The 144,179-nt window shown below is 35.0% G+C and overlaps 1 protein-coding gene and 1 non-coding gene across 2 annotated transcripts; both read left to right on the top strand.

The window, feature by feature from the left end:
• The first annotated feature begins 48,220 nt into the window (after positions 1-48,220).
• LOC149798903 (5-hydroxytryptamine receptor 2C-like) lies at positions 48,221-137,092 on the top strand. Its single transcript, XM_089956996.1, has 2 exons — positions 48,221-48,772; positions 135,098-137,092. The coding sequence occupies exons 1-2, from the start codon at positions 48,340-48,342 to the stop codon at positions 136,372-136,374; spliced, it is 1,710 nt and encodes a 569-aa protein (XP_089813122.1). The 5' UTR covers positions 48,221-48,339; the 3' UTR covers positions 136,375-137,092.
• Positions 85,544-85,620, top strand: Trnaq-cug (transfer RNA glutamine (anticodon CUG)). The gene has a single exon. It is a non-coding gene; the product is annotated as a tRNA-Gln (tRNA).
• Positions 137,093-144,179: the final 7,087 nt, after the last annotated feature.

The following is a 144,179-nucleotide window of genomic DNA, read 5'->3' as shown; positions in this document are numbered from 1 at the left end:
GGGTTTATTGTGCAAAAAGTTTCGGTCTGTACAGCCCCTCTGCTGCTACCGGTAATGTGTGACAAAAATGCGTGCTTCTGTTCATATCGTCGCCCCCTGAAGCAAGATTTTCCGCTTTTATCCTACGCTAAATTAAGGGGTTTGTTGCCATGGTTTCTTATGATAAATGGGCCTGGATATCACTCCGTAGTTTCGTATTTTTCATGATGTTAAATTTAACGAGTTGGCCTGGGTTTCCTCAGTGGTAATACTAGCTATTCAAAAAGACCTTGAATATCTTAGGTGTGGTAAAAGTACACAAAGAACACAACTTTAATTCCCTTTTTTCTAGTGTATTGTGGATGGCTGTAATATGGCTTATAGAGTACACAGTGTGACCTTACTGTGCAGCAATAACCACTCCATCTAAAAGAAAACATTATGCAGCTCACTTCATGAACTTGATAGGTAAATTGCAAACAAAGAGCCCGTAACATTTGTTCGATCTTATATATCTGATAATTAATGCATTGCACCTTCAGAAGCAGGTATCGTCGAGACTGGAAAAATTTGTTTTCCATATTATATAACTGCTATAGATGGTGCATCTTCGACTAACTCAGGCTGAATTTTTTGAGCATATGGGAGCAGTCATTTTGTTTAGCTGTGTGCTTAGATCATGTACAATTTCCACAAGTACAATATCCAAAGGCATTTAAATCACAGTTCATGAAAGTAACATATAGGTATCTCAACATTCTTCTCACTGTGCATGTTGCCAATGCGAAGAACGTATACTTATCTCTCTCTCTCTCTCTCTCTCTCTCTCGCTCTCTCTCAGAAGTTCAGAATATATGTAGAGCGCCCTTAATTGCAGTTTATATGTACCCCTTTTGGGGGCGATAGGTCTAAGCCAAAGAATAATGCTTTGGACATAATTCACCTTATAATTCAGCTAATACCCTTGTCCATGATTTGCTGTCCCGCTCTCTCGGCTTTGGACCAATCAATCTAATCAATTTAATTTTGAATATTTGTATTGGTTTGGTATATTGTATTATGGCCAAGTAATCCAAGTAGATTATTTAGTGCCGAGAAGTCAAACCTTTATAAAGATTTTAAACAGATCCATGAATAAAAATAACCTCGAGTCAGATGTCTAAAATTGTCATACCAGTACTACTACAAGCAAGGGTAGTAACTACTTAAAGCATAATAAAAAAACGCTGAGATTTGTCTCTCTTTATCGTTATTTATGATGTGTACCAGATTTCAATGAACAATCAAGAGATTAGGATGTGATACAGGACTGGTGGATATTTGGAACAGCAAGAGGATTTCTGAAGTATGTATGGTCAAGCCCTGAAATATTAGTGTGGTCTTGGAACTCTGGGACACTTTAAGTAGTTTTCACAATGAGAGTGTTAATTTAAATTTCTTGAACTTTTCGAATATATTTAACATTTGCGCGTTGGCAATAATAATTACTGAAGATTCAGTATTTATCGCGGTAGCTGTTCGATAATTGATCCAAGGCTGCTTGAATGGAGCAGTCTTCCCTAAACCACAAAAAAAATATTTTTCTTAGACTTGTGTATTCTATGATAAACCATCCATAATTTTGCAGTTAAGTAACAGTTACTGTTTTGCTCAGGTACGTTACTTCTAGTCATATAAACATTTTTATTACAGTAATTACTTTCATATCTGAATCATATTTTACAGCGTAAAGAGTAATAAAATTATACACTTCCTGTGTCAACTATTGACAAATGAGTCCAGTATTGGTCTTTTAAAATGTTACTCCATTCCCATACTAAACGTTAAACTGATGATGTGCTCTTGGCAGAAACCAATGCAAATTTAAGCAATTTTCTGCCGAAGTAAATGTATCTATAGTAAAATACACATATTGTTAACATAAAAGTTGCTATAAATCTGCTTTTGTTGAAATAAATAGTGTTGCTCAATAAAACAAACATCAAATCTGAAATGTAAAACAGAATTTAGATTCATTTAGAATTAATACTGGATGCTTATCCCATCTATGTTCAGGCGATTCACCAACATTTACCATTATAACATTTCCTACAATACTCCTCGTGTATTCTGCTAGAATATTAGCACATTCAATAGATATGTGAATTTCTTCTCTGTGGAAATTTCAAATGACACTACCCATTGAATGTTTCTTACATGTGGGTGTTATCTTCGATATTTGGACTGCTCCGGTGGCCTAGTGGCCTAGTGGATGAGGAAGGTCGCGGGTTTGAATCCCGGCCGAATCATACCAAGACTTAAAAAAATGGTACTATCAGCTGCCTCTCTAGGCATTAAGAGGTTAGTGTTATGACTGATCGGTCTGGTGTCAAGATAATGTGAAGGGGTGGGACATCATGCTGATGTCTGCGGCATGATGCCTCAGTGATTGACATCACTATAAACTGCCACAATGCAGACATCGTAGTGATATGACTGAAAAATTATTAAAGCTACGTTAAAAATCCAGATCACACACGCACACACACACACACACACACACACACACACACACGATATATGGGTCAATTGCATGATTTGGAATTTAATTACGAAATGGAATTGAAAATATTTTGGTGGCATGGACAAACTTAAAGACCTAAAAATGTTTCCTACCTTCAAACTTTTCATCATGTTTTTATATTTTCTAATTTCATGGTGTTTGTTTTTTGTAATCATATCATTATATATGTTTGTTATGTTGTAGGTATTGTCTAATGTTGTAAAGCGCTTACAGCTTCTAAAGATTAGGCGCTATACAAAGTCCTCATTATTATTATTATTATTATTATTATTATTATTCATTTCGGACCTTTCTTGGATAATTAATTTCTATTTACGTGATTCCACAGGATATTCCAAAATAGTATAGCTGCAATTTAAAGAAAAACAAAGGGAAATATCGAAAGTGAAGCAGTTTACTTCGATCCAGTATGACATAAGCCATAACGAGAAAAGTGAAAGTGTAGTCGTCAAGGGTACCATTGCTGACTTCAATTTGACTTTGTTCGTTATCAATACAATCTATATATAGAGTTGTTCTTTAATGCTTTCAAATGCTTGTCTCTTATACAACCCGCCTTCCCCGTAAAAATATTGTGGCATCATGGACGTAGGCTAAGTCAGATAACACAAATGCATGTCGTAAGAGGCACTGTGGTTTAGTGGTTTAGCATACCAGAAGAACATAAAGTCACGTGACAAAACTTGTCATCGGATCAGCTCGGCTGACGGCTACCATGATGTTTCTTTGGGCAAGGTACTTTTAACCTAATTATCTCAGGTTTGAATATCCCACTTGTGCTGCTTTGCAATAAAATCAAAGCAAACAAAAACAAACCAAAACAATCTTTCTGTTGTAGCTTTATCAAACACAAGTACGAAAGGTAATTAAATATATTTAGATAACTTGGACACTGTTTGTTTATCTAAGACACATTAATTCACTTTGCTTGTTTTTGCATTGCACTGGCGAAATTCATTAATGTTTTATGTGCTTATAGGTGGAAATGTGAAAATACGTGTAGACGCAGAGGCGCCAATAAATCCAAATCAAGATCCTCCATCAATACCAATTCCATTCACAAAACAGAAGCGGATTTAATATAGTTTTCTGGAGTGGAAGGATTTAGCCTTACGCAGATTGGTGATTCAATCATAGTCGCTAACAAAATATGGAGAAGCATCGGATTAAGCAAAACCTTCAAATAATTAAATATATTAGGCCTACGTTCAATTTTATGATTTAACATTCACATGTATATTTGTGTATATGTTCGCAACAAAATGTGCAACGTTAGTTATCTAAGTAAGAGCAAAGTTACACGTTTTATCAAGAGAACTGAATCTGGTAGTAATATTTGGCTTTCTCACGTTTGGCTTTTTCAGTACTTCTCAGAAATGAAACACGTTGATACTTTGAGTAAATTCACCAAGTCAAAAATACAATTAAATATTGACAACCAGTACACACGCAACTTTGACATTGAAAAAGTCGAAGAAAGATCACAGAATAGCTCGTGATCTAAATGTAGAAATCAATATTCGAAATCGAACTTAAGTTGTCTTTAGATGACTTACAAAAACTATTGTAAAGGTAGTTCTTATGTTAAGTTAACTAGCAAAAATAGCTTGAAAATTTAACTTTTCAATATCCATTTCAACCAAGAGCCATTTTAAACCTGACAATTATTTCAATCTTGATGTTCGCGGAACCACTGCAGCTTTTGATGCACATTTTGGGCAACAGTTCTATACCAAAATGAAGACACTTCACAGCAGAAAGTTATTGTACTATCTTAGGGTTGTACAAGTTTTAAGGGGTAAACATAGATACCTTAATACCATGAAGCGATTAATTCGGAATAGCTTTTCTTTATATCTTTGGCAGTCCCGAATGAAGGGGAAATAACATATTATATAGTTGCGTCAGGTTTCTGGTGGCATTATATGAATTTATTATAATTCAAATTGAGTTTTAAATCGGACATTTGGGGAATTAGCAAGAAACATTTAATTATACCTCACATATTGTCCATGCCAATCATGAAATCTATATGAATTGTACAAGCGCTGTTTATAGAAAAAAGAAATGTAGAATAACGTACATTATTATTTGCACACAGTTTGGGTGTCTTAATAACCACGGGGTTAATGATTCTATGAACAATGGTCATTCTATACAAACAATAGGACCCCTTCTCCCGATCCTGTATGGAAAGCATTAACAAGAAGGTCTGCAAAACAAAGAAGATTGATAACCTATAAAATATTAATTCGCCATATTTTCTTAAACACGAAAAATATAACACGTGCAGACAGTTGTTTGCAGCACCTGCAAGGCAGTTTACAGTATCAAACATGTTCTTTACAAACCTGTTACGACGCTGACGATATTACATTATGTTTCTTGCAAACCTGTAGCAGCGTTGACAATATCAATTTATACTCATTATAAGCTCATATCTACAATGAAAGTATGAATTTCTATTCCTAACAAGGTGTAAGAGCACTTAGTTCAGACGTATAAAGGATACGTGTCTAACCTTTTTCGGCTTGGGGCCCAAAGCAGATAAAATGGTTGAGTTTGCTGACTGCATCAACAAGGATAGTTCCTTATTACTAGTAATGCATATTAATTAAAAGGTACATTTTCAACAGGACTGCATACATGGACACAGGCTAAACCGTGTGGAGGACCAGGCCACAAGCGACCAGAGTGCCGCGATTTGGACACACCTGGTGGTCATAGAACACAATTAATTTTGCTATATAAACAAGATGGCCGCTATCGCTTAACCGAATTGAAGCAGCTGTTCCGTTTTTTAGTGCCGTTTTCATGATATTTGTGCTTGTTGCCTGTTTTCATCTACGTTATTGTGTTCATTATGTATTGGCTTTTCAATTCGTATGTGTTTCATCATCTCCTTGTTTTGGAAATGAGAACAATTAGACTTTTTCTCAGCTGTCTTGCCCCACTGTTTTTGAAAAACCGCCATCACGTGATACTCGCCAGTCAACCAGTTTATGCCATGATGGACCCTCATTAATTGCTTTAAATGATCACTCCTTGGCTCTCCACACTTCATTGTGCTCTAGACTAAACGAACTGGGACTACATTCATCATTACCTAAATGTAAACAGAAGCGAAAAAAGAAACGTTGTTTCAAAGCTGGCTGGCGTAGAACAGGAAGAAGAATTCCAGTTATCTCACTTATTTCGGCTCAACAATTTAAAAAAATTCGACCGTTAATTTAGATAACCTAATTCAAATCCCTATTAATTCGTCAACCTATGTGTCAGCTATCCAAGAGATACCTCTTAGTATTGCATTATTCAATGCCCAGTCATTAGGACCACCGGAAAAGCGCACAGAAATAGTTAATTTTATCAACGACCAGAATATTGACGTCTTTTTCCCGACAGAAACATGGCTAAAAACATCAGGCGATGAGCCCAAGTGTGCGGATCTAACACCCACTGGTTACTCCATCAAGTCGTTCCCCCGTAACTCTCCCGGAGGTGGAATTGCTGTCAAAGAACTCCATGATCTTAACCACACCACAACATTCAATTTCGACCACACATCGTTTGGAGCAAAGGTCAGTCCATTTTTTCTGCCTATACCGCCCTCCTCCTAGTATAAAAAACAAGCTGGCTGAATCTCTCTTTTTGGAGCAGTTTCCGAATCTCCTGGAGTATGGAAATTTGATAGGTGGCAACCTGATTATTCTTGGAGATTTCAAATTTCACTTTGACTGTCCCGGAAACCCAAACACATCAAAACTCATAGATTCCATTAATGTTTTCAACCTCAAACAGTCAGTTAACCATCCCATCCATAAACATGGTCACATTTTAGGCTGGATTCTTCATAGACCTGATGATAACATTCTACGGTCCTGCCTGGTATCCCATGACCTTGCATCAGATCACCTCTGCATTATATGCCATCTTGACGTATCAGTTCCTAACCCTCCACCTTTATCCTTTATCTGCTACTAAGAGAAACCTCCGTATGATAAATAGAACCAAACTAATGCACGACATCCAAGCAAACCTAACAACTTGTTTACCTCCTACGGCAGAACAACTCGATAACTGCCGGCGTTCATTGCTCGACAAACATGCTCCAGCTACCAAGTGCAGAGTATCAATTCAAAAGTGGTCTCCATGGTATAGCAGTGTTATGGACCAGCTTCGCACTGCTAAAAGAGACCGCCGTAAAGCTGAGAGGCGTTGGCTTTCCACCAGACTCACTATTCATAAGCAAATCTATGAAGCCGCTAAGAAGAATGTCACAAATATAGTCCATGCAGCGAAATCAGCCCACTACAGTACTAAGATCATGGAAAGTTTCAGCTGCAAAGAGCTCTTCGAGATTACTAACAAGCTAATGTCAAGGAACAAATCTACACCACTTCCAACTACCTTCTCTCCAGTCGACCTTCCGGACATGTTTGCAAATTTTTTCCGTGACAAAGTACAAACCATTAGAGATAAGCTTGACACCACAATTTCAATTGACTCGTCGTCACCATACAGTTGGGATACAGAATTTGAGCGTCAACCATTATCAGCATTTGAACCTGTCTCTATGGATTTCGTACGTACAATCCTGATGAAGAGTGCACCAAAGTTATGTGAACTTGATCCAATTCCAACATCACTGCTGCTTGAGTGCTTAGATCCAGTATTGCCTTCACTAACTGATATTATTAATACCTCTCTCTCATCCGGTGAATTCCCATCATTTTTCAAAACTGCCATTGTAAAGCCTTTGCTGAAGAATCCAACACTAGACCATAACGATTTAAAGAACTACCGCCCAGTTTCTAATCTCCCACTCATATCAAAATTCTTAGAAAAGGTTGTTCTATCCAAGCTTGTATCTCATCTGAATTCAAACAGTCGTTTTTAGCAGTGTACAATCTGCATATCGCCCTTGACACAGTACTGAAACTACTCTTCTAAAAGTAGTTAATCCCATTCTCTCTGCGTTGGATAGCCGAAAGATTACAGTCCTCACCCTCCTTGATTTGTCTGCAGCATTTGACACAATAGAACATGATATATTACTTCACCGTCTCCAGCATGTATTTGGCATTCATGATACAGCCTTACTGTGGTTCAAGTCCTACTTGGTCAACAGGACACAAATTGTATCTGCAAATGGAATACACTCCAGCCCAGTTGATCTATGTTGTGGTGTTGTACAGGGGTCTGTTCTTGGATCTGTTCTCTTCATTCTATACACTCAGTCGCTCTCAAGTGTCATAGATCATCATCCAGTGTCTCAACAATTGTACACTGATGACACCCAAATATACAAATCTAGCCACCCAACTGAAGTTGATGCTGCCATCCAAGGTGTAGTGAGGTGCATTTCTGATGTGAAATCATGGATGACATGTAACAAGCTGCAGATGAATGATGATAAAACTGAGGCCATTCTGATCACAGCACAAAGACTTTCTCATTCAAATCTTTTACCTCAAGCAATGACTATCAGCAACACCAACATTAAATTCACACAATCAGTACGAAACCTAGGTGTCACTCTGGACAGTACTCTCACATTGCACCAACATGTCATGAGCACATGCAAGGCTGCATATCTTGAGCTGAGACGCATCAGCTCCATTCGCAAATATCTTTCAACTGATGCCACTAAAACACTTGTGTGTTCATTAGTACTTTCAAGACTGGACTATTGTAACTCAGTTATGTCTGGTTCATCTCAATATCTGCTCCAGAAACTTCAAAAAGTTCAAAACACAGCTGCTTTGTTCATACTTAGAGTACCACGATCAGAGCACACATACCCGCTGCTCTGTACCCTACACTGACTATCCATTCGATCCAGAATCAAACACAAAATTTGTCCTCTGTGCTACGTTTCACTGTCGAACTCTAGTCCAACATACCTATCCGACCTCACCCATGGGTACACACCAGCAAGATACTTACGCTCCTCTTCTGACAATCGTATACTCATTATTCCCACTATAAAAACAAAGTCATATGGACAGCGTTCTTTTGCATACCAGGGCCCAGCAACGTGGAATGACTTGCCCACTGAACTTAGACACAAAGACACAGTGATCTCATTCACGAGTGCTCTCAAAACTCACTTTTTTCGACTGCAAGAACAAACTTAAAGACCTAATAATGGTTTCCTACCTGAAAGATTCTCAGCATATTTTTTTTTATGTTTTTCTAATTTCATGGTGTTTGTTTTTTTAATCATATCATTATATGTTTTTTGTCTTATAGGTGTTGTCTAATGTTGTAAAGAGCTTAGAGCTTCTAAAGATTAGGCGCTATACAAAGTCTTCATTATTATTATTATTATTATTATATGTTCTCTACATTTTTTTCTCAGTTCTGACCTTTTCTCTGTGTGATAATCAATACAAATCATATGTTAATATAAAATACCTTCAAAGATGACTTAACGGTGATGTTCTTGTCAAAGGTTGACCTGCATTTGTTTGAGAGCCTGGACTGTAAACAGAGCAGCATGTAAAAAGAACACAGATTTCACTTCCGGATCATCACAAGGCCTTACTACTCACCGTGCACTGTCGCCGAAATACACACAGACAACCACACCCTGAGCTCATATTCTCAAGAATAAACAATTACCTTTAAATCCCTACCAAAAATGCATAAATATAACTCTTCTATTACCACCAAAATGAGAGAGGAAAAAAGATGGGTACTGAACCTGAAGTACTAATTGTGACCCGATTTCTGTTATAGAGGATTCAAGTTTAAACATTGAATTTGTGGATTCGATTCCACACTGTAGTTTTGTTATTGTTGAGGAGGAGGACCAGGAGAAGGAGAACAAGGACAATAATATTTTCCTGCGCTCTGTTGAAAAATCACATTTATGATCAACGAAAAGCGCAAAAGGTTTTCTTTTCATGCTTCCCTATCAGTATTCAAGCGTATCAACCTCAGATGAGGTGTTGGTCGAAGGCGAATGAAAAATGCTTTAGGTTAGTTTACATAAAAACGTGTACTGATTTTATTCAAAAGAATAAATTCAGGTCTGTATATTTTTTAATTTATTTGATACGTTGTTTGAACAACGTTTCACGTCAAACATTCCTTAAAATTAAAAGGTCTGGATGCTGAAATGTTGATTAGCGTATGATCTGGATAACAAGAATAAATCTCACATTGCCAAACGTATTAACGTATTAAACTTACAAAATGAATTTGGCAAAATAAAATAAAATTAAATGAACATAGTGATGCAATCATTGCAAACACTGGAAGTCAAACAGATAGGTTACACAGAGAGATCGGACGATTGAAAGCTGTTCCCTCAAATACCATCTTATCAATTAAGCGATAGATAAAGAAATCAAAGAAAATAATAGTGGTGTTAGAAAAAAAAATGCAAGGTATAATATATAGAATGGAAACATTTTTAGATGTTGAGACAGGAGTAATTATCTGGTATTATTTTAAGTGTTGATCGTAGCTGATGTTATTTAATCCTATACTAGTACAGACAGATCACGACCTTTCAAAATACACCCTCTACATTAGTTAGTCGTAGTGAATTTATTTATTAATACCAATTGGCCATGATAGATACAAGCTCCATATCAGTATGTCATCAAAATAAAAAATAGACACAGTAGTACACAATGTTTGCAACATATAATTATATGACCCTTAGATAGATTTTACATTCAAAATAAGCAGCCCTGTTTTACGTATTCATTCGCCATTAAAAACAAGGTGTTGCTTACTCATTAGCCAATAAAACAAATATGATCTGTTACGTGCAAAACGTAGTATATGCCAAATCATCTCAATAACACTGGATCTTGAAAGACATTGGTCCTAACATTGTTGGGTTCCATTAGAACCAAAACATTCAACGTTTCGTCAAATGAGCCATGTAAACCCTGCCATTTTTTTCACATGTATACGATATAATCCGTTGTTGATCGGCGATATCGGCGATATCTGTTGGTCAAAAGATTTCAGTCGAAAGCTGGAACACAAGGTTTGATGACGACGACAGTGTAAACGTAAGAAAAACACCATTCTATGTCGGATTTTCTTCAGCCTTATTTTGCCCCACCAGATATTCTAGCGCACCAGCTGATCACCAATAATCAGGACAGTTGGAAAGCTATTTCACACTACAATCGTTCTTATGTTTATCTAATACACAATTTTTCACCTTAGGTCCGCTTACAAAACGGGCTTGCATCTTTTCATTTCAATCTCGAATCAATGTGTACGCCTTGTGTGAATGTTGTTATTATTTGATTGGTCAATAATGAAATTCGTCAAATGTATCACAACACTTTATTCGATCACTACCAAAAAAGGAACGGAATTACTAGCGATTTCGTTGACTGAAATAAGAGGCAACACCTCTTAATTCTATACTAAATATTTGAACATCCTTTAAATCTAACATCTTGATTATTTCAAAGATCGGTTTATATCTTTTTTTTTTTGAACAAATCATTTCTTTCCTTCCAAACTTTAGCTAGATTGGAAAAATTGTGAAATTTAAGATCTTGGGGCCTTAAAGCGTAATCGTATTACATGCGTAATATACAGATTATAATATCAATAACTGAAATGAAAGACAAACAAAAAAAAAAATAAATGAAATTATTTTAGCCAGGATGTAAAACAAACATTTGACAGGAGTTTCATAATTTATTACTCTTAAAAAAAAAAACATAGTGTTATGCACGGACGCAACGTCAGAGATAATCTAGCATATTAGAAAGCAGTTTTAAGTATCGAATCTTGATGTCGCAGAATAAGAAAGATCTTGCTAATTCCCACGTATAATTTCAGTGAAAACATGCAATTCAGACAATCTGAATGAAAGATAGAGATAACAATGTGTTGTGACACAGAACATAAACAATTTGGATAATGGGTCTGATCTATATAAATCTAATAATACTGCAGTAGGCACCGATTACTATTTTCTCCCAAATTATCATTCAAATATTAAAAACATTATAGAACCTTTTTTCTTTCTTTGTCAAGCTTCTACTGATCCCGCAGTGAGTGAGAACATATTCTTTTGTACCTGTAATGTGCGTTAGTGGTAATAAGTTCCTTCCAATGCTACCTTGGTGGTTTACAACTGTCAGACATTGCCATTGTCGCATGTACTTCCTGACAGTACAGTTGTTAATAATTTGGGTACAATGCTGAAGACATAATGATTCATGGAAGAGGCTGTCACGTTTTCTCAGCCCAGTTCGTAAGTCGTGTATAAACTAATTATTAGTACAAGCCATGTTTGATGTCTGAACATAGCCGCAAGCTAGAGTTAATCTCTTACACAAGGTTACCGTGACCAGAGAGACGACCCGGCATCTTGAATAGGCTAACGTGTTAGATCGCGCAGCTTCCCACCTAGGTGTTACAGCTTTGTCCAAAGATCAGAGGAACTCACGAGGACCGAGGCGTGTTCTTTATCCGTCCCAGCGTGGACAGACAGCGAGAAGGACATTGTCCGCTAAGTTGATTGGATCGAATCAAAGCGACAACCAATCGGAACTGAGACGGAGGATGTGATACCAGTTTCGATCCGAATTATAGCTTCTAACTAGCAAGCGTAAATTTAGTCTCGCCTAGGAAGATTGATGAGCAATATAATCTTACTCCGAGTAAGCCACTCGTAATTTGGCGGTAAAAATTAGAAAGGATATTCTAAGGAAAGACAAAGCTTCATAAAGCTTAGTAAGTTGTTTGCTCTGTTTTGCAGAATATTACGGCATTGTAATTTATACGTATGTATACATCATTAATATGATCGTTTAGTACGTAGAATTGTCTTTGTAGTGTTTAAATTACACGCGTATTTGAGAAATGAGCTTGAGTATTATGCAGGGAATTATGCAAATTGTTAGCTAGTTGTCAGAATTAATTTTGTAATACGCTGTTAGATTACTTCGTAGTAAAATAGTGTATTTATTCATGCAATATATTAGATTTTACACACGCTTGAATTGTGCATTTGGAAAATGGTTGAAGTGTGTAAGATTAGTTAATATGAATGTATGGATATGTCAGAGCATGGATATTTGAATATTTGTGTACTTTGTATGAGTTGTAATATAAAGAAATGCGTCTGATTGTTATGATATTGTTAATATAATGGAAGTAGGAATATGTAATGATGTGGCGCAATTTATTGATATATGTATGAGAAGTAATTGATACCATGTTTTTATTACGACGTTGTTTTACCATACAAGAACGTATGAGTATTTCGATGTGAATGATTGCGTGACCGAAGAAATTTAATAGCCTTTATCTGATGATAGGCTGGGTGTATTGTGAGATGAGAGGGCTAAGGAAAATTATGTACCGTCCTTGTGTTTTCACAGGAAGCTTTTTGGGGGGAAAGAAAAATGCAGGTTCAGTGAGTCCCGAGTCTCTAAGGGGGGGACGGAAGTAAGAGTAGCAGAGCAGTAGGAGTCGACAAGTCTAGTCGGTGAAGAGAGTCGAGGAGGAGGAAAAGGAGTTGAGGAGGAGAAAGTGAAGAAAGAGGAGGAGCATAGAGGATTTCACACTACAAATCAAATGATATAATAGGCTATCACAGGGTCGAGCGGAAGGAGAGTACTTGGGAAATTCAATCAGTTGACTATTGCATTGTCATTAAATTGTTCTTCGTTGAATTTCAATTTGATTTGTATGTTCAATCATTTGACCGTCAGCATTGCTGACTGGGGGCTCGGAGCTTTACATCTATCTTTCACTAATTTAACTTTTAACCAAACTCAAGCCTGGGTGGGACTTCTATAATTATTTAAATAAATATTGGAAGCCCCCACACCCACACCTACCACAGCGAAGGCATAACAAATCCACAGTGTCGTTGATCTTTTCAAGTACAATGACTTCAATATGTTCGCGATATTCAATAATTGTTGCTGAATGTTTTGGTTAGAATAAATGGGACGGAAAAACTTTATCACTTGTGAATTGAGAAAGCAATGATCAGCGGCAAGAACAGTATTTAATCCTAACACTTAATCTATACCGTTCGCCTGGTACTAAAAGGGTATATTGCACAGCTTGACCTTCAGATGTTAGCAGGTGTCCAATGTAACTCTGTACTAGTCCACGTGATTTCAGAAATAATATGACACTGTACATCCTCTTACCAAATCAAGGTACCACTTAGAGGAGAAACAAACTGTTTACATTACAATCCAATAACTTCAGAATAAAGTGAAGAATCATTTAGTGACATAAATGAAAATTAAACTAATTTATTTTATGACTTTATTACAAGATAAAAAAATATGAACATAATTGGGGAATACAACTGTAAAAAGAAATATCAGCTGATTTCCCCATAATTAGCTTTTGTTTTGATACTATGCACAAACTGAAGAAGGTGATCCTTAAATATTCAGCACGTCAGGAATAGAAACAAATTCTGATCATATGGTTTGTTCCCAAAGTTTCAATTGATGAAACAGTTTGCAAAAGCCATTAAGGGTATGTTTTGCTGAAGAACTCATTGCATTTTATTTCATCTGAGAAGACATATGATGGCATTATCTTGGGTGTGGTGTTACAATTTTCAAGATATTCAGTATGGAGTCAACAGGCAAAACGTAGATGCTCATAAATTGTACATTTATTTTATGTCGCATGCGAGAGTAAATATTTAAAACAATAAAGGTCACTTTTGCTTAATAGTAAGATAAACGTTTAAATTTACATTGTGATGTTTACCAATGAACAAATTCTTTGTTTATCATTGCTAACTGTGGTAACATGTATGACGTTGAAACATAGCAATAGAGAAACAATCAGTAGTAGATATTTTGAAATATTTGATTGGGTTATCGTACGAAAATGCAACTCCGTCGTCAAAGAATTCAGAGAGAATGCACACTTAAAGTATTTCAAAGAAATGACAAAAATCAATAGCAGTTATGTTTGAAAAAATACATGCATAATGGTGGAAACTGTTAAACAGTATGGCAGATGTTTAGTGTTTACTTTTGACTCTATAACCGTGATGTTCAGCTCGTCCAGTTTGTACCATCTGTATGCTGATAGTATACGGTCTCTCGTCGCGTTGTACATTACATAGTTTCAGTTAGAGTGGGGTAATGTATTTATGTTGTCATCAATATTTATGTTGTCATCAATCACAGACAATGATTCTTTAATCTTTTTCATACCATGCGTAGCTTTAATTGTATCATAAATAAATCATAAATCAGTATCAGTTTATCACGGTACATATTTCAACTTATTTTAGTAAAATTAGTACATCTCCTAGTATAATACAATAAAGTTTCTGTAATTGCTTTCATAATTTTAACTTTTCCTTATTAAACTGTGTAACAGTATTTCAAAGTCAGTAGTTGTTCTTCTTGCGAATGACATATCTCTTTGGTATTTCACAAACTTTTCTTTCATCTCCATATATTAAAATTGATGCAATACTATTTGTCAATTTGAAAATGTCTTTTGCGAAATCATTTGCTACATTGTGTCTGAATTTTGCATTGTGTTATATGTTTGGTTTTATTGTTATTGATGAAACGAGATGATTATGTGTATCTCTGTCAGATGTAATCCCAGTTTAATGTACACTTCGTATCTTCTCAGCAAATAATATATGTCTTTTCTTTCGTCTCCGTTAATTTTACAATGTCAGAATAGTGCAGTATTTTACGATATTGAACATCTTTATATTGCACACATGTGTAAAACACGTGTATTTAATAGTATTATAGTTTATTTGGAACTACTATTATTTGTAAAAAAAAATCACGTACACTCATGTAGTAGACGCCTTACATTTTGGTTGATTAAATTTGTTTCTGAATGAACTAAAGCAGTTGTCTCATGGAATCCCACATACCAGCTGCATTGCAATATCCCGCGTTAACTTTTGTGATACTATGTTTCGGATTTAGGCTAGCGAAAGACGCCATACAGGTTATAACATTGCAAGGGTCCCAACAAAGAGCATGCAAGTGACAAGGCATAAACGTGTCTTCTTTAGCTAATAAAAGTAGCTAATAAAAAGAATTGCCAAAAATATACATACAGTTTTACATCCTGAATTTCCTCAAAATATACTTTCTTAGTTCAGCATATCCGCATTACATGAGCTATGTCATAGGTTCTAAAGCTTGATTACACATTTCGAAATTGTCCTGTAATTTCGCCTACGTTCCAAGTGCAATAACATCCTTCTTATTACACTCACAATTAAATGAGCATTATATTCCATAGAGTCTTTTTGATAATTACAATTGAATGACATCATATTTTTCCCACATTATGATTCAAAACATTAAATGACAGAACAAAAACACGCATACAGATGAGTCAAGACCTTTCCCTTGCTGCTCAAATCAGATGTACTACATGTAGAATTGACAGAGATAAATGCAGTCCACAATCACAAAATTTAGTAGAATCGACAAAATCCATTCATTCTAGAATAAACTGACAAATTGTTGCAAAGCGCATTCATTCAAATATGATTCTAAATTTCAATTTTAAGTAGACCAAACGACAATTTATTTAGAAAGTGATGTCGAGCGCGTGAGTAAGTTCAAATTTCGCTCTGCGGAGATATGTGCGCATTAATATTGTTGTTGTTTACTGATGAATCTGCGCTTGTGTATTTAGTTTGATAAATTCAGTTACTTTGTTTCTTGCAGTGTATTTTAATTTATATATTTAGGCCTTAGGTAGAATAAGAAAATGAGTATATAATGAAAAGATTCCTGCATTTATGGGAAAATATGAACTAGTTTTGTCTGATAGATATACTGCACTCCAAGGTCGTGCAGGATCCATCCGAAACAAACTCGTTCATATTTTCCAATACAAATGCAGTGACATATAAGTATTTCAATGTACATAATAGTTTTGGCACGGATACTTTCGAACCTTTTTAATCATTTCGCAACTTCTTCCATAACTCTGATAATACATTCTCGCCTGCTGTGGCGTACTATGGGTAAATGGCGCCTTGGGCGACAATAATCACCTATATGGGTTTCGGCGCCCAAAGACTATGGCATCCGTGGCCACCGCCCCGTCAGCTCCCATCCCACCCCCACCTCACCCACTCCGCCCCCGTTTGAACGCTACTGCTCGACTGCAGGTAATTGTCTGATGTGGATTGTTCTGAAACTAATGGGTATTACTCTCAATTTGTCATTCAGGTGTAATAGGGCATTCAAATCCACTTCCAAAATGTGATCACTATCATTATCGTCTAATAATTGCAATAGACTTCCTCCGACCGTGCTTTACACTAGCCCTGCCAGTCATTTAATGTGGTAATCACTTCCAGCACAAAGCTGGATTACCGGCATACATGGGCCTAAGTCCTTTCGTAGAAATTGTTTGTGTGTATTTCCATCATAGATGACCCTAATCTTGTATATTCACCAAAACTTTGTCTATCATGTAATGTTCCTTGTGTGCTTTGATGTATCTATTTCGCAATTACCTCGTACGGAGGCGAACTATGTTAATGCGATGTTATATGAGTGTAAAATTAATACGATGTGATGCGATATCACTTTTTCACACGTGTAAACAATATTTAACGTTCAGAGCAGGAAAACGACAGATGACACAGACTATATAAATATATAAAGAAAATGTAACTAATTAAAAATTTGACCTTCCTTCGTAGGATTTGAACAACTAGCCTCCAAATACATGCGGTTTTTTCACAGAGGTTTATTCTTTCGCATCGTTCTCCAATTGACTGGAAATTTCAAGTGTCCTTTATATTATATCTTCAATATTGAAACCGCTTCTGAAGGTGACAGTAGTTCTCGTAAACAAATACAGTGACCATGATATACGCTAAATCGGAAATATTGGTGAAATTTAAAGCCACATTGTGCAGACAATGAAGGGGCGGTTGCTTCACAGAGGTTTATTCTTTCGCATCACTGGAAATTTCAAGTGTCCTTTATATTATATCTTCAATATTGAAACCGCTTCTGACGGTGACAGTAGTTCTCGTGAATAAATACAGTGACCATGATATAAGCTAAATCGGAAATATTGGTGAAATATAAAGTCACATTGTGCAGACAATGAAGGGGCGGTTGCTTCACAGAGGTTTATTCTTTCGCATCACTGGAAATTTCAAGTGTCCTTTATATTATATCTTCAATATTGAAACCGCTTCTGAAGGTGACAGTAGTTCTCGTAAACAAATACAGTGACCATGATATAAGCTAAATCGGAAATATTGGTGAAATTTAAAGCCACATTGTGCAGACAATGAAGGGGCGGTTGCTTCACAGAGGTTTATTCTTTCGCATCACTGGAAATTTCAAGTGTCCTTTATATTATATCTTCAATATTGAAACCGCTTCTGACGGTGACAGTAGTTCTCGTGAATAAATACAGTGACCATGATATAAGCTAAATCGGAAATATTGGTGAAATATAAAGTCACATTGTGCAGACAATGAAGGGGCGGTTGCTTCACAGAGGTTTATTCTTTCGCATCACTGGAAATTTCAAGTGTCCTTTATATTATATCTTCAATATTGAAACCGCTTCTGAAGGTGACAGTAGTTCTCGTAAACAAATACAGTGACCATGATATACGCTAAATCGGAAATATTGGTGAAATTTAAAGCCACATTGTGCAGACAATGAAGGGGCGGTTGCTTCACAGAGGTTTATTCTTTCGCATCACTGGAAATTTCAAGTGTCCTTTATATTATATCTTCAATATTGAAACCGCTTCTGACGGTGACAGTAGTTCTCGTGAATAAATACAGTGACCATGATATAAGCTAAATCGGAAATATTGGTGAAATATAAAGTCACATTGTGCAGACAATGAAGGGGCGGTTGCTTCACAGAGGTTTATTCTTTCGCATCACTGGAAATTTCAAGTGTCCTTTATATTATATCTTCAATATTGAAACCGCTTCTGAAGGTGACAGTAGTTCTCGTAAACAAATACAGTGACCATGATATACGCTAAATCGGAAATATTGGTGAAATTTAAAGCCACATTGTGCAGACAATGAAGGGGCGGTTGCTTCACAGAGGTTTATTCTTTCGCATCACTGGAAATTTCAAGTGTCCTTTATATTATATCTTCAATATTGAAACCGCTTCTGAAGGTGACAGTAGTTCTCGTAAACAAATACAGTGACCATGATATACGCTAAATCGGAAATATTGGTGAAATTTAAAGCCACATTGTGCAGACAATGAAGGGGCGGTTGCTTCACAGAGGTTTATTCTTTCGCATCACTGGAAATTTCAAGTGTCCTTTATATTATATCTTCAATATTGAAACCGCTTCTGACGGTGACAGTAGTTCTCGTGAATAAATACAGTGACCATGATATAAGCTAAATCGGAAATATTGGTGAAATATAAAGTCACATTGTGCAGACAATGAAGGGGCGGTTGCTTCACAGAGGTTTATTCTTTCGCATCACTGGAAATTTCAAGTGTCCTTTATATTATATCTTCAATATTGAAACCGCTTCTGAAGGTGACAGTAGTTCTCGTAAACAAATACAGTGACCATGATATACGCTAAATCGGAAATATTGGTGAAATTTAAAGCCACATTGTGCAGACAATGAAGGGGCGGTTGCTTCACAGAGGTTTATTCTTTCGCATCACTGGAAATTTCAAGTGTCCTTTATATTATATCTTCAATATTGAAACCGCTTCTGAAGGTGACAGTAGTTCTCGTAAACAAATACAGTGACCATGATATACGCTAAATCGGAAATATTGGTGAAATTTAAAGCCACATTGTGCAGACAATGAAGGGGCGGTTGCTTCACAGAGGTTTATTCTTTCGCATCACTGGAAATTTCAAGTGTCCTTTATATTATATCTTCAATATTGAAACCGCTTCTGAAGGTGACAGTAGTTCTCGTAAACAAATACAGTGACCATGATATACGCTAAATCGGAAATATTGGTGAAATTTAAAGCCACATTGTGCAGACAATGAAGGGGCGGTTGCTTCACAGAGGTTTATTCTTTCGCATCACTGGAAATTTCAAGTGTCCTTTATATTATATCTTCAATATTGAAACCGCTTCTGACGGTGACAGTAGTTCTCGTGAATAAATACAGTGACCATGATATAAGCTAAATCGGAAATATTGGTGAAATATAAAGTCACATTGTGCAGACAATGAAGGGGCGGTTGCTTCACAGAGGTTTATTCTTTCGCATCACTGGAAATTTCAAGTGTCCTTTATATTATATCTTCAATATTGAAACCGCTTCTGAAGGTGACAGTAGTTCTCGTAAACAAATACAGTGACCATGATATACGCTAAATCGGAAATATTGGTGAAATTTAAAGCCACATTGTGCAGACAATGAAGGGGCGGTTGCTTCACAGAGGTTTATTCTTTCGCATCACTGGAAATTTCAAGTGTCCTTTATATTATATCTTCAATATTGAAACCGCTTCTGAAGGTGACAGTAGTTCTCGTAAACAAATACAGTGACCATGATATACGCTAAATCGGAAATATTGGTGAAATTTAAAGCCACATTGTGCAGACAATGAAGGGGCGGTTGCTTCACAGAGGTTTATTCTTTCGCATCACTGGAAATTTCAAGTGTCCTTTATATTATATCTTCAATATTGAAACCGCTTCTGACGGTGACAGTAGTTCTCGTGAATAAATACAGTGACCATGATATAAGCTAAATCGGAAATATTGGTGAAATATAAAGTCACATTGTGCAGACAATGAAGGGGCGGTTGCTTCACAGAGGTTTATTCTTTCGCATCACTGGAAATTTCAAGTGTCCTTTATATTATATCTTCAATATTGAAACCGCTTCTGAAGGTGACAGTAGTTCTCGTAAACAAATACAGTGACCATGATATACGCTAAATCGGAAATATTGGTGAAATTTAAAGCCACATTGTGCAGACAATGAAGGGGCGGTTGCTTCACAGAGGTTTATTCTTTCGCATCACTGGAAATTTCAAGTGTCCTTTATATTATATCTTCAATATTGAAACCGCTTCTGACGGTGACAGTAGTTCTCGTGAATAAATACAGTGACCATGATATAAGCTAAATCGGAAATATTGGTGAAATATAAAGTCACATTGTGCAGACAATGAAGGGGCGGTTGCTTCACAGAGGTTTATTCTTTCGCATCACTGGAAATTTCAAGTGTCCTTTATATTATATCTTCAATATTGAAACCGCTTCTGAAGGTGACAGTAGTTCTCGTAAACAAATACAGTGACCATGATATACGCTAAATCGGAAATATTGGTGAAATTTAAAGCCACATTGTGCAGACAATGAAGGGGCGGTTGCTTCACAGAGGTTTATTCTTTCGCATCACTGGAAATTTCAAGTGTCCTTTATATTATATCTTCAATATTGAAACCGCTTCTGACGGTGACAGTAGTTCTCGTGAATAAATACAGTGACCATGATATAAGCTAAATCGGAAATATTGGTGAAATATAAAGTCACATTGTGCAGACAATGAAGGGGCGGTTGCTTCACAGAGGTTTATTCTTTCGCATCACTGGAAATTTCAAGTGTCCTTTATATTATATCTTCAATATTGAAACCGCTTCTGAAGGTGACAGTAGTTCTCGTAAACAAATACAGTGACCATGATATACGCTAAATCGGAAATATTGGTGAAATTTAAAGCCACATTGTGCAGACAATGAAGGGGCGGTTGCTTCACAGAGGTTTATTCTTTCGCATCACTGGAAATTTCAAGTGTCCTTTATATTATATCTTCAATATTGAAACCGCTTCTGAAGGTGACAGTAGTTCTCGTAAACAAATACAGTGACCATGATATACGCTAAATCGGAAATATTGGTGAAATATAAAGTCACATTGTGCAGACAATGAAGGGGCGGTTGCTTCACAGAGGTTTATTCTTTCGCATCACTGGAAATTTCAAGTGTCCTTTATATTATATCTTCAATATTGAAACCGCTTCTGAAGGTGACAGTAGTTCTCGTAAACAAATACAGTGACCATGATATACGCTAAATCGGAAATATTGGTGAAATATAAAGTCACATTGTGCAGACAATGAAGGGGCGGTTGCTTCACAGAGGTTTATTCTTTCGCATCACTGGAAATTTCAAGTGTCCTTTATATTATATCTTCAATATTGAAACCGCTTCTGACGGTGACAGTAGTTCTCGTAAACAAATACAGTGACCATGATATACGCTAAATCGGAAATATTGGTGAAATTTAAAGCCACATTGTGCAGTCAATGAAGGGGCATGTTAGTATGATCGAATACTTATTCTCCCGCCCTATCCAGAAAAAAGAATTTTTGACGCGAGAGAAAAGTTGCTGCTGAGGCACAAGAGACTCCACTGCAAGTTTCCAAAAGCACATTGCTGGCACGCTCAAATCTAACCCTGGTCAAGACGAGAGAAATATGAGTTTTCGCATTTAAATGCTATATAAAGTATCCTCACTATTAAAGTTTAATTCATTCTACTGTGAGTAAACGAACTTTTCCAACGATGTAATATTAACAAATATTACGAGACAGGACTTTCCATTCGGACCTTCTTGGCACAGTCAGAACCACTTATGAATGTCAGGCGCCTGGAATGAGATGTGACTTTTCACTTCGTATTCCATATGCACTTTCCTGGCACACTTAAAGATACCTTCGGTACAGAGGAGAACAGTAAATTACATTAATGCTGGATTGACATATAGATCTTTTCACAACATTGCTCTGCAATATAGTAATGCTTTCCTGATTCCAGCTTCTAAAATCAATGCACACCATATACTATTTCATAGTCGAATCATTCGCCAGAAACGCATAAGGGTTCTGTTCGTGCCATCTGTACCATATTTAGCAGCATTGTTATTCAATATCATTCCCAAAGATATTATATAACTTCCAACACGTTTCACAAATTTATTATTTCTGGTTATGCTTGAGCTTAGACAAACTGAGATTCATAATTTGAAAACCACTACTATCCAAAACAAGTATATATTTTATATGCTTTAGTCTAATGTATGTATATTTTATCATTACATGTGGGTGTTGGTGACACTGCAGTAAATGTATAGTTTAAGTATTACGTCAATGACGAATGCATGTAGAATCCGTTAATTCAGAACCATATGTATTGTTCTCAGGGAATAAAGTTATTATTATTATTAATATTGCTACTACTACTAGTTCTACTACTACTACTACTACTTCTACTACTACTAATAATAATAATGTTAATAAAATTAACAGTAGTAGTAGTAATTCTAAATGGAATATTGCGATATAAAAAATAGCTATATAATGGGCAGTGTTACATGAATATGATAATTCGAACTGGATTATTGCTTGATTCAACAAAACTACACAGTGGGCAGTGTTATATGAATATGATAATTCTAACTGGATTATTGCATGATTCAACAAAGCTGCATAGTACGCAGTGTTATGTGAATAAGATAACATTATTTGGAAAATAGTGCGTAGTGCAACCCAACGATACAGTGGGCAGTTTAGTGTATATAGGGTAACATTTATTGGAACATGGCGAGGTAAAACAAAGATATATTGGAAAGTCATATTTGAAAGTCCAAATATATTTTTATTTGTACACTGTATAGCTTTCTTACCCCACCCGCATTCTAAATATTAGCATCACCCTACTAGGCTTTTATATTGCTTTAATTTGTTTTAACTGTTTTAGTTCTGTATATCTATAGATACTTTTTCTCCGTAAGCTGTAAATAAGCATGACTGGTTTTAGACCGTTTTTTTTTCATAAGTTTAGAATAAATAGATTGATGAATATCAATCTGTCTTATGTAATAATTATTTAAAATGTATTCAGTCTAACTTCCATGAAAAATTCTTACTCAAAGAAGTAATGGAATATATATGTTATAATCTGTTTTTGATTATAATACATTTCAGAAACTTTGCTTAATACATATCAGTTAAACTATTCGGTTTTCGCTAGCTGAGAATCAATAGTAAATACCTCTATCTTTAGCAGATCCAACAATGAAGCACATGAACATAATGCAAAGACAAGTTATGGTAATCCCATTTGCGTGTGTTGTAAGGGAACCTAAAACAAAACGATTCATTTGCATTTATATATTCGGTAAAGCTTCTTCCTCTGTTTAAATCAGAGTATTTACAAAGGTCATATAATAACATTTCAATTTATGTTTTGACATATGTAGTGTTTATAACAATAAAACCTAACCCTTAATGAGTTTTGTACGTCAGTGCATCTATTTAAGCCATTGCCATCCTTAACAAACCTATAATCAAGCGTGTTAAAGTCCGAACCACTGACGATAAAAAGGGTTTATATGCATGAAAGCAACCTATACTCTCCTACGTGGAAAATGTACTTTGCAGGCTTGTCATAAAATCATTGGTAAAACAACTTCGTTTTCGTCTTCAAGAGTGGGGTTTTATCAGATAGTCGCACTTCATTCCAGTAGCTTGCACTGACCATGACTAATTCACGAAACCAAGTCAGTGTGAAATACGTTCTTCACTGGCACAGAATCTAATACACGGAAATAACTGTCGTTAAAAATATTTGTGTTGTGTCATTCACTAGATTCATATTCTAAAAGGCTTGTTTTACTTTTAAAAACGCATATAGTGTCTGAGATCTTCTATGTTTATTTTATATTATTTCTAATGGCTTATATTCACCGCTCCTCTTATAGCATATTTGAATCCAAACTAATTCTAAATAAGCTCTACTCAAGTCCAAAAGAATCGAACGTTCCGAATGAATTTCTAATTCTCGAATGTATCGGTCTGCCAACAGTCCTCTTGCATCAAAACGACATTGTCCGTAACTCCTTTAAATGATTCACAATAGTCCCAGAATAATAGTTTAGCCTAATGAGCACTCTAAACAAATGTTTCTTCTCAGATAATATTTAAACACAACATAAATTAGTCTGCAGATTTAGTGCTACAACACCAGAAATAAGAATCCGAAATATGAATGAATCCAAAATGGAAACAAATTTCATTGCGCAGTTCTCTCCTTGTATACACCTTCAAAAGTCTATAACAACAATATATTGCAATATACATTAATATTTCACAATACAGGTTCACATGACATAACCAAGCCAATGGGAAATAACCTAATTCTTCTATGAACCCACCTAACCTCATCAGCCAATGAGCAATTACTCAAATTTGTCAACATGTTTAATTGTCAGTGACAAATCATCTATTTATAGGTACTATGCAATCTACAGGCACTGTAATATCTTGAAACAGAATCTATACCCGTGTACACAATTAAAACTGCAATATCTTCTTTATACACTAACACCACAATTTACAGTCATTAACAATATTTGTACATAATATCGATACAGTCATGTACCAAGAGTTATTAAAAAGTATGGATATACAAAACACCATCCTCAGCTAAAATAGTTCTGACTGTTTCAAGAAGATCGGCGATGCTTTCGTATCAAGTCTCCTAATACCTGCCTAGTTTATCTCATTCAAACAAATTTCAGATTCTGTAAAAGTCACTGAATATTTGCTGCAACATGCTTCCTCTGTTGGAAGAACACAAGGTGAACTTTTTTGTCTCATATTTTACTATTCTTCACACTGCAGACATTAAACTCTTGAATGGAAATAGTTGACAGACATAGGGAACAGTTCTGGGCCAATAAATAACAGATAACACGTCGGTAATATTTAACCGATAACCAATAATATTCTGTAAATACCAAAGCAGAATCACCTTCGGGCAAACATCTGCTGCATTTTAAGAAAGAAGCCTGTTCTGCAAATATTCAATGACTTATACAGAATTTGAATTTTGTTCAAACTGTATTTAATATTTAAACTTAGAAGTACTAGATCATTTCTAATTTAAAATTTGATAATGGTTTCATACTATATATTGGATAGCTAGAGCAAGAGAATTCTAGACTTCACGAGACTCAATTCCTTATACACTATTTCCGTCGTTTTTAAAACTGTTTAATAAAATCCGGTTCAATGTTGAGAAGATCTAACTTCATCAAGAGTATTATCATTTATCATATAGTCGGTACACTTTGCGTAATGTTTGTGCAGTTTCATGTTGTTGATGTCTTAACACTTATCTTAACTTATATCACTTGATGTGATTCTGATTGGCCCAAATAAGCACATGAATTTATTGTGCAGTATTCTCTTTACTGATTGTCTGCAATCTTGGGGAAAATTTTAAACTTCGCCTTCTTGAATTTATTTGTTTTCAATGAACATTTTGGTGTCTGTTTCTCGATTCCAGTCACGAAATGAATTGTGGAAAAAATTGTCTCGTCTGTCTGAATGTGGTCAATTTTCCACCACATGTGTTTGTTATGTCATGTATAACGTATCATAGCATGACAAATGGCTAAAACCCCAAGACAAGAACAAAAACAATAAGTAAAACTAAGGGTATTGCTCAGGTAATAGCAAGTGTATGGGGTGGGGATGGAATGGCGGTAAACCTGTATCATGGAATCCACCCTACATACATGCGTGGTTTAAATGTTAACTTACAGAAGTAAATAAGCAAACATCTGTTCGCAGAAGAATGTGGGCATAAACTGGTCTACAGACTGTCAGAAACTTATCCAACCACTGTTTATTTATGCGGTAAATATTTGATAAAATTCAGAATGAAATTTGTCTACATATTCTGTAGTCTATTGTTCCAAGTCAAGTGCTGCATATATCAAGCCACAAATACATTACAGTAAAATTATTATTTTACTTATAGTTTGTAAGAAAAGTATAATATACTTTTAAACGTTGGTACTAGTTCAACTTTGTCTGGGACTATAATTTACGCACAATAGATGAAAGGTGCAACGTCTGTCAGAATGAACGAATTTATTCGTTCTTCGTTGTATCTAAATAATTTCCACTGAAATAAAAACAATGTGATTAAAAAGAATCTCAAATGGGAAAAAGCTGGACATTATTCAACTCGTTTCATAAATTTAATATTAAATCATTACCCATTTAAATTCCTCTATATATAAAACGCGAACCTGGACACAGTATTATACAACCTATATAGCGTGTGTTGTGTTTCTGCAAATAACTGCGTTAGAATGAAATTATATTGAACTTGTTAGTGCAAATACACTTTTGGAAATAGCTCTGTCATACTTGCTCGATTTGGTATCCTACGCAAGAGCCACGAGGCGGTTTAGAAAAAAAAACATTATATTTTCTCTTGATTTGGTATAATTCTGCTATCTATTGAATACAAATAACATTCTTAATTGGACAAAAGATCTCCAGGACAATTCGGAGAAAATATTAACAATTCTTTAAATAACACATCTATGATACAGAACAAATTCATTGGATCAATTTGCGAAATGGTGTCTTTCAGTTAAGAAGATTTCTACTCGCTAGATTCTGAACGATTAATTTCCTTAGACCATCTGCAGAAACAAAATGTCCTTACAACTAGCGTTGTCACTATGTCATGTTTTGTGACTGATATATCATATGTGTGTGTACGTGTATGTATAATTTAAGCTATTATGAGTCTCATTTTTTAAAGCCATTACTGATGGAAGTAGAGTGTACATTACGTAAGCCTTAGGTAATAAATACAGCAGCCTCTAAATATAAATTGTTGGAAGAATTCAAATAGAAATTAAGTATGTAATTAAGATCTTTTGATGAATTGACAGGATTTAAACCTTTATCGTCAATTCTACACCTCTCGAAGACCTTGAATTTTGCTTTTGCAAATTTTAATTGAATAGGTAACTAAAGAGACATTATTTTTAACGTCAGCCAGTTCTGAGATCCAGTTACTCAAAATGCTTCCCAGTTTACTCTGCCAAAACGAAAATGAAAATAAATCCCGAAGCATGCAAACAGTTACAGGAGTTGCGTTATGGTCTATATAGCGAAATTAGTGGATTGTATCCGTTAATATAAGTAGGAAGAGAAACGTTTAGCCACGGTTTAATGTCAGCATGGAGTTCTTCGACTTACTGCTAAAACATTATAGGTTGTTACCATGATCCAAGGAATTTGTATATAGCATATTCAAGGCCATTTTGTAGATGACTTAAACGTATGTGCAACAACAGTTTGCTACCAAGCGTTGTTATCAATGCCAAACAGCTCAATACGTTCCAGAGGACAGTATGAAAGAGATCTTGTCCAATAGATTAAATACGTTTTAAAATATGATTTTGGTGGACCGTGCCATTCAGATAAAATTAACAAAAATGTATATCCCTATATTATTAACACAAAGATGAAAATTCAGAAAAAGTTGTATGAAATGATTTGCAGATAATGCTGTAACTTTTATTACAAGTCTAAAATTACAGAATGATTCAAACGAATTCCAGTAGTTTTGAATGACCTGGTTTACCACAATGATACAATCCCCAAAAAGGTTTAGAACGAGTTCTAAATTATCACATTTTTTCAAAGTAGCTTTCAATGTCCATTTTGTAATTACAGTTAATAATGTGGAGAGTTTGTATATATATATATATATATATATATATATATATATATATATATATATATATATATATATATATATACACCCACTTGACCTTTCAGTTGGCATACGGCGCAACAAATTTCCAACCCACAAACTCATAAATAAGCTCGTGCCTTGAACTCAGATTAAAGTAAATATCTTATCTTGTTTACTTCTCACAATTATATCGAAAGTCAGGTATGCATTAATTCGACAATACTCAATCACACAATTAGGCACACAATATTGATTTATATAACAATATAGATTTATTCCCGGTAGATTCTGATCGAGACATAGAAAGTTTAAAGACATTCATTTCTGGTTGAAACAGTAAACGTGAAATCTACGTTGTCTTGTGTTACTGTGTTTATACAGATTTACGAATAAAGCACGAACCCCAGAAGATTCTGAACGGGACCTAGAATGTTTAAATTTACAGGGCTTTTGAAGTATTTCAATACCCAAACTTTAAAAGGCATTACAAATCTAACACACTCTCTCTCTCTCTCTCTCTCTCTCTCTCTCTCTCTCTCTCTCACACACACACACACACACACAGATATATAGGGGCCATGAATTACGGATCTCTGCCATCTCACCTCTGTCTGCGTGGATTCGAGCCTCGGGCTCGGCTAATGTGGGTATGTGAGAAAGCTTGCCGGTAGCTTCTCGAGGGTCGGTGGTTCTTTCCAGGGTTTTTCAGGGTTCTTCCTCCACCATTAATACTGGCCGCCATGTATAGCCTATCTTGTGCCGAAAAATGGCGTTAAACCCCATTACAACAACAATTACAACTATATATATGTGTGTGTGTGTGTGTGTGTGTGTGTGTGTGTGTGTGAGTTTCAAAGCATACTAAAACATGTTTTATTATTGTCTTACTGTTATTCCGAATTGTATAATTTGGTATTGATTTTAGTGTTCGACCATCAGTTATTTTAGTTTCACTTCGATATTTATGTTCCAGGGTCTATTGGCCTACTGGCAACATTAAGTTATTCTCTGTCCTGCTGTCGACTAACTCGTTCCAACTGTAAAACGAATACATTTTTTCCCTTTGGTTTTCTTTTGAAAAGTGTAATAACGATGCATGAAAAGATCGCGACTCTCATTATTCCGATTATACTTTCTGCTGATCATTTGTGGAACAATGAATCAGAGAAAATGAATATATTTTTGATAAAGAAACAAATAAAAGTAAAATTCAATAGAAATCAATCGATGCACACAGTCTATGAAAACTTAATCAGTGTTGTATGTTGCTTGTTTCTCCTTAGTCTGGAGTTACGTGATAATTATATTGCCAGAGCGAACGTAAATCATCTAAAGAATATTCTGAGTGGTTCCAGAAGTCAGTCCAATAACTCAAGCTTCAATTTAATTATTTATTTACTGATATGATTGTATAACTGACTGATAACTCTAGCTTGATTTTATTTTTTTTTTATTTATTTCACTTTCCAACTGTACAATAACTCTAGTTTGACTATAATTATTTATTTATTGATTTAGTCATCCAACCATTCGATAACTCTAGCTTGAATTTAATTATGTATTGACTGATTTAACTGTACAGTTGTCCAATAGCTCTATATTGAATTTAATTATTTATTTATTTATTTATTTATTTATTTATTTATTTATTTTGCCTTGAATAGTTTGTTAGCTGAGTTGACTAATTCCTTCTTTTTTACTCGATCCGTTTCATTTTCTTTTTTCTTCTTAATTTTTTCCGGCTTGCAATTAGTGGTGAAAACTTCGCGAGGTATGTTTCCTTCTTTAATTATAATCGATATAACTCAAAGGGTTTTGGTAGAGTGGCTATATACTTGCTACAGAAAAATGAAAATTAATTAGTATTAAAATTTCTTTTCTTATTGAATATTGGTTTAAGCTTAACAGCCTGTTGGTGCATCATTACCAAATTGACCTTGATTAGGTTGAACCAAATTGCACTTCTACTCCAATGCAATAGAAAGTTCATTGCAGATGCACATAATAGTATCGCTACATGGCATTCTTTTTTCATTTAATTTATGTTTCATTGGTTCCAGCCATCACAAGCAAGGCTATAATGAGTTTGACGTTTTACATGGAAAGTTTTGTTTGACATGCAACAAAGGCAAGTAGCCGTTTTGCGTGCTTTAATGATTTTCCAGTGGGAAATTTCGTCTTATCTGTTTCTTCAATTCTGTCTGAAGAAAGCTCATTTTTTAATGTGTAAGTTACAAATCACGTTACTAATAAATATTTGATTGAAAATTATTATCGGGCGTTTTATCTCGAGTTAACAGTATATACTATAATAACACTTTGATACTGTATACTTCATGTAAGCGTTGCCCTCATCCCTTACCCCCGCCCCCAATAATGTTTTTGTTTTGTAAATTGTTATCCAAGGATACAAATAAAATATATTTCCAATTATTAGTCATCAGCATTTTTAACTTTAGGATGTCCATGTTTTTTATGGGGATTATAATAGTGTTTTAATTTTACAATTTAAAAAATGTCTCTTGGTTTATCTATTTTAATATGTTTTCTCTATTGATCCACCATTCAGATCCCTTTTCTGATCGGGATGTAGAATGGTCTCCTACAATGTTGCAAGAGGCGACTAATATAGGTAGGTTCCGCGTTGGCTGAATGGTTAACGTACCCGACTCACGACTGAAAGGGCACGGGTTCGAAACCTATCAACGGATCCGCAAGATAAGAGTGTCATGGTAAGGCACTTTACTCCAGCTGCCTCTGCACTAAATAACCTGTGTGTTTCTGTTCAGTAAAACACCAAACCACACATAAACTGCACCACTCTGCTTTCAATCAATCCAATAATCCAAAAACCAGTCCAATTAACTATTTTGACGCATTCGCAATATTCATTTCATAATTAATTTGCAACGAATGCTGTTTGTATTAAACTTCCCATGTGTGCATCTAGACATTCGCGGAAAGCTTAGAGAATTATTTTGTAATTATTACATGTTCTAAACTAGTTAATGTAGTACAAAAAGGTCGGCAAAATAAGAGTTCCCAAGAACACGTACCTGTTCTTGAAGAAATTGCGTCATCAAATGATATATGATCCTCAAAACACCACAGAACAGATCTACCTCCGCATTATCCGCACACAGATTCGGGTATGTGCTATCTGTTCTATTTATAATGTCAAGCGTGCAGTGCACACTCTTGTCTGCTGAAACAGTATGCACAAGCAGTTCTAGCTCTATGTATTTTTATGCGGGCTATTTAATAAAAAATAGTTTTTTTGTTTTAAAAAAAGCAATTTCTATGTTGTGTGGTTCAATGCGGACATATTCGGTACAAGCAAAGACTGCTAGGATATTGTGGATGATTTAGAAGTCAATAACTTTGTTGTTTTATATTCATTAACAAAATTAGGTTAATTAATGCCGAAGTAATTGTAAATGCCTTTCCTATGAACAGTCTGCACTATCGCATTGCAGCAACATGTGTTATTACTTGATTGATTGTTGCTGATTAACTGATTGATTTTCGGCACATCAAAACTTGAAAAAGTATTAAGTACCGATGAAATAAAAGGAAGTGCTTTTCCCGTGTATACACCACGGAAGCTGTCATGGGGTGGAAACAAGATTCGAACCCACAACACAGGAATGAGTGCGGCAAGGTAACCAAAGAGTCACTGTAGCTTCTACTTACTTAAACTCCCGACGATCCAAACACTTCTCGGTTCTAACATGAACTTTCTTATATTTTAGTTCGACCAGGGTGGAATGTTGAAACTCCATCCCCAAAACTACCTCAACACTACATAGCAATTTGGGATATAACTAGCGGGATTCTAGTTCAGTGGAGGTTAGTGTGGCTTGGGGATGGGGCTGTTTGTGTTGCTACTTAACAGGGGAGGAAACCGTACCCTTGTTGTGTTAAAACGTCAGCACCAAACATGTCAACGCCAGGGAAAAGATGACTTACATCAGTCGAATCATCAAACATCTATCTCGTGTTGATTAATGACGAATGTCGGCTTGCGGCAGGAAAGTCCATCGCTGTCACACCTATTTTCCGACCTAAGCTAATGTGACTGGTCGGTTGCAAAGCAGTTTGGGATTTTTAGCTTTATAAAATACGAGATGAGGAAATACGAAAGAAATCTGCCTTTTGAAGAAACAAATGTAACAAATCAGTGTACGCGTTTCCTCTGCTATTTTTAAAGGAATGGAAATATACCTTTCTGAGCCTACAACCGACCATTTGGATTAGGCCTGGACGGATATTCAGTGCGGGCTGACCGGAACTTTTATGTCGCTGGTGAACATTCGTCGTTAACTCGCAAGAATTTAAACTTTGTCTACAAGAAATGCATATATTCAACTAATAAAGGGACAATTCGGTGTTGAATCGACCTATAATATTGTCAATACAAATAATTCTGCGTGGACCGACTAACGTTACGCCTTGAAACTCAACTTATTCTTTTGATTTGCAGACAACGTACCATTTGAAATTATTCAGGATTTGCCTCCAATTATTCAGGTATTTGCCTTCAGTGGTGTAGTTAGGTATACTAAGAAATAGACAAGCACTTTTCCAAGCAAAAATACCTGATTATTATCGTTTTGCTTATTTTAGCGCCTGTTTAATATGAACTGAATATATTTAATAATTTCACGTTTCATCACATCAAAGCAATCTGACAAACAATTTAAACATTGCTTGACGTCAATCTTTGCTATAGATGCCAGAGCTCCACCGGCTGTCTACTTTTTCAAAGACATGAATTTTGACACATTCATCAGAGTAATTGGACAGAACATGCCTTTTTGCATACGAAAGATCATTGATTTTTTTTCCTGATTACATTAAAACAAACATGGAATCAGTTTTGTTGGCCAAGTTCAGATGCACGATACATAGCTAATTGCACCCGATTCTATCTTAAAGAAAATTAATCCTGCCTAATTAATTCAGATAGTTGTACAAATCTCACATTATGTTAATTACAAATAGGTAAAAGATCTAATCAGATATCACTTGAACAATCTATTTGTCCGGCCAAGACACTGACATTCCTGTTTGAGTTGACCCCTGAAACGTGTAATTGTAATGTTGAGGTTACCCAGCTGTAACATCAGCGATCAATATGAAGTTGCTTGTGAATATATTCACAAGTAAACTGATACCATATACCTTCACTTATAAGTCCAAATGCAAACTGCACAGACATAGATATCCGCGACAGAATGAGCCGCTAATCTGGGTCTGTGCAGCATGTTAGAAGTAATCAGCACAGACCCTGATCTGCAGGAACATTGTGCTACGGATGAACAATATCTTTGTCGTATGCAGTTATACTCTGCTTGTAAGCGAGTAAAATATTGTAATGAGTATTTGAAATTATATTAGACTTTTGTAAGTTTTGCTATGTCATTTGGCCACAAATTTATAGTGTAATGACGAAAATGGGTACGCAAACCTTAAATGTTTTATCGGCTGGAAATAGATACATGTTAATAATTTTAAGACCATTTTTTCGGCCCGTCTTGTAACCACGTTTTGCTCTCTCAGATATCAAACTGCTATATACAAGTCGGACAATAACAAAAAATATCGGAGAAGTGAAACAATTCTGCTATAGATCAAAGAAGATGCTGAAAAATCCTGGCGCTCTTAGGGTACTCTCCGACTGCTATAAAGCCTGACTTGGATAAAATTTACGGATGAAATTGTCTGTCGCACCATCAACTTTGAGGAGAGTCATAGTTTTAAAGATGGAAACGATTCCACGGAAGACGACCCTCGTTCTGGAAGACTTGTCTGTGACTGGTGAACGGAAAGTGGCTACTGTGAAAAGAGCAATTGATCAAAATGCTGGAAACACAGTTGAAGATGTTTGCATTATCGTGGTCACTAATCCGTTAGCTGTTTTTAATATACTGTGCAACTCTGGTTGAACACACCAAACAGCTATTCTCCAAATATGAAAACAGCGCCCTTAGGTGATTGAATGAGACTGTATCAGGCGATGAAAGATGGGTTTAATATTTTGAACCTGATTCGAGAGAGAATATCAGAGTTTTAATTTGAAGAAAATGAGCAGATGCCTCAAATTATTCAACTTTGTCAGACTGTAAAGATTGGCAGATGCCTCAAATTATTCAACGTCGTCAGACTGTAAAGATTGCTTTGCACGCACCATTTGTCGATGCGAAAGATCAGATCGTTCAATTACCCGTGTCTGAATAGTCTCAGTAGAACTTTCCACGTCTCCAAAATGCTGCAACACGTTCTGGAACACTAACGAACCACCTGTCTGCTCTCTGGTACCTGCAAAAAGAATATGCTCCATGACAAACGTCACGAAGGAGCACAGCAACCAAATTTCGCCACATCCTTCATACAGTCCTGATTTAGCTCCAGTTTCTTTTTTTCTGAATCATCCTATCAAAGACTGATTGAGGACAGACAATATGAAAGCTGTCATCTGACTGGAACATAGCAAAAGCATATCACCAAATAACATTTAACAATTGAGTAATACTTGCAAGAATATGTGTGTATGTGTGTGTTCAAACACATCTTTTGCTATATCATGTTGAGGAAATGGGAGATAATTGGCTTTTCCAAAGACACACTGAGGCAGCCGACACAAGATGATCTTGATGGCTATTGAATCCACGACCAATGGATTACGATTCCTGTGAAAGGATTGAGGTGTCTACAGGTACATGAGGAACAGATCGAGGTGATGCACAGACAGTCCACGGATAAACAGCATTCTGTACAACGCACAAACATTTAGAACTTTTTAAATACACTAGCTTACCCAGATTATGACGATATGCAAATTAAACTTTAAATATACATGTACATACTTTTAGATTCATAAAGCAGAATGTTTAATAATACGACAGAATTCGTATTTCCATGACCTTAAATTATACATTAAACTAAACATTACAACGGTGTTTCTTGTTGCTGTAGAGTAAGTGTGATATGGACTTTATGTCGTTAAAATGGTTAGCCAAATAGAGATCAATTGCCTCTTTATATTTTGAGCAAATCACTTTCTGTGGGTTTTTTTTTTTTTTTTTTTTTTTTTTTTGTTGAGGTTTAAACATAAAAGGATGCAGTTCATAAATAAGTCATTTTCCACCGTGTCTGTTTCTTGCCAGAAATAGTAAATTACGTGTAAAACCGTGATACAATCCCAATTAAAATTGTTATGTAGAGTTGATTTCATTTATATTTGATTTAATTTAATTCTGTGTGTGTAAGTTTTAATATTTTATTCCGTTACATGCTATTTTAATGAAACTTTATTTATCTGATTTGAGATGGCTCAGTTCTGAATTTCTCTTTTTGTTTTTGTTTTTTTGTTGACGTAAATAACTTTAAAGAGACATTGTATCTAATGCTGACCTAGTTCCTGACCTTGATTCAGAACCAGTACGACTTGTAGTAAACAACCTTTTTTTAATTTGTTCTCAGAGTAAGATTCATAACGCGGAATCGATGCTATACATGGAGTACATGACAAATAACATGTAGCAATTGTTACAAACTCTGGTTTTTCCAAAGGATTGACCCACATCTGGGCATCTGTTTTGCGTTGTAGTTTGAATTATTACTGAATACAAAATAGTAATGTTTTGAGAAAAAAAAACATTTATTCTTGCCCTAACACTTGAGAAGTTAGAGTGTTTTATGTTGTGACCAGTGTTGGGTTAGTTATTTTGTTTTTTCAATTTATTTGGTTTTCAAGTTTGTTTTCCCTAGAAATACTAGTGCTCTAAATTAATTATTGGGCAAAGACATTTATCGAAATTTACGAAATTTGCGCAGAATTCAAATACTGAAATATTATTTTCTGTTATTCAACAAAGAACTGTTGACACATCCGTACGACGCTGACCACAGCATACGTCATCGCCTTCCATTTTGGATTTCATCAGGATTCGAAGTCAGTTTCATTAGGACTTTTTATTACAATTAAGTACGTTATCAAACATAGAGGCTGTAATAGCAAAAAATATAAACATGTATTGGTTAAAGATTCAGTGAAAGATTATAATGTAATATTTACTAATTCACTGTGAAGCTCAACATATTTAAATATACAATTTCACAAATTTTTATAATTGTCTGATTATCCAAAAAAGATTTTTCATAATTGGCTATATCTGGAAGCCTCCAGTAATTCATACTTAATTTCAGCTATATTCCATGTAACACTAACATAATAAAACTCAATGAAATCGATTTCATCATTTTACAAAATCTGTATTGTCTTTTTTCCTGTAATACCGCTTGCGGCTTAGGCCAGGTACCCATTTCAACAGGAAGTCAACCACATAATGTTCGCAATTTCATTAGTGATATTCTAATTTATTTTTACAGGAATGAAATGGCGACAAAATCTATTTCAAACATGGACTTAGATCATTGACTTATCGGAGATTCAAACGTAGATATCCAATTGTGAAAATTACCTTTCAAGCGTTGCTTTGCTATTCGCGGAAACAAATCAACATTACCTACATTTTGCAACAACCTTCTTCCTGCAAAACATTATTTATGGGGATTGTACTAACATTTCTGTATACAAAATAGTAAAAAAAAAATTTACATTTTCCTACTGCTAGAGTTTGCGTTTGTTTAAACTAATACATAAGAATTATAAGGAAAGTGATTTTTCTAAGAGGAACTCTCCAAACATTTACCATATTTGTTGTCATTACGTGCTGACTGTTTGGTACGTAATAATATCTTATACAAAAACGCAAATAAACTGTCAACAACGTTGCTATGTCTAAGTCCCCACATTTCTATACAGTATGATAGAACTGTAGCAAAAAGATTAAATAAATAGAATAACGTGGTCGGAAAGTTTCAATTTCTTTTATACAAGTTTTAGGTTTGCCGAACGCACGTGCCTAGCATTTTACCAATAATATTTGACGCTTTTATTACTGGTATTTAAGAGCTCACAAGTCTGCTTGTCAGTTTGTTATATTGCTGGGTCTTTGCATACGTTTTCCTAACCGCATTATTGAACCTTTATCTATATTCATACATACAAAATATATTGCTACGACTCTATGGTTTTAAACTAAGTAACAGAAAATGAGCGAAAGTCAACACGTTTGTAATCTTCAAAAAATGTATTTCTCTTGAATGCGATATGAAAATTATATATATATATATATATATATATATATATATATATATATATATATATATATATATATATATATATATATATGTTATATATCATATAATCGCGAGGAAAAGGCAACAAACAATGCTAATTAAATATATATACTCTAAAGAAAATAGATTTATACAATAAAGCTTCTTTTATATATGAATCAAGAATAGAGATGATACTAAAATTACAAAAATGTCTTTGATTGACACAACACATGCATGAAGCAATATAATACTCCAATAACCTTAAAGTGCATCTGCAATTAGATTATTTGTTCTTTTGCATTGTCTAATGTCATTGTTATATTTACGCAGCATCAACTCTACGGTAATAAACTCCGATCATTGTTTTTCTTGTTGTTAATTAAAGTCGGGGTGTGTGTGATCACTCAATACACTAATCGAGAAGGAGCTGAATTATTTCAAAGTGTTTCACAACCAATGTTAATGTCAAACGTTCATTCTCAAATGTGGGATAGTTTCTTTGATGCAAGATTAGGCTTTTAGGAAACTAGTGCACTGGATGAGCTGCACTATTTGGTCTTCTTGAATCAATACTCCGGCAACTCCAACATCGCCAGCATTAACAGACGTTGTAAACTATTGGTTGAAATTTAGAGCTGGAAAAAATGGTCCACACTTAAACATGGCCTTTAGTTGATCAAAATCCTCCTGACATTTGTCAGACCAATGAAACTTTGTTTGCTTATTCAACAACTTGGTCAGAGTTTAAGCAACTATGGAAAACAGAGAGAAATTTCGGATACTTTCTAGTTCTACCCATGATAGAATCAGTTGCATTTTACTGAAGGGCACTGAGAATTCCGAACAGCCTTTACCTTAACTTCTATAGGTTTCACCTTGCCGTGTCCCACCTTATGTCCAAAAATATAACCCAAGCAATTCAAAGTCACTTTTACCTAAATTGTCAACTTTGCATCACTGAGCTGATCAAAGAATTTCCGAATGGTTTCCATTTGATCTTTCTAGGTATTATTATAAACAATGACGTTATTTATTTAAAGGTTTTAATTTTCTAGACCAGAAGCAATCAAGCTAATGGAAAGTCGAAGGCGAGCCTTTCATACAGATTGCATCACTTTCAAATAAAAATCTATCTGGAGTTACACATGCCTTAATTTCCTTTGCTCTTTATGTGGGTGGAATTGGCCATAATGCTTTCATAAGGCCAAACGTGATGACATATTTTGCATTTCTAATTTTCTCAATGCAGTCATTGATTTTGTATATTAGAACTAAATCTGTTTTGGTGACACTGTTCAAGTTTTTATAGTGGGTGCACATGCACACGAGGAAAGTATTATCTGGTTTCGACACTAGAATACATGTTGAACTCCAATTACGTTTATTCAAACAGTCCCCCTTAAGATCAGTCGTCCTGTAAGCATGCTGTTTCACATGTATAGAATTTATAATTGTAACGTCATGATAAATTTTATTTGTTCGTTTAGAACATCTTGAAACACGTGTTCATATTCACCTAATAGCTGCTTTGGTTCGCTTTTTTGTTGTGGATGCTGATGTGAAAGTTTCTGGTCCAGATTATTCAATATTTCTGAATTTTGAAAATTTGGTTAAACCAAGGTCACTATAGCCCAACTGCATTCCATCGCTAAAATCCTCACTGTGTTGGACAGGTACAACTAAACTTACTGAATGATTAACGGGGCTATCTCTATCAACACACACCTTTAACATACTTATATGGCAAAGTTCTCTGTTTTGGAATAGCATGAGTTTTCATGATACAATTTAGGTGAATTGCACTATTGTCAACTGCATAAGGACCAAACTATGTAGCATAAAGTGGACTTTGATGTATGGGCAGTAGAGCCAGGACTCAAGACAGGACTCTGTCTTCAGACTGAAAACTCCTTTCCTTTGAATTTATGTCATATGTTAGCTTAATGTTTGACTGAACAGAGTTCAAAAAGTAGTTCTTGCTAAATTTCAGGCCTTTTACAACTTGTAAATGAAATTAGAGACATAATCAAAAAGATTAATTTCTGAACCTTCGGTTGATAAAAATGTAAGTTTCTTTTAGCAGCTTAAATGGTCACCGGCCAGTATATACAATATTAGTTCAAAAGGACCGAAACCTAATCCCTTCGAACCGCTTCCCTAACAATAAACAAAAGCAAATGAACACGCTTGTCCCAATCTTTTCCTGTTGCAAAGCAGCATGACTGAATCATATTCTTCAAACTCTGATGAAATTTTTTCAAGGTCCCATGACTTCCAAATGATTTAATATTTTATGGGAAATCTTAATAAATACAAAATGACTAGAAAAGGCAGCTTTATGGGATAGACTAAGAATTTCCAGCCGAAATGACTTCGGAGCAACAACTGGATTGCTCAATGACCGCTCTCTACAAGAGGTTACCTCACAGTGTCTCTATTTTCTCATAAGGCACTCATTTCTTTAAAAAAAATAATAAAGTGGTACATGTGTAGCTCCCATTTCGATAATACCCTCTTAGACAAGCAGGAGATCTCGTAATCTTATTCTTGTTCGCCAAAGAGTGATTGTCTTTTGTCACCTTGAATAGAACAAAGAGAGTAGTAGAAGGAAAATTGCTTTGATTTAATACCTCTTAACTGTTCAATACTAGCAGCAAAGGTGACCGTACCAAAAAGCATTTGGAATAGCTCTGTTTAAAATATGCTTAGCTTTGCTTAAAATATGTTGCTTGTTATTCAACCTGTAGCAACCATAAATAACGTATCCTTTCTTCATGCAATAAGTGCCTGTATAAGTGATAAGATTTCTGATAAAATTATCTTAAGTTTGATTAAATTTGTGACAGGTTGAGAGGAGGGCATAATGCATCTTTGGGAGTCAAGGAATAGTCATGTACTGTACGAGCATCATTTTCAAAAGTTTTGACCTTTTGCTCACGAAGATAGGTTCTAATCTCACCTTTGACCTCATTCTTAAACTCTTCAACTGCTACTTGTTGTCTAAGGTTATCGTAAACACCACAGCTAATATAGCTTGCAAATTCGACATGGAGCCATCCAGTGTCTTTTTTTACAATACCTAAACCATTGTTGATGTGTAACTCACAACCCTTTAAAACAAATTTCTTAGCCACGTTATACCGTTATATATATATATATATATATATATATATATATATATATATATATATATATATATATATATATATATATATCGCGAAAAATTAAATACGCTCTGCATTTAACTCTCCTTCAACAAAAATGCTACATATCTCCAATATGATATAATTTATCGAAATTCTAACTATCGAGAATAAACATTGAAATAGTAAATTCACGTGACACTTTCGTCAGATTAAAACATTTTTAATTATAAATTAGTAATATTAAAAGTCAGCTCGTGATTACCCCTATAACTGCAGCAAACTTACTGTAAAGTTTCCAAAACCCTGGCAAGATCTCTGAATCGCTTTGAGACTATATGGAATATCATCCTATATTTAAATAAAAGAACTTCAAGACCCAAGGACAAATCGGTGTCCTAAATGGTTAGAGCGTCAGCCTCCAATGTGGTAGGTGGTGCGTTCGAACTCAAGCCAAGTCATAATAAAGACTCATGAAAATGTTAACTCATACAAGGTGCCTCGCTTGGCGCTCAGCATGAAGAAGTTAGTGTTAGGACTGGTGGGCCTGTTGTCAGGATAATATGACTTGGTGGGACATCATGCTACTTGTCTGCGGCATGATGCCCCAGTGCTTGAAATCACTATTAACTGCCACACTACAGAAATCGGAGCTATATGACTGAAAACTTGTCAAAGCTATTTTAAACAATACAAACAAATATCCATATCCAAAACAATAAACAATGATAAATCACCCTCGCTCTTCATGAAATCTGAGTATGTTGCTGTGGACGAAATACAACGAGACGTAAATATTGCTAAATACTTTATGTAGTCAGGGTAAAATTATAATTACACTAGTTAACACTGCACGTGCCCCCGAAATCCATTTCATGTAATCGTTATAATGCCATAATAATGTATGTTCTTGCCATACTTCATGCCAAACGACTTCAAATGTGCTCAACATAAAGTTTACATTGTAACGAATGGTATCGACTTTTTCTACTTGGATTACTGTAACCTTATTGCTGAGACTTGAACAACCATTAACTCATTAAAAAGTGTTCAAAACTATTTTGAAAGTAATCCCTATAATGAACAGGGGTGATTATGCATAGATGTCTCCACACCATATTCGTGTAGTCAAACCACAGTGGCCACTAACGTTACAGGTGAAAAAATCTTTACCCCTACACGTATAAATGTCAACATAAAAATTAGCGTTTTGAATTTTTCATTATTGTGAAGTATTGGAGACTAAAATAGAAACGCTTTTGGTCTAGAGACAGTCGATTAAATATTTTACTTATACTTAACCAAGACACTCCTATAAATTAGATCCCATACAAACACCAGGTGACTAAGTGATATAAAGCGCTCGCCTTTACCGACCACTGTCATCTCACCTCTGTCTACACTGGTTCAAGTCTTGGGTTCCCAATATGGAAAATGTGAGAGAGCGTGCTAGTAGCTTCACTTGGGTTAATAGTTCTTACGTGGCTTATCCTGGATTCTTCCTCGACCAAATATACTAGCCACCATGAATAGACTCACTTGTGCTGAGAAATGGCGTTCAACCCAAACCATCTAAAACCTATAAATTAGGATAATTTTACAATGTATAGTTTCTAATGTGGTCTTTCGAGATTATATGACCAAACTCTATGGTGTAATGACAAAGGTGGTCATATAAACATCAATAACAATACACGAAAACTGCTCGCCTTTATTATTTTTCTAACGCGCTAGAGATCTAATTGCTCATCACGACTGAGAGGAACAACCATTGGATCAACTACCTCACTTAAAAATGTTGACTCGATTATTTTGCAAGAGTCATTCATGTCATCTCAGGCTTGAAAATCAAAGGACAGTGAACTGATTGTGATTTATCGATTTTACAAGACTATTTAGAATATTTGGCACTAACGAAAACCTTGCATTTTAGCCCTTTTTAGGGGGTATAACTTCTATACGTATGTTCCGCAATCAACAACATTCCGGATGAACAGTATGCCACCACATCTGTAAGCGTTTGACCTTTGAAAACAGTAATTTTCAGTACCTGTGACGTTGTTTAATACCCTCCGGTTATGGAACGACAGTCGGTTGAAAGAGGACTGAAGGTTTTGCAGATTTTTTTAAATTATGGATCTTATTCGGATATTATTTGACATCATGAAGTCATGAGTGTGCGTCCTTGTTGTATCACAAAATATAATGGTAAAATTTCGAGTTTATGCAATTTACAGTATTTTGGTACATAGAAATGCGGTAGGTTCTCTAAATATGCTAATCTGAGAGCCTGAGAAGAGGAACCTCTTGTCACGGTAATTTGAATTCCTCATCAGTATTCTACTAGATAGTTTAACTTGTTCGTATTTATGATTTTGTTAGCAGATACAAAATAAATGTTATTGTCCTGGCGATAAGTTGTATGCTACTGAGTGACGTCAAATCTATATTCATCATGGCGACTTTCGTATCCCCACTCTATCGATGCGAATGTTTGAAATCAACCGTCATATTTCTAAAACTGCTCAGTATATTTGAATAAAATTTTGATTTATATTAAAATTCATGCAGTGTATTCATTTAAGACTTATATTAAACTAAGAGCTTGTTTTCTTATAATATTTATTTTGGCTTTCAAATTTGTTAAGAGTACCTTTTATTAAATTAAGAGACGAACACTGAGCGCATTAAAGATGCCCAAAGATTTAAGTTATTAAACTAAGAACATAACAACCGTTTGAAAATCAGGGAAAATGTCCGAAAGTCTAAGCATTCTGTAATAGTTCACAACAATGACGAAGATCACGGAAGGAGCTGAGGTGGCGCAGTATTTAGCGCGACAAACTTGTGACAGAAAGGTTGCGGATTTGTATACTGTCTTTGGATAGGCTTGATTGTGATTCTGTGATGCGTCCTAAGCCAAGGCACATTCGGATACTGATAATCTACCTGTATTGCCGTGCCGTAGAAAAAGAAACCAAACAAAAGAATAAGGCCAGGGCCAGCATGTCTAATGCACGATCATTAGATTGCTGCAAAACAAAAAACTTTGACATCAAAGTCAAATGGATGAGTGAGCAATCAGCAGAAAGAAATTATGCTAGCTTCAAAATCATGCCCACAAAGTTGGAATAAAATCCATCATATATCGTAGGAAAATCCATCAAAGGGTATGAAAACATAAGAAATGCATAAAATCCATCTAAAGGTTTGGGAATATAACTAATGCAAACAAAAATAAAACAAGGCCGCGATTAAATGTTTATATGAACGTGACCCTGACCTGAGGGTGAATGGGGCAAATATCTATGTCACATAAGGAATTTTCCTAGGTTATATTGATTCATTTCGGGCGTCAAGAAAACCATCACGTGCTCTGGGAAATAACACTAAATTAAAAAGAGAAAAAAAAACGAAGTAATAGACAAGACCTTTGGGCAAATTTTCTATAACGGTCATGTGAGGAGCGAGTATGCCGTAGAATAAATTGTTTTAGTTTTATGCTGGTTAATGAAAGGCACAATGAAAATCTATAAAGAGGTTTAGGACCTATTTGCTGAAAGAGTTCTTTATCCAATACATTAAACAACTGTTAACAACGCCACCGCCGGAAAAGTGAATGTATTATCTCACTTGTCCCTAGCATAAATCAAACAAGAAATATTCTATGCCGACAATTTGCCAAGCTAACTTGAAAAACTGTTTTGAAATTATTATTTTTTTAGTTTCATCACACACACACACACGATTATGTTTAAACAAAAGAATATCACTACAATCGAGATTCTGGCATTAAATTGCAAAAAAATTGTGATCATTTCCCCTGACACTGCGCATTGATGAATGTCTCTTAACTTGAAATATTGTATTAAAGTAGGGATAAAGGCCGAGGGAGGCGGGTGATCATAAAATGTGCAGAAGTTACAACGTAAACATTCAAAATGTATGTGAGTTGTAGTGATGGAAAGGAACCTTGTGAAAACTGATCTGAAATTGGAAAAGGAATATTAGTTGACGTCCAGAATAATGTTAAAGATACCGTTCAAGGTACTCGCCTTGAGAAGGGACTAAGCTGAGATATGAAGAACTGCACTATGAATTTTATATATGCAATTTTTAAACATGCCTAATTGACCGAACTTTAAATTATTTGCATATAACAGTACATAATCATTACAGAGACCTATGGAAATAGATTAATTCAAACAGTCGTCTTGAACAACGGGTATAATCCATGCCGAAAACGGGTAGAATCCTTGTCAACAACTGGTAGAATTCACGTCGAAAACGAAGTACATTGAGAATTGACAATTGTGCCATCTAGCTAGCTTGCATTTATGCCAGCCCCACCCACACAGCAACTCCGCACAAGACAAACAAACAACGATGTACACGCTGCATTAGTTTCCCACAATGACACAAGCAGACGCTGATGATAGATTAAATCAGTAAATATTCCTCTTCCTATTTCCTGTATCTACTGACAAGTTTGCTGAATGAAAATACTTCTGACAAATTAGTGTGAAATGCCGCGATGAAATGGATTTAGTTCAAAATGCTTAATATTACAATATTCTCGCACGAACAAGTTAGTGATTATCTCATGATATGTTTTAATTTAAATAATATGGCATAGAACATAGAATGCAAGATTATTTGTGAGCAGGATGATGCTTCGGCGCACCCACAGATTTTTTCGTCAAACGTATGCGGCACACCCACAAAAAAGCTTCATCAATAGTAAGGGGCGCACCCAACCACACCCACGAACTATGAACTAGGGTTAACTGCGCAATCTACTCTAAGACTACTCCCTAGTACTGACAAATATTGTTGGCTAAAGTACTCTGTATATGCTGATGCATTTAACCATTTCTACAATACTTATATATATATATATATATATATATATATATATATATATATATATATATATATATATATATATATATATATATATATATATATATATATATATATATATATATATATATATTCGGCCTTGATTTAAAATATAAGCCTTTAGAAGCTATAACACCCCTACTTCGAATGTAAATATTGATGCTACAAGAAATGAAGTTTTGTAAGAATAGTTTGATTTATTTTCCGTAGCATCTCGGCAAAATTTTGACACCCTGGTTAATGAAAAGAGAAATCAAATGGCATGCTACTATATAGATGTGGATTAAAATATTTTTAGCTGGTTAAGCGTGTATAAAATTAAAGTTCTTTGCTTGTTCCTTTTTCCTGTACCCATTCAAATAGTTGAAGAATTTCAGTCGTTGTTATCGCATTCATAATGAATCAATATTGACTGTATAATTTAATGTTTTCCATATAAAAAAAAGTTTTTAAAAAAACTGAATGCACTATTTATGTTTGTGAAATGTAATTATCAACACATCAATGACAGGCTCGCAAAACGAGATTGATTGCATCACTAAATACATGTTCTGAATTGATTGGCATTTCAATGAATTTCCTGCTATTATCAGCATGCATTGCGAATGTTTGTTTCAGTTTGAAATTCAAGCATTCGTTGCAGATGAGAGTGACAAGCTGTTATCAGTGAATGTTTTAGGTTTCTAGCGGGTGATTATTTGCAATTATGTGTTTCATGGGTTTAAATAAATGATCAAAATATCTGATGAGCCAAAATGAACCACAATGCAAGGCTTCTCGCGTTTTGTTATGCAGTCACATAAAACTCGGTCATACCAGAGCACTAAAAAGGTGGAGTCTTCAGTTTTGAGTTCATCGCACCGAATGTTTTAAACATCCGTTTGGATTTATAAGGATCAAGTGTGTAAAGCACGCCTTTTTAGGGTTATACATATCGAATGCCCTAGTCATGCAGTTTTGGGATTTATACGTATCCATTTTATTGGGGTGTACGCTTATGGTACAAAATCATGCATATATATTTATATTGTCTTTCTTCCTCTCTCGTGTGAATATTGTCAGTTTGCTATGAATTTTGACTCATATTCCTTCATATGTTATATTTTGCTTACTCTATGTCTATCTTAAACACACACACACACACACACACACATGCATATATATATATATATATATATATATATATATATATATATATATATATATATATATATATATATATATATATATATATCAGTGCATTCATACAGAAATTACAGATTTTATTGAAGCTAGGGCAGAGAGCACTTTGCGTCTGAAATTCATAGTTGGCTCCCTAAACATATTTCAAAGCCTCCAAAGATATATTTCACTGGCGCTCTAGACTTATAACTAAATGATTCTTAGAGAAATGAAACTCCTTAAAACTGTTCAACTTTAGACTTTAAATGCAAACGGACCCGTCTGGATGCGTATCAGTATAAAGCGAAACAGAAAACCATATAGGACATGTATCCCGTCCAGTGGAAACAACTGGTATATCTTGCCGAAGACTATTATGTAGAAATGTACATACGAGATAAAGTGCTTCCGTCTAGTCAGTCTAGATAGTACTTTATGAAACTTTTGTGAATGTTATCTAAGCCAAATCACCTTGCATTGAAATGTCCATTTTCTCGTACTTTATGAATATTTTGTGAATGTTATCTAAGCCAAATCACCTTGCATTGAAATGTCCATTTTCTCGTAGACTGCTTAACAAGTTGTCGAAAATTCGCGTGCTGATCAATTAATAGAAACCTGCCGGATGTTTGTTCACTAAATTTGATATCACGGAAAGTATGAATTCTCTGCTACACAAAATAATACCGTGTATTTGCGAGAATTTGAGACATCTGTGTCTCCCTCCCACTCATATTTGTTCTTGAAAATGCAAGTGCATTATGTACGAAAATAGATTATTGACGTTCCACACAGTTGTTGTTATATGCGTCATTAATATCTGCATGGACTTTGCACATGAGTAAAGAAGGTAGACATTTTTATTAAACTATTTTCTGACGCATCCCTAATTTAGAAACAAAATGGATTAATTTCAGATAAATTTTAAAAGAAGACATTGACGTCATTCATATATATCTGGAAAAAAATGATGAAGTAACACAAGGACGGGAATGAATGTTTGTAATAGTAGATATACAGTGTCACATACATATTACCTACATTCATTTATTTTGTATGATTCTGTAGCTGCTTACTGCAGTTTAGAGGCTTCTGAAAAAAAAATTGTTTGGATGAATCCTTTGGTTCAGTAATTGAAAGACACTACAATATTTAAATTTAATTTATGATAATAAAAATTTAATTTAATTTGCGTGATCTACATTTTGCTCCAATTTCATTTTTAGTTTTAGGATTTTGAGACAGGTAGTCTGTTAATTAAGAATGCTTAAAAGTCCTACCATGAAACGCTGTTCAAAGAAGCGTTAAGTACGAGTTGACTTTGATATATGTAATGCCGTATGTGTTTTACAAAACGTTGTTGTTGAATTAAAACGGATCTAAAATAAACTTTTGGAGCTGGTGTGGTGTCAATTACACGATGCCAAATGAGTATGTCCAACAGTCTTTCATTATCTACAGTCAGACAAAGCTAGTGATGGTGTTAAACGTATTTTAAATGCTTTATTCAGTGATTATCGTGAACACAGTGACGTTCCATTGCACTGGATTAGAGCAGACTTTTGTGCTTCCCGCTTTGAGCTGTACTGTAATACATAGCAGAGCGGGCAGGTGGAAAAACGTATTGGATAAAATCAATGAGCACTACAAGTCTGATTGGAAGCGAACGGCAGGTGGTTCCTCATAGCGGTCCGCTGAAGTTACGATACAAAAGTGATTTGCGTTGCTATCATCCTTGAAATTTTCTGCACAGGATAAATTAACAGAGAACAATTCGGACGAGTAATAACTGGGAGAGCCCAAAGAGCGTGTTTCATAATCTGATCTATGCAAACGATAAGGGCGGAGCTTTTGAAAACTGTCAGATGAATTATCAGTCTTTAACCAGCACAGATGGACCAACTGGGTCAGGAACCATTACAGTTTACGTTACAAATGCGATTTTTAATTTCACAGAAGGAACCGTATACATAGGATCAAATCTAACCTTAAAGGAAGCCGATGGCTCGAGCTGCAACACAAGCGAATGCACATTGCATTTAAATACGATGACTAGAACTTTAACTGGAAATACAACGCTTGATAGTACCATGAATAGTGAATCATTTCAGTGGGAAGTTTTGTTCTTGGTTCCCCTCGTTCTCTTTGGAGCTACAGGAAATATTCTCGTCTGTATGGCTGTTTCAATGGAAAAGAGGCTGCAGACAGTGACAAACTTTTTTCTCTTCTCCCTGGCCATCACGGACTTATTGGTGTGTCTCATTGTCATGCCTCTTAGTATTATTCATCATTTTCTGGGTAAGTTTTATATATATATATATATATATATATATATATATATATATATATATATATATAAACATCGCTACTATATGAATATAGATTCGTGATACCCTCGAGTATTCATGTAAAATCATCGATACATCCATACATTTTAAGTTTTGCTCTGATAGAAACCGGTATCGATGTATTACAATTACGTTTTAAACAAAATGGAGTAAATACATAAGATAGTCTACTTGATATGGCCAAATCGTTTCATGCAATAAACTTCATCTTTGTTTTAAAAAATGAGATCCAAGATCAACAGCATCAACAGCAAAATAACGACAACAATAACAAATAAATTCGTTTCTTTTTCACCTCCGTGACTAAAGGTGAATACAACGTTTATCAGAAATGAATTCATTTATGAATCAGAACTGTTATCAAATATTGATACGGCCATTGTACGTTATATGTAATAATAGGAGTAAAATGCGTAGTGTGTTGATAGGTGTGATTAATCACTTTTGGATAGATTTTAGACATGAATAAAAATTAATAATGAATGGTTATTAAATTAACAGTAAGTAGATTGCTGAGACCACTTAATTAAATCAAATAAATAATAGCGTGCTATGTTTTGTTGCCATTAGCTGCGTGCAAATCTTTTGAACTAAACGTCAACACAATAACGCAACTATACGATTAAATGATCACAAGATTGTTGTGCAGTTTCCACTTGTGAGGACTCCGGTACATTTTGTCTCGTTTTGTCTACCTGATCCAGTATATTTTGACTCATTTTGTGGTGTGAGGACTACATCACATTTTGACTCATTTAATGTGTGAGGACTCCACTACATTCTGACTCTTTTTCATGTCTCATTTTCGAATTATGTCGCTCATGCATGACAGTCTGCAGTCCATATATTAGTCCGACAGTTGTGCAGTGTTTGTTATTAATCTTGTCTACAGTCCATTCATTAGTTCGACAATTGGTAAGTGTTTGTTATTATTCATGTCTGCAGTCCATATACTGGTCTGACAGTTGTCAAGTATTTGCTATTATTAGTTAAAACCATGTTTAATTGAGAAACTTTGTCAAATGCAACTACAAACATATGATTTGGGGGATTCAGCAGAAAGCGTAAGCTAAATCAGCAGTGTCTCCCCAACAGTAACAATAAAGACAATATAACATCAAAGATCTCGATGCCGGTACTAATGGTTTTACAGAATATATGCATACACTTACTTACAAAGCATAACAATGAACAAGAGCTAATTAATTGCGATTAAGATGATTGTGAGTTCAGTCAGTTAAATTAAATCTCTTAGCCATCCTAATATAATTTTGCACAGTTAAAATATTTGTATGTTCTTTTCTACAGTTAACACAGGGTTGCCAAATAAAAAATGTTACAATCGTAAGAACAAAAGAGGACTTGTATAGGATTTGATCTCCAAGATTTGAATATTTGAAACAGTCTATGAGAAAGAGTTTTCCATTCTCATGGTAGATACATGATTCCAATATAAATCGTAACTTAAGCTACTATAATGTATTCTTAGCGCAGCATGCATGATCTGAGACATTCTATCAACAGATTAGTAGTGACATGGGGTGGTTTCTTTATTGCGATTCAAGTAGTCTTTAAAAGTATGTATGGAAGGGTTGTTTCTCACTTCAACGGGTAGCAAGTTCCATATTCTAATAGTAAGAAATAAAGAAATTTATTGTAGAACAAGGTCGTTCTTCACCTTTGAGTTGAAGATCGGCTGGAGTAGATCTCACGTTCTGTAAAACAAGCGGTCGAATCAAGTCTGGAAGGTATGCGGGATGTAGTCTGTGGTAAATTTTACATAAATGATGCAGTGTATGCTTGTAACAGAGAGTGCTTAGGCTTTCATAGCTAGTTTCATAGTACAATTGTGATGGAGATGCGCTTTTGGTTGCAGTTGTTATTATTCTCATCGGCTGAACATTTTCTAAAGTTATTGTTTATCGTTATTCTTGTCTACAGTCCATTCATTAGTCCGACAATTGTCATGCTTATTGTTATTATTCATGTTTACTGTCCATACATTAGTCCGACAGTTGTCAAGTGTTCGTTAATATTCACGTCTATAGTCCATATATTAGTCCACAGTTGTCATGTGTTTGTGTTAAAGATGTTTATAGTCCATATATTAGTCCCACAGTTGTCATGTGATTGCTCTTATTCGTGTCTATAGTCCATATATTATTAGTCCCACAGTTTTCAAGCGCTTGCTGCTATTCACACATACGTACCATCCACTAGTCCGACAGTTACGAAGCGTTCATAGACCATCTATTACTTTATTATTATTCGTGTCGATCATTCAGAAAGACTAAACTGCGCAATATTCTGCGCATGCGTGTAGTAACTGGCTGGGCATAGCTTGTGCTTACAGAAAGACTTGTGAGTGTTTTGTGGAACATTTATATTAATTCGCCTCATTCGCGTGAGGAAAAACTGTAACAAACGTATACCTACATACACATTTCAGCTACTCATAGTCAACTGGACACTTTTCTGCCTAAGTACCATATTGCAGTCGCATTTCAGTGCTACTAAACCTGTTTCCTACTTAAACGTCTTATGCATTTGTTTCGCTTTTTAGCCGAGAAAAGGTTTGGGTAAAAACCTGTACCGGAAATACACACAAGGTTGAAAGCATACCTGAGGACAAAATATTTTTAACACAGGAAGATAATTATTTTGGTCTCCTCCTGTAGCTGAATACAACATATTGACTATTAAAATTTACATAAATCAAAAAACGGAAACTGTCATATACAGCGGTACATAAACAGAGGATCCTCGCGCTAACTCAATGTTAGTGTCATCTGAACAGGACTTTTCAAAGGAGATAATTCATTATTATTAATGTTCTTAACAATACGCAGAGACTGTGTTTTTACTGAGAGAAAAATACTTTTAGATTTACCGATATGATGTAAAGACCACATTTATGAGCTATTTGCCCCTATGCTCGCAGAAACTGACATGCTTCGTCCATTTATAGAGCTGTGCGATATCGAAACCAAATGACCATTGCTATTCTTATTATTATTATTATTATTATTATTATTATTGGCGATCTTTTCATCACGCCAGAAATTGAGTCATTTTACCATTGTCATGAAAAACAAATCATATATGGCATTTATTATATTGATTAGCTTCATAGGTGAACCTATGCTGCAGTAGCCCATACATCAACTGAAGAAGTTCGTCTGTTTGTGAGAGCTTTAACACAAAGAACTCTATCGATGACGTCTTCTCATCAAAGTGTAATTTATCCTTTAGACCATAGTCCAGCTCACCAGACATTATCTTGAGCCTTATTAAAATCTATAAATGTACACAGCGTGTTTTTTTTTATATCTGGAATTAGACAATCAACCCAAGTATATGATAGCATGACTCCGCGGTAGATTCACCGTTTCTGTAACCCGCAAATGCATTATATATATATAGTAAGTCGTTATCTTCCAAAACATTGATGTTCAATTATTTAACAAGGTTCTAGCTAATTTTCTCCCAAAAATATACTAATGTTTTTATTATTATTATTATTATTATTATTATTATTATTATTATTTAAAAACTTTTCTTTCATATAAATTCTTTATAACTTTCACTTCCCACTTTCAGGATCAACACCTGTATAAATAATAATAATAATAATAATAATAATAATAATAATAATAATATCATCATCATTATCATCATCGTCATCTCTTCCTTGAGGATTGATATCGAGACCTCTGATCACACAGCATTCTAAGTACAAAAAAAACGCATTTCGAAACATGATAAAAGATACATGATTTGTGGAACATGTCTTTTGACGCTTTTGTTATTTATTTTTAAATGATTGCTTTTGCTTGCTGATTCTTTGAAGCATTCTAACGGAGGCACTACATTGTGCTCTAGAGGCAACATTGCTTTAGAGTCGGGGAAAATCCCATATAAAGTTAAACAGTTGTGCAAAGTTGTCTTTTCAAATTCTATCTTTAAATTTAAAATTATGTCGTTTACAAAACTTTCTGCAGGTTCAAAACTATATCAACAGTTTAAGGATTTGATGTCTTCAAATAATTTTGGTACTGATTTGTGTAAGTAAATTCAGTTTGTCTTTAAGCATCGGCCATTGTAAGGACTAAAACCAAAGAAAAGAGATTTTGTTTTCACTGTCAGTATTTATATATAGCATACATGTTCATGCTATATTTAATACTTATTAATATATGAAAGGATGCATTAATATGAATGAAAACTATTCGGACTTCTTCTCTCCTGATATAGGAATACAGCAAGGACAACATTTGTCACAAATATTATTGTAATGTTTTATGATTTGGAGTATTTTATGTAAAGTAATAGTAAAAAATATGTTAAAATATAAACCTTTGATAGAATATATGCCAAATTTACTGTATGGCGATGTTTTGTGCGGATAATTTCATAATTGTTACTAAAATGGAAGGAAATACAGCTTGTGGTTGTGATATATAAAAACGATATTAACAATGTATACAAGTATATATTTTAATGGAAAAAAATTACTAGGCGTTTTTTAACATACACTTTACTTGGAAAAACGCTCTGGTGGTATTACATCAGTGTATCATAATTTTGAATTTACCAACTGTCAGATCTAAGCCCCAATGCCACGGTTTATCAAACATTTCACCATTCTGCAAATCTAACTGATGCTTGAAAGGATGGAAATCATTTGCTGAAAAAGCTATCTGACATAAACTGTTCTTTGAAATAAGAACGATGCTAGGTTTAAACAACGTTCAAATGTTTAGTTTAGCCAATTCAGTCAAAGAAGTCGATCGTAATTCCTTTCTTTTTTGAGAGGGCTCCAAAAGCAGTGATGAGAGGCATTCGACACATTCCGTTAGGGACTAATCTAATAAAGACGACATTCGCACGTGGCGTACAAATTGATTCGGGAAAGAATGAAGAAAGGCAAATCCGCACCTTTAAGCGGATCTGAGAAGAAAAACGTGCAATAGATAAAGGTAAGAATCGGGTGAATATTGGTGATCAGCTGGGTCGGAGTTATGCTATGAAGCGCGAACTTAGGCTCAAGACAATGCGACATAGTGTGGTATTGACGTCTATATTTTACTATGGCGACGTCATCAAAACGTGTGTTCCAGATTTCGACTGAAATCGGTCGACCCACGGGTGTTGCCGATCAACATCGGATTAATTGAATACGCAACTGAAAAATGGCAGGGTTTCTCAGTTCGAGGGAAAAAATGTGTTACTCATACTGTGATGAAACGTTGATATTATCTGGTTTTAATGGAATCCAACGATGTTTAGGACCAATATCTTTCAATATTCAGTATTATTCAGATGATTTGGGATACACGACGTTTTGCACGCAAAGGCGGCATTGGGGCTTTAAATTATTCGATGAGCCTACACTACTACTACTACTACTACTACTACTACTGCACATTATAACTTTTGTATCTTTAATAAGTTTATTTTAAAATAAATTTCATAAAAAATGATAAATAATGAAAACGTTATTCATGATCGATTCAAACAAACCTGGGAAATCTGATTTTGATGTATCACCAACATGTATGAACTTTAGTTTCTCTAAGCGCGATTTAAATTTATAAAGCTCTTTGATATACCTGCATATGAATTTTGCAAAGTACATGTCAAGTTTTAAAGCAGTAACCATAGAGTTTCATTAGAAAATGGGCGTTAGGAGGAGATAACCTGGTAAGATAGAAAATATGTTATGTGGAAATGTAGATATTTGTGCTGAATAACACTAATTTTTTTCGAACGAGAGCGAATGTGTAATTTGAAAAGAAAATGTTTGACGGACACGACATAGTACGTAATGTTTATATATTTGCTAATGAAAGGGTGCAAACGGACAAGTGATGATAGTTAAATTGTATATTAACCCTCAGTTCGTGTCGCTGTTTGTAGAGCATTTCTGTTCGGCACCATCAGACCTGTTCGGCGTCCCAGACAAACAATGATTGGTTAAATTTACGTCACATGTCTATTTTCCGTTGAGTATAAATAGGAGCGAAATTCGAAATTCGGCAGATAGCTGCCATCATTAGCGCCTCTATCAACATCTCTCCACCATATAAAAAGAGCACCGTATTGAGGTAGTTATAATTACAACTTTATTGGATGATATTAAAAAGCTCATAGATACTTATAAAAGCAAGACAAGTCTATGAATTTTAATTTCCTTATTCTCAAAAATAGACTGGAAATACATATATATAGTACAACAATAGGAATCAATTCAATTCAGACAAATTTACTGCTGTTGATTCAAGATTAATATAAAAGTAATATTGTGCTAGATAAATAAGCAGCTATCTCCCGCCACACTGAGAATTTAGGGCTAACTTTCAAAATACCTAAACCGTGGGTCGTCCATTTCTTGCTGAATGATTACGTGAAGGTTATGAAGGCCAGCATATTATAGCGTTTGTGTATTGCATATGTTACACGTAATCAAACACATACATTCATGGTTTAGTCATATTTCTTGTATTAAGCATCTTATCACAATTTCATAATCAAAATAAAAATGCCCTGACTTTGAGCATTCTTTAAATTTATTATTACATTTACACAAGTTAGCCCATAACCCCCCACCCACCCACCCACCCACCCATCAGTTACAAATGGTGTCAGAAGTTGGATGTCATAGTTTTATATGACATCCAGAATCGAACCTAAGTCCATTTTCGAAGTGTGGTGGCAACACCAACAGCTCTAAATATAAATCCATAATTACTTGAGGTCCCAAAGGAGAGCAAAATACCCGTTGATACCCTAGTTTTCATTGTTTTGAGAATGGCGCAATGTCCCGACCCATAAATTGAATTTAGACAGGAGGACGAAGATCAGATAATAATTGGCCAACAAGACATATGTGTGAAAGAAAATGAAGTTTCCCATGACAGTCTGATGAAGTCTATAATAACGAAGATGGTGGAGATGTAATGTGGTATGAAGCAAGGCAAACCACCAGGGGACTTTTAAAAAGCAGAACAAATGGTGTGTTCAGTATTAAGCCAGAACCATTTAGTGCAACTGAAGATTGGGAAGAATATATTGACCATTTTGAAATCTGCACAGAACTCGGGCATTGGAAAGAATCGGAAAAATTTCTAACTTTGGCCACAAGCTTGAGAGGACCAGCCAGAACATTTTACATTAGTTTATCTACAGAAGAAAGAAGATGTTAAAAAGTATTAGTTCGACAATTGGGACAAAGATTTGACAGTACAAGACAACAGAGCAGATGGTTGTCACGACTGGAATCCCGTAAGCGCTTGACTAGGGAGCCATCGCAGCATTGGCAAAACAGATGTCACAGAGGGCATATGTCAACCTTGATTCAAGAGCTCAGGAAGCATTAGCTCTTAACCAGCTTTATTAATGTATTTCGCTTGAAATGAAATGCAGACTCATAGACAGAGACTGTCAGACCGTTGCACAGGCAGTCGAAATAATTGAAAAATACGAGGCCATTATGGGTATTCAGGGAAGGAAATCAACCGTCAGAGGCGTGTTCAGTCATTGTGATCCAAGAAAGAATTTAAATAATCTACAGATAGAATTTGATAGGACAATTGAGAAGTCTATTAGATTGCTTACTGAACGACTTGAGCGACTGGAAAATAACAGATTTTCTAGACAGGCCCAAAATCAATCTTCGAGTACAAATACCGGAAAGATGACATGTTTCATATGAAGTGCACCAGACCATTTTTGAGGAATTGTCCCATTTATAAGAAATGTCAAGCTCAGACCTGTATTACCAGTCAAAGGCATGGAAGCAAGCCAAGAATACAAAATGCAAGGGGACAGGAAAACTTGAAACCGTCACTGCTGTAGGCCGGGAGTTGATGAATAAGGAGCGACCTTCCGAAGAAAATAATGGGAGCAATATATATGAAAACTGTATACGTTTGGGGCATATGGGGAAAATAACAGGAAAATGGGATAATGGTCTTTTTGTGAAAGGTGACCTTTATGGATTACCAATATATTTCCTTACAGACAGTGGTTCTACCTCTACAATACTTCAATATGATAAATACTTGATGATCAATGATGATAAGAAACCTCCACTTGAGCAAACACACTTAAAGTTACTCGACGTAACGGCAATAAATTAAGAGTGCACGGGTGTTTCAACATGCCACTAGCACTTGGTTCCTCAGTTTATAAAACGACTGTCTTAGTTTGTGACGTAGACCATTATGCCATTTTATGGCAAAACTTCCTGATGCAGCATTTCAGCAAAATTGATTATAAACGTTTAACCCTCTGCACATATTACGGTGATATTCAATGGCACACATGGGTAGAAGCCAACACGGTGTGCCGTGTTGTAGTGAAGGAGAGTATCACAGGACCCCCTCAATCTCGAATGTGTATACCAGTTTTATTACCTGGATCAGAACACCTAACTGATAATGGCATTATCGAAACCTCTCCAAAATTGTGGCAGGACAAGAAAATCGTACTCACAAGAGGGATAATTCATTCAAAAGCTGAGAATCAAGCGGTACAGATAATAAACATTGGCTCAAAACCAGTTGTCATATCCAAATACGAAACTTGGAACATGCGAGTCCTATTATCATACTCCAGGTCCAGAGTTAACTCAGTGTAATGCAGTGCCTTCTGAGGAATCGGAAGCAGCAAGTGATAAACTGCCGGAACATCTACAAGTTTATGGAAAAGGAGCTCTGTCCACCTTAAAAACGAAAAAAGAAGAAGGCTAGCATCTTTACTGATAAAGTACCAGCATATCTTCTCGAAGTCATCTTATGACCTTGGAAGGACTGATCTTGTAAAACATCGTATCAACACAGCAAATGCAACTCCTATCAGGCAGCCTCTGCGTAGATTGCCTATCGGAAAAAGAGAAATAAAGAAGACAAAAATCAAGACAATGCTTGATCAAGAGGTTATTGAGCCTTCAGACAGTGCATGGAGTTCCAACATAGTGTTGGTCAACAAGAAGGATAATTCCACTCGATTTTATGTAGACTACAGGAGACTCAATGATGTAACGGTGAAGGATGTATATCTCTTACCCAGGGTTGATGAGTGTCTTGATGCCTTTTCAGTTTCAAAGTGGTTCAGTTGCTTGGACCTCAATTCTGGATTTTGACAAATTAAAATGGCCTCTGGAGATAGTTAGAAGACTGCCTTCTCTACTAGTCAAGGTCTGTATCAATTTACAGTAATGATATTTGGGTTAGCAAACAGTCCATCCACGTTTGAGCGTCTTATGGAGACTGTCCGGAGAGGTTTGCAATGGGAAGAATGTCTTGGGATTTGCCCAAATTGCAAAACCGTTGCATAAGATATGCAAAAAGGGCAAGAAGTTCAATAATACTGAAGAATGTGAAAAATCCTTCAACCGATTAAAACAAGCTTTAAAGTCGCCTCCAATCTTAGCATACCCAAAACCTGGACTACAATTTATACTAGGCACGGATTCCAGTGATCTGTCGGTGGGGGCAGTTCTGTCGCAAGAGCAAGATGGTGTCGAAATAGTTATCGCCTACATGAGCAAGTCCCTCAAGAAGCACGAAATTTCATATTGTATTACTCCAAAGGAGTTATTAGCAGTTATGATAGCCACTAGAAGTTTCCACTCCTACTTGTATGGTCAAAAGGTCCTCCTTCGCACCGACAAAGCAGCAGTGAGCTGGATGCGGAACTTAAAAACTCCAACTGGACAAGTTGCAAGATGGTTGTAAGAGCTGGGTACATACGATATGGAGGTTATTGACAGAGCTAGACACAGACACAGAAATGCCTATGCGTTATCGAGAAACCCATGTAAGGCCTGTAACAGACAGCAAGAAGTGAAAAAATAACGTATAACGATGAGAATTTTTGTCAAAACGCTGCTAGTCCAATATAACAGAAGGCAGTTACAGGCGACGGAGATAATCAAGAGTTGAAGCCCTCAGAACTGTTACCAGAAGTCAGCAGAAGGATAAAATGGAGCAGTTAAAGAACAATGACGCGTGGCTTCCTTGAACCAGAAGAAATTAGGAGTCTGCAACTGATGGACCCCAATATCGGATTGATAATGACTGCTCTAGAAGAAGGAAAATATAGGGTTAAATGGGAGGATGTTTCCATTAGTGCAACATCATTATAAACTCTCTGGAGCCACTGGGACCGTCTACGCTTACAATGAGTAATGCTGTATCGCAAATGGGAATGCGTTTACGTGGACACAAAATTTCAGCTCATCGTCTCCGAAACCAAGAAACAAGAGCTTTTAAAGTATTTTCATGACACACCAATAGCAGCTCACCTTGCTGATGAGAAAACTTTAGAGAGACTGAAAACTGGATTCTTCGGGCCATGTATTAAAATATATGTTCAAGAATATTGTCGAAAATGTGACAAATGTTCCTCCCGTAAACCTTTATGAAGCCATAATAGAGCCCCGTTAGGACAATATGTTGTTGAAGAACCCTTTAAAAGAGAAACAATTGATATTCTTGGGCCACTACCAAAGACAGGACTTGGAAACAAGTACATACTTGTCATCTGTGATTGTTTTACAAAATGGACAGAGGCCATTTATATACCAGATCTGGAGACTGTAACCGTTGCAGAAGCATTTGTTAACAACTTCATCTGTCGATTTGGAACACCACTGCAGTTACACTCGGATCAGAGGAAGAATTTCGAGTTTCAAGTCTTTCAAGATTTGTGCCAATATCTGCGCATTGACAAAATGAGAACTACACGCATGATGCCCAAGTCAAATGGAAATGGAGAGAGATTCAATCGCACGCTTGAAGTGATGTTGACCACGTATTGTGAATCATGTTGGGACGAAATACCGCCAAAAGTTATGCTTGCCTACCGCTCTTCTGTGCACTAAAGCACATCAAAGGCTCCAAATATGATGACTTTGGGACAATAAGTTGTCATGCCACTACAAGCAGTAATTGGACAGCCAAACAGCATCGATACGCCTATAGAGTGTTGAGAGTATATGTTTAACCTTGAGAGGAAGTTTGAACGGATTCATGGAATAGCCAGGAAATGTCTGAAACAAAGCGCAGTACATCAGACGAAATACTATGATCTATTAGCCAGAAAAAGACTTTTACAATTACGACAAGCTGTGTGGGTACCTGAGCCAGTCCGGTAGGTTGGAGTTTGTAAGAAACTTACTTCGTCTTGGAAGGGACCCTTTGTTTTTGTAAAGAAAATTGATGATGTGACTTATCGGGTGAAGAAATCGATAAAACATCCATCGAAGGTATACAACACTGATCGTCGTTTGGCCCCCTATCATGGAAGGAACACCCCATTGTGGGCAAGGCAGTACCAAACGATGGAACCTGGTCGACTAAGTATATTACAGTCCTATATTTACCGTTAGATGTACATGCATAATATCATTTAGTTCAGTTTCATTTCTGGTGGGTGCAACGTGGCAGAGGCATCGAAATGATCTGGAAAAATTTCTTCAGGACGGGCACTGATTTTATTTTTATTTGAGTGCTGTATGATAGCACACCATTTCAGCTGGAAGGTGGAGCGCTCTACCGTGAGGTTTATGTACGGTATGTGACTGGACTGATCACCCAGTCGTCTCTCAGTGATGGTATACTTATTTTTGTCGGACGGACAGAATAAGTACGATGGTTCTATTATCAGACGTGATGATGGAGGCGGTGCGTCCATGATAGCCATGATGTTTTCCATTTGCGATGAAACAACTGTACGGATCTGAAGTTGATTTTTTTGTAGGGTGAAGTGTTATGAAGAGTGCTTACAATAATAGAGTATTAGCCAAAGATGGGAATAATTTTCAAGCTTCCAATTATCCAGGGCCTTCGAACTACACATTAGTAAAGAATAAAGAATGACCCTCACCAACTTGCACGGGAGATAGCAATCATTTTTTAACTTACTGATTTGGCACAGGTGATGATTATTAATGACTGATGTTAATGAAATGTATTTTTCCATTAAATATTCGTCCTTTGGTTACAGAATGCCTGCCTCCAAATCAAGACTAATGCGCTGGATATGTCCAGAAACATTTAGTAACAACCGGGACTTGAAGAACCATCTAATGGCCAGTCTACACAGCTGCATGAGAGTCATTTGCCCTTGGTGTACCCGTGAAGAGTCAATTTTTTAGTGAGAGCAATGGGTTCTGCTGTCCCTACAGCCAGAAAGTTTTAAAAGAATAATTAGCCCCAATGCATGGGAGTTGACTATGGTAATTCGTACAAGGGCAGCAGTGTTGGGCTGGCTGGAAAGTATTAAGAAGCCAAAGAAAGGAAAGTAAGAGTGGGAGATCTGGTTGGGACGTCATGATAGGGCAAACGTCAAAATCAAGCCAGCACTTAAGTATGACCATAAGACCCGATACGCCAATGTCAGAATCCAGGTTTGTCCCTGACTATGATGAAGAGATTGAGGAGCCGCAGTTGAAGAGACCTCGATGTGAGTCATACTCGCCCACCCGACCGGAAATCCAAGAGAAACTGAAAGTGCATTCCTTTCACATGACGGGAGATGGAATTCCGATACATGTCGTTTCCACGAATAATACGTTGTGGTAAAGGTTTGACATAAAACGAGAGGGAACCGGTGCAAGATTGTTGGATACTCTCCTCCGGAGAGTGAATGATAAAGTGCACACCTCTTCGATGATCCCTCCTCCCGTGATGACAAATGTAGAAAACCCTGAAAGAGAATTAAAACTCAAGTTGGCCGAAATAATGGGAATTAATAAAGATGTCATCATACATATCAGCCAAGCTTCAGCCACATTTACCCCACCTCGTGCAGTTGAGGAACCTTCCGTCAGTTTACCAACCACGCCAAAAGAAGTGAATCTAAGTCTGCCAACGACAAGATGTACAACGATGAAAACTTCCATTATAGCAGAAGAAGCTCCTGAATCCCTAGACTTGTCTATGAAGAATTCTTCTCCACCCCCGTTTCAGGACACAGCTAGTAATATACCAAAGAAGTGCTTGACCATCAGGGAAATAATTTTGATGTTCTTGAAAATGGGATGCATGCCACTTTTGGCCCCTGCTCCCCGGGACTGGAAGAAAGAGATGGAGTTCACGTTTACGGAAGTGTCTACTGTGATTCACTAGCCACCGGGGGAATGGACCAAAATAATGCCTGATCAGAAGCTGTTGACATGGGAATATGCAGCCATGACACTGGAGACCGGGGCGGGATCAAGGGTGAATCCAGCTTTGGAGACGAGTTACCTCCTAGACAAATACAACATGATGGCCCTTCTAGGAACAGCTGAACCAGCATATGCGGGTGAGATGGTCTCAAGAGAAACCAGATATTATAACTATGAATGGTTGAGACAATTGGCTATACATGGTTGCAAATCAACGGCAGATGACGAATTCGTAGCGATGGTTGAAGGGTCAATGTCTAGAAAATACAAATGCACTGATGACTTCTTGAGAAGGATACAAATAGTTCTCCTGCGTATTAATTAAAATGTATTATCTTTTAAAATTTCTAGTCTAAATGAAATTGTAGGTTTCTATTTTGATTCAGGAGAATCGATTTTATTTAAGTGGGTAATGTAATAGACCTGGGGTCTCTAAAGCTGTAATATGATGGATGGGGAGGATGGTTTCTCTATGTCATAAATTTGACATGTTGCTCATGTCAATGAATATAAAAACTGCTGGAAGAATAAATTTAAACATTGTAATGTATTAGAAATGTATAAATCACGACTTACCTTGGTATCTGTATTAAACCGTTCACATTGTATGTCAAGTGTGATTGCCGGTCATGTGGTAACAAATGTCATCGAATTAAACCTTGCACATTGTTAAATACTCACAAAATCTTCTGGAGAATTGTTTTATATGAATTTGTCACACCCAGAAATATGTTTATCACACTTAAATTCTCATCCAAATCATCATTTGAATAGCACTAAGTTCGAATACGCCAAGAGCTGACATCACGATAATACGTCTGCATTGGTAGTTGTGTACTCTTCATCCAAGCTTAACAGTCTTTGTTACGTCTTCAAGCATGTTGACGTTTGACGGACACGACATAGTACGTAATGTTTGTATATATGCTAATGCCAGAGTGTAAACGGACAAGTGATGATAGTTAAATTGTATATTAAGCCCCCAGTTTGTGTCGCTGTTTGTAGAGTATCTATCTGTTCGGCCCCATCAGACCTGTTCGGCGTCCCAGACAAGCAATGATTGGTTAAATTTACGTCACATTACTATTTTCCGTTGAGTATAAATAGAAGCGAAATTCGAAATTCGGCAGATAGCTGCCATCATTAGCGCCTCTATCAACATCTCTCCACCATATAAAAAGGGCACTGTATTGAGGTAGTTATAATTACAACTTTATTGGATGACATTAAAAAGCTCAAAGATACCAATAAAAACAAGACAAGTCTAAGAATTGTAATTTCTTTATTCTCAGAAATAAACTGGAATTACATATATATAGCACAACATAAGGAATCAATTCAATTCAGACAAATTCAATTCACTGCTATTGATTCAAGCTTAATATAAAAGTAATATTGTGCTAGATAAATAAGCAGCTATCTCCCGCCACACTGAAAATTTAGGGCTAACTTTCAAAATACTTACTCCGTGGTCGTCCATTTCTTGCTAAATGATTACTTTACGGTTATGAAGGCCAGCGTGTTATATCATTTGTGTATGGCATATGTTACACGTAATCAAACACATACATTCATGTTTTAGTCATATTCCTTGTATTAAGCATCTTATCACAATTTCATAATCAAAATAAAAAGGTCCTGACTTTGAGCATTCTTTAAATTTATTATTACATTTACACAAGTTAGCCCATACCCTCAGTTACAATATATATTAAAGCAAACAAGTAGGCTATATATATTCTGCCAGATTATTTTTGTCCCAAATGAAAATTATTTGAATGGTATAGATTTCGTTTATAACCACATGTACGATGTATTTTATACCGATTTTGGTTCCTCATATGTCACTTGAAAGCGACGTGAGAATAAAAATGAAATCCACTGTTATTCTGATACTCTGTATAATAATAACTCTTGTTAGCTTGTTCCCCTCTTTAATCCAACTTTATTGGCCAATTACCGTCTGAACTGGCATCATCGCCCAATCAATATTTGCACTAGCATAATTGGTCAATAAATATTTGGCACCGGCACGAACAAAGGATTATGCCAATTGATTTTTTGGAAGATGACGTTTATGTTATCATGTTTATCTTTAGTAAAATATGTTTCCAGAGACACGCTAGATAATTTCGTTATTGATTCGTTTTCTGGTCAATTTTAGTGTTTTACTATTTCATAAGGAATAATATCAATCCATTAAGGTGTTAATGTCATATTTCTTCAATCCATATATGGATTTTACAGTGCAAATTTAAATGAATAAATATCGGAAAAAAAATAAATAAATAAAAAAGGTATGGAAATAAATGGCTCAAATAACAAGGGGAGACAAATCGTGTTTACGAAATGACATGCTCATTTGAGAAAAATTTAACATCTTTCCAAGCTATACAGCATTTTTATATCTGTACCTACTACATGTCATCATAAGGGGAGTAACCTTTAAGTTGGAAAAGGAAAGGGAGATATTCTAACTGTCCTGCAAAAGATATATATATATATATATATATATATATATATATATATATATATATATATATATATATATATTGAAGTGCTGTTTCATTTTCATACCTTAATCTAAATGATTGGTCTATCAATTTAACGCTAGGTAACATACATTTTGCTATAAATATCTGGTATACATGGGATCGCTCTGGTGGCCTAGGTGGTTAGAGCGTCCTAATCAGATGCGGGAGGCCGCGGGTTCGAACCTGGCCGTTTCATACCAAAGACTTATAAAATTGTACTAGCAGCTGCCTCGCTTCAGCATTAGAGTTAGGACTGGCCGGTCTGGTATCAGGATGATATGACTGGGTGGGACATCATGCTACATGTGTGATGCATGATGTCTCCTACTAGACATTACTATTAACTGATACACTGAAGACATCGTAGCGATATGACTGAAATTTTTCAAAGCTATTTTAAAAATCCAAATCACACACACACACACACACACACACACACACACACAAACCTTCTTGTAAAACATTCAATACGGGAACATATGATTTTTACCATCAAAACGGGGACATTTTTATTTTAACAAATTATGAGAGATAAAGATCTATTTTATTATGCATTTGATACATACATGTCATTTCTAATTGATTTGTGGTTGGTTTCCAAGAAACACTGTATGAGAATCTTTACCATCAGAACCGGGACACACACATATACACACAGTGTTAGACATTATGCAATCAAATAGGGGACACATATAGACAGTGTTAGACATTATGCAATCAAATAGGGGACACATATAGACAGTGTTAGACATTATGCAATCAAATAGGGGACATTCAATAAGTATGTATTTGATTCTAAATATAAATCAATTCAATCTAAATAATGCAGTAATCTCACCTCATATCCATAGTTCACATCCATATTAATACACTAAATTAAAATTATCATGTTTAATCTGTATGTAATGTTTATTGTATATATAAGTAAAAATGGTGTCCAGGAGTTTGAAGAAGTTGAAAGGTCTGAATTGTGTGAAAATACAGATAATGTGTGCCTTTTTCTATAATGAAATAATCAAAGATCGCATTACCTATCTTCAGTTAAAATAATTTTATTGGCAAGACTACCGTTTAGAATTTAAAATGTCCCACAAAATAACACATTTTTAACTTTGGTGTACAAAAATGTGCCACTTAAGTGCAATCCCCTTCATTAATAAGCCAATGCATGATAAGATCTCTTCAATATGAAACACACCAAAAGTTTGTTTTGTATAAGGGCAAGGTTTAGTTAGAGTGAGCTCATGTCAGAGCCGCGTAAGTGACCCTGTAGCAAAATAGTCCCTATTAAAATCTAATTGTGTAGATTGATGTGTTACGCCATGTGCAGTATTCATGATCGAGACTGGTAAATCGTAGAATTGAATGGCCGAGAAGGGACTATCCCATTATCTGGAGACGCCTTTTAGTCTTACTATGGGGTAAATATGGTGTAGAGTTACAGGCGAAATGAGGCTTAAAATCCTCATTTGACTGACTTAAGGTAGCGTGGGAAAAAAACAGCTCCCGGCCGGTTCTTGGTGTTTGAGTGGTGATTTGTATTTTATGGTAATTAAGTACCGGCGCTACGTTACGGAAATGCATTAAGGAGAAACAATGCATTTGTGAGGTAGGAAGGCAATTGTGAAGTTGTGATGTAAATATGTAGTTGTGATATTGGTGGTCATCAATTAATTTGAAGAAAATTATTATAGTTTGTTTCTTTCGTTCACTAGAGAGACATCTTGCATGTAACAGTATTATTGTTCTGCCTTTCGCTTAGTGAAGTCAGTTGTGAATTTAATGTTGTGTATTTGTGGTCATTGATTAATTAGAGAAAAATTGACGACTGTTATCATCGGGTCCCTAGAAATAGGGAAAAACAAGGGACTTACGGCCAGAAAGAAATGAAGCTAGCAAGAAGAAAGAATGACAGACAGAAGTAACGAAGCCGAGAGAGAGAGAGTATAATAAGGTACTGACTTAACGAGGAAAGAATGTGAAATATTTGATAATTTACGTCTGAGTGAAACAAAATTTATCTGATTGTTTTCTTTCACATTATTTATACTTAGCCATCATGCACATTTATGATACATCGAGAAACACTAAATATTAGTATACAAGCTTGTATTTTCAGCGTCACGACTAGTGTCATGTACAACTACTTACAAAAGTTATTTTTATTTCCTATTGGCTCAAGCTTAACTTGTCGGATTTACCTCTAATGCGGTTAATTGGAGGAAAGAAATGGTATTACGTTTAGTTTACCATGTGGACTGTTCGTTATTATGCTTCTAACCACATCTGAATGAACTGAAATCTATGCTGATATTTTCCAGTGTATTTCTTATCCAAATGTGCATGGCTCAGAGTTAAATAGGAGATAAAATATACAAGCACAAATGGATTTCTATAATGGTTTGTCCACTGTAAAAACCATGCATAATATCTGCGTGGAACCTTTTATTCAGTTTTCTTGGTTCTCGATCTAATTTGGCGAAATGTGTTATGAACGTTGGAGTACCCATTAATAAAAATGTATATGGTATTTCTCTCTGTGTTAAAATAGAAAATATATCATATATATTTGTCTATTTTTACATAAATGATTTAAATACTGTTAGCTCTTCTTGATGCCATTTTCGGTCAGTAATTCAGAAGCAAAGTGCGCAAGCCGACAGCACTGCAGTGTGAATTTGTACCGCGTAAATGTGGACGCAGTTTTCCAACTGATACACACGAGGTTTTGAGTCGAGGGGGACGTGTATATTGTTATGTATAGCGTGATGTGAAAAATACCAACAAAATGGGAACATGCTCAGACACATTTATTTTAAGGTTTGTATCATTAAATAAAGCCTTGGCATTCCATTCAAGCCGACATTACGAAACGGGGGCGTCCCCATTTCGAGGTGTGTCCCCGGTCTCTTGGTGTGTATTCACACTGATGCCCCGTTTTGCGCCTTTTACAAACGCACACACACACACACACACACACACACACACTGGTGTATATGGTGTCATGTATTCTTTCCGACAACGAAATGCGAGAGTCAATACAGAGCATACGCGTGCTTTAACGCATATGGTTGTATTTTGATCAGCACTTGAAGGTACATGTAATTTGGCACTTTTGGAGGAACATAATGGACCTACAGTCTGTTTCACTTTCCAAGAATACATCATCGCAATACTTTTCAGGAACAACTTTCCTCTAAGTGAGTCTGGTGCACTATTATACGCTTACAGAAACAAATGACCACCTGAAACCTAAAACACCGAGTTTTCGGGAATACACATTAAAAGCGATCGTGTAGCTGCAATCACTGAATGTCCCTACGATAACGCATGTTAGCTGCCATTTGTATCAAATGTGTGTATTCAAACCAGACAAATGCAATATGTTGAGACAGTCGTCAAATGGAAATACGCAATATCTTCTGGCACTTGCCAAACACTTTAATCCTCTGAAAAATGCGAGATTGATTGGATACTTGAGACGTTCTGCAGGTAAATTGCAAACTATATGTAACAAACTGACAGCACACATTGCAGAAGCATTATTACACTATCCTAAATGATGTTAGATCCAGCTCCCACATTATCAATGCATATTCAAAACCGAAAAGACGAAGCGATCAATGAACACTGGAATATAAAAAATACAGGACTCTACCGGATGTTCCGATGATCTCTATGCATATTTAGAAAAGAGAAATGAAAAGAGTTCAAATCGATATTTTTACAGTTTGTATATATGTATGTTTATATATATATATATATATATATATATATATATATATATATATATATATATATATATATGAATTATTGACTTTAATTCCTTTTTCCGTATAGCTCATTACTAACGACAATGGCAAACCAATAATAAATTCGTCTCTGATAATCACGTGCGTTCGTAGAGACTGCCTATTTTGTAACGCAAACACACTCACGCAGATAGATGCATATATATTCAGACAATTTTGGTAACAGCGTTGCTACAAAACAGCGATCATATTTATCGATAAATTACTTCCGCCTGAACGTATATCTAGTAAAATGCTCGTATATAAATTCAAAGGTATAAATGCAAAATTGCGTTTTTTATGTCGGCTTTAAGCGCAGTAACGGAGAATATCTGAGACGGGGATTCCATCATCTTTCTCGATAAGGTATTAAGCTGATTTTATTTTATTGGATATCTTATGATTCACGATTTTGCAATGGAGCATGGAGGTGGCATGTACCATTATAGAATTTAAATTTTCATGCGTATTGCAGGTTAGTTATTCTCATTTAAACAAGTCGGATTTAAAACAATCATAGGAAGATGTGGCCATGTAATTTGCTTCCATTTTTCACGTCTGAAATATAATGGTGAACAAGGCCGACACATAGAGGGGTGTGTAATCTTGTGTCAGTTAAAAGAAGGCGTTAATACCCGTAAATCGGGATACTATAAATGCAACATTTAGTGTCAGCTCAGTATATCAGGAGGCCTGGCAATACTAGTTTAATGAAGGAGGCCTTTGAGATCTTAATTTAATGAAGGAGGCCTTTGCAATGTTAATTTAATGAAGGAGGTTTTTAAGATCTTAATTTAATGAAGGAGGCCTTTGCAATGTTAATTTAATGAAGGAGGCCTTTGGAATCTTAATTTAATGAAGGAGACTTTACAATACTAGTATAGATTAATGAAGTAGGCCTGGCAATGCAGTTTAATCCACGATGCTCGACAATACTAGTTTAATGCCAGAGGCCTTGCAATGTTTGTTTAATGAAGGAGACCTGGTAATACTAGTATAATGAAGAGGCCTTGCAATATTTGTTTAATGAAGGAGGCCTGGAAATACTAGTCTAATGAAGAAGCCTGAAAATGTTAAATTAATGAAGGAAGTCTGGTAATACCAATATCATGAAGGAGACTTTCTGCGGTATTAGGGTGGATTGAGCCTCAGAATGACACGGAACAGCTTGATTAGTAACTATTGGAAATTGTCTACGAAACTATCATAAATAGCAAGAGACGTAAGTAGATTTGTTCTCCTCTGAGGCTATAGTCAATTTCCTCAGTGTATATCAGGTTTAGAAGGGAACAAAAACTATAGCGAATATCTCCGTGGCGTCATAGGACATGATCACGGGGTGGGGTGGGCACATTTCTAGTCTGGTAGGCAGAAAGACCATAGGCTTACTCCACAATTTATTGAATGCGCTTTTTTACCAGTTATATATATATATATATATATATATATATATATATATATATATATATATATATATATATATATATATATATATATATACTGAAATTTATTGAAATAATCATTGATCACGATAGGTCTTTATATAAAGACATGCAATTAAGCACTTCAAAAACCAATACACCCACCCACATTAAAAAAAAAAATAAGTTTCCACGATGGAACCACAATAAGTTGTATCGTTTTATCGTTTTGTCGTTGATAATGAGAAAAACAACATTAAACAATTCTATCTCCAGCTTTTTATGCATATAATCTTTTATAAACAGAGGATATAAATATTTCAATGATAAAACCTGGCAATAACTCGCATCACCTGCTCCTTTGTATGCATACGATGATGATGACGAGATGGATAATTGTCCATAGCTTTTACATGCTATCTTTCAAATAAAACTTTCATGACAGTCAACTTTGTTTTATGAAAATTACTGTGTATCAAATAGCGCTCGCTCTCTCTCTCTCTCTCTCTCTCTGTCTCTGTTGATATATACATATATATGTGTGTGTGTGTGTGTGTGAAAATTTATGTGAGTAGCATTCCATTGACACAGCATAATACCATGCATATATTTTATTTATTTCACATGCTAATACACTTATTTGCCTTTGAACGGAAAACACAAATGATTGATTTAGAAAACGGGGGTAATTTATACCTTTTGTCGTTGTTTTCATGCTCACTAAAGATTAATGATTAATGAGTGGAAATGCATCATTAATCATCATTAATCTATAGGCCTTGAATTAACAGCACGCAGTTCCAATGTTTATATATGCGTATTATTGCACATGAGCCGATTTGATATATCCATATCACTGCGTAAAAAGTTCTTGCAATTTATCTCGCTTGAAGAATAATGAAAATATGATTATTTTTTACAGCTTCAATCATAACAGTAAATGGAGGTTGAACGACAACGAGAAAAAATTTCTAACTTCTTTGGGTTCTTTTATTATTGATTTAGAGTGTTGCTTTTCTATTAATGTTCGTTATATTTTTCATGAAATAACTTGAGCTTTTTCAGAATGCACAAATGTCAACCACGCTTGAACAGACAGGCGCACGTATGAGTCTCCTTGATGATTATTTTAATTTTATTTCCTTGAACGGTTGGAAATTTTAGAGTATACAATTTGGAGAAGTGTCGATGTTAGACACACTATGAATGTATAGGACATGTGTGGCTCTCAGCTATCTGCCTGTCTGTCTGTATGTATGTCTGTCTCATTTCATTTGGTGCATGGGTACGTATATCCTCGAATGAATGTGTGTTCGCATACGTATATTACATAAACATACTTCTGGTTAAAAACGAGTATAAATGATGCTAAGATAGAAAGAGTGACTGATAGATAAATACAACAAATATGAATATTTGTGAGTATCCATTTATCATTGACTTGTAGAGCATGTTCTTACAAGCAGTCTCTTTTTTAAATCATGCTGTTTGCAAGTTCACATCCGGTCACGTGGATCAATATTGATTTAAAAGGTGAACCAAAGTAATAGGACGGAATCTGTGAAATAATTGGATCTTTAAAACTTACATATTTGATGCAAGGAAAGTTAAACAGAATTAAACTAATTTTAAGAAGGCTGTTCTACATAAGTTTTAAGAAGGCTGTTCTAGATGATATATATCATCTTCCTTCATCGCCATGGTAGTTCTGCCAACCAGAGCTCTGCCAACGCTTAGTTGTGACGTCACACAGGGAATCGCCGAAATTCGCTATTCGATTTGCAAATAATTTTGTCATGACACTGTAGTTCAGTGAAGAATCAGTGGTTCCCAAACCCCAGGTCGCGACCCAAATCAAGGTTGCGAGAGCGTTCATGGGGGGTGGCTAGGATTTTGTTAAGGATGGTAAACTTATCAACATGTCGAACGGGGTCGTGAGGCACATAAAAAAAAATATTTTTAGGGTCGATGCACACAAAGAATAGGAACTATTTCCTTTGAATGCTTTAAATTACTGTATGCACTCCAAACCCTTTAAGTGACTTAGATCATTTCGATTAATTTCAGCCGTCAACACTTTTTAAAACGTTCCAGTCATCAGTGTCACATAGAGTAAAATAGAGTAACAGAGAGTAACTTTGCTCTTGTTATAGCAGAATGAGCTAGTAAAGACTCATGTATCAGAATGGTTTTATGTTGTAACGCTTACGTTTAGAATTTAGTTCGTTTCATCGTTATTGCCTTAGTCAAGAGCAGACCAGTCATTAAATATGATTACAACAGACGACATTCATATAGAATATTTGATAGCACCAACACGTTGTGTTCAAAACAGTTTGTGTATATGGTAACAATAGACGCCTTTCTTACTGAATGTTTAATAGCACCAACACGTTGTGCTCAAAACATTTATGCATATAGTTACAGCAGACGCCGTTTGTATTTAATGTTTGACAGCACCAACATGTTATTCAAACAGTCCATGTGTATGGTTACAACAGACGCCGCTCGTATAGAATGTTTGATAATACCAACATGTTGTGCTGAATCAGTCATTGTATCATCGGATAATTATTTATATGTGCTGTTTACGCCCTGAACATTATTCCGCCAATGAAAAGAGGTTTCTTGAGTATATATCGAGGCAATGTCCGTGTCAACCTTCCTCTTCGCCACCGCCAGACATTAAATTAATAAACGTGCATAGCACATATTAAATACATGAAGGGACAGGCACTTTTTCCTCTCTTCGTGAACAATTAATTAACCCTCCACATGGGAATAAAAGCCTAGGTGTTCCGATGTGACCTGATAGTGGCGACCAATCGCTACTGGCGTCACATACTGCTTGTTTGACACCTAGCGCAGCTAATGCAGGCTGAATTGTTACCTTTAACTCGAGTGTGTGCTGGCTCTATCCCCACTCGAGTATAGCCTTACATTCAGGTCGCTATGGTCTATGAAGCCAGTTATATTGAGCCAAGACCTAACGGCTCAGTTAAATAGTGCCTTTTATGTCAGTAATGCCTTTGGGATGAGGCTCTAATTCCTTCCCCCGGGAACAACTTAATAGTCCGCTTATGGACATTAACTAGACGTACATGCCCGTATGGGCGAAAACGTCTATAATTTAAATGACGATGATGATGATGACGTTTCAACAGGTGTAATAAGCTATGAGTTTTGAATATGTGATGATTCCCAAGCATATAGATAATGTATACAAGGTTAGAATGCCTAGAATATCTGAGGAAATCTGCTAAAGAGTCTAACTGGTAATGGACTTTTACATCAAATACAATAACATACAACTTCCAAGGATGACAACAGTATTGAGACAGACAGCGAATTGCACATATAAACAAAGAAAACATTGTCCTTTGCTTTAAGACGCGTCTACCGAATGACCCCCGATAACATATTATAATTAAGCTGTAGCACGTAAGGTTTTAATTAGTACAGCGTGACCTTGCTCCTTAGTTGGATTGCGGAACTGTGTGGAATTTTGTTCTGATGCAAGGTTCCTTTGGATTTCGTCATGGTCCATTATAAACAATTTCAGGTAATAAATGAACATCGTTAACTCCAGCAGAAAACACAATACAGCCTTCCAATGACGGAGCCTTCATTGTAAATATTTCTGACGGCAACAACTGGCCAGGTTTACTCTTCTTGTCAGGAATGTCAGTAGATTGTTTCAATTCAATAATAAATTAACACCATGCCTGTTACTAATACAATTCCTGCTCCCTCTTTGCCAAAAGGATAAAATCATTAAAAAAGGAACAGCACTGAGAATAGCCTGGATTCAACAATATTGGCAAAATCTCAAAAGTCTAAATTGTGGCCAATTTTCTATTTCAATTTATTATATGCGTTGAAGTCTTATTTCTTCAATGTATGGCTAGAATTCATTCTTTTCCACGTTCTGTCCAAATATTGTCACATCTGCTGCATGTCATGGGTTCCAGACATTTCAGATAAATAAGGGGTAAATCGGGGATATTAAGATCCAGAAGTCTATTACGTACACTCTATGTCATACAATTCGTCAGGTCTTACTATAGATGCGTAATAATGTTTGATCACCTTTCCAAACTTTAGATCATTGGTATCAGTTTTGAATAGACTGTTTTTAACTCGTGCACGGCAATGTTGATTACGTGAATTGTTTCAAGTTTTCCAAGAAAGCTGGCTTCGTTCCTTGCAAGGTAGCTTATTTCCTCCTGCTTTCGGACATCTATTTTGTAAGTAAAGTGTTAGTCATTAAACACAAAAAGGTCTAAACCAAAAAGCAACTCTTTAAAACGTCTAATGTCAAAATAGATCAGTTCATCCTGGCTGGCTCTTGAAAGGTCCTTACATTGAGGAGAATGTAACACATCATCGTCGAACAAAGGTTGAAATGAAAGTAGGCTGTGAGTGTACAGAAATGACCTCGGTCTTACCGTAAGTACAAATGAAAATAGGCTGTCAGTGCAAGAAGATGAGAACTCATTGCCTACTGATTATAATTTCACGTACAAAATATTTGGAACGTACGAACTACAGATAGATTATGTCCAACAATCTAATAGTTTTTTCACAGACCTTGATTTTAGTTTGATTTTAAACCATGACAGGGTTGGAATGGTTTAAATTTAGAACCCTTGCGTACGGTCATGCGGAGGGAAGTGAGAGAGCATGGAAATGAAAAAACAAATACTGATTCTACAATTAAAATTTTGGAAACTAACGATCTAATGCTTTAGAACGCATTATCATATGAAACAAAACATCTCAATAAAATTTGATTGAAACATTTTATAATTTCTAATGACCGTAACGTTTCCTCCAGACCTGTTTTTTATGGTGGTGACAGAAAAGTATTTTGCTGTTTTGACAGTCTGATTTTCATCCCACTAAAGGTTGTGAATTTAGTACCCTGCAGAAATAGTTGTTTGAAGCTTCAACTTACTAATTGGAATGAGGTACACCTTCGTCTTACGTTTCCAAAGAGAACGATTTTGCAGTCAACTTCAAAAACAATATTGAAAACAATTTCTAATAATATGGCTGTGTAAACTTACTACAGCGTCGCGGTTTACACACGATGTAACACGTTATCATTTTGATTCAATTAAATTAAATAGGCAAATCTCAACATATTGACGCAAAAGACTGAAAAACTGCTAGATTAGTGATGGATGCAGAATTGTACTAGCACTAACAGCAAATCATGCCAATTTTCTCTCCTAAAGCCCGGTGCTTAATGAAAGAAGACCAAATACGGCGTCTGAGCATAAAGTCTGTGACGTTATGAAAGAGAAATCGAATATCTGCTCACCGACTGCATCATGACAAATACACTATTTCGATTGCGAAAATATGAATCATTGACTGCATTAATTGAATTAACTTTTGATAACTGAAGAAATGTTAGACTATTTCGTCGGCATATCTAAGACTAGTGTGTGGGATTTGGTAACATTCCAAAAATGTCTTCATTATTTTTCGAAAATAAATTAAGGGAGGAAGGCATGTATATTTTCAAATATTCGTATGTTTAATTTTCCCAGTTTTTAAATTGTTCAGTTATTTTATGACATTTCACCTAAGTTAAGTATATGGCGATATGTGACCAGATTATGAATATTTCAATTAAATTTAATCTAAATAATCGGCAGGGAAATTTCCTGACATACCTGGTTCGAATAAAATACACTCGGTTAAAGACCACTCTCTGTAATTATATGTTTAGATTACACATTTTATGTTTAAATGTTGACATAACAAAATTAAAAGAAAAAAAATGTTGTTTTGTTTTACACATCTTTACTGATCTAAATAGCAAACGCACATTTGGCCAACGTTGCACCGACTTTGTTTTCTTCAAACTTTGGAATAAATTGGCTAAATGGCGTCGGCCCAACTTTCGTTTGCTTATTGACCCTATATCAGCCGACTTGTCCTGCCAACGTTGGCCAAAAGGTGAACATTGTTGAACCAACGTTGGCCCCACGTAAAAACTGTATGATCATCCGTCGTGCCATGATTGGTTAGACACGTTAGCCTCTCAGACTGCCAATGAGCAAACTGACGTTGGATCGACATTGGAGACAAGTTGGTAACCATTGTACTAATATTATTCCAAAGTTGTGACAGTCATCAAAATGATGCCTGACATTTATGCGTGATCTCACTTGACATTTAACATAAATCTACGTGTCTAATGTACCAAACAGAGATTCTATCCTTAATGATTTATTCCTCAGAAATAAGAATATTTGTAACAAAATATAACAAGAAAACTCCACCAATTAATATGAAATAGAATTTTTAAAAAAAATATATAATTGCTTAGACTTAACCATTCTGGCTGTGTCATGCTTTAATTCAAAACGATGTTGTCTGGTGTTGACGATTTTTTTTTTTTTTTTTTTTTTTTTTGCAATTTGTCTGCCAAATGTGATTCTTAAATATATACCAATATAAGAATATTGATTTCATATAGAAAACTAATAACCTCATATGATACAAGATGAAAAATATGTAACAAACACAGAACGAATATACATTTAATGTAAACTGTATAACTCGCGGTTATGTATGTACATAAAGACTTATTCTAAAGGTAGAATATATTAAACTTGGAAATCCTTGGCCCAAAGTTGGGCCAACGCATTTTTTCCAAATCTCGGCATAACAAGGACAGAGCAACATTTGGCACAGGTAGTATACTTTTTCCTAACATGGGACTTACGACCGCTGAATAACTTTGGCGCAACTACTTTTCCAAGGTCAGCAATTGATGAATGGTCCAGTGGTTTTGAATGAAATGCACGGCAGCTAAAATATTAATACTTGGATAAAGAGAGAACGAAAGAAAGATTTTGTCGCTCAGAATATTCCGTCAGGTGTTTAGGTATCGAAACAACCGAATTTAAACTCAACAAAACTTGTGTCGTATTTACTCCTGCAACGTCATTGTTCATTAACCATTGCTGAAAGAGCAGAAAATCCTGACACCATATTTTGCTAAACAATCTTATTAGAACTGAGTATATTTGTATTCATTAGATTTGAATGGTACGTCAACACAATAAAGTCTATGTATGACCAATGAAAAGTAAAGCTGAGCAAAGTTCGAAAATAAAGAATTGCACCCAGCAAAATGTTATAGAAGTATGTATCTATTACATATCAAATTAATGTTTGACATATTTCTAAAAGTAAAATTAAAATTCGAAGCATATCCTTCCATGACCAGAAATGCGAAAATTCATCCTACAGGATATTAAAAATAAGTGGACGGGGAATTTGAAAGGTTTCGAGAACAAGAACACATGTACAAGACACTCGCTATGCAAAAATATTTCGATGTTAAGAAACCATATAATGAGGTCATGTTTCCTTTCAATCTTTAGCAGCGAGTAATACTAATGACTTGGATGTAATGAGAGCCATTTCGCTGTTTTTATAATTCCTAAAACCTTCAGTTGTGTAACATGAAAAGTCGGATTGAAGTGGATCCATTTCATGCAACAAAACATCTAACATATTGGTATACTCAATTTTGTTTCGTATAAACAAATATCGTATCGAACGTTTATGGAAAACAAATACCTATACAGCCTTTCGGTAACCTAGTTATCTCCATCGCGTATTTTGTATTTACACCATCGGGTAGGTAATTAAGCCGCTGGACAAGGAAACTGCTACCTTCACTTATGAATCAGTCATTGCTAAGAGTTTTGTATTTAGTTATGTTAACCATGACGCAGTGCTTAGTGGTTTCTAACCACTCTCCCAGTATACAATTAGTATGGGGGAAAGGCCTGAGCAAATGCATACTCATACAGCTACGGAATTAAGAAAATAAATCTCTCTCTCTCTCTCTCTCTCTCTCTCTCTCTCTCTCTCTCTGTGTGTGTGTGTGTGTGTGTGTGTGTGTGTGTGTGAAGAAAGAAAGAGAGAAATTAAAATTACTTTGTCATCTCAGATTTTTCCCATGGTTGTACATGTCTCCGATGCAATATAATTTTTTATGTATGTCCATTTCGTTCCAGAGTGTTTATTTTCTGGTTATTTTTGGACATTCTTCTCGTCATAAGGTACAACAGATAATACCTACAATCGGGGTCTGAAATCTCAGCGAAATGTCATCCTTATCACCTGTGAAACAACATACATCTAGCTCAGTGCTGCCCAACCCGCGGCCCGCGGGCTGATTTTAAATGGCCCGCCAGGGCTCGAGCAGCTATATAGTCGTTGCTTTTCAGTTTTCTGCTGCGGACCTCTGCTTCAAGAAAGAAAATTTGTCAGTGGCCCGTGGTGCCAAAAAGGTTGGACAGCACTGATCTAGCACATACAGTCCCAAATTTTTTGAGGGATCAATTTGCTAATTTCACATATTACAGCAAGAAATGACTGATTACAAGGATTCACTGACTTGAGGAGCCAAGTCCCAGAATATATAGATAAAACATTCCTTTTAGATAGCGTTTAAATTGCCATCTAATTTCAACAAAATCTGTCGTTGTGACGCCAAAGTAAATGCGATGTTAAAAAAGAAAAAAAAAACATGTTGATATGAACTATTACGAATTGCAGGAGAAAGCAGCAAATATCATCACTAAACTTATGTTTATGTGCGTAACGTACACATATCAAACAACGTTTATCCTTGTGGAGAATTTAATGCAAATTTTCTAGTTTTTCTTATCATAAATAAATTCTAAGTTTAAAGGAATTATTGTAGGATTCACCTACTAACCTTTGAACACAAACACTGGTAGTCCACTCTGAATCACAGTCACTGAATAAGCGATTCTGGCAATTTACTATACAGTTTTGGACCAGCTCTGAGGTCACGTCTGTATTTTAAGAACTAGTCAATGAGTTGATGAAAAATTATTTACAAATATCATTCATATTCAAATTTGCTTTTCTTAATATGTCTCAAACGTTGAAAACAAATTAATGAAAGCGTCGAAGGAAAGTTGTACAAAATAATTGCAAGGCAAATAGCCAAAAGAAAGGATAATAATTGTGTTATTACTACTATTATTTTGAACAGGCTAGGTGAAATACATTATCACAGCCAAACTCTAAACCTAATCGAATGATAACTCGATTAGAATTGGCTTTGGTGATACTAAGTTGCCCGGGGAGTGTCTGGAAATTAGTAATTCACTGACTACGCATTGATTTTCATATTTAAAATAAATGACATGTACAAAGTTTATTTCTCCATACACTTTAGGAGGATAAATTCGATTTTACGTTTCCTTTCTACATCCGAACCTACAGTAATCACACATTTTCTTAACATTAGTATATATGCAATGGAGAAATGCAGTCTATGGATGATGATATAACCTGTTGTTTGGCAAAGTTAACAAAATTAAATTCGGGACAATTAATGTTATACAATCATCAAATTTATTTTATTCTAAGATCTACACTAACTACAACCTCTGGAAAGTCAATCATGAGTACGTGCCTTAAAAATGACTTCATCACGTGATCGAAACCTTCCGTTCCAAGCCGCGGCAGTGACCCTTCTCGTGCTGTAATCGCTAAGGGAGCGAGTTCGGTTCCTAACAGCTGATTGCATTTTTGTATGAGTCTTTTTTCAGTTATAATTTTATTGATCAGACATAATTTTAATATGAATTGTATTCAACTTCTAACATTACATATCCCGTCGCGTTTTTATATAAACTTGAGTTAGCTCAATTAGTACATATCGGTTTCAATTGAATATGAGTTTATTAAGTTATTTTCTTGCGTACCTAAATGATTTTCCAAGGCAGCAAGAACCAGTGACAAATATTTTCTATGACATTGGTAATAAAATAAACTATTATGGAAATCGTATTGAAATAATCAATCCTTAGAACAAGAACACCAAAAACTCTAGAGTTAAAATATAATGATGTCGAAATTAAATTAAAATTGCGTCATCAATATTTAAAAGTAACTGAAATCAGTTTGTCTCACAAACGATAACCAACGGTCAGCAGAGGATTTTTGCAGTTACCTGTGCTACTTTATAACGAGGGTGATGATCTCGAAAGTACACAAGTATGCCAGCAGACAATGAACTTATCAACAATCTTACTACTTTCAATTACTTCCTATTTCTGCTACTTTGGTCATTGTAAATTTAGTCTGACAAATAAATGGAATAAGTATGAGAGAGACTGCTCAGGTGACCTAGTGGTTAGAACGTCCGCCTATGATGTGGAAGGTCGCAGGTTCGAATACTGGCCGAGTCATACCAAAGACTTATACAAATGGTATTAACAGTTGCCTTGCTAGGTGCTCAGCATGAAGAAGTTAGTGTTAGGACTGGTCGGCCTGGTGTCAATTTAATGTGACTGGGTGGACATTGCCCCAGTGCTAGACATCACTATAAACTGACACACTGTACTAGCGATATAACAGAAAAAGTGTTAAAGCTATGTTAAAAATCCAAATGACACACACATAAGTATGATAGAAACAAACAGATGGAAAGACGTGGAGTAAAGTACAAACGATGCCAGTAGTGTGCATAAACATCCGATAGTAAATTTTGGTTGTATGTTTATATCTGTAAGAAATCATTGAGGATGAAATGCTAAGATGTAAGTGTGGTAGAACGATAAAATATTATTATTTGACGTTTGAAATTAATTTTGTAATATTGTATAAAGGAATTAAATTTAAATTCATGACAAGCAGTGCACCTTATCCATAATTTGTAACTCATTTTCACGCTTCATTTAACTGAGACATTGCACATACACACACACAGATATATATATATATATATATATATATATATATATATATATATATATATATATATATATATATATATATATATATATATATATATATATATATATATAAAGATAAGATATATACTAAAGAGAAAACAATTATTTCACAAACAAATCTCATAGTTTTGGCAACGGCGTTTTTTTTTTCGTTTCTTAATGTGACAGCAATGTTCACAGATACAGTGTGATCCAATTTTTGGCAGAATTAACTTAATTAGTCAACTTTGATGAAAACAGCTGGATATAGAATATCGTACTGGTTTTTAATTGAACAACATGTGCCAGAGTTAGCAACCTGGTGTACATGTTTCATGTCTACTTCAAATAAAAGAAACGCTTGTCCGAATGTGCAGTTAATTATTGAAAAAGCTGTAATGCAACCAGCAATGGTACCAACACGAAACAATTTAAGTTAAAGTGCATAAACATTAGCTATCTACACAATAATGACTGCGATATTAATGTTTCAATAATGGAAACATAAATAATTGATTTATAATGGACCTGAAGAACCCAGAAACGGCAAATCAGATTTGTGGAGGGCCTACACCTACTAACGGGTTGGGAGCTTACAAACGTTGTTGGAGCTATGGAACAAGTACTATTGAATACAGTACACAATAGTCCAATGATGAAATTGGTCAACGGTAACAAGTCATGAAAAAACAAGATGAATATACTGCTGTTTGTCTGAGAGTAAATGTCTCGCAGAGAATGGAAGGGCAAGATTAAATCAAGGTAATAGGTTTAAAATGTATTTTAATGTGCTCGAGATCAAAACAAAACATGTAGTCCCTTTCCACTGTAAAGTCACTGTTAAAGGTTATTTCAAAAGTAATTTTGGGCGAATAGGACTATCACTTAAATGGAATCATCACGAAATGATATCTTGGAAACTTTACGGCATGATAACTACAAGTATATTTCAGATTCAAAAGTTAGACTATAATAACAAGCTGTTGGTGGTGTTGATACCATTATATCACCGAATGATATGGTGCTTAGAACCGACAGCATACAACTTGGACTGAACAGTTCAATAAAGACAGAAGTCGCAAAAGTATTATTTTAAATTGGTGATATTAGCAGCTGATAAACAGTCGATAATAAATAGTTTACACAGAGACAATTTAGTGCAAGAAGAGAACTTGAGTAAGACTCGTGGAGATAATTGGATAAAATGGTGGCAGTCTTGTCATGGTAACTGCACATTATTTACAACACAAAGATAGCGAAGCACAGATATAATTTATAATAATGATGGTGGTTCTAGTGCTGCCTTAATTCACTTTTTGAAATATATGCTAAAATATATTATATCCTTGTTTCAACGTCTACGCTTATAATCAAAACTGCAAACAGAAAAAATACATAATTCCACAATTAGCGTAATCTACATTTGCGCATTGTAAAAACATGAGTATTAGTTAACGTAAAGGTTATTACTTTCAATATTTGATAGCAGACCATTTCTTAACGCTAAACACACAGCTGAACAACCGAAAAACGATCGATAGGTATGTTATAAATCATAAATGATAGAAATCCACGTATAGAAATAGGGAGTAAATACTACCTTCACCCCTTAAGTATCCTGAAGTAAAGCAAACAATTTTAATACTTACAGTTAACCAAAATAGGGAATTAATAATGAATTGGCTAAGGAGATCGATAATTAATGGGCGATAAAAAAGAGATGCTAAATAACGTATACATTAGTAGGCCGTATACAAGTTATTATGGCTGCTGTTTCGGAATGGACTATGGAGGAGTAGGTGTAGTAGATGAATGATTAATAGTCGCTGTAATAGCAACAGGATTTATCATCCATATCGCTTTGCAGGTTTTTCGCAACGTTAAGAACATATATGCTGTAAAAACGTTTAACGAAATATTGGTATGCATCACCGTTTGGAAACATCACAAAGGTATATTTTGATAACGGTGATAACAAATTAAGTGTAAAGACGCGTAAGGCATAAAACGTAAACGGAAAATATAAACCCCAAAATTCTATATTGCCACTGAAGTCTCATATAGGAAAAATATCGATAATCCAGCCAACAACTGGTACGACTCTATGGTCTTAAAATATATAACAGAAATAATGCGACACCATCATGTTTAGTAAAATCAACAGATTAATTATTTCAATAGAATAAAAAATGAACATTCAAAAGACACATACAGTATTGGGAATTATATCCCCAAAAATCTTATATTTTCTATCACCAGTCTAAAAGTTTAGAATTTTCCGAATGAATTCAAAGAATCTCGGCTGCCCAAATGAATCAAGAATCTTGAATGTCTTGATGTACCACAATGATGTAATCCAGAATGCATTTTAAAAAGTTCTCAGTAACTCCAAACTAGTTTTTAGTCCCATGACTTCGTAATTCCAAAGAATTATATCAGAACACAGCTATAAGTAATTACATAGACTAACCATAGATCAGGAATAAATAACTGTTCTTTAAATTTCTTTTATATACATATTTCACTTGACCGAAGACACAACAGAATTTCTCAGGAAAAAAAACAGGTCCTGAGCTCAAATATCTACAAACGTCTTGTTTACTATATATATATATATATATATATATATATATATATATATATATATATATATATATATATATATATATATATATATATATATATATATATATATATATATATATATATATATAATCATGACAAAATTTAAGAATACAAACATGACAGTAGTCGGGAAGGCAAAAACTATACCTACTGTCAGGGTCAAAGAAACATGACAGTAGTCGGGAAGGCAAAAACTATACCTACTGTCAGGGTCAAAGATCAAGCACACAGTTTAAATTAAATGTACCTTATAAAACAAAATGGTCAGCTAGTTTTGTCGTTGCAGATAATATATTTGTTGCTGAGTAGAACAACACTTCCATTGATCTTGTTAACATTTCAGTTGTCTTGCCGACAATAATGAAACAAAGGCTGTTTGATTTCCTGGTACTAGTAACACCTCGAAATGTACATTGAAAAGTTAAGAAGCGAGTGTTTGATGAAAGCGAAGAATGTTCAGTTTGAAATATAACTCTGAAAATCTTGTTAATCGAAGTACCAATTTCACACTATACATAACGATATCAAACTGTAACATTCAAATATATACCGAATAAGATCTAGTTTATTGAATTCTGAAACCTATACACATATGCATCTTCCTCATCCAAATAAATATTATATACTAATTTATTGATTAATATTGGCGCTCACCAGAGTCTGTACCTGCTAAACCTTTTTCATGGGTATTTTGTCTCACACATTGTTGATCATTATTACAAGCAGTTACAATGAGGTTCCGTAAACAGTGTGAGCATGCGCATTAAAGATGAAGACGTAAACTCAGTAGCTTTCCCACGGCATGCCTGAAATATTGTTTCCGTGTTAAGTAAATTTGGCAGCTGAATTTAAGACGTCCTGGTGATTTCAGTTTTAACAGAATGTAGAAGATATATCAATACACCAATGATGTAAATGGTCAAGATATTACAAATTTATGCGATTGTCTAAATTCAGCATTAGCAGATAATAATTTGAAGAATAGTTAAATATAGATCGAACACGTGAAAAATAAATTAACAGCTATTGTAGTGAAAGAGCTAATTTCATTCAGGAGTTGCAAAAACAGATTGAGAATAAGAGCCTGATATTTTATAAACATAAATTGAATACTTTAGCAAATGCTGTGCAATATTGCTGACCGAAAGAGAATGAGTAACAGATAAAAAAAAAATTAGGATATTTCAGGCTCAGTGAAAACGATTAACAGAACAGACTAATCGGACATCATTTCAAAAGCATAAAGAGAGCTATAGCACAAGGGACTGAAAATTACTGGTCGAAATCATTAACAAGTTAAAAAGAAGGAATTGTCTGGTTGTCGAATCATTTATTGTATTTGCCAATTTCAGGAATGGTAATCAAGCCATACATCGCCCTCTTGTTTTGGACAAGATTTTGTTCATATATGATTCAGCACATCTATAAATAAACGCAAGTCAAAGAAACAACATAAATTATACTACAACCAGTGACTATGGAAGGACAAGATAACATAGTATACCCGAAGAAAGAAAAGTGCACCGTCTTTCATACACACAAAAATCCTTTGTCTTACACTGAAACAGGTTGCACTAAATGATGTATTCTAAAGAATCTCACAGCATGAATATATGTTGAGTTACAATAGCAGAAATACGTTCCTTGTACTTGGTGTTATGCATATTTAATTTGCATTGTTTATTAGTTATTTTGGGGTTTATTATATGCTATGGGTTATGTAAAATTGTATTTTATAGCTATCCTTGTACAAAATCAAGTTCATTTTAAACCTGACCAGAATGACTGACTTTGGTTCTGTAATCAACATGTTTATCTCAAGTCAGAACATTGGAAATTCCCCATGAACTGCCGCGTTTATTTTGATGTTTACCACATTCTAAATTATAATTTTAGTTACAGACGCTCTAAATATAAATAACTGGGCAGAAACCATTTGTATTGTTGTATTTATTTGATGATTAAGGTGAAATTGTTCATCATTCTCTGGAATTAAAAAGTGCTCTATAATATACATGGAAAGAGACATTGACTGGGAATAATAGTCAATTCAAACAAGGAAGCCTTGGATTATATTACTGTGATTCAACTAAAGACTGTTGTCATGTCATAACAATTCAGGACATTGGTATATTACTACATTAGAGACTACCGGTCGCTACAGGCACACCAACACCTACAGCGTTTTACCCTTTTTGAAATACCACTAAAGTTTATTCAGAACTTTATGTATTATGACTTGTTTTAGAAATTCTATGATTATTTTGGGATTTATGTATCAATACTGTGAGTTCTTTTTACATTTTCACTATGTATCCTAGGGAAATAAATTATTTGTTGATTTTTACACAACTTGTTGGTTTTCGCTCTTTTCTTTTACTTAGTTGACCGCTCCAGTGGCCCAGTGGTAAGAGCGTCTGCCTCTGATGCAGAAGGTCGCGGGTTAGAACCCCGGCTGAGTCATTCCAAAGACTTATAAAAATGGTACTAACAGATGCCTCGTAAGGTGCTCAGCATTAAGAGGTTAGTGTTAGGACTGGTTGGCCTGGTGTCAGGATAATGTGACTGGTTGGGACATCATGCTATATGTCTGCGACATGATGCCCCAGTGCTAGACATCAATATAAAATGCCATATTACAGGCATCGTAGCCATATGACTGAAAAAGTGTTAAAGCTACGTTAAAAATCCAAATCACACACACACACACACACACACACACTATTACTTAGCTCAAGACCATATAGTCATAATAATTGGTTTGATAAGAACGGCTTTGAACTTTGACCCTGTTGTTTTAATATATCTAGTCGTTATGTTTACTGGAGTGTAATGGTATATTTCGTTTTAAAGTTAGGGATAAGAGAATAAGTAAGCAAAGATACCGACTTTCAAGATAGTATATATGTCTCTTTGGTGTTCTTTACTCTCTATTCACATACGTTTGATTTCCAGTTCAAGTCAAACGATTGCGGGAAAGGATCAATAAACAGACGCGGTGTAGATTCCAGGTTATTGCAAGGGGCTTTGCTCATATATAATATTTAAAAAATACCTTTTTATGATGGTATATAGTTGTTCTAATGTTAGGATCTTGTGTATGCGCTTCACAAATTGTAAATCAATTTGAAACTTGGATGCTACTTCAGTGGGTCTCATTGTGTGAGCTGTACACTCCAACAACAGAAACGTATCTTAGAGAAATAAATCAATGCATGTGTAAGTACTTGTGACGGGGATGATGCCAGTATTGTCAGTGAGAGTGGGTACATCAACATGAGTACATGTCGACCACAGACGGACTTAACAAAGCCAGGTGTAACAACCAAAATTAATAAATCGTTTACTACAAAGTTTTAAGTCAACTCCTGTCAATTGCGATATTCAAAAGAAAACGATATTAACATCCGTTATATTCTGATTCTTATTTGCTGTCATAGATTCGATCTCATATTTCTTAACATGACTCTTGCACAAAATCATGGGACATTGTCAGACGAGAAACTGTTTACAGCATTATTGATATTACGAAGATACGGAGTTTATATGAAAACATGGTGTACGGTCCTGTCTTGAATAAGTAAAATTCGTGGGTGCATTTTTAAATTAGTATACTCGCTAGCAGTTCCAACATATTCCCAAAATAAACCTGGTGAAGCAGAACTAGTAATTTATGGTCATCCAGTGTAAATAAGATAAGCACATGATAGGTGGAGCTACGAAGAAAATTACCGAAAAACTCGAGACTGAGATACCAAAGAACCCGCGATATCGCAGGAAGATACCATACATGATTTTCAGCAGGAAATGGCTTTAAAAAATGGCAGTACAATTGCCGATTAATTACATACAGTGTTATATGTCCTGGTGAATGTTTTCCAGAAGACCAATATTTGTTTCCAATGGATAATTGTGACAATTAAGAGGATGAGAAAAGCAACCAACCTTGCCAAGTTTGCATGTATGGGTAAACAATACGGAACAAACGAAAATCCAATTCCCCCAAACAATATCAATGTTTAAGGCTGTTGGGTTTACAGTGGTCCTTTGCCTCAATTATAAGAAGTTGATGTGATGTGTTTTCGAGGAAAGTAAAATGTAGCTGTAGTCATTAGGAAAACCGATGAGAAATGAAATAACTTTCAATGAATCTGAAACATACCTTTGATTACAAGACTACAGTAACCTGTAGAAATGTGTTTATTTTATCCATCCATCCACACACACACACGCACGCACGCACGCACGCACACACACACACACACACACACACACAAATACATACATACATACATACATACATACATACATACATACATGCATGCATACATATGCGGTAACCTATTATATTATTCTCTTAAGCCACTTATAATTTGGTTAATAAGGAAATAAGTTCAATTGAAGATTCATTTTGACCACTCAATCTCTTCAGACTTTCGTGCTATATTGTTCAATCCTAAAAGAATAGAACAAGACTCAAAGATCACATTGTTCTCGCGTGGGCACACCGCATGATACATCTGTAAAAAGACCTGCTTTCTTCATATTGAATCGAGTAACACTAGATATTGCATCTCTGTTCTAATTACTTCTGTACTGAGGCAGGAGATAATGCGTCGTGTCAGCGTAAAAGTTACCAGCCTGCACATAAATACAATCTGGCATTAGAATCATCATTTTATCACTATTTGCAAAAACAAAATTCAGTGCGTATTTTAACATTCGTATTCTTATAGGCTTTCAAACTGTTTCTTGACCGTAGAATTATTCACGAGTTTTTGAAGGAATTCGTTTCAATTTCAAGCTTTTGTATTTTCAGTTTTGTTGGCATACGCTTGCTGGTTTCCTAATGATTTCAAAGTCACGATATAAACCAAGCAAAACCTTTAAGCGATGACGATAGATTTTAAATTTGACAGTTTAACCATCTTCGGTATAATGTCTGTAGATTTCTCTTCTTGGTGATGTAATATATCTGTTCATGCAATTTTAAATCGGTACAATGCTGTTGAAGCACTTCTTTCAAAGGAAATTGTATTCTATACCGTCATATGCATTTTACTATTCCTTTTCTCTGTAACGTTTATCGTACCGTTCTGATCATCAGTATGTGTTGGTAGGTGTTCCAGTGGTATAAATTGTAAGATAACTAATTATGTTAATCAATACATCTGACTTGTTCGGATCGTTCGCTTCAATTTGTGTCATATCTAAGGACCCAACATACGTCATTATATTTGTCCTTTAGCTTAGACTTGCCAATTGCTGAGTGCCTAATTTCAGTGTCTGTAAAATAGTTCGACATTATAGTTTTGAAAAGTCTATAAAACCTTTCTTTATAAAATATCTTTGTCCAAGTTTACCAATATTCTTTCTCCGTTAGTTTCTTACGCTGTCAGTTGAAAAAAATATTCCCTTCATAGTGTCCTATTTTTTTCTGGTGTACGATCCCTGAAGAGTTTTACGAATTCATAATGTCTGGAATTCCCTCTTCTCGACTTCACTTTCCCACCCCGGACCCCAAAACAAAATTGTTTAAAATCTCTGTCACGGTCAAAATGTAATATTATCCTACTCGTATGCTCATAACTCAATCATGTCTGCTTGAAAGCGTTTGTTTGAATGGGCGACGGAAATCCTTTTGTACAGACAACATTTTCTGGCTTTTTGTTGTTGTAATATTGATTAATGAAACAATTATTCTTTCAAGTCAACGTATTTATCATTTAATTATCTTATTACTGCCATATATGATTGGTACTTTTATCTGCCACATATTGGTACTTTCATCTGCCACAGATTGGTACTTTCACCTGCCACAGATTGGTACTTTCACCTGCCACAGAGTGGTACTTTCACCTGCCACAGAGTGGTACTTTAATGTAGCACATATTGGTAATTTAATCTACCAAAGAAGTTGCCAACTTACCAAATTACAACATATATTGGTCATGCATAAGTTATTGTAATCTTATTAGATCATGTTGATCCGTGCATTAGCACATGTTGATCCGTGCATTAGTGCCTCTTGATCAGTTAATTAGTGCCTGTTGATCAGTACATTTATACATGTTGATCAGATAAGTGAATTAGTACACGTTGATAAGTGCATTAGTGCATGTTGATCAGTGCATGAATGCATCTTGATCAGATCAGGGCATTAGTGCATGTTGATCAGTGCATTGGTACATGTTGATCAGTGAATGAATGCATATTGATCAGATCAGTGCATTAGTGCATGTTGATCAGTACATTTATAAATGTTGATCAGTGCATTATTGCATGTTGATCAGTGTATTAATGAATTTTGATCAGATCAGTACATTGTGCATGCTGATCACATCAGTGCATTAGTGAATTTTGATCAGATCAGTGCATTATTGCATGTTGATCAATCCATTATTGCATTTCAATCAGATGGTTGCATTAGTGCATGTTGATCAGATCTGTGTATTAGTACATGTTGATCAAATCAGTGCATTAGTGCATGTCGATCAATCCAATATTGCATTTCAATCAGATCAGTGCATTATTGCACGTTGATCAGATCAGTACATCAGTGCATGTTGATCAAATCAGTACATTAGTGAATGTTAATCAGATCAGTGCATTAGTGCATGTGGATCGGTACAGTAGTGCATATTAATCAGATCAGTACATTAGTGCATGTTGATCAGATCAGTACATTAGTGCATGTTGATCAGATCAGTGCACTATTGCATGTTGATCAGATCAGTGCATTAGTGCATGTGGATCAGTACATTAGTGCATGTTGATCAGATCAGTATATTAGTGCATGTTAATCAGATCAGTGCACTATGGCATGTTGATCAGATCAGTGCATTAGTACATGTGGATCAGTACATTAGTGCATGTTAATCAGATCAGTAAATTAGTGCATGTGGATCAGATCAGTACATTAGTGAATGTTAATCAGATCAGTACATAAGTACACGTGGATCAGATCAGTACATTAGTGCATGTTGATCAGATCAGTGCACTATTGCATGTTGACCAGATCAGTGCATTAGTGCATGTTGATCAGATCAGTGCATTATTGCATGTTGATCAGATCAGTGCATTAGTGCATTTGGATCAGTACATTAGTGCATGTTAATCAGACCAATGCATTAGTGCATTTTGATCTGATCATTACAATATTGCATTTGATCAGATCAGTCTATTAGTGCATATTGATCAGATCAGTTCATTAGTGAATGTTAATTAGATCAGTGCATTCGTGCATGTGGATCAGACCAGTACATTAGTACATGTGGATCAGACAACTACATTAGAGAATGTTGATCAGATCAGTGCATTAGTACATGTGGATCAGATCAGTACATTAGTGAATGTTAATCAGATCAGTACATTAGTATATGTGGATCAGATCAGTACATTAGTACATGTGGATTAGATCAGTACATTAGTGAATGTTAATCAGATCAGTATATTAGTATATGTGGATCAGATCAGTACATTAGTGAATGTTAATCAGATCCGTACATTTGTACACGTGGATCAGATCAGTACATTAGTACATGTGGATCAGATCAGTACATTAGTACATGTGGATCAGATCAGTACATTAGTGAATGTTAATCAGATCAGTACATTAGTATACGTGGATCAGATCAATACATTAGTACATGTGGATCAGATCAGTACATTAGTACATGTGGATCAGATCAGTACATTAGTGAATGTTGATCAGATCAGTGCATTAGTACATGTGGATCAGATCAGTACATTAGTGAATGTTAATCAGATCAGTACATTAGTACACGTGGATCAGATCTGTACATTAGTACATGTGGATCAGATCAGTACATTAGTACATTTGGATCAGATCAGTACATTAGGACATGCGGATCAGATCAGTACATTAGTGAATGTTAATCAGATCAGTACATTAGTGCATTTTGATCAAATCAGTGCATTAGTCATGTGAATCAGATCAGTACATTAGTATATGTGGATCAGATCAGTACATTAATGAATGTTGATCAGATCAGTACATTAGTACATGTGGATCAGATCAGTACATTAGTGAATGTTAATCAGATCAATACATTAGTACACGTGGATCAGATCTGTACATTAGTACATGTGGATCAGATCAGTACATTAGTACATTTGGATCAGATCAGTACATTAGGACATGTGGATCAGATCAGTACATTAGTGAATGTTAATCAGATCAGTACATTAGTGCATTTTGATCAAATCAGTGCATTAGTCATGTGAATCAGATCAGTACATTAGTATATGTGGATCAGATCAGTACATTAGTGAATGTTGATCAGATCAGTACATTAGTACATGTGGATCAGATCGGTACATTAGTACATGTGGATCAGATCAGTACATTAGTGAATGTTAATCAGATCAGTACATTAGTACATGTGGATCAGATCAGTACATTAGTACATGTGGATCAGATCAGTACATTAGTGAATGTTGATCAGATCAGTACATTAGTACATGTGGATCAGATCGGTACATTAGTACATGTGGATCAGATCAGTACATTAGTGAATGTTAATCAGATCAGTACATTAGTATATGTGGATCAGATCAGTACATTAGTACATTTGGATCAGATCAGTACATTAGAGAATGTTGATCAGATCAGTACATATGGATCAAATCAGTACATTAGTGGATGTTAATCAGATCAATACATTAGTGCATTTTGATCAGATCAGTGCATTGGTGCATGTGGATCAGATCAGTACATTAGTACATGTGGATCAGATCAGTACATTAGAGAATATTGATCAGATCAGTACATTGTGATCAGATCAGTCATTAGTGAATGTTAATCAGATCAGTACATTAGTACATGTGGATCTGATCAGTACATTAGTTAATGTTGATCAGATCGGTACATTAGTACATGTGGATCAGATCAGTACATTAGTGAATGTTAATCAGATCAGTACATTAGTGCATTTTGATCAGATCAGTACATTAGTGCATGTGGATCAGAGCAGTACATTAGTGAATGTTAATCAGATCAGTGCATTAGTGCATTTGGATCAGATCAATACATTAGTGAATGTTAATCAGATCAGTACATTAGTGCATTTTGATCAGATCAGTTCATGAGTGAATGTTGATCAGATCAGTGCATTAATGTATGTGGATCAGATTAGTTCATGAGTGCGCATATTGATCAGATCTGTTTATTAGTTCAAGCTGATCGGTGCATTATTGCATGTTGGTCAGATCATTTATACATGTTACTCGTCAGTTTATACAGCAGTGATAGACGTATTTACTACTTCACGCTTGTGTGTGCATGTTCGTGTGTATGTTTGCGAAGAAGTAAGTGTTTGTCCCTATATGAAAAAAATTAACTGAACAAGAAGTTAGGTAAATATGAACACTTTATTCATATTAGCAGTTTTGCATCATCGTCATCAATTTTTTTTTTAGGTATGCACAAATTTTCAGTGGATTTTTCGAAATTAAAGAGGCTGACGTAATTGTTATGTACGGCAAAATATAAATAACATACTACAAAAGTGTGCACTGCTGAAATAACTGTGAAACATGCACTGTAATCAAATAAATGATTATATTCAGTGGCTTTTTAAGGGTCATTTATGCTTTGAATTTTAATGCAAAAGCTTGTTAGCACCTCGCTAAAGTCCTATCAGACATTGATAATAACTTTAAACACGACGTGGTATTCAATTCAATAATCCCTAAAATATTTTCAGGAAGCGTTGGTAGGATATTCTTTCCATCATGTCCTTTCATTTTCAAGTTTGCTTGCTGGTTTTTCTTTATTTATGACCATGAAATGGAGACAGATCTTTAACTAAATCAAGTTTTATGTAAATTTATTTATAGTCAACTAATTAAACATTCTTAATTGAAAATAAAAATGTGCTTGATACATGATTGCTTCCTCTTGCAAGTAATTATATACGCGAACGACTTTCAGTTAAAAGTAAAATTGCGCATAATATTCTTTGAAGTTATTGAATGTTAAAGATTGTAATTATCAACCCAAACAACGAGTGGCATAAGTGTCATTAAGCTTAAAGAAATCAAAGTGATGATCATATTAAAATCAAAATAAAATTAATACAACATATTTGTGTAATGTTACCACTGTCCATCATATCTTTATTTTTAACCGGATCATCTCGTATTTAAGACATTTTATCGATTATAAATCGTTGATGGATCAATCAAATTCAAATAAATATTCTAGGATGGTAATCAATAGCATACAATGATATTAAGCTACTAAAGAAGGAGCAATATTGTTATATATTTTCTTAATATTGGGGTTTTAGTATACAAAATCTGGTTGCGCGTTTATCATTGAAGTTGAAATCAGTAAGAACTGCCATCTAAAATATTCAACCACCTCCATACTGGATGCGGCTGCGAATGCGTATTGAATTTGTCTAAAATAGATAAAATAAAAAATTAGTGTTCCATAGTTTTCTGTCTTATCCAAAGTGGTTAGATTTCTCAGCAATGTGTTTGTTCACACTCGTATTTAGTGTCACAAAATTATTATTATTATTATTATTATTATTATTATTATTATTATTATTATTATATCTTTTCAACACCTTCTCCTGTGTCAAAACTTCCTTGATATATTTTAATTTCATGGCAAAATTATATTTGGTATCTAAGAATTAGAAGCAAAAAACAAATATTGCTCCCTATCAGTGCGCTCTTCGGGGACCCAAATGCCTCGTAATAAATTTTCTTAATAGGCAATCCTTAGCAGTACAAGAATATTGTTGACAACCGTCATGCATGCTAGTGTATTCCACGTCACCTTGTCTCAATGCCTTAGATATCACGTCTAAATTTGAGCATGCAAGTAATTTTTCTGTTGCGTCTTTCGTTATATTTAAACATTTTCTTTGCTTATAATTTTTATTCGACGCACCGTTGTATAAAAACCTATTGTAAGACGCATATTTTTTATTTAATCTATAAAACTAGTTGCAAATTTTCTGTAATCTGCTATCTTCAGCAAGATATTTAGCATTATCATTTGTCGATTTTCTGTCTTTAGAATGAAATCATCATTAATCTAAAATTATTTTTATCGCGTAGAAAAAGTTTCTGACACGTTACAAAAATAGTTTTTTTTTAAAAGTGTAGTAAAATATTTTGAAGTACCTGAGAGCAGTTGTCAAATATTCAGGGAAACAGATTTATTACTAAATGACATTTTGCAATCCCCCAAGATGGTTATATTGCAGAACTATCTGTTGAGTTTTTTTACTTCAGGTGGAAATGAGTTTTGTTCTGGCAGTAATATTTCTGTACTTTGAGAAATGCGTCATAGTTTTACAATTTTGAAAGGTCTAAAATAGTGTATCGGGATTGAGAGAGAGAGAGAGAGACAGAGACAGAGACAGAGAGATAGAGACAGAGAGAGAGAAGGAGGAGAAGGGGGATAGAGGGGAAGAGGTCCTTATCATCGGGTTTTGTAAAGAAAAAGCGGGTATTACGAGATGCTGCCCGTCAGTATGCGTTTACGTATGATAGATTTGAAATATTGTATTTGATTGGAACTCGTCTGCCTAGGTCGCACAAAAGTTTTAGAATTGCTGATCTAGCTCCTTTAGTAGAGCTGTGGTGAGTAGGTTTTGCATCTTGTACTATTATATAAAATGACTAGTAATAAGATGAAGTGTGCCGTGCCAAGCAACTCCCGAATTCAACATTGTTGACGACGGACATGGGCACCTTATGCTATGATTGCAGATGTGCACTACTATTTTAACTTTTTATCATTTGTTGGTGGTGTTTCTAGAAGATGGTCGTTTTGAAGGAGGGTGGTGGTGGTGAGGGGGTCTTATCGTTACATGAAAAATTACCCTGATTCCTAAGTTGTTTAACTTTCATGTCCGATATTAACTCCAAAGAACACAAAATGAAAATTCAAAGGAACTTACAGTATTATGCGTTAAATCCCAAATAGTCCTAAATGTTTAATCACAATTCCGAAACTAAAGAGCGTTCCGATAGGACTCCAGTGGTGTTGCGAATGAATTCAAATCTTGAGTGCGCTAATGTGCCAATTGCCTTCAGTGTGATAATGTGTCAACAGTATTGATGTATTACATTGATACAATCCAGAATGTCTTTAAATGAATTCGCACTAATCGAAAAATAGTAAATATTTAGTCAGAATAGTGAACAATTACTTTGTAATTCCAATGAGTAATTTGAATAAATAATTCCCTCTCAAATTATAACTGAACACAACTAAAAGACTGATTCCACCAGACAGATGTTAAAGTAATAATGTGTAATTCTCTTATAAACAACTTTACATACCTCCTCACTTGACGCATGTCGCATTGACAAATTTTTAAAACAATATTCTACATTTTAATGGAACATTTTACTCCAATCTGTAAACAAGTAATGTTTACTTTAACTTTAACGAATCAACGTGAGAATTATCAGGTACACAATGAATTCCAGATGGGAAAACTAATGTTCTTAACTCAAATCCAAGTATGTATGTTTACAAAAATTAAATTAAAGTTTACTTTGCACTAATGGGCAAAAGTTAGATATGTAATATGTTGTTTACACACAAAAAACTAACAATCTACAATCATGAAAAAAATTAAACGCATAATACAGATGTAGACATTTTATCCAAAGTTGTGTGGATAATGTATAATGATTTGTGCATCTTGTCCGGTAGATCTGAGTGATTGCGACATGAATTGTTCTTACATTTAATAAAGTATGGACATGCAAGGCTAATGACGATGACGGGTAAAGTAATTTTAATTTACTGCAATTTAATACTTAATTTAATAGTAATACTAATCTATCAGTAATTTTAGACTTGGTTTACACTAAACGCTGCTGATTCAATAGTTCAAATAATGTGTCAGTAATTTGTGAATGATTTCCCAAATGCGCCCAAACACACACACACACACACACACACACACACACACACACACACACACACACGGTCTAGTGATATTTAATTTTGATCATATTCTTCTCATATCCATTAACAGGGAGGTGATACACCAAATATGAGCAGTCTATCAGTTTTAAATAACGTGCATATGCGTCCTTTGTGTGTGTATGTATATATATATATATATATATATATATATATATATATATATATATATATATATATATATATATAACCTCGCTTTATACGTGTTCCAAATAGTTGCATGAGCATAAATTGTGAATATATACCAACGGTATTACCATACGTCATCCATTATTGTATTCATACACATGATCGTGGTATCCAGGTGAGAAGGGGGCACATGCATCGTATGAGCTGAATCATTAAAATATGTCAGCGTTCGTATGAATGGAACTATGTCACTGTCGAACCCTTTTTCTTGACGATTTTCTCACATTTACTTTCCGATTTGTATTCATATGCTTTACCTCTATGTCACACGTCCTTTCGTGCTAACACACTTACACTATTTAATATCTATCTAACTGTAAAAGCCTAGCTGGTGACATCTTAGCATTACCATTTTTCATAGTAGTAGAATTTCAAATAGCAACATAGTAGTGTAGTGGAAAACACAGCCAGGCTACTACGAGTCTCGCCTTCTCGGGTTCTTTGGCTATATCCGTCAATGTATCGTGCTTTAAAATGCCACACACACACACACACACACACACACACACCAGGTCGTTCTTCTAGTCTCGAAGACTTCAGATGTCTCGCTGTTATCTTCGACTGTATCGAGCTATGAGTTCAGAGTAGATCGTATTTTGATTAACCCACTGATCGTTGTCTGTGTCTTTGACTGACTCGTTGTCCGAGTCATCGCTCCTTCAAGATCGACAAGGAAACGAACAAGGACGAATCAATGAAGAAAGAGGGATCTTGAATAATCTTCTCTATTCTTGGAAAATACTGGTAAACAAATTCGTAAAGAACATCGAAGTTACCCTTTTTGGTCAATGAAAGACTTAAACCCCAACCTTCCTTGATCCTTTATTTGGCATTGTTCTCTTCGGCCATCTACGGACAAAAGTGGTTATTCTAGCTGAGTGGCCTGCACTCCAAGGTTATTGGTGTATTTAGTTTTCAACACACAATCAATACCTGGTTTGGTTGGACTGAGCCCCTGTAAGATAGTTTGCCCTACAGAAATTTTGTTTGGTCAGGAAGCCATACGTGAAGTGAAAATTTTTCTGACAAAAGACATTGTGTTGTTCACTCGAAGGGGACATTGTGTATTCCTTATTGAACATCACCACTCCACATCACAATTGCAAACACAGAGCTGGTCTGTATTTATATCGAAAAGGAAGGATTACGTGATCAAACACTACTACACTAGATGGAGCTTCGAACCCCGTGAACATTAAAACGAATGATTTGTCTTTAATAAAACAAAACTATTGTCTATGCTTTTATTCTTGTTACAGCAGCAACAATTTAGAATATAAATAGAGTTCTGGAATGATTAATTAATTATGTTGTATTAGGAACTACTTCGATAGTATACAAACAATGGACGCTCGTGTAGCAGATGCATTAGCTTCCGATTTATTACATATGGTTGTGAATAAACTAAACAAGCTGTTTCGTCTACTTGAAAGTAGAGATGATAAAGTTAACGATGTGGACGAATTCACTGAGTGACAAATGATATTTTCAAAGAACCAAACGAACGAACATAACAACGAACTTGAACATACCGTTCTGATCAATTAAATAGTGATTTAAGAGAAATAGTTTGATTCAGTCTATGACCAATGCTCTCTAGGGTCTATAGAAATAGCATACAAAAGTACACTGACGCTAAGGATTATCGCATATCTATCAGAGGCGTACCATTTTACTAGTCAGTCAAAACACTAAACTTGAGAAAAGAAAATGTAACTGAAATGTTTGGTAGGAAACTAAGAGCCTCAGGGCCGTTGAGCCATGACGATGAAAAGTATTATTTCCGCTGGCTAATTGGACTGCCAAACAATAGCTGCTTTACAATTTTCCTCGTTTAACTAGTTTGATGCAATGCTAGCGATAAAGGACACACCGTATGATACAGGTCATATCTGGGGTCCCTCCAACAGTGAGCATGCAAGTGACAAGGCGTACACATATGTCTCCTTTAGCTGGCAATATGAATGGTATTTATGCATCTTGAATTTCCTCAAAATGTACCTTCTTAGCTTGTTTTGCAAACCCAGTTGACTGACCCATGTCATGGAAAACCTAAAACACACCGTTATTGTACTGTAATTTCGACTACATTTCCAACTGAAATCACATTCTCCTTATTGCACTGTATTGACCCAATAAATATAGTCCATTATAAGCAGAAAAGCAGAATTGAGTTGGAACAACAGAAGAAGAAAAAAATCAATCCATTCAGATCAACTGGAAAAGTCTTTTCAATGCGCATTAATTCAAAACATGACTATAAATTTCAATTTTAAGTATATCAAAAATAACAAAAATGAAAACTAATGTCGAGCTCTTGACCAAGTTCAAAAGGTTGTTGTGCAGTTCTATGTGCGCATTAATATTGTTACTGTGTATTGATGAATCTACAATTGTATATTTATTTTGAAATACAGCATAATTCAATTACGTTGCTTTTTGTATTGTATTCCTTTATTATTAAGCTTAAGGTAGGAAAATGAAATGAGTGCATAATGAAAAGGTTACTTCCAAGGTCGTGCAGTATTACTCAGAAGAAAAAAAAAACAACCAAACGTGTTCATACTTTCCTATACAAATGCAGTAACATATTAATACATTAACTAGACATTAAAGGAAAATTCATATATGCACCAAAATTCAGCCCCTGGATACAACCTTACCCTTAGGAACATGGTCTATAGATTCCAAAACGTGGGTTCCAGTGGGTCGGCACAAGGAAGTGGAAATACGTTTCAATAAGAAACACACAATTCTAGCACTTCAGTGGCATCTATTTTCTAATGTCATAATAGATGATGAAGAATGTTTACAATGATGGAGACAAATGTCTCTGCCAGAACACGTTCTTAATGAAATGTGATAATATTCTTAATTTACGATATATAGTTTCTTGCGTTTGAATTGATCCCGTAAACACCGCATTGCCATTATAATATTTAAACATAGCTATGAGATACCCTAAATATTGAACTCTCGAGACACTCCTTGTGTAAGTCATATATTTATTACCGAAAGGTGACATTGAATGATGTAAAAAAACAAAATCTATAATATTCCTAAATGTTCAGAATATTTTCACGAAACTAGACGTTTGTAATACATACAATTATTGTCAAAGCAACAAATTTATAAAATAAACAAAATGTACTTCAGTGTCTGTAACAAATGAAATGTCTTTTCTCCCCCCCCCCCATCCCCCCCCCTCTCTCTCTCTCTCTCTCTCTCTCTCTCTCTCTCTCTCTCTCTCTCTCTCTCTCTCTCTCTCTCATTGCTTATTTACATAATTATGCATGCAGGTGTTCCTTCTGTTTTCCTGTGAAATGTTACATAGCTTTCAATGTAATTAATTGGTGACCATCTTTTCAGATATAATCAAATGTTTGTTGTAACATGAACATCATCTTTGGATCGTTTTTGTCTGTTTTAGGAAAAAACTTAGATGAATTAGACAACTCGTGTCCAATGCCATATTGTTTATCAAATGACATTAAAATATGCTTGAAAAGAACAAATCAAACTGCTTTATTACTGGGACAAATAATGTCCTTGAGTCTGATTATTGTTTTAACTATGTACAACTTTTGCAGCCTATGGTAACATGATCATGGTAATCAGTACGAAGAATAAATTACAGCTTTTTCATAAATAAATTAATGTTATTTACTTTACTTTGGTAGCTATGTACTATGTAATGTCGCCCACTTAGTAAGAGGGGCGGTTAATTGGATTTGGCTGGCGTTATCTAAAGGATGACCTCCCTCGATATTATAGCCCGGTGAGAGTGAAAGAAGAATATAATTTCAACAGAGAACTGAGCGAGAGCACTGGGAAAAAATAGAGCAATACGAGCCCCCTTTGACGAGAAAATAAAAAATATAATTAGAACAAATTAATAATGGCAATTCCAATTCAAGTTAGATTATGTCAATAGAATTTAACAGGTGTGACTAATTTGGATTTATTTCATCATCGTAACGAGAGATGAAAAGAGCGCAATGTCCACGACCGATCTGCATCACATTCCTGTCTGGACCGTATTCAACGTTTCCTAGTTCATCCTTCGTAAGCTCTATGCCTTGCCCCTTCATGGACTTCCTGATCCTTTTATTCTGACCTCAACCTTCTTTCCCCCGGACTTCTGTCTTCAGACTGTCCCGTCTCTCTCTCAGAAAGCTGTTCCTTAAAGAACAAAATTACCCCATAATTCGCTATACCTCACTCTCTTGAGGTACATACAATTCACTTGTGTTAATCAGAGCATGTTGGCTCCATACACTGCGTAAATTCTGACTTAGTACGGTAGGACATTGACCTCGCTTCCAGCGACAGGCCTTAAATTACCACGTGAGCGTCTATAGAATATTACCGTATTCTTTGACATGCTACTACATGTTTGATTACTATTGCATGAAATTCACAAATTGTAACTCACAGCAATCCTTAACCTACAAGATTATTCAAACATTACAAAATCAGATATATTTAGGTAATTATCGTTAACTCACGATGATTTGTATCGTCCTAACAAACAAAGGAAGTTATTTCATATAACCCTATGAAATCCTACACATATGAACTTGGATCGCATGCAATTAATTCTACCAGTGAACCAATAACTGTATAATTAAAAGGTAAATTGCATAACAATTATAGCATCAATACTTTCCATGAAACTGAGTAAAAATACATTGCATAATAACTCTAGCATTGACACCTTTCCCTAAAACTGAATAAAATAAATTGCATAATAACTCTAGCATCAAACACCTGTCTTTCTTTTTACAAGACGGCCACCTGGTCCCTTTCTTGTTTAACGAGGAAAGTACTATTCTCTTTAGGGTGTCCAAGGAGTCGAGACTTATTCCTCTTTCAGGATATTTTCAGACTCAAGAATTTCGACTAAGGTCGTCACTTTAAGGTCTGATTGCTCATAAGTGTACGCCTTAATTTCTTCTGTCCAATCGTAGGCAGCGGTCCCTAATTTTTCCCAAAGAAATAATTCCTTTCATCAGGTTTAGAAAACTCAGAATATGTGAGCGACCTAGCGTAACAATTTCACTTTGAAAAAATGATAAGTGGACATAGGTTCCTTCCAAGCGGTTAGGGTTGGTAGCTCAAATGTTTACTTTCTAAGGACCGTGGTAAGATATCCCGGTCAATTTCACTGAGTTGGAATGCTGCCCCTTTGACGTTTACACTGACATGGGGGGGGGGGGAGATAAACGAGGAAAGGTCGAAGTGACCCTTCACAAAGACTTTTCTGGCTTAAATGCGATAAAAATTTTAATGCTCAATGCATTCAACTTTAAAGTTCGCTGCAATTCAAAACTCGACACTTCATATACTACCAAAAGAGAAATGGAGGAGGACCTACACTCCCTCTATCGTTTGTGATATATTATCCCATCTCCATGAATAGAATATAAAGTAAATATAACACTGTGGTGCTATACAGTCTCATACAAGTAAATATAACACTGTAATTCTAAATATCTCATACATGTATATATAACGCTGTGATGCTAAACAGTCTCATACAAGTAAATATAACACTGTGGTGCTAAACAGTCTCATACAAGTAAATATAACACTGTAATTCTAATTATCTCATACAGGTATATATAACGCTGTGATGCTAAACAGTCTCATACAAGTAAATATAATACTGCAATTCTAAATATATCATACTGGCACATATACCTTTTTGATGTTAAACAGTCTCATACAAGTAAATATAACACTGTGATTATAAATACATCATGCAAATAAATATGAGACTGGTTCTAAATATATCATACAAATAAATATAACACTGTGATGCTAAGCAATCTCATATAGGTAAATAAAACACTGTCATAAAAAGTCTCACAGATGTGAATGTAACACTGTAATGCAAAACAAGCTCATGCAAGATTAAAACTGCAGCAACGTAAATGAACCTGTCAGACACATGTCTTGTATGTACCACAGTGACAAACATCAGTTACAGATACGATAATAAAACACAGGGCTCATGTGAGCAGCATCTGTGTACACGTCTTTCTATGCCCTGTAAGTCTAAGTAAATCATTTTAATATGGAAATCTCAATAGTTTCCAAGTTGTGTCCCGATGCTAAGTCTCGGGCTGTAAAGATATACTAGATTGATAATAGGTCAGGATCTCAGTAGTCTCCAAGTTATATCCCGATGCTAAGTCTCGGGCTGTAAAGATATACTAATATGATAATAGGTCAGGATCTCAGTAGTCTCCAAGTTATATCCCGATGCTAAGTCTCAGGCTGTAAGGATATACTAATATGACAATAGGTCAGGATCTCAGTAGTCTCCAAGTTATATCACGATGCTAAGTCTCGGGCTGTAAGGATATACTAATATGAGACTAGGTCAGGATCTCAGTAGTCTCCAAGTTATATCCCGATGCTAAGTCTCGGGCTGTAAGGATATACTAAAATGAGACTAGGTCAGGATCTCAGTAGTCTCCAAGTTATATCCCGATGCTAAGTCTCGGGCTGTAAAGATATACTAAAATGATAATAGGTCAGGATCTCAGTAGTCTCCAAGTTATATCCCGATGCTAAGTCTCGGGCTGTAAAGATATACTAAAATGATAATAGGTCAGGATCTCAGTAGTCTCCAAGTTATATCCCGATGCTAAGTCTCGGGCTGTAAAGATATACTAATATGATAATAGGTCAGGATCTCAGTAGTCTCCAAGTTATATCCCGACGCTAAGTCTCGGGCTGTAAGGATATACTAATATGATAATAGGTCAGGATCTCAGTAGTCTCCAAGTTATATCCCGATGCTAAGTCTCAGGCTGTAAAGATATACTAATAAGATAATAGGTCAGGATCTCAGTAGTCTCCAAGTTATATCCCGATGCTAAGTCTCGGGCTGTAAGGATATACTAATATGATAATAGGTCAGGATCTCAGTAGTCTCCAAGTTATATCCCGATGCTAAGTCTCGGGCTGTAAGGATATACTAAAATGATAATAGGTCAGGATCTCAGTAGTCTCCAAGTTATATCCCGATGCTAAGTCTCGGGCTGTAAAGATATACTAAAATGATAATAGGTCAGGATCTCAGTAGTCTCCAAGTTATATCCCGATGCTAAGTCTCGGGCTGTAAAGATATACTAAAATGATAATAGGTCAGGATCTCAGTAGTCTCCAAGTAATATCCCGATGCTAAGTCTCGGGCTGTAAAGATATACTAAAATGATAATAGGTCAGGATCTCAGTAGTCTCCAAGTTATATGCCGATGCTAAGTCTCGGGCTGTAAAGATATACTAAAATGATAATAGGTCAGGATCTCAGTAGTCTCCAAGTTATATCCCGATGCTAAGTCTCGGGCTGTAAAGATATACTAATAAGATAATAGGTCAGGATCTCAGTAGTCTCCAAGTTATATCCCGATGCTAAGTTTCTGGCTGTAAGGATATACTAAAATGATAATAGGTCAGGATCTCAGTAGTCTCCAAGTTATATCCCGATGCTAAGTCTCGGGCTGTAAGGATATACTAAAATGATAATAGGTCAGGATCTCAGTAGTCTCCAAGTTATATCATGACGCTAAGTCTCTGGCTGTAAGGATATACTAATATGATAATAGGTCAGGATCTCAGTAGTCTCCAAGTTATGAGCCAATGACTAAACATTTGTGCTTCCGGGACTTTCATTCCGATCATTATAAGATTATTGCCACAGACATCAAAGACCATAAATTATTTGTTGAATTTTACTTACTTTTATACTACATGGTCGTAACAATAGCAAGTGTTTCAGTTCGCATCATCGTAACGTTGTACAGAATTGAAGCTGAAAGAAAACCTGGCGGTCCAGGAAGTTTTCGTGTATTGCACAATTTTGTCATTGTTTTTTTTTTTTTTTTTTTTTTGTGTTCATACACGTCATCTTGATAAGCACGTGTGCCAGAGACACAATTGTTGAAATGATTTGATGTTATAAACATGTATCATTGGTTCAATTAACCCGGAAATACATCACTGTGGAGATCTTTTTTTATAATCACATTATCTTACATCTGCTGAGTATCGAACCTCTGAAATTTCAATCTGCATATTCCTTTACTTTACGGCTATATCACGCGGTCTTACTAACGAGCGTACAAAGCTATATTTATCGAACTGTTAAATCCTAGCAGACAACTCTTTATTATTTTCATTTATCAACAAAGGGCTGATGGATTGCGCGCTATAGGATGAAGTTTTTGAAAAGGTACATAAACAGATTACTAGAATTAGGTGCGATTTGGATTTTTAACGTAGCTTTTAAAAAAATTCAGTCATATCGCTACGATGTCTGCAGTGTGGCAGTTTAAAGTGATGTCTAGCACTGGGTCATCATGCCGCAGACATGTAGCATGATGTCCCACCCAGTCACATTGTCCTGACATAAGGCCGACCAGTCCTAACACTAACCTCTTAATGCTGAGCGCCAAGCGAGGCAGTTCTTAGTACCATTTTTGTAAGTCTTTGGTATGACTCGACCAGGGATCAAACCCAGGACCTCCCGCATCCGAGGCGGAAGCTCTAACCACTAGGCCACCGGAACGGTAATTAGGTAATAAACAGAAAGGTATTAATGAACTTTATTTTGTTAGTTATTTCTTACTCTCATCTTAGTGAGATGGCTCTCTCTCTCTCTCTCTCTCTCTCTCTCTCTCCCTCTGTCTCTCTCTCTCTCTCTCTCAAAGCGAATTCAGAAATAATAAACAACTGCACAAACCTTACATGAAGGGACGTCAAATTGATGTTGCCTATATACAAAAATTAACAAGCCCATCAAGTTTGCCCCACCCCCAATCAAGTTTTGTCCCCCCCCCCCACGAAAAAAGATTAAATGACGTCCATGCTTACATGGACTCGCATTTTATACATTATGCAGATCGTAAATTTTAGATGTATATGTTGAACAGCATCTGCACTGTGCATTCCATAGGCATATTGCAACATATAACTTATATATGTATAAAACTAATTAATTGGTTTGGATTCGTGGGGCTAAAGGGGGCATGGGCCAGTTTTGATGTACAAATGTAATGTTGCAATCAGCTACCTAGTATAAAACAATCATAAAAAATTAAATACACATGTGAGGTCAAAATGGTCCATATTTTTAGATACCTATATTAAAACAAAGCAAAATAATATTATCCACTTGACCAGAGAAGTCACTGGCAGTTCATAGCAGAAGTTTATGTGCCCCTAATCCCTAATTTATACCTACAATTGTCATGACCGAAGGTCATTTTGGACACCATGTGATGCTCACAGTACAAAACAAGCCTTTTTCCAATATGACAGTTCTGCAAAACAGTGTGTACTAAACAGTCTGATTCAATTGAAGATAGTTGTCACCCAAGCCGTTTTTTAAATATTCTACTTCCCCCAAACCCATGTGTTTACTGCTATGAGAGGCTAGCTCTTCTTCCCTGCCAACTATTAGTATTTCACTATCAACATACTGCAGAGTAGCTATGGCAGGGGTACAAGCCTGACATCAGTTTCAAGAACAACACAAACCAGAAACACCTAGTTCACAAATATATCCATATTTGTATTTAGTAAATAATAATAGCTGAAAAAGTCACACCATAGTCTTAAGTTAAGAAATTTGCCAGGGGACAATTTACGAAACTGTACCCTGCCACCTAAAAGCCACTTTTTAGCACACGACAGGTTCTATACATGGCGGCAAGTATATTTGGTTGAGGAAAAAACGGAAATGAACCACCCACCTACACAAAGCCATATGCAAGCTGTTTCATGTGTCCCAGAGTTGATCGAATCAAGACTCTATCTCACGCAGACAGAGATGTGTGAGTGATACGTATAGAGCATTGCTTTAGACCACTTTTCCTCCCCCCGTGCCCCCAAGGTTCAAGGAATATTTTGGCTCAAATTTTACTTCTCAAATTCGATATGAAAATATTAACAGATTTTAGCTTAACTTTTCAACATTTTACGTTGCTTGCAAGTAAGAAATCAAAATAAAACTTTCGACAATTGTACTACTTTTAATCATGGTCAATACAATTTCATCTGTTATCTCTTAAAAGTCAGGAAAGGCTGCTCACCTTTCCTAAAATTAATAACTTTATCTGTGGTGACTTACTGTGCTCGGTTTATACGGTGTTGTTCAAGATTATTTCGTAATTGATGTAATCCCGAACTGTTATAAGGTAAAACCATACGTCAGAAAAGAATAAGATACCAGACATTCGATGGTCCTTACTGCCCTATTATAATGTTGTTTCCATATCGGTAATAAGAGCCAGGGAAAAAAGTATCGACGAGAGAAAAACAACCTTGACTAGTGCCTAAACCGAAGTGAAACAAAAATAATAAGCAAATTGTTGCATTTGTTTTCCGCCTGATATTGATCATTTTATTTGCACTGAATACACTAGATTAAAGTCTTAAAGTCGTAAGTTCATAGCAGCTCAAAATTCTGGAATATAACTTTGAGGTGGAAAGGAATGATAATATTCGGCACATGCCTTGAATTGCTATTCATTCAGCAACTGTATTTGTCTCTCTCCTCTTAACAAAAACGTTCTTACTTGAAGGGAAGTCAAGTAAATACGAATTTAATATTGTTTGCTTTTAGAAAAAAAAATATAATTTTAATTTCCTCAAGGGTAATAAATGGTTACAAAACCTGGTTGCACAGTCGGTTTTGGTTCAAGTATTCTATGTATTTGTGTCTTACGCTTAGTTCATTTCGATACCAAGGTAATGTGAATGTTCAGAGAAGAATGTCTGGAGAAGAAGATTATATATATATATATATATATATATATATATATATATATATATATATATATATATATATATATATATATATATATATATATATATATCGCCTGATCTTGTCTATATACGATAATTCTGTTTTACAGTAAAACAAATCTCGCATTCTTCACTACAGCTTTGTAAGAACAGTTTTGTAATCTTTTACCTATTACTCTTCTGATCTGAACCAGAACCAACAACCATTAATGCTTGATAAGCCGACTTAAATATTTCTATATAATCACTGTGTCTGCTCTGTTTGAAAGAACAAAAATAATGTTCACGGTAGTAAGGTAAAGATAAAATAGCTTCGTGAGGAATTAGAGTTTTGTATATAAAAAAAAACTACAACATAAAAGCTAGAAAATAAAATCAGAATACAGTGCTCTCTTTGAGATGTTATCCAGCTGTAAATGTCTTCTTATGGTCTGTAAATCTACTGCATCGTACAAAGGCCAAAAACTACACAGATCAAAGCGTGTTATCAGCTTCCAGTAGTGAGGGTGAATATGTATTGAAACATAGACACTGCTTCAAGGCATCCACATGTATACGAACAACGAGAAAAATATCCCATTTATGTGCAATGATACTAATATTTTTCTGATTAACCTACTTGTTCCATTAAGTAGTTCTATGAATGCTAAATCTGCCTAAAACGATAGAATTAACTACCTTCAGCACATTGGTACAGTCTACATGCTCCGATATCAACCCAGATGAATTCTTGTTTTGAAGCTTGCATCACCAAATATTTAGATATATTATCGCATACAATAACATCGAGATCTTTTTGTTAAAGGCCACAAATGTACGCTTATTCAAGTAGATGAATTCAGGCAAGCATGTTATGGCATCACATTGCTGTAAAATTCGATGGGTTGGGCTCAATAGCTGGATTCATGGTCTGCTAGTAAGCTGGAATCGTGAGCTCAGGTTTATAAAATGTATACCTAATATTTAGAATACTGAAATCCTGAAAATTGGGCACCGTCGAGTTTGCGATTCAGAAACTTTTAATTAAGAATGCCCTGTAGATGTAATACAGGTTGGCGTGTGACCGGCAGTTTTCTGATTGCTCTTGTCGATACAATTTGTTTTATATTAACTGGCTTCTCCTGTTTATTTCCAAGACAGAATGTGATAAAGATATGAAAATTTCCAGCCTTTTTTAATAGCATGATATTTTAAGGACTCATCTTCTATTTCAAATAAAGTATTACATTATTGATTAGACTGAATTTCCAGCATTATTTTCCAGTTATCGTTTTAATCCAGAGATTATATTTCTTCAAAGTAAAAAACGCAGCAAACTTCGCAATCTCTCTGACAATAATATATGTGCAACGAGATCTGTCTTGGAAGGGACAGAAATAAACAAATGATAAAAAGTGATTTGCGCAACAAAAAGAAATTCGATCCACAATAAGGTATCAGGTTGTCTATGCAACCAGCATTTCTGTAGTGACTAAATCCTAAATCACACACAAAAACATTATTCTATAAGTAATACGTCACCATAAACCGTAATCCTATACACCCAAAACAAATGGCTTTGAGCATATTTCTATTATTGCAGACATCCTACCGGTAATTGTTTATCAACTTCACCTGTTCATTTGACTTATATGGTTTTACATTGTACTGTGCTGCTTTGTTAAGTATTGCATATATCTAAATATTTCTAAATACTACTACAACTACTACTATTGCTGTTACTATTACACATACTACAACTTTTGCTGCTACTACTAATAATACTGTTGTTACTGCTACAACTAATACTACTGTTGTTAATGCTTCTACTAATACTACTGTTGTTAATGCTACTACTAATACTAATGTTGTTAATGCTCCTACTAATACTAAAGTTGTTAATGCTACTACTAATACTAATGTTGTTAATGCTACTACTAATACTAATATTGTTAATGCTACTACTAAAACTACTGTTCTTACTGATAATACTAATACTACTGTTCTTACTGCTAATACTAATACTACTATTGTTACTCTACTACTAATACCACTGTTGTTACTCTACTGCTAATACCACTGTTGTTACTGCTACTACTAATACTACTGTTGTTAATGCTACTACTAATACTAATGTTGTTAATGCTACTACTAATACTACTGTTCTTACTGCTAATACTAATACTAATGTTGTTACTCTACTGCTAATAATACTGTTCATACTGCTAATAATAATACTACTGTTGTTACTCTACTACTAATACTACTGATCTTACTGCTAATACTAATACTACTGTTCTTACTGCTAATACTAATACTACTGTTGTTACTCTCCTGCTAATACTACTGTTCTTACTGCTAATACTAACGTAGTGTTGCTCTATTGTTACTCTACTACTAATATTACTGTTGTTGCCGTATTGTTACTCTACTACTAATACTACTGTTGTTACTGCTACTACTAATACTAATGTTGTTAATGCTACTACTAATGCTAGTGTTGTTACCGCTACTACTAATGCTACTGTTGTTACTGCTACTACTAATACTACTGTTGTTTCGGCAATGACTACAGTTACTATTATTACTAGTACAAATGCTGCAAATGATACTGCTACCGATGCTGCTACCACTACAGCTACTACTTTTGTTGCTGCTGCTACTTCAGTTATTACTACTGTAGGGGCTACTATTACAATTACTATTACCGTTGCTGCTACTACTAAAACTACTACTGTTAGTGCTATTACGACGACTATTATTGTCACTGATGCTACAACAACCACTGCTACTTTTATTGCTACTAATACAACTACTATCACAGTTGCTCCTACTAATACAGCTACTACTACAACTGTTTAACTTCTACTGCAAATAATAGTAATGCTGCTGTTACTAATACAAATATTACTAATGTTACAGCTCTACTACAATTACTACTAATCTTACTTATGCTGCTACAACAGTTACCACTGCTATTACTGCTGCTACAATTACTACTACTGTTATTGCTATTACTAAAACTTTTACTGTTGCAGCTACTACTAAAAATACTACTGTTATAATTGCTTTTAATACTACAACCACTGATACTACAAGTACTACTAATATTGATGCTACTACTACAATTACTGCTACTGTGGCTGCTACAGCTACATTTATTACTACTGTTGTTGCTGCTACTATAACTACTATTGGTGTTACAGCTACTACTATAATTAATTTACTTTGCCTGCTTCTACTACTACTACTGCTGCTAATACTACTACTACTACTTCTACTGCCACTACTGCTACTACTACAATTAATAGTACTGTTGCTGCTACTCCAACTAATGTCGCTGCTACTACTGCAACTAATATTACTGTTGCTGCTTCTAATGCAACTACTACTACTGCTGCTGCTGCTACAACTATTGCTGCTTTTAGAGCTACTAATACAACTACTTATACTGTTGCTGCTACTACTACAACTAGTTCTACTGGTACTTCTACTACTACAACAACAACCGATACTGCTGCTGCTACAACTATTAATGCTGTTACAGCTACTGCTACAACTAATACAACCGTAACCTCTAGTACTACAACTAGTACTTCTACAAGTACTACTACTGTTACTGCTGTTACTAAAACTACTTCTCCTGTTGCTGTTACAACTACACCTACCACTACTGTTGCTGGTACTTTTACTAATACAAGTTCTACTATTACTGCTACTACTACAACTACTACTAATGTTGATGCTACTACTACAGCTACTGGTACTGTGCTACTATATATATATATATATATATATATATATATATATATAGAGAGAGAGAGAGAGAGAGAGAGAGAGAGAGAGAGAGAGCTTATTCCCAAATTATAAACCTCTGTATTTTAATGTATTCTATGTAATGTGAAAAACTTGGTGTGGCTGGTGGGCATTTATACAATTCCTGCATGCTACAAATATGAATATTTTAATATTTCGTCACTGAGTATGTGAAAGGAAACACTTAAGTAAAAACATCTGTTATGACGTCATACAAACGCAAAAAGCTTTCTGCAATGATTGTTCTGATTAAAATTCGTGCAACAATGTTGACCTTTGTAAAACGCCTTGCTATATTGCTATCAAGCTTTTCTTATTTATTTATTTATTCATTTATTTATTTATTATTTTTTTAATTTAATTATTTAAAAGAAACAAAAGTAGACTTCAAGTATAACCTTTTTATATTAGTTTTCCACATGAATAATGCAAATTGGAAGTGGCTGAACTTATATGACCTGTTTGTATTCGATAATCTGTGTCGCCCATACAGTATCATGTAGCGCTTTATACAATAGTGTTACTAATCTATGCTCTTAAAATAGTAACAGAAAAGAGTGAAGACAACAAGCTTGTAAAATTTAACAAATAATTTATTTCCCTAGATTACAAAGTAAAACACAAAATTTAAAAAGAAAAACTTACGGTAAATCGAATTAAATCCAAATTATAATCCAAGAATAAAAACACAAGTCCTATCAATGAAAAGTTCTAAGTGAATAACAGTTCAGATCCCGATGAAAATCCAAGATGGAAAACGATGACGTATGCAAAAGTCAGCGTTGTACTGGTGTGTCAGCAGTCTCTTCTTGAACCACAGAAAATAGTATTCCAGTTTTTGAATTCTGTATAAATTTCGGTAAATATCTTTGTCCAAGAATTATCAGAGCACTTTAGTAGTTCCAGGGAAAACAATCACTTGAAATTCAATAGTTTGAAGAAACTAAAAATTCAGCCCCAAACTGGACACTATATAAACAATTTGACTTCTCAGATGCTATGGCACGACTGATATAATTCTTATCATAACGTCATAACTAAAATGCAAAACGGATTCCCGGATGAGGATCAAGAGTTCATCCTTCTGGAAAAGATAGAAGTTTGTTTACGAATTAAAAGGGGCCCCAGTTGGCCGAGTGGTCTAAAGTGCTCAACGTTACGGATAACTGTCATCTCACCTATGTCTGCTTTGGTTCGAGTCTCGGGTTCGGCCAATGTGGGTATGTGAGAAAGCGTGCCAGTAACTTCTCGTGGGTCGATGATTCTTTCAGGGGTTTTCCGGGTTCTTCCCTTTCTAATTATACTGGTCGCCATGTATAGCCTATCCTGTGCTGAAAAATGGCGTTAAACCCTACAACAACGAATTAAAACGTGTCTCACGTCACGTTGTCCAGGTATGACCTTAACTCAACTAAATGATTCTTACTCTGAGGAAGAATTTTTAATACTATAAAACAGTTGTTTACCAAAAATGTCACTGATTTTAAGGTCAGTAACTAGATACAATGTTTCTATTATTAGGTATTTACATTCATGAAATAAATAAAAAAATCAATCAATTCAAACAGAACAGAACTTAATTCTGAAAAATAATCAATCCAGTAAACAATATTACATTACAATAACATGTAATGGAGTTTTAAAAAAATAAAACTAACACACAAACAATTATATGAAATATACATAGCAATATGACAAACCGTACACATTGTTAGGAAAGATACCCCATCTTCGTTGAATATAGTAAAATTAAATTGTTTAAGTTTCGATTTTATCTTTCATTTCAGTCATAATTACGTTTGAAAATAATTGCGAAATCGGTCATTTATGAGCATTGATTGCAAATCAAAATTCGGTTAGTATCGAAATTTGGGTTCTGCGTCTGTTATTGAACAAAACTGCAACATTGCCAAGGCCAAACATGTATGTTTGAATGCAGTAATGAAAGAAACAAAGAACAAACATCCCCACAAATGTATTCACAATCATTCATGTCTTTTGTTTAACAATGCTTTACCCCGAAGTCTGTCAGATTCGACGGTCTGTGATGCTTCTGCAGCATTAAAACCTAAACAATGTTCACTGTATCAGTTTGCTAATCTAGTTTAAATCTCTTAATTTTTGTACTTATGCAGCGTTTAATTTGTCAAAATTCACAATTATATATATATATATATATATATATATATATATATATATATATATATATATATATATATATATATATATATATATATATATATATATATATATATATATAAGAGATAAATTTGTAAAATGTCGTTATCCTAAAGCATTGTTTGATTTTGGAACTTGTTTTATCAATACAATAATGTAGCCGTTTCTCGCCTTGGCACAAAATGGAGGAAAATCGAAGCAAATCGACCACTTTGTCTTACCCAATACATCATTTAAAGCAATCTCTTTTCTTTAGTAGATATAAGTAAATATTTTACTTATGTAGTCGAAACATTTTGCATTGTCATGAAGTGGCTTCCCACTTCACACGTGAACTATTTCTTTACATCTAGTAAGAAATCTTAAATATCCTCTATATTTCTTTCTTTGTGGGTAATAATATTTGAAATGTATGTAAATATTGGCCATGTTTAAATTTGATACATTAAGGACTCACTATGCACTATACGTTTTTTTCAAGACCCACGATACTAATTCAGTTCCCATTTTACACCTATGGAAACACAAAGATACTTAAAAAATCAGTGACTTTAAATTCCTTAATGCTCGTAATCAAACCTATATTCATCAGTATTGACACATCCTTGATGACAGTTTCTGTGTTGAGAAAATCAATATCAGTCGTGGCATTTTCTGGATCTACGTGTGTTTGAAACACGCGTTGCACCAAAAAAAGTCAGATGCTAATTTCAGTTATGAGTTTTCCAAAGCCAAGTCAGTAAAAGGATTGAAATTCCACCAATAAAACAATGTCTGTTTTTCTTTCAGTTACAACTTGGATAGGCTCTCAAAGATCCTTTTACTAAAAGCTTACTTTCATTATCAACCAATCCTGGCATCTAAAACCATATATACTCTCTTTATGCTTTCAAAGAAAGAAACAGTACCGCACAAATAAGAGCCGACCAGTCTATCAAATGAGTACAGGCCGTGTTTTTCGGTATATCCTTGAGGAAAACATTGATACTACAGGTGCACCGGTCGAAACTAAGCGCTGTGTATCAATCACGCTTTTTGGCAATACAAGACCTCCCTTCATTCATAATATTAAGCGAATAAAGAATACATTACGTTGTACTACCTACCGTTCCTGCAGCTGCAAGGCAATATACGCAGATCGTCCTCAGTATAACTGGCGGAGCTGTTGGTTTCTTACAATTGATAATGATATTCATAAAAGCAGACACAATACCGTGTCTCCGTATACAATCAGATATGATATTAGAGAAGCATCTATGATAATGTTCACTGAGTGCATCAGTTATGTGTCTCACAAGGATCAGAAATAGATAATCTCTGAACAATAAGAAATTACATAGAACCTTCCTGCATTTGTTGTTGTCTATCAACAGCAACAACAAAACAAAACAACAACAACAACAATAATAATAATAATAATAATGTATTACTGTGTTCACGTGATATTGGAAAAGTTCTAACAATATGGATACTTACAAGAAAAAATATTCCCTTCCAACGCTTTTTTTAAACTTTTCTCCATTTGTTAAGCTTTGTAAATTCCGGATATTAGTGTTGAATTTGTGACAGTAAAACACTTTTTTATAAGTAAGAGACTGTCAGATATGAAATCAAAATAGATATTCACTCACTTAAAAATCTAATCGGCAAACAAATAAATGAATGTTATTTTGGTTTATCTGAAAATTACCATTTGTATATATGTTTTGAAAGTTTTCAGATGACCTTGGTTGAAAACTTATCTAAATCGATTAGATCGGGACCGTGATAATACCAATGATATGACTTCGGTCGACATATATAACTTAAAATTATACTTTCATGCCCATTTTAAGTGGCCCTGATAATAAAAGTTCTACAGTGACCATGCTGTCATTGATAAACGAGTGAAAATAAAGACAATGATCGTGCTTTGAAATTCTCCAAAATCTGACTTGTTACCATGGTAATTTCAAGACATTAAGAATAAGTCCTGACGATACAATTTATCTTCACTAACACTATAGACTGTTCATTCAACACACCGCTTGATTTAATATTCTCAACTTTGTATCCATACAACTGCAAATTAAACGTGTTTCAAGCTGTTTGATACACAATTGCTGCAGTGAAATCACCACCAAAAAACCCAGAAAATATTTTTTCGTTCTCGTTTTACAGCGCTCGTTCTTACGTAAAGCAATACACCATGTTATTTTATGTGACTTGTAATCCAGCTCTATGATAGGTTACCGATACCAGTGTTGTATTTAAGGATATTCATTACCGTTTAACTTTCGTGAACATTCGCTTTATACGGTGCAAATCCAAGTAGTCGATAATATTTGCGAAACTTCACGTATGATAAATTTGCCACAAGTATGCAGTTTCGCTTTCTGTGCTCCTTAGTTTTGAAATTTGATGTATGCACATAATTCCATTAATAATGACCGTATGTAGTCGTTTATAAGTCGAGTCCAACTGCAAACTGCACACGCCCTGATCTGCGGTCGCAAAATGCGCCGGCAGATTAGGGTTTGTTCAGTTTGTTAGTAGTAAGAAGTTGAACAAACAACATATACTCTATTCTACAGGCGCATTATACCATGACAGATCAGGAGCTTTGTTTTGAGCAGTTTGACTTGGCTCATAAGTGGATACATACGGTATTTCTTGCTGGAGTAATGGATGTTAACTTTCAAAAAAAATCCAATTGTATTTACTAGTGAGTAATACCACTCTTCAAATGTTGAAGCTGTGCAAAAATAAGTGAAAAATAATTTCATCCTCAGCCTTGCCTGCATTTAAATTGCTTAGGAATCGAAACATTTTCTGAAAACCCAACCGTTTCTTTCCTTCGTTTACGAGAATATCATTGAAAAAAAAAACAGAAAGTACAATCACAAATGTCTCCAATGTTTGCTGACTGAGAAGATATGAGACAACATTATTTCGCAATGTGCCTTGAGAAATATTGGATAGACTGGGTAGCAAATCATACCACTGATTCCAAATCATAGTTACAATAATCGAGTAGGCTAGTCTACTGAGATGCTAGAAATGGCAATAATCTCGTAGGCTAGCTATTGAGAAGATATGAATAGCAATAATCGAGTAGGCTGGGTATTGAGACGATATGAATAGGAATAGTCGAGTAGGCAAGGCCAGTGAGACACCTGAAATTATTTTTCGGCAAACTAAATATCAATTATTTTGGCTAAATAATACAGTAATTCTTTTGTGGAGTGATATCAGCTTTGACAGTTTCAATTTTATTTTGATCTCTTTTTTTATAGATAGCAATGATTTTATTGATAAGAAATACCTTATTGTTAAGCTTACCGTTGCGTTTAGCTTCAGGTACTGCTTCATCATTTCTGGTAAAATTTAAACTGGAGGGTACCATTAAGTATGAGCACTTTACATTTTTGGACAAATGGTTTAGTTTAAGGTAAACAAAATTGATAGATCGACACATTTATATAGACATGCAGATGTTTTGTCTATATTCATCTTTAGGCATGCACAATTAAACATAAATTAGGTTACATCCACGTTGTGAAAAGCATAATCAATAATAACAACAATAGACCGGCTAAACAATTAGCGCGTTGAACCATCGTAGCAGTTATAAGAAAACATGACAATGTGAAAGAAAAAGAAAAGTAAAGAGAATACGAATTTAATATAATTAAAGGAAAATCTTAGCTCCGCATTAATAGTTACATTAAAGGACTTGGAACGATTAAATGACTTAAATCATATCGAATCTTGCTTAAAATCATGAACTGTTTGTTGTTGGGTTTTATTCTTCATTTATGATCCACTATGGAATACAAGTTATTTAAAATTTTTTTAGCAAAAACTAAGAAAAGTCGGTTATGTTAAGCTTCGAAAAAATGGTCTGCAGATTAATGAAAAATAGGAAAAAAATTCACTTGGTAGAAACAGATTTAAATTTTGCATTTTTCTAATAAAAACCAAAAAAGTGGTCGAAAGTCTCATTTTGCGTGACCCCCTGTGGCTTAGCGGTTAGTGTGCCAGAGTCGTGACCAAAAAGTGCTGGTTCGAATCCTTCCTTCAGGTTATTGTGTGTGGCACAATGCCCCACCCAGTCACATTATCCTGATATAGGCTGACCAGTCCTAACACTAACCTCTTAATGCTGAGTGCCAAACAAGGCACCTGTTAGTACCATTTTTAGAAGTCTTTGGTATGACTCGAACACGCGACCTCTCACATCCGCGGCGAACACTCTAACATCTTGGCCACCGAAGCAGCAAATGTCAGCAGAAATTAATAGTTTTAATGCTTTTCCAAACCGAACACTTCCATTTATGCATTATTTGATTGTGGACTTCATGTAAGAACACTTCCCTCCGAAAGTGAAGAGCTTGATAATGTACAAGAACTATTCACTCCGAAACTACTATTCACTCCGAAACTAATGATTTTGACAACGGAAGTGCTCCAGTGGGCATAGACAATGCTATATTTTTAGAAAAGCAGATATTAACATAGCTTACGAAGAATGTTTGCTTAGTTACATTACACTCGAGATGTATATTAGATTAACTTTACCAAGTCAACATAGCAAATAAAGTTAATGTATCAAGTGTGAGAAACTATTTTATTAGACTCTTAACATGTATCCATGTTCTTTCTTGGCGTAAGGATACTATACTGAATTGGCCGTCAGGCGACGTACTTGTGGGGGTGGGGGGTGGGGTGGAATTGTGATCAGGTTAGTTTTAGTGCTATGCCATAAGGCACGACATTTTACTCAGACCGTCTCTGCACTGAATAGCCTAATTGTGTTACGGTGCCGCAAAACACTAAACCAAACAAAACCTATTATTAGAACCATATGACATATGATTCGGTTATACTAGAATTTGAGCATTTGTGTTACAATTGTCCTCGCATTGAACCAGGATTACTACTTGTTTCATCATGCAAATTACTAGAATGCATATTTTGAAGGCTTTTGTCAACAAGGCTAGTTTGGTGGCAACCAGATTTTATTAGTGATTTCTACCATACAAAAATTCCCCATTACACAGAAATACTCGCAAATAAATATGTTTGAATAATCAAAGTACACTACCCTTCCTTAACGTTTGAGTTCTTTTTTCTATACCTAAATGAAACTTCGATCTAATTTGTTATTTATAACGGTACATAAACTGAGCATCTGTATGAGTAATGAAAACATCAAATAATTCAATGCGGCGGCAATCAAATTAGGAACTTCTTCTAGGCATGGAAAAGAGTATAGCATCTATCCAGTTGGAATGGTCAGTACGGAAACAGAGTACGGCATTAATCCAGCTAGAATGTTCATCACAGTACGGAAATAGAGTACGGCATTAATCCAGCAAGAATGTTCATCACAATACGGAAACAGAACACGACATCCATCCAGCTAGAATACTCATCTCAGTACGCAAACAGAGTACGACATCCATCCAGCTAGAATATTCATCTCAGTACGTAAACAGAGCATTCGATCTACTATGATAATTTAAAATGGCATTGATCCGATCAGGATACAAATTTCAGGATGGAAATAGATCAACAATTTACTATAACATTTTGCTATTGCATCGGTTCGGTTAGGATACTCGTCTCGGTACGGAAACAAACAATACAGTTTGCCATGGCATCTTTATATAACATGGTTACTTTTTGATACGGAAACAGGTCATTTAGTTTACTATGGCACTGATTATAATTTCTCAGCACGTTAACATATACAAGTTACTAAGGATTCGATCTAATTAGGATACGTGTCTATACGGAAACAGAGTATGCAATTTGCCATTGCGTCCACCGGATCAGGATACCCATCTCTATACGGGATCGGAATGTGCAATTCACTATTGTGTCCATCGAATTAGGATACATACCTCTATTCAGAAACAGAGTATACAATTTACAATAACGTCAAACACAATCTGCATGTCAATGACATAATTATTATACATTTCTCAGTCTATGTAAACATTCTTTCCATTGCAGGCCTATAGATCAATGATGAATTTCTACTCATTTATTACTCATCAATGACATATGAAAATAACGATAAAAAGTACTAATAGCCCCTGTTTTCTAAATGAAATTAAAATGGTACACAATTTCATCGGAATCCTTTCTTTTTTTCCGTTCCCCTCTCCCATCTCGTGCGTAAGGAAAAAAAAGAAGCAAAAATCTGGAATGAGCGAGAAAAACATGGCGCTGGACGAAAACATTAAAACTGAACTTGTACCAAGTAACCTACAGAAATCTGGTTCATCATTACGGTATATTTACGCTTTCTTTGGGATCTATCTACGTGTTCATTATATCAAAGATACATAGTTCCTATAGCCTGTCGACACTAGGCCTATATGTTAAATTTGTCAGATACGAGGCACAAATACTGTAGCGTATTTAATGCTTTGTTGTTGTTTCTTAAAGCTATTATAATATTCTAAAAATCGATTATTATTTATTAAATATAAAAATGTTCAAATGGTCGCCACCACCACCAGTCCCACCCCTCTCTCTCTCTCTCTCTCTCTCTCTCTCTCTCTCTCTCTCTCTATCTCTCTCTCTCTCTCTCAGGGCTATCGTTGCTAAACATGGGCGAAAATTCATGAAAATACGAGCGTTGTGGATTTTTGCTTGTGTCATACGACGATGCCTCTTGACCTATGAATGATGGTAATGTTTAGTCAAACCGTCCAAAGAGAGAGAGAGAGAGAGAGAGAGAGAGAGAGAGAGAGAGAGAGAGAGAGAGAGAGAATTGTATAGTCTTTAGAAATGTTAATTAAAGCAGAATAATGACTTAGATGAACTGTCAATATATTAAAATAGTTTGATTACTCTTGTTGGTTCGTCATTTCGCTTTTGTTTCTATTAAACTCTAATTTTCATACGCCAGTACGTGAAATCGCAGGGATGTGAGGAGATCATGTACTCGATCAATACACAGTTACCAGGAGCATAGTTTAACTCCAAAGTGCAAATATGTGTATTTGTATGTGACATAAATACAATATATGTATAGTATGTATGCTGTATCAATGATATACCACTCGTTGTATAAATTGTTCATTTAAAGGAAACGAGGTTTGCCGAAAATGTATACATCTCGTGGTATATAATTGATACAACGTACATACTATACATACATACTATACTATACATACTTACATACAAAACTAGTATCTAGTTACTAACTAGCCTGAGCACTTTCGACTATTTCGACTATTTCGACTCTTAATGAGTCTTTTTCAAAGGCAAATACAAAACATAGACAAGACGAACAAATAAAACCTAAAAATAGATGAGCCATAACGACATCTGTTATTTTATATAAATTTATGCAATCGCAAATTTGATCTTACATGTGATGAGATAAATTACACTCTCTGTTTTGTACGTTATGTTTTGACCATGTATGTTTAGTTTTTCTGTAGTCACTGTGTTCTAGCGGTTTAACCAAGAAGACTATAAACAGACAGCCATACACAAATAAATTTATCTTATGCAACCGACAGATTTATCTTTAAAATATTTTCTAAATTTGCTTAATAGTCTATAATTACTACAATAACAATGAAATATCCGGGATATAATTTTCGCTTGCATAAATTTACATAAAATAACAGATGTCGTTATGGCTCATCATTTCTAGGTCACTAAAAATATTTTCCAGCATCCGAAACAAGTTAAAAATGGACAAGTTGAAACATAATAAATTTAAAGGTTTAATTCCTGTAGAAACAGCCATGTAAAGTTGTGCAAACACAACTGTTTTTTCTGTTTTATTTGTTTGTCTTGTCTATGTTTTGTATTTGCCTTTGGAAAAGACTCATTAAGAGTCAGAAGCGCTCAGGCTAGTTAGATACTAGTTTTGCACTGTGCGTTGTCAGTTAATTTCATTTATCTTAATCAATCCCTGACACATGTGATCCCCACACGTGATCCCTTGCTAGATCCAGTGCCCTTGAAAGAACTGTTATTCGCCATATGATTTGTATTATACATACATACATACATACATACATACATACATACATACATACACATTGTTTCATATCTAGTAGTCATCGATATTTTTGTATCGCTGTCAAATAGCTTAGATAAAGATATTTTATTTTCAGAAATTCAAACTCGTGAGCCTTGTATGATATTTGACTGTATGTTAATGTACTGAGGTTGATCAAGAATATTGCAGATAAGTTGTGACGAAACTCGGCCGCGGGGTCTTTCATTGCTAAGGAAGTTGGTTCGCGTCTGATTTGTTTTGTACGGAGTCTTTCTTGTTGTTGTTTTTGTAAGTTGAATGAATGTGTTTTATTTTTGATTTGTTTGGGGAGGCTTTTTTATGTTGTTATTTGCTTTCTCATTCTTTCTTATTGTCGGGAGGGCTGAGATGGATTTGCTGTTCGTACTTCGAGCTTAAATACCACCATGATATTACTAACTAGTTTGGTTTCTGTGAATATGTAAATGTATGATGAAGCCAATTTGTGCTCTAAATTGCCTGCGGCACTAAGGACAGGAGATGCCGCTAACTTGATCAATAGAGAACGTGCTGCAGTTCTGATAATTTTGCCGTTCTAGCTTCTGCACAGCATCTGCAATTCTCGCCCGCCCAAAGTCTGTAGCTCCAGTCAGGATGGAGTTAAATCACCGTAAATTACTCAGCAATGGATGCCTAGAATTGTTGCTGGAGGGGCTTAAGATTTCAAACAGAGCGCTTTCCAGCAAAATTAGGCATCAGGTGAATTTGAGAACTTTTAAAATTGGCAACCCAACATGCTGAGTTTGAAATCAATGCCCTCAAAATAAAATGCAGCTTTTGGAAATTATCAAGCAGAGAAGGAAGCTCTAATAAGTAACTTTGTAAAAGCGCGGTCTTGTTTTCAGACCATCCCTTTACCTTTACCACAGACAGGTGAAATATGTAGCTTTGTTATATTCAATTTATTATCATTTCGATGTATTCTTAAAATATTCTGCAGTACTTCATTTAGGCATCTGTGCATTGGCAGGTAAGTTACTTTTGTTAGAGTCTACCTTCCTAATAAAGCAAACATTTTAAGAATAGCACAATAATATCACAGTTTGAAACATTAGAACTTACATGTATTGACAATGTGACTTAATTAAATGTGTATTTAATGCATAAAATTTTGATATATTGGCAGTGTGGCCTAATCATAAGTGTCCTTACTACATATAATTTAGATGTATTGACAGTGTGACCTGATTGCAAGTGTCCTTACTACATATAATTTAGATGTATTGACAGTGTGACCTGATTGTAAGTGTCCTTGCTACATATAATTTACATGTATTGACAGTTTTACATAATTGTAAATTTACTTACTACATATAATTTAGATGTATTGACAGTGTGACCTGATTATAAATGTACTTACTACATATAATTTAGATGTATTGATAGTGTGACCCTGATCAGAAGTGTCCTTACTACATATAATTTAGATATATTGACCGTGTGACCTGATTGTAAATGTCCTTAGTACATATAATTTACATGTATTGACAGCGTGACCTGATTGTAAGTGTCTTTACAACTTATAATTTAGATGTATTGACAGTGTGACCTAAGTGTAAGTGTACTTAATATTATTACTACTGCAGGTCATAAATTAAGAATCTGAAAGAAGTGAAGCCAACAATTTAAATAAACAAATAATTTATTTCTCTCAGTTAAAAAGTGAAAATTTAAGAGTTACTTTCGGTATTGTGAATTAAATCCCAAAATAAGCATAAATGTCCAATCACAAGTCCTAAAGTATAGAATGTTCCTAATTAATTCAGATAGTCTTCAACGTTCCGATGAACCATAATGATGCACGTAAGAATGCATCGAACGAGTCCAAAATAATTCCAAATAATGTGTTAATCCAAGGTCAGTGATCACATAATAATTCCAATGTAATTCCAGTGAATAATGTAAATACATAATTTCTACCTAATTAAATCTGAACACAACTATTGATTCGGAACAAACAGTATTCCCACAGACAGACCTAAAACAGGAATGAATTATTTGCTTATCAAATCCCTATTCATATACATTTTCGTCTGACATGTAACATAAAAGGATGTGAAGATTTCCAAAGGATAAAACCTAGTCTAACTGTAAGCAAGACTGACCCTGAACATTTTCTACTTAAACCAGCCTATTTCTATAATGTTCTCAACTCACACGTTGTGCTACATGTTATTTGCATCTTACAATCATGGAGAAAACTTGGACAAGTAAACATTTTGTTTACAAATGACCATTATATTGACGTACACTCTACAATCGTGGACTAACATTTAGCACATGTTTTAGATATACATAACACTCAGGCCCGGCCCTAGGTCAAGGCGAACAATGCAACCGCCTTGGGCCCCGCGCTTTTAAGAAATCAACTCCGCAATAATAAAAAAAAATTTATTGTGGCCCCATTCATCTCTTGTTGTTATGGTGCCCTGCGTGCTGCCTTGGGCCCTGCACACCATAGGGCTGGGCCTGATAATACTACATGTAATTTAAATTCATTGATACTAGGGCCCAGTCGTAAGTGTACTTGCTACATAATCACTGAAATGCATTGGCAGTGTGACCTATTCGTACGTATACCTGTCACATACAGTTTAGATGTCAGCGTGATCGCATCGTAAATTGGGGCTGAATCATTTAATGATCTTTTACACATCACTGACATCTCACCTCTCTCCACCCAAGTTCGAATCTCGGGTTTGACCAATATCGGTATGCATGAAAGCTTATCAGCGACAGTGTACATGTACACTTTAATCAAATGCCTCATATGTCCACTAGCTACATATAATTTCATTTTATTAGCAGTCTGATTTCATTGCGAATGTACTTGCTAATGTAACTGAGATGTACTGGTAGTGTGACCTTAACGCGAGAGTACTGGCAGTGTGCACTCATCGGGAATGCATTTCTACATGTAGATTAGATGTATCGGCAGTATGAGATCATCGCTAGTGTTCCTGCTACATGTAATTTAAATGTATTGATAGCGTGACCCATTATAGTGTACTTCCTATATATAATATTTTTAATATTTTACAACTTTTGGAAATGTGATCTCATCGCATTTTAAACGTTAGGGTTTACATGCGTCAGCAGTGACTTTAATTTTAATTGCACGTGCTACGTATACTATAGATGTATTGACATCCTTATTTCATCGTAAGTGTATTTGCTACATTAAAAATCGAAGCTCTCAGAATAGGTATATGACGCAAGCCTAGATTTTAGGAGGAAAATAAAAAATGTTCTCGAAATACAAGGGCATTAAACATGTACAATAGCATAAGCAATGATACCCGTTTTCTGCGCAACATTGTGATTCTATTTTTCTGATCAGTCGGTTGCCAGTTGTTGTTTTTTTTTCTTCCCCTTTTGTTTCTACATTCTATGAAACCCATACTACAGTTAATTTGATTTTAGGTAAAACTACAATATCGTGACACAATGAATTACCTTTGTCAAATATTTAGACAACATCAAACACAGAACAATTATGACTCAATCTTTTTAAACACTAGTTACCATCCGTATACTTTTTCTTTTTCTACATTTTAATGAAAATCAGCACATTACGTTTATCTACACCAAGCATAGCATACACGTGTTAAGCACTAACGTAGGCCGAACATGTACAAATCAGCACTGGCTGTACTAAAATGTCTGAAAATGCATTGCTTTTCAAAGAAATGGCCGGAAGATCTAGTGCGACCATTCTAAAAGCGGTTGACAATTTACAACAGTTCTTTTTTAGTCAACCTAACCATAAAGCCACGAGGCTGAGTTCAAAACCATTTTGTTTTCTGTTTAGAATGTATTACTGCTTCCTTGCGAAAACAAGTAAGAGTCTTCAATGGTCATATGAGCACAAGGAAAATAAAAAAAAAAAGTATTATTGTTTTTCTTCAAGTCAGCCAGTTAGTTTTGATAGCAGCTTGGCTACAGTAGACTTTTTATGCATTCAGAAAATCGCAAAAGACTTTGCACGGTGACTGGTTGTTTGAGTGTCCATAGCTTTGCTGCAGTCAATGGGTTTCCAAAAAGGATGAAGCAGCCACGTAAAAAGAAATAGCTGCACTAGTACACTAGTGCCCGCCCCTCCCCCCGTCTACGGGTCACGAAACTTGTTGAAACTTAAAAATTCATCCATCTATCGTCTGCTGCTATCATTAGGGAATTCTACGACATCAAAAGAAGCAAAGTAAAGAAGAATAAGGACCGATAATATTTCCAAAACTCAGAGTATAACATTTCAATATATTGGTTTAACAATTACCCTATTTCACTTGTCAGATGACCAAAAACGAGGCTGGGTGAGGTGGGTTGGTACCGGGAATTTGTATTTTATTATAAAGAATCTTCAGTCCCTTGAAAGGTTTATTAACATTAATGAATTTTGAAGCATATCAGAGCATAATCAACGAATATTGGAATGTGAAAAATATATTATTCGTATCACGACTAGCAACGAACCCTTGGGGCACGAAGACCAGATCCGACTGTCAGTCTTGTGACCTAAAAGCGCGAAACAATTTAGTAGTGCAACACTAGCAATGTTTTTATTAGTTACGAGTTTGTCATTGGTCCTCTCTCCCTCACACACACGCACACACTCACGCACACACATACGTACATGCATACATATATACAAACATACATAGATACATACATACATGCATACATTTTAAACCATTTTTGGGAATCGTTATGAAAAATTTGGTTTTAATAATGAACATATCACAACGTCTATGAATTTCGAGAATTTAAAAAGAACCATCGATCAGAGTAAAACTAAACTGCACAACTTGGATAGCACCTTTGTTAGTCCAATTCCTCAATGCTTTCTCACCATGCCATGTTACATATTAAGCATCCAAATATACACTGAATTACAGAGATATATGTAATCAACGGTGTAAGGTTTTTCTTTGAATTTCTTATTTTGACATGTAAAAGTTTAGCAAGTCATATTTTTAAAAAATTACAATTGTAAAATGCTACATAAATCAAAATATTTTATTCATAATGTTGCAGGAACCAAAAAAAAATCAGTTGAAATCTTCATTTGATAACTAGAGAAGATGCATCCGATATACTTTCAACATTATCGGTCGCATAAACTGCACAAAGAACTCGGGTAGACAGAATAAATGGTGTTGAGTTTCTTTCTAGCTGGTCTTAAAAAAGAAAATTTGAGTAGAGAAGCTTTTAGTCGTGACAAGTCGCCAAGCCATGTTTGCGTGCTTATAGAAGTATATTGCAAGCTATGTTTGAGTTTTTATAGAAGTCTCTTGGATTTGTTTGCGTGCGTTGAAAGGACATATATTCTGTTATAACCGGAAACTGAATGAAATATATTAACAGTTATGTTGATGTTGCTATTTTTTTATTCTCATGCGTTGACAAAGCAATAAAGTTTCGAATTTAATTTAGTTTCGTTTTACCGAAGTATATCGAAAAGACTCAAAAACACCAGGAAAATTGCCCCGTCCATGGATGAGAACAAAACATTTTTAAAAAATAAAACAAACTGGGATGAGCGAGTTTGAAAGAAAGTTAAAACATAAAAATACTAAAGTTATTTAAAAAATTGGTATCCAGCCGCGAGTTTCGAAATCGCAACCTCTTGTTTGGCAGCCGGGACGCAAAGACCAATATGACTGTTTATGTAGATTTTGGTTTTAGTTTTAAATCGAGATTTGATGAGATACGAAAGTTTCTTAGTTTCTGATCTTTTGTCTGTTTAATCTCTAGTGTTTTGTTTAATTAAGTCTCGTGCTTACATAAGATAGGCGGGATTTTTCTGACAGGGTTCTAGGGACGGCCAGCAAAATGGCTAATATAAGTATTTAAGAACTGTGACAGAGTGATACCCTTTATAAGACTTGTGTAAAAGCTAACAATTATTTCTACTAAGAGACCATCGTGAATTTTATTTGATTTTGCCAAAACTAAATCCGCCAGTTTTTGTATTGTCCCTACTCTATTTATTTGGTTTCAATTGTTTCTATGTTGATCGTCTAAAGGGAATTCTCGAAATCTCTAATTCTCGAATTTGCTTTGAAACTGAAGCTATCTCAAAGACAAACCACCAGACGGTATTCTTCAAGAAATGTTTGTCTAGACTATGAATGGAAAATCAATCAAATTATCTGCTTTAATCCCCCCTTCTTGATTCAAATGTTCAAACCGGAGGACAACTTAGGGTGAAACTATATTACACTGCAGTATCCGCATCCGTTGTGCATTTGGTGCAGAGTTTAGTAACGATTAAAATCTGCTGTTTTTCACTTTAGCATATGCTTTATGTGAACGCTGACAAGTACCATATCTTATACAATTTGATATGATTTTGAAGAAAACTCCCAACCGATAGAAATTTTTCGCCATGTGCATAGCACTAGCGAGACTACGAATGATTGGAACTGGATATTGCATAAGTATTCGATCAAACTATTGTGCAACATGCAGTGATTATCCTATAAAACTGGTGGGGTACGATAACAATGTGTGGGATACGCGAATAAAGCGTGATACATGCCAGTATATCGTGGGACATGCGAATAAAGCGTGGGATTGGCGAATAAAGTGTGGGATAGGCGTCTGAAGCGCGGGAGAAGCGAACGAAAGGGTTTGATTTGATAAGCTCTCCTGTCCTTATTTTTCCCTAACCCATGACTAACATATTCAGAGGTTACTGTAATAGTGGTTAACATCTTTCAGCCTCCCCAACCCCCAACCCCACCCCCGATCCGGCCCTGTGTGTTATCATTTCACTTTTAAAAAAATACCTGAATTCTTTTCGAAGACTATAAAACATTTATTTTTAAAGATAACTCTTCATTGAAAATCACATTGTTTCTTTGCAATTTCTAGAAAGCAGGGAAGTGATTCATTTATGACAGTTTATGTATGTTATCCTCGATTTCCAATGCTTCTATTGAACTATACGTTATATGTACAGGTGGAGACATTTCAGTTCTAATGTTTAAGCATATATTTAACGATTTGTAAATACAAAACAATTGTGTTTGCCTATAAGCTACCTATAATATCAATTAGTGAAACAAATATATTGTCTCTATAATATCAAGAAAACGGATATAAATAAAAAAAGGCGCATAAGTGGCTTACATATGCTTTGGAACATGGAAATATGGTCCCTCTAATAAAAAAATGTACGTGTCTTTCTAAAGTAGATCAGGTTTTTTCGCTTCTATTTGCATTTACTTTGATTTTTGTACTGAGGTATCAGTTAATTGTCAATCACGTTTTATTCAATCCTTTACACGGACGAAAATCTAGACCCACCCATTCCATATATTAGATCAAGAAATTTGATCTCCTTCAAACATAATTACTTGAACGTTAGTCATGTCATAATTGCAATTTTGGGTTGTGTATTGTATAAACGTTGTAATTCATCATGTTATTACAATTCATGCGAGTTTTTAATTGTATGAACGTTGTAATTTATCATGATATTACAATTTATGAGAGTTTTCTATTGTATGAACGTTGTAATTCATTTTGATATTACAATTCATGCGAGTTTTCTATTGTATGAACTTTGTGATTAATCATGATGTTACAAATCACGTGCTTTGTATATGGGTTTATTTATTGGTAATTTATCATTATGCCACAATTCAAAAGAGTTTTGTATTGTATGAAGGTTGTAATTTTGTCGTGGTAATACAATTCATGAGAGTTGTATGTAGTAATAATGTTGTACTTCATCATGATATTACAATTCAAGAGAAGTTTGTTTTGTACGAACGTTGCACTTCATAGTTATATTACAATTCATGTGAGTTTTCTAAGGCATGAAGGTTGTAATTTGTCGTGATAATACAATTCATGAGAGTTTTATATAGTAAGAACGTTGTACTTCATCATGATATTACAATTCAAGAGAGATTTGTTTTGTACGAACGTTGTAATTCATTATTATATTACAATTCATGTTAGTTTTAAATGGTATGAACGTGTAAAACATGATATTACAATTCATGTAAGCTTTGTATGGTATGAACGTTCTCCTTCGTCATTCTGTTATAATTCATGTATGGTATGAACGTTGTAATTCATCATGATATTACAGTTCATGTGAGTTGTATATAGTATGAACGTTGTCCTTCATTATTATGTTACAATTTAGTTGAGTTTTGTATTTTATGAACGTTGTAATTCATCATTATATTACACGTCATGTGGTATTAGAAAGAAAAGGAAAAATGTGATGTCATTTTATTGTGAACGTTCTACTGTATAAATAAAGTCAATAAAAACTAGCTTTGCATCTGTTTGTTGCACTAAAGACAAGGTTGTTATACAGAAACAACAGGTGAAATTTCTGGTTTTCTAAATCACGATGATAAAAATGTATTTATTCAGATGGATACATTTAATAACAAAGATTTAATTAATACAGCATATATTTAAATTGTTTCGAAAAAATGAAAATTACACATTTACATTGATTAGAGAATGAATGGATGAAGTATCTCAACGAATACAACCGTATACACTAATGATTCCTTTGTTTTGTTGTTAAGAAAAACTCCAATATATTAGCCTTTTTAAGTATATTTAGAACTTTGATGTTCATAGCAAGTATTTTCATATAAAAATGAAAAAATTCGGATTGTACACATGAAGTATGCCATCCAGCCATTTTATGTTAAAAGGTGTGACCTTGTACTGTTTTCAACAGCCTGGCACTTTATGCAATTCTGTTATCATTTGAGTCCCACCATTTCATACTGTTCGTATCGTATTTAATATCGGAATAAAACAAAACTTTAACTGGTCCTACGTTGTCCAACCAAGTGTAACAAACACCTGCATTGGCACAAAAACGAGTTCATGCAACTTTGTGTCTCATCCATTCAAGAAGAAAATGATCATGGTCGCTCACAAACTTAGAATATGATTGTGGCTATACAAAACACCACCAAGTCCAAAATAGAAGGCGTTGAAAACATTTACTAAATAATATGTCTCCACCTTTTATAGCGGATGAAGAAATGTTCGTCTTTATAAATAAGTATTATTGCTAAAAATGGTAATGATGTGGACAACAATCTGAACTCATGTAATAGATTTACAAAAGGACTCCCTGGCAGCTTAAATGATTGCAATATTTATTTTTCTTAAACAAAATTACGATCCAATGAGAACAGCGTTATTATTCTGTAACATTAAAGCTTTGTCGATTTATTTATTAATTTGTTTTCACTGCCTCATCTTCCAGGCAAAGATATTGAAATAGAATTTAAAATTAACATCTTATTTTTATGGGTGGAATCAAGTTTAAAGCGCAGCTGCAGTCTAAGTCTGACTACTTCCAACCAAAAAGCTGTGTCCAAAACATTAAATTCGGAAATACGAGTTGAATTTGATAGAAGAGTGGGATTATTATCAAAAGTTCCGATATTTGAAATGAGTCTATTGCACTGAGTTGATTTTGCGACTCAAATTTTTCGAGGCCTAGTTTTTCATCTTTATATAGTTTTATTATTCTAACGAATACATATTTGGACAAGTATTCAAATAACGCGAAATTCGTACTCGCATATCTAATAAAAACACGTAAAATATATTGTGCTTTGAATTAATATTACATGTTAATAGCCAACTTGTGATATGGCTTGCTTTATTTTCTGCAGCTTTGGTATTCGTGTCATGTGTCAAGCATCACTGAACACCAATTATAGATTGTACAATTATAACGTAATAGTGTTATAGAAGGAGACAAATAAGTTTGAAATGAATAGCTAGCTGTAGCCCCCCAGTGCACAAATAAATGACCTTCCTTTTTGATTTTATATCATCACATCGAAAGTGAGACAGACGATAAACAAAACAATACCCGAAACTGCACAATGTTATCCGGTACAGAGAAAATTTTAAAAGTCAGTATTCTGTGTCCTTTCCAGGGTAATGTATCTTTATGCAATAAAACAAGAACCACTGACATAAAATCATCCTGAACACGGTGAAGACAGACAGGTGTCTGTGTGTGTGATTCGGATTTTTAATATTTTTTTAATCATATCGCTACGATGTCTGCACTGTGGCAGTATATAGTATGTCTAGCACCAGGGCATCATGCTGCAGACATGCCGCATGATGTCCCACCCAGTCACATTATTCTGACGCCAGGCTGACCAATCCTAACACGAACCTCTCAATGCCGAGCGCCTAGCGAAGCAGCTGTTAATACCATTTTTAAAAGTCTTTGGTATCACTCGGCCGGGCTTCGAACCCGCGACCTCCTGCATACTAAGCGGACTCTAGCCATTAGGCCCCGAGCACGGTCCAAGACAGACATAAATGCATTGACAATCCTACACAGACAAAGGAAAATATATTCAACGTGCTACGTAAATAAAACATTTAATCTCTGTCAATTTTCCATCTCTTTTAAGGTAAACGGCAACATTTAAGTTATGTTCCATCAAACTATTATTTGAACACTCAACTTAAGTTCTCCATGTGGCATGATATTTAATAGTGTTTTAAATATGATAACATTTGTATATTGGTTAAATTAAGTCTAGTACATCTATCGTACAGCTGGTAACATCCAGTGGAGATTACTCGCTGTTGTTTCAAATTAAAATATGTAAACCAATCACCCCCAAGAAGTCTCGAGGAAGAATCATTTAGCAGTCAGAAAAATCTTGATTCTATTTCTAAACCAGGACTGAAAGATATTTATTCAAGGATTCTTTTTTCTTTTTGAAAATAATTCAGTCGTTTCCCACAATCTTATCTCAAGTATATGATTTTCGGGTTCAGAGGCAAGAAAAATATGATGGCTTGATTTGCAAAACACACTAATTAAATGTTTGGTTTTGAGACGACACTCCTAAGTTTACACCTACTGTAATACAACTATGTTCGTAATCTTTCGTCTGGCTTTGCTATGGCTTTCTGACAAGCACATATTGTACGTGCTGAACAACATCTATAGTAGACTAGGTACATGAAATTGGAATATAAGGAAGTATAATTTATGAAATACGTTTGTTTAAATGGTACTAAAAGAAAATTTAAAGGATAAATTAGCTGAAAATATAGAGTGTGGTTGGAGTACTATATATTTTAATGGAAAGTTTTTGGGGGTTTTTTTTTGTGTTTTTGCTGCCACACAGAATCAAACATATAACGACATAAGCATGGGTACGTTGCTGGAAGGGTATGCATTTCGGACTTATAATACGAGAAACGTATGACGTAAATTTTGTTCATTTTTAACTCAAGTCATGAAAGCTTTTGGTGAAAGTCAACGCAGTATGAGGACACATTTAGAATATCAGCACGATCATGGCACTACCATCATTTACAGATATCAAAAACATGTACCACTAATCATGTTGTACTGCATGCATAGGTGTGAAATTTTAATGTACTATCCCAATCTTACTTATCTAGTAAGTATCCTTGAGAACTAACGTGCCCTTTAGCACTGAACGTGTTCTTTTTCTCTGACGATGCAACAATCACTATTATATCTTTTATGTTAATGTTTTGTTTCTGTGCCGACATTTTAAGTTTTGAATGCTGTTGCAGATTAACTTCATTTCATTAAAAAAAAAAAAAAAAGCCAAGAGATATAATGACAAAATGAAGAAAACAAATGACTCAGTCAAATAGCCTCGTCTCTTCTACTATGGTTTTAATATATACTCAAATATAGAGATTCGAAGGCAACAATAAAACGAGTACTTTGTGAGCTAAAACAATCCCTGTTCGTATAATATTGATCAAGCATTTTGTTGTCGACTTTCAGATTTTCCTGTCATCATGGTCAGTATTGAAGGAGTAAAATTGTGAAGCAAACACTATAATCAGCCGTCCGTTTAATTCATCTCTGAAAAGTATTACATGTTTTGCTATTGTTCATTTGTGGGATGCCACCAATCTTGTCCCTGTGATAATATGTTATTTATAGATCTGTATATTCTCTTTCATCCTATCTTACAGCTGACTCAAAGTGGATCCATAAAGTTAGAAATAACTTCAACCGCTCGCACAATTTGATTTTTTAAGTTCGTTTTAAACAAATAAAGAAATCGTACATCTCCGACTCAACAAATCCTGACATTGTCAATACACCATATATTTAGTGGGTTAACTTACTCTTTTTACTTTCATACCAACCAAAATATTCGTTTTCGATTATAAGTATTTTTTAAAATGATAAGTCATTTTTAAATGTTATGCATCTTGTTCTTCTCATTTGTAATTATTGTCGTTATAGTTCTTTCTAAAATTCTCAATGTGATTACCTTAAACACTGCTAATCATTAGTTTCAACAAAAAATATATTTTCAACATTGATTTTAAGTTTCCTTATCAATCAGGTTTAGATTCGTGCAAGGGCTTTCACCGCTCCGAGTACCGCTCCGGTGGCCTAGTGGTTAGAGCGTCCGATTCGGATGCGGGAGGTCGTGCGTTCGATCCCCGGCCGAGTCATACCAAAGACTTACAAAAATGGTACTAACAGCTGCCTAGCTTGGCGCTCAGCATCAAAAGGTTAGTGTTAGGACTGGTCGGACTGGTTCCAGGATAATATGACTGGGTGTGACATCATGCATGATGCCCCAGTGCTAGACATCACTATAAACGATAGCGATATGACTGAAAAATTGTTACAGCTACGTTAAAATCCAAATCACATCACATCACAGCACCTCTCCGAAATAACACTCTCTGATCTTCAGTAAACCAACATGAAAGTAACAACTAAGTAAAAAAAAAAAAACATAAGACAAAAGACTAGCACATTTTTGGTTGCCAAATTGTAGGAGTTGCTATCCTTATTTATACGCGTACCTTTGTATATGGATATGTATATGTATTATTCACTGAGCATATATATATATATATATATATATATATATATATATATATATATATATATATATATATATATATATATATATATATATATGGATGGAGAGAGAGAGGGGTGTACGTGGGTGTGTGGGTGTTAATAAGAATCTGTATGTCTTATTAAAGAATCACTGTAACAGTCTGAGATTCTTAAAGGGACAAAGTGTGATACTATGCAAGGAAATCTAAAGAATTTACGGACAAAACACTGTCGTATCTCGTTTTCAAATCCGTGTATAACGCTCATCATTAATAGTATCCATGTTTCCAATTGATTTATTGTAAATCGAAACTAGAACGGTTTTATACAACTGTTACTGTTGGAAGTTCAGATTATTGCGTAAGGTTAAAACAATTGACCTTGGAAGAACGAATACGTAGACCACCTACACTAGTTAAAGATCGACACCGGTAGTGTAAAGAGGCACATTACGGATGTTAAGGCCAGATTAAGGCCTTCCAGGGCCCTACGCTCTGAAAATATTATGGTGTCCCCCCATCCTATTAAACGTGAATATCACACTACCCCACCACCCCAAAAACCTCAAACCAACACTAAAAGCTAAAACGTTGGGAAAATACCAGTGTTGCTAACATTCCAAATCAAAATACTCGTACACGCAGATCGAAATGGTCATATATAATTCATTCAATTTCATCATCAAAACTTACTTTGAATTTTTTCTGGTGCCCCTGTTGGGGTGGTGCCCTAAGCACGCGCTTAGTGTGTTTAATGGGTAATCCGGTCCTGATGATGTTCTATCAAAATCCCGTCCTAATAGTCTATTTCTCCGCGCAGTAATATATCATGCTTCTGAACAAACAATCTGCACTTGTATTTGCTCCATCTTTTCCCTCTGCAGTATCCATACCTGACAAGGGTCGAAATAAATATTGTGTTAAAAAGTTCAGTGAGGATTCAAATTTATTGCAATGACACAGATTTAAGTATTTTATCTGCAATTTATCTTCCAGTTCCTATTGTTATTAATAAATGTATCATTTCCTTGCAGGTTACTGGCCATTCAATGCCGTTCTCTGCGACATCTTCGTGACGTCAGATGTCTTGATGTGTACATCTTCAATCCTCCATCTTTGCACCATATCATTAGAGCGTTTTATTGCCATTCGATCTCCTCTGGCGTCAAGGAAAAGATCCAAGGGAACAGTTTTTGTCAAGCTTGGGTTTGTATGGCTTGGATCTATAGCAATCTCCAGCCCGATAATGATTCTGGGATTTATTGATAACAATAATATTATGAATAATAACCAGTGTGTTCTCAGAAATAAGGAATTTATCATTTATGGATCGATCTGTGCATTTTTCATCCCCCTTGGGATTATGGTTATTATATATGGCTTAACTGTAAGACTGCTACGAAAGCAATCTATGTTGTATGACCCAAAAAGAGTGTCAAACGGACAACCAACAATTAGACGATCAAAGAGCAGACGAAAGAGAAGTCGTGATCACAATCAAACGCCGCATATTTCTCTCCAAATGGACTCTAGATCCCCGTCTCCAGTTGACTATGATGACAAAAGGTCGTGTAGTATGTCTCTTAATGAATTTGACACGAGCCTTAATCAGATTAACTCGTTACACATTCCTGGTTCGGAGCCACGATCAAGAGATACATCAACAGAATCTCTCGTTACAGTTCACTATGACATGGATAAAAACTATTCCCACAATGGATTCCTTACAGTGCCTAGGGTTGCCTCCCCTAGAATGTCATCGACAGAATCTTTAATTACGAGTGATAATGATAATGATAATTCAACAGACGAAGACAGTAATCAAAACATCAAACAATATTTGACGGGTAATGAAACCCCTACGACCAGGATGAAGATTTGTTTTAAGAAACAACTGATTGTTAAAGCATCTAGTATACTGCAACTGAATAAAGACCCAACAAAAGAAAGCGATGACAAGACGATTGTTCGAACAGAACAAAAGGCATCCAAGGTGTTAGGTATGGTCTTCTTCATTTTCGTCATCTGTTGGGCGCCATTTTTCATCGTCAATATCATGACAGTTTTGTGTAGGCAGTGTTACTTTCAACCAGTGCTCATTTTGACCTTTGTCTGGCTGGGCTATGTCTCCAGTACTTTAAACCCAATTATTTACACCATGTTCAACAGCACTTTCAAGATGACATTTGTAAAGCTTCTGAAATGTCAGTATGGATTTCTACTTAAACCCTTACGGAGAAAACCTTGGAGAGCTAAACACACGAATCACACGACCGCATCTTCAGATTCGAATGCAGAAATACCATTGTAGTGTAGAATCGACATGTCTACTAAACCACGTGTTTGACGGTTTCATCTGTGATATTCAAAATACCACCTTACTGCATTAAAATTTCAGAAAATATCTTTGGAAAAGACTTGAAAACTCCAGTTTATTTGTCCAACCGAATACTTTGTGTTAAATAAGGGGCTATATAAAGTTTCAACCCGTCCTTGAAAACCGACAATGAAGAATTAACGGGGAATTTTTAAATACGGAAATATCAATTTTTCATACGACAATGCTTCATTTACAATTAAAAATTGAAACTTTATTTTCCACACAACTCTCTCTCTCTCTCTCTCTCTCTCTCTCTCTCAAATTTAAACTTGTCTTTGTCTTGGAATAAATATTTTTCATCTATCTATGTTAAATTAAAGAGGTTTGCGCTCCTACGAGCATGTACCTCTGCTTTATGCCTACACATTAGGCTATTTAATTGCTCCTAGGGGAAAGAATTGGAGCCATTTCCCCTAGGCGTTTATGTGCTCAGGGAGCACTTTTTAATTCAAGCCGTCAGGCAGTGGACCTTACAAGAGGTCCTAACTGTCTGATTGGAGGGCTTGGTGGCGAATGAGAATAGACCCAGCAGACACTCATCCTATTCAGTCGTTAACATTTTTCATAGCTAGCTAACTTTACGTGGAGTATATAACGATTCTCAGTAATGTTACTGTTAATCCACTATATTGTGCTTTCATTATGTCATATATCAAAACGGTATATATATATATATATATATATATATATATATATATATATATATATATATATATATATATATATATATATATATATATATATATATATTATTTAATAGTTTTCATAATGGAAGATGCAATATTGTCTACTTTGTGCTGTATGCAAACAGTGGGATGTAAATAAATCTAATGAATCTATATATCATAAGTATGATAAGGGATTTTTGTTTTCATTAATTAAGCAAAGATTGGGGGGGGTGATTAGTGTTGGTGAATAAATATCATGTAAGAACAAAAGCAAGGAAGAAAATTATCATTCAAGCAATAATCCTCGTTTGCCTTTATATGTTTAACTCGAACTTCAACTGGGAAAATAAATTGGATGACGTCATTACAATGATGGCAAACAATAAATGTTATTAAATAAATTCAGCAGCATTCCAGTATGATGCATGTAAGAGATTTTCTTATTAAACTAAACCACATAAAACATTTACTATTAGGCGGGCTACAAAACGGATTTGGTGTCAGCAGAGCGTCTCGTGCTAGGAGCTACCTGTTAGGAAAAAAATAAACAAATAGCCGTAGTCACCTCTAGTAATTAATTTCTTTTCTTAGCCTTTCTTCCATTACGATTGCATAAATTTTCCATGATGTTATTGACCATACATCATACATTAACTTCATCTCTTTAAATTGTTGACAATTTATAAACCCTAGGAACATTGCATATTCATGAATGTTGGCGGAAATGGTTGACTAAGATTTAATGTGCCACGGTCATGGGGGCATTGTTTATGATATTTTTGTGATTTATGTGAAAAATACATGTTGTATTCCACTGAATATGCATTGCTTTCTTTAGAGAGATTTCTCTTCTAACATGTATTTACGAATTATCAATATGTTTGGAATTATCTCAGTCGTTTTATATAATGATGTATTAACAAGTGTTTTCCTAATTTAGCAGTTGTTGACTACAGGCGCTTGTTTAATTTATTGGTTTCATTTTGTTGTTGTGTATTAAAACAGAAGTCTTTCTTTGGTGGCTTTGCTTTAATAACTAGAAAAGTCAATAAAATAGAGTTGTTGATAATGAAATAAGCATGATATATATATATATATATATATATATATATATATATATATATATATATATATATATATATATATATAGATAGATAGATAGATAGATAGATAGATAGATAGATAGATAGATGTGTGTGTGTGTGTGTGTGTGTGTGATGAATAGTTACTACTGACATTGTATAATGTTTTCATTATAAGAACCGAAAATAGAATGACAATGCCTTTAACAGAGCCTAGAAAATCAACAGATAAGAAATTTGTCAGAACATATATCCCTCGCAAGTATTTATACCTTCGCAAACAAAAATACCTTCGCAAACATATATACCTTCGCAAAAATATATATCATGCACACAAGTATACCTCGCAAACATCTATCCCTAGAAAACATCTATAACATCGTAAACATGTATACCCTGACAACAAGTTATACTCTCGCAACAATTTATCCCCTAGCAAACATTTAAATTACTATCGAAGAACTTTCGAAAAGGAAAACGTTCAGTGAGAAATTAACTGTCGGAAGAACGTGAAGTTTGTACGACTCTAATGTATTTGCGAGTGTTCGTTTTTTTCCCAAACGAGTAACAGTAAACAGGAAATGCTGTTCCATATACCGATCAATACACCAAACGTGGTTTCATTCTTAAAAGAGTGGCGAGTTTAACACTGTAGTGAGCAGAGTCTCCATATATAACTCTCTGTTGGCCAAACAAGAACTTACAGAACTCCGCGAGAATAGTGAGAGGGAGAAAAGTGTAGTACAAATGCCTTAACAACAATCGGTGAATTTGAACCTGATAATTTAATTAGCATAATATGTCTTTAAAGTATACCCGCATGGTATTTTTGGTGAAAGTAACTACCTGATATTTGTTTGAATTCTTGTATTCACATGACATTATAGTTTAAAAGCCCAAAAGATGACCCCTGATACAACACGCATACATTTCTCCTGAGCGTAGATTTTGAAATGAATGACAAAGTGTTTAATATCAATTGTTTATAAATAAGGAATCACATTCAAGACGTAGACATTATCGATATTTATCTGTACACCACTGTGTTCATAAGTTCGCTAATAAAAATTGTACAAAAATCTACTAGAAAGTCGCTTTTCACCACGAACCAATTGTAAATTATGGCGAGGAATGAGATAAATTCACAATAGCGCTAATACATGCAACGCTAATAAGTTGGATCAAAATATACTCCTATTTTTAGGTTATGGTATTCCTAAGCAACTACTGCATAATTAGTAAAAACTACATGCCATATAAAAGTACATTAGAGAGAAAAAACATGTTCACATAAGTTATAACCATCGTTAAGGAGGAGAAAAAGATGTTCTGGGTGAGAACTGTGGCAGATAGTGTTAGATTATGTTAGAACAGGACCAGTTTCATGTAGGACATATTGCATCGTATCAGCAATGTGTTAGTGATATCAAGGAGTTTTAAACTTGCCATCATAGCGGTCATGTAAGAGGTCATGACATCGTCTTATTAACTCAAGATCATCTTCATTTTGCAAGAAGTCTTGCTTTGAAACTTTTATGACATGCTCCGAACGAATAACAACAACAATATCGAAAGATGACCACAATGACGGACATTATACAAATCAGGTCTGCTCCACGTTTATATAGAACTAACTAAATAGAGAAATTATTGTTTTGACAGAAATACGAGATTCTGTTCAAGAAAAAAAAAGATAACAAGATAAGCAGTATGCTTTGGGGATGGAATCAGCACCATTTTTGTTTAAGAGCAACAACAACCTAAAAAATATCCCAACACGTATTTGAAAATCCGAAAAAGAAACTCGTTTTAAGAAGAAGCAGCGATAATAGGATTTTACAGAAAGCAGTCATGGCAGGAATGTGAGGAGTTCGAGATGTTCCGAAAAAAAACAACAATTGCTTAAGACAACGGACGCCAGACCATCACGAAAGATCTCTTGACCTTCAGACCCAGCAATTACGGGAATATTCACAATACTCAAGTATTATTTCATGTGCATTAGTTTGAGGAGATATAATTCAATGAATAGAGAGGTAGTAATTGCAAGAACTGACATTTATAAAAAGAAATTGAAGACAATGCAAGACGAATGCCAGAAGATAATTGTTACGTGTGATTATTCGATGGAGCTGTATATTGATTCTATACCTTTTTTGCGAGTAAATAACCCGTTTTTCGTGCCACAGTTCCTTCTCAATCTGTCAGGCTCAAGAGCAACCCGAGGTAAGACAGGATCTAGGATTTGGACATAATTCTAAAGAAAATGTTTAACTTTCAAAGTAGCTCTCGCCAATGTTTAAATTTCTTAATCAGAATTATAATTATGAAATGAACGCACATTCCTCATAGCTTGCAAATTAAGAGGGCATGCCTTGACAGTGATTACAGTCGAAAAGAAGCAAGAGATAAAATTAGGGCTTCGAAAAGCTTAATTACTGCAGGGAAATTATTATATCGTCCACGACAATTATAAATTTTCCACATGCACGTCATTTGGTTCCCTTCGGGAATAACTCCCGGGCGCGACTTATTTACTTTTCCAGCGGAAGTTACATTATTCCAGTGGCGCGAGTTATTAGTTTCATCCCTCGCGCGAAATATTCATTTCCACGCACGAATTATGCGAGTTATTAGCTTGCACGAATTATTAATTTACGCACTGGAGTTACTATTGAGTTCTCGTCATGTTTTGTTTCGTTTATTACTTGCCGTTATAACTATGCATTTCTTTGAGCATTGTAATAATTTCAGCGCGCGATATATTAAATCATGCACTCAAGTTATTATTCTGAGCGCTTCACGTAATAATTCTAGTGAGTTATTTAATAATTTGCGCACACAATGTTATTAAACTGCACGAGCAAATTATAACTGCCGTACAGTAATCATTATTTAGCACATTGTAACCGGTAATTTTCCGTGAATTCTTTCTGTATATTTGTGTATATTGTCACGTCTGGTCGATACGATGAGCAAAGCAAGTAGGTTCAAAATTATTAACTCGAGGTCGTGAATTATTAAATTGCATGTACTTCGAGCAAGGAAATTAAATAATTCGTGCAGGAAATCGCACCCGCGAGCTATATTTTTCCGCGAATGATAAATAATTATCGTGCGCAAAATATCTAATTCCTGTGCCCAAGATAACAAATTTACATGGGAGAATCACATTAGTTTTATCCTATGTCCTACATAAGTCACCGCAATTATTCATTAATTATCTGGATTCATAATAATCAGACTTTTCTAGATTTTAGTACCTATTTATTTGGACGAGTTACAAAATATCCGGAATACTTAAAAGAGCTATTTTCTGGACTATGAATTTGCGGCCAATATTATTTTTACCAGTTCTATTAACAAATCTAATCATATGCTCGCGTAAGCTAGAAATTGTTTCTCGCTCATTGTGTGGAAAAATCTGTACTAGGGGCCAGAACTCAACTTGAAGATAAAACATTTTTGAAACACGGCACATTCGCAAAAATAACGCATACCACTCAGTCGAAATTTGGCATAATATACTCATTTCAATACTGTCTTGGTCTAACGCAATATAGCTGTTACAGAATCGATCATTTATAAATTACAAATTGATATCTACTTCGTGGCTGGAAAGTCGTTTTACTTAAGAACTAATTTGTTAGTTACTAATAATATTTCCATATTTATTTCCAAGATTTTACAAGACAGTTTACGGATCGTTCTATGATAAAGGAATTTGCTAATTTTACAGCAATCGGAAGAGCAAGACCAGAGCAAACCAGATACTGCATCTACCCGTAACTGGAGTTTAATCCAGTGTTGCACTTATGTTGAAGTTACGGTCAGAATTGTTTGTTTTTTTTTGTTTGGTTTTTTTTTTTTTTTTTTTTTTTTGGAGTTATTTTGTTTTGACAGGATTTTAGTTGGCATAGAGGTGAATCATTGACATAAACAATCGGCACTCAAGTTCAAGAGAGTCAAGCGATTCAAAATAAGTTCAACAGAGTCAAAAGATTCCAAACTTTTATTCGTGGTAATTGCCACAAAAATATGAAATAATGATCATGTGGAGTCGGTGTTATTTCTCCTAATTTTCATCGCTAACACTACTAAGTAGAAACGGGATTTGGATGGTCCTGGTCCGAAATTCATGCTGATACTACGAATTACAAATGTTACTTAGGATTGGCCTGGTCCCGAATAAATGTTTTGATACTACTAATGTGAAACGGGATTTGGATGGGCCTGGTCCGGAACGCATGCTGATACTACGAATTAGAAACGGTACTTAGGATTGGCCTGGTCCCGAATAAATGTTTTGATACTACTAATTAGAAACGGGACTTAGGATTGTCCCAGTCCGGAATGCTTATATCTGCACTGGATCTGCAATTTCAGGTGCCGTGGTTGATGCACGCTACTGCTCGATACATCAGAATCATTTATTTGCAGCGTACGCACCTTTTTATCGCAACTGGCTGATATTTACTAAACCTGTTTGTATTTTTCCTAAGCAGATGTGTTTCTGATGTCGTGAATCGATAGATTGCCGTCAATATTAGTGTAGTATAGAATTATAAAATTATACTTAAATATGCAAACCACCGCGCATAAATTGACAGAACCTTATTGACTAAAATACAATAATTTAGCGCAATGAGATTCACTTCTTATTCATCCTCAAAATGTATCCCTAATGAACGAACATTTTCTAAATATTGCCTTATTTTAATGACTCTGCTTTGTATAATCAATATGAGATAAGCAAAACCAATGAAAAACCAGCATAGCTTAAGTCACATGTTCACAACCGGAAACACTATGTAAATTATGCAACTCGCAGAAAACACCGTGATGAATCCAAATTCTCACTCTCAGGTGAAAATTTCACAATCTACATCGATGCACTTCAAGGATTCAATCAACCTTATGGACCATTTTGACCTTCTACTGCGATAATAATGTGCATAAAGTAGCAAACACTTCCCGAATTTCGTCATCCCTTGAATTTCCTTTCAGAATAATCAAGATAAACATTAATTGCAATACATTTAAGTGCTAAAACGAGCAGTGGTTGAAGTTTTGGGCCACGCAAAAGGGACATTTCCCACTGATTCATCTAGGTACCTGTATGGCTACATTAGACCAATACTGAGTTTAATATACCATTGTTGTAATCGTTATTTTTTTAAACTTCGTTATTATTTCTGAAGGAAATAGACAATTCTAGTTCAAATTTGAATCGAGAACAATTTCATTATTTTATTTGTGTCTGTCTCTATATTAATATTATCAATAATAATGTACTTCAATTTTTTAAACGTTCACATTTGTATCATTGCGCAAACTATATGCAGTGTACATTTTGATTGCAGTGTATTGTCATTACTTTAGCCGTTTCAATCCAAGTTAATTGAAAGCTAAAAATGCGTTTAAAAGTCATTAAAAGTTCATATTGAATTTTTCAGTGTAATCCAAAGTTGTAAGCTCTCTCTTAAGGTAAGGGAATTTTCAATGGGTACTTAGTCGTTTGAACCAATATTAACACTGTGCCACTAAGACTTCGAGCCTAATGTTTCATCCAGAAATGTGAGGAAGAAGACTTTTTTACTATTTTTCACCGTAGGATAGAAACAGTCCACCCTCAGGATCAAACTTTGGGGTTAGGCCCTCAACATAGCCTCGTGTCTGCCGCAAAATTATGATCGTTGAGTGGAAGTTTCCCGTCTTAAATCAGTGCCTGTGAAGGATTGTATTAATCCTGTCTCGTTAATCTTTTGACATTCTACTGATATATATATATATATATATATATATATATATATATATATATATATATATATATATATATATATATATATATATATATGTGTGTGTGTGTGTGTGTGTGTGTGTGTGTGTGTGTGTGTGTGTGTTCTTTCAGCCCAATTTCAAGTTTAAAAAGGGATTTGAATTGTTTTACTTTTGAATTTACCATAATTTATCATATTAATGTCCC

This window comes from Sinohyriopsis cumingii, chromosome 5, assembly GCF_028554795.1.
Source record: "Sinohyriopsis cumingii isolate HCF-2022 chromosome 5, ASM2855479v2, whole genome shotgun sequence".
Classification (NCBI taxonomy): Eukaryota; Metazoa; Mollusca; class Bivalvia; order Unionida; family Unionidae; genus Sinohyriopsis; species Sinohyriopsis cumingii.
Note: the sequence above shows the minus strand (reverse complement) of the source record. Positions and strands in the feature narration are given on the sequence as shown.

Bases quoted from the DNA above. Each gene is read 5' to 3' on its own strand.
- LOC149798903 (XM_089956996.1), top strand. From the start codon at position 48,340: ATGAATTATCAGTCTTTAACCAGCACAGATGGACCAACTGGGTCAGGA. The intron at 48,773-135,097 runs GTAAGTTTTATA...ATTTCCTTGCAG, and splicing joins TATTATTCATCATTTTCTGG to GTTACTGGCCATTCAATGCC.